The 125,311-nt window shown below is 32.1% G+C and overlaps 7 protein-coding genes and 1 pseudogene across 11 annotated transcripts; 2 read left to right on the top strand and 6 right to left on the bottom strand.

The window, feature by feature from the left end:
• Positions 1-8,366: 8,366 nt before the first annotated feature.
• On the bottom strand, positions 8,367-12,732 carry LOC134693347 (oxidized low-density lipoprotein receptor 1-like). Its single transcript, XM_063554108.1, has 3 exons — positions 12,017-12,732; positions 10,600-10,706; positions 8,367-8,743 (listed from the first exon to the last, which is right to left on the bottom strand). Exons 1-3 carry the CDS (start codon positions 12,477-12,479, stop codon positions 8,642-8,644), a joined length of 672 nt encoding a protein of 223 aa, XP_063410178.1. The 5' UTR covers positions 12,480-12,732; the 3' UTR covers positions 8,367-8,641.
• Positions 12,733-27,450: 14,718 nt separating this feature from the next.
• On the bottom strand, positions 27,451-32,081 carry LOC134693723 (C-type lectin domain family 10 member A-like; annotated as a pseudogene).
• Positions 32,082-54,147: 22,066 nt separating this feature from the next.
• On the bottom strand, positions 54,148-61,521 carry LOC134693346 (C-type lectin domain family 10 member A-like). Its single transcript, XM_063554107.1, has 5 exons — positions 61,388-61,521; positions 58,281-58,676; positions 57,823-57,920; positions 56,235-56,328; positions 54,148-54,364 (listed from the first exon to the last, which is right to left on the bottom strand). The coding sequence occupies exons 2-5, from the start codon at positions 58,633-58,635 to the stop codon at positions 54,165-54,167; spliced, it is 747 nt and encodes a 248-aa protein (XP_063410177.1). The 5' UTR covers positions 58,636-58,676; positions 61,388-61,521; the 3' UTR covers positions 54,148-54,164.
• Positions 61,522-64,643: 3,122 nt separating this feature from the next.
• Positions 64,644-69,700, bottom strand: LOC134693345 (ladderlectin-like). Of its 3 annotated transcripts, none has more exons than XM_063554105.1 (4): positions 68,049-68,518; positions 66,178-66,447; positions 65,357-65,509; positions 64,644-64,995 (listed from the first exon to the last, which is right to left on the bottom strand). In XM_063554105.1, the coding sequence occupies exons 1-4, from the start codon at positions 68,485-68,487 to the stop codon at positions 64,985-64,987; spliced, it is 873 nt and encodes a 290-aa protein (XP_063410175.1). In that variant the 5' UTR covers positions 68,488-68,518; the 3' UTR covers positions 64,644-64,984. The 3 variants fall into 3 exon arrangements, with proteins under 3 accessions (XP_063410175.1, XP_063410176.1, XP_063410174.1); XM_063554106.1 differs by lacking the exon at positions 64,644-64,995 and adding an exon at positions 69,675-69,700 and having other exon boundaries at positions 65,004-65,509; positions 68,049-68,431; XM_063554104.1 differs by lacking the exon at positions 64,644-64,995 and having other exon boundaries at positions 65,004-65,509.
• Positions 69,701-81,194: 11,494 nt separating this feature from the next.
• LOC134692043 (caspase-7-like) lies at positions 81,195-97,311 on the top strand. 2 transcript variants are annotated; one of them, XM_063552400.1, is made up of 9 exons: positions 81,195-81,349; positions 85,015-85,181; positions 86,422-86,644; positions 87,556-87,647; positions 88,608-88,811; positions 90,959-91,181; positions 92,488-92,697; positions 94,697-94,806; positions 95,415-97,311. In XM_063552400.1, exons 2-9 carry the CDS (start codon positions 85,047-85,049, stop codon positions 95,562-95,564), a joined length of 1,347 nt encoding a protein of 448 aa, XP_063408470.1. In that variant the 5' UTR covers positions 81,195-81,349; positions 85,015-85,046; the 3' UTR covers positions 95,565-97,311. The 2 variants fall into 2 exon arrangements, with proteins under 2 accessions (XP_063408470.1, XP_063408471.1); XM_063552401.1 differs by having other exon boundaries at positions 81,196-81,353.
• An 8,021-nt stretch (positions 97,312-105,332) lies between these two features.
• Positions 105,333-108,494, bottom strand: LOC134692441 (uncharacterized). The gene is made up of 2 exons (XM_063552893.1): positions 108,409-108,494; positions 105,333-106,633 (listed from the first exon to the last, which is right to left on the bottom strand). The coding sequence occupies exon 2, from the start codon at positions 106,539-106,541 to the stop codon at positions 105,333-105,335; it is 1,209 nt and encodes a 402-aa protein (XP_063408963.1). The 5' UTR covers positions 106,542-106,633; positions 108,409-108,494.
• Positions 108,495-116,896: 8,402 nt separating this feature from the next.
• Positions 116,897-121,942, top strand: LOC134692042 (zinc finger protein 271-like). 2 transcript variants are annotated; one of them, XM_063552399.1, is made up of 2 exons: positions 116,897-117,004; positions 120,642-121,942. In XM_063552399.1, exon 2 carries the CDS (start codon positions 120,657-120,659, stop codon positions 121,845-121,847), a length of 1,191 nt encoding a protein of 396 aa, XP_063408469.1. In that variant the 5' UTR covers positions 116,897-117,004; positions 120,642-120,656; the 3' UTR covers positions 121,848-121,942. The 2 variants fall into 2 exon arrangements, with proteins under 2 accessions (XP_063408469.1, XP_063408468.1); XM_063552398.1 differs by lacking the exon at positions 116,897-117,004 and adding an exon at positions 117,507-117,602.
• A 1,151-nt stretch (positions 121,943-123,093) lies between these two features.
• On the bottom strand, positions 123,094-123,822 carry LOC134692440 (circumsporozoite protein-like). The gene has a single exon (XM_063552892.1). The coding sequence runs from the start codon at positions 123,820-123,822 to the stop codon at positions 123,094-123,096; it is 729 nt and encodes a 242-aa protein (XP_063408962.1).
• Positions 123,823-125,311: the final 1,489 nt, after the last annotated feature.

Below are 125,311 nucleotides of genomic sequence, written 5' to 3'. Positions count from 1 at the left end.
AGATACAATGTACATACTGTAGCTATCATATTTAAATTTATTTTGAAAAATATTAATACAAATCGTTAAAAATTCGGAATAGATGTGGATGCCAACGCCAACAGCAACACAGTTACATGTTTGCTAGGTATCTCTTTTTGAACTCTTTGTGTCCTAAATGAAAGCTTATATAAATGGTCGTTTTATTATAGTTTTTCTGTACAACATGCCATGGGTTTGTTTGTTTCTAAATTGGATAGAGGTAAAGGGGATAGTTGAGTTTTCTACAGAACATGTTTAACCCCGCTGCAGTCAAGAACCTCTGGCTTTTTGAGTTCATTTTTATGTTTTGCATTTAAGTATGGCCTCCATTATCAACGAACTAGTATATTTTGTAAAGGAGACAGCTGAAGCACGCCGATAAGTGCGAACTTTCCTCGCTGTGTTGAAGACCCATTAATTGAAACATTCCCCATTAACATTTTCAATTTTATTCATTTAAAAATTTAACACACATGTCATAACCTAATCTTTTACACGTCTTATTAATCTCACATTTGTAGATTTAGATTAATTTTGAAAATAGCCAAGTATAATACTGATTGATTGATTTGATTTATTTTACACATTTCTCAAACTAACTACTACATTCCACTTCATGTCCAATGATCCCAGTACCTTGTTCCTGGGACCAGCAACAGCAGAAAAGGCCCAATCCACATACCCTGTATGGTGCTCTAGTAGGAGGACCAGATCAAAATGACAAATACACAGACGTCAGGACTGACTATGTTAGCAACGAGGTGGCTTGTGACTACAACGCTGGATTCCAAGGAGCTGTTGCAGGTATTATAGAAAAAGAACGCTTATATTTCTATATTAATACTAAAAATTAAGGTTCCTTAATTTTATTTGAATCTATAATAACAAATACACAGCCTTTTTATAGAGCTGACATGGCTTATCGTATCTTGCCAGATCCACTTGCAATTTATATACGATGATAAAATTTTAAGTATTATATGATGTTTTGAAATATATTTGAAATTTGACGCTATCGAATGATTTCGATGAATAATAATTGGTTATTTAATATATACATTGCTTACTCCTAAAAGTACACATGTTCGTTCGCTTTTAGACAATTGACAATTTTCAAACTTATAAAGGTGAAACGGGTCTTATCACCATATCTTAAGGCCCCGGATCTGCTTAGTTTCGAGTGCTTTCATTCATTATAAGTTGAGTGTCATATTATAATGATAGTAGTTTATAAATAGATTGCGATATTTGACTTTAACTAAGCTTGCTAATCCAACTGGGAGAAGACTTTATAAGTTTTGAATAACTAGTGTCTCACTCCATTTGAATATTCAAGCAAATAAGACATGTATAAACTATTGATAATCTGACATCAAAGGTAACCTGAGACTTGTTCGTTATGTTTCTGACTTTGGTATTATTTCAATATTTATTATTTTGGTTCTGTCGTTGCTTTTGCAGAGTAATCTATAAATGAATAATACATAACAAGGATAGTAGCATTCACCATAGACAGTGCAACTTACCAAACATATAACTTACACCATACTTGAAAATAAAAACGATCTGATTTAACTGTAGACAAACAACAATGAAATGGACCAACACACGAGCCAGATAGCCTGTATCGGTAAAGGCCCTAAAATGTTGTAAGGGTAAGTCGATTTAACTTTTAAACGAACTTCCCTTTTACTATTCGTAAAACTTCTCATAAATTAGCATTCAGAAAATTGGATAACTACAACATTGAAGAAGATAAAAACGGATCATGATATTCAGAAAGGTTGCTGAATGCGATAAAAGATATGCTAGAAGAGATGGAATCAACACGTTCAAAATTCCATGCGTCCGAGACGCTTTTGAAATCAGAGGATGTATAAAAACTAAAACCGTTAAAGAGCTATATGACATATTTACCTAACATTAACAGCCAAATTCTTTAAAACTTTGGTTAAGCCAGTTGAAATCTTTGTTTTCATAATTTATTATCGGACAATTCTAAAAAGGTTTGTTGAAACTTGTTGCAGAATGATATTTTGTAGAAAAATATCGAACTCCGAGAACAATTTTAAACAGAAATTCCCTGCGCAAATGACAAAATAAAAGGCTCAAACAAATGACGAATTCGGTCAACCGTCATATTCCTGACTTGGTACAAGCATTTTATTATAGTACCCGGTATATAACGAATACGGCATTGTAAGTGGTAAGCGTGTACTGTTATGCAACATCTAGCCATACGTTTGGGGATCCAACAGTGTGTCCTTGTTTAACATATTTGTTTTCATATTCATTGTTATTCAATGAGTGAGCGGACAAAAAATCATTCGCATTGGCTATGTGTATGGTTGGCAAAAAAGTTTTGGGTGGGGTGAATCATCTTCTACATTAGAAAATGCCTGTACCAAGTCAGGAATATGACAGTTGCTATCCATTCGTTTGATGTGTTTGGACTTTTGATTTTTGCCTTTGATTCTGGACTTTCCTTTTTGAATTTTCCTCGGAGTTCAGTATTTTTGTGTTTTATCTTTTTATTACAACCAAGTTGATGACAAGTTTCTTCCTAGAAGAAACTTTACTGCTGGTGAATTATTCCACGAGCGCATCATTAACTTGGTAGCTTTATGCGTGATGAATACAAATAATAAAAAGAACAAACCGGCTGGGACGTCGCCCGGGTTACCAAGGTCCCCTTTTGCTGCACAGAGCACTGTAGCATTTGATTTATGTGTTTCACGGAATATCCTCCGGGATACCACTGATTTGACGTAGGTTCATCCAGAAGGTCATTACTACTTTAAAAATTCAGATACTCTTCATAGATTAAAGCCATGTTCCGTTGATATTTTTGACTGTTTGAATACACCTGCTGCTACAAGTGAATCAACACCTATCATTTCTTCTTGTAAAAACACAAAAAGAAAAGGAGCACGTGTAAGACATGTCATATGTTAATCACCACTCCCGATTTCACCAATAACTTAACAGGAAAAAACGTATTTTATTAAATCTTTTGAGCCAATGGACTGTTCCACGGACAAAGGTGTGTACGGAACTTTATGTTGGTGAAACTCGACAAACTTTAAGTAAAAGGATGAACCAACACCGGTTTGATAATAAAGATCCGCAATTCAGGGTTCTTTATTACCATTTTAATCAACCGGACCATGATCCTTCGTTATCTATGAAAGTACGCATCATCCAGAAAATTTATCACCACTCAAATAGTCCTGTACTTAATAATACTCCTTTCCGAAAACATAGAGAAAATTTCTGGATAAGGGAACTAGGTACTGCAATGCCATATGGCTGCAATGATAATGTAAAAGGATTAGGAAATTTGTCGAGTCCAGCCATATTAATGTAATGAGTTTTTTTTAATACTACCTTACGAAACCAATGTAGTCATGGACAAAAACATTACCATCGGCCTAATGTATAACGTCTTCCAAATCGAGATCGGCCTCTGGAAGCCTTAATGACCTTCTTTCTCTTTTGCATCATACGTGAGGGTAACATTACATTAGAACTATTCTATTTTCAATGCCGGTTAATTTTCTAAAATGTTTGAGAGATTATGCACTTGACAAAAGAGGCACCAATACATTTTCACTAATATACAGTATAATTTGTGATGTAGCTCTTTTCCGTCTCTCAAAACCAGTTAGGTCGGAACCTTTACATGAGGAAAATAGGAAATTTCTTTCTGTTTACCAATAGAGGAATTGATGCAATCAACATCATCAACGTTCTTCATCACAAAGAGTTAACATCTAAAATTCCTATTTATTTTCAAAATCAATCTGTTTTTATTGTATCCTACAGTTACACCAAAACCATTGCACCCACAATATTTAACTATAAACAAGCATTACAGGACCTTGATTAAGAACAATACTTTAACAAACCTCTAACATGTGACTGTTCCCACTTGCCTTACAATTAAAGCCCCTCTGGCTATGTTATTACTGGGGATCTAAACATAATTCAACATGAAAATTTCCGAAAGGTGATTTCTAGTGGTCCTTAGTTTAGAGAACCCCAACATATCAATTGGAACCATAACTTCAAAATAACTATGGATTCCATCGCGGACTACGCCAGAGCATGGGCTAAACGAGAAGAAGTTCTACTGGAAACTTTGTCAGAATGGGCCAAAACAATCAGGTCTCTGATAAAACGTCGCATTCATAAGTTGAAAAACTGTGTGAATGATCGACCTAAATCAATTTTCAATGACAAAGAGGCTGTAAATTGTCTATCATCTCTTCAAGATAAGTATGCTGTTGTTCCTGCGAACAAAGCTTCAGATAATATTGTCTTTATATGTAAATCGTATTACTACGAGTGTCTTATAAAAGAATAAGGAATAAAACATACAAAAACATATCATTTGACAAGGATGAGAATTTGGCGAATCATAAGTCCTTCATGGCTTCTATGAACATTGCATTGAACAACAAATCGGAGGACTTACCTTGTTTGTATTGGATACCTAAACTTCACAAAATTCCGTAAAACAACGGTACTTTGCCGGCTCATCTGCATGTTCTACTAAAGAATTGTCCACTAGATTGACTATAATTCTGTCCGCAGTTAAAGAGGGTCTTCAGATATACTGTGAAACTGTTTACTCGCGTAGTGGTATTAAGCATATGTGGATTCTTAAAAACTCTAAAGAACTTCTGGATAATTTTAAATCTCGGTCTTTTTCTGAAATAAGTTCTATTAAAACTATTGATTTTTCAACCTTGTATACATCCATTCCACAAGTGAAATTGAAAAACCGTCTAACAGAAATAATCCACAATGCTTTTCATCATAACAATGGTAGCATACGCTATAAATTTATCACCCTGGGATACCATAAGGCATTTTGTTAATAAGGAACAAAAGGGTAAAACATACTTCACAGATGAACAAGAGAGCAGTATGTTGCAGTGTCTTATTGACCACATATTTGTTGAATTTGGAGGTAGACTTTTCAACAAATTGTCGGCATTCCTATGTGCCTCTCCTTGCCGACCTCTTCTTATTTACATATGAATAAAAGGTAAAAACACAAAAATACTGAACTCCGAGGAAAATTCAAAAAGGAAAATCCAAAATCAAAAGGCTAAACCAAAAGACCAAATACATCAAACGAATGTATAACAACTGTCATATTCCTGACTTGGTACAGGCATTTTCATATGGAATAAACATTTACCAACTTATTCGGTATTCAAGAGCTTGCAGCTCCTATTCAGACTTTGCAAAACGTCACCAGTATCTGAACAGAAAGTTGATGAACCAGGGGTATGTCAAAGAACGTCTCGTCTTTTTTCTAAAAAAGTTCATCGAAAGATACAGAGAACTCGTTGCCAAATATTCCGTATCAACTTCAAAAATAATACAAGATGGTCTTGAAGTATAGATTTTGCGTACTGACGTTGGTTATCATCTTAAAAGCGTGTTATAGTATCCTTTTATTTGTTTTTATTAATATAACCTGTACTGTTAAGTCAGTTTTTTGAGATATTCTTTTGAAGTGAATCTGTGGTTATGTTAAACATCATACTTTGAATGACAAAATAATTTCATTTATTAATATTACTTTTACTTATGGATCTTGACATACTATGAATGAAAAAACGGTTTTATTCAATAATACTACTTTTTCTGTTAAGTCTGTTTTTTATGATATACATTTGACGTGAAACTGTACTTACGTATCCCGTTTTACTTTGAACCACAAAATTCTTTTTTTTATTATTATTACTTTTTCTCTTAAGTCTGTTTTTTGTTATATCAACTTTACGTGACTCTGCATGTATGTATGCCGTCATACTTTGAACGACAACATTATTTTTATGTCTACCTGTGCGAATTTCAAACGCGCAATTTTACATCAGTACTTAAAACCTTCTACATTTAAGGGTATACTTTACAAAGATAAATTAAGTCGTATAAGAAAAGCAAAATGAGTATGTTAAATTTGATGTATGCCTTTTTGTGGTTCTTCGTTTCATTTGTTGTTTTTATAGTAATATTAAGATGATTACACAATATTGACTGCTGTACTCCTATTTTTGACGTTTTAACTCTTTGAGTATGTTTGTTTAATTCATGCATCGTTGACAATGTGATAGAATTTGATGGGACTGTCATACAAGTGAGAAGTTTAGCTAGCTATAAAACCAGGTTCAATCCACCATTTTCTACATTTATTCAGAAATACCTGTACCAAGTCAGGAATATGAAAGTATTTACCCATTCGGAAAGTCTAAAAAGGATCCAAACATCACAAAATGCATCTTCTACTTTCAGTAGATAAAGGAAATATAATTACACTTACTAGTTAAGGATAATATTCAGAAAATGTAAAATCATAAAAAAAGTGAACTCCGAGAAAAATGCAATCGTAAAGTCCCTAATCAAATCGCGAAATCAAATGACAAAACATTGTTTAATTTCTTAAACTCGTACCTATTCTAGATGCAAAGGACTTTCATAGTCTTCATTAGCAATGCATTGTTTCCGATATTCATATACCACACAACCAAAATAAGAATGTGTAGAATTATTCCAAATAATTATGTTTTTTTACCAAAAGAATGACTCAGATGTATTTTGCATTTTTCAGTTTTTAAATCTCTTCAACTATGAATTCATTTTAGACTTTCAACTGTTTTGATTAAAGTGCCACTGATTAGTATTGTCTTAATGAATCATGCGTCTGGCGTACATAATTTGAAATCTAGTATATTTGATGGGTTATCAATAGTCGTATAACACTGAAGTTTTTGTATAACTCATAACTTTGTAACAGTGCCTATACATTCTCTTAATATTTTCCTTTTTTTCCAATTTAACTGTACATCTTTTTGTGGGACCTCGTGTAATCATAAATGAATTTTTTTTATTGTGTAATGAAGTTAATTATTGAATAACGCGAGATTGCAGAATCACGTACTATAATGAAACATACATATAATGCAATTACATGTAAATCGTGTTATGCAACAGTAGTTATATTTTTAGGTCATCTTGATAATAAATGAAATGACTTCTAGATGACTATATAGAAACGAAACAGAGCTGCATTTTATTGCGCTCATGCCCTGTAAATTGTTTATTTAGAGACTTTAGAATTTGAATAAATGTTTTTACATTTGTACGAATCTAATATAAGAATTTGAGTCAAATCGGTGAACATGAATTTGGCAGCTAGTACCCCTTCAAATAGAGAGAAAATTAACGGATCGGTAGGTTGCAATCGTGGGTTGTTAAAGGGGGAATAGCTACGAGATATATCAAAAATCATTTTTTTTTCTTTTTCTAAATCATTAATAAAAATGAAAAAGTTAAATTATCATTTGCTTTTATCAGCTAAAATGATTCAATTTTGTCAAATAAAGCTACTAGTATAAAAATGGATTACGAGTTATTCACTTGCAATTAAGCGGAAAAGTTGACCTCATTAAATCCATATTCATGTGAACTCTTTAACCCCGTAGAAAGTGATAGAATGACGCATTCATTGTCCGTGTACGGGTATTTAAAGAAAAAGAATGTCAACATTGAAAGTGAAACAAAGGTAAATAGTGTTTGATTAACTGATTCGATCCACACAAAATCATTCTTATAGAGATAAGAACGACGATAAACATGATTGTTTTTTCTACAATACAAAATTTAACAGACCTATAACAATTCAATTGCACGATTTGCCTAATCTATTTATATCTGTGTTTATGTTTACATCGCACATATAGTCATAGCTAAATTTCACACGACACGAAGCAACATCTTATTGAGACCATGTCCTTTAAATTGTTTATTCTATAATTTTTTTAAAGATTTTTTTTTTACATTGTTATAAATAAACATGAAAATTTGAGTCAAATCGGTGAACAAAAATTTGTCAGAGCTAGTGCCCCTTTAATAAACTATTCGATTGTATATATAAAGGTTCGTACTGTACAGGTATTTGACTTTTTCTTACTAAGCAGTGTATTGTTTCGAAAATATTGCATGGTTATTTTTTAACGATGGTTTAAGGTGTTAATTGCTGTATTAAACTGACAAATAGCGAGACATACAAGGTTTATGTCATATGACACATTTAACTTAGACTAGTGATACAATGCATTTATCAGATCATTACAGAATTATTTAAACCTCGAGTTTAAGAGTCATAGAAAAGAACTTAGTAAATTGCCTATACAATTGAGAATTGAAATGAGGTTTGTCAAAGAAACAGCAACCTGACCAAATAACAGATAACAGCCAACAATCATCATAAATGGATCTTCTATTAAACGAAAACATCACGCACCCTTAACTGCGAAAATATATAAATGAATTCAAATAAAAAAAACCACACAAGACTAACAAAGGCCAGAGGCTTCTCACTTGGAACTGGCGCAAAAATGCGGCAGGGTTAAGTATATGTTGAGCAATGTCAAACACCCCCCTATACATTTAGCTAAAGTAGAATATACAAACAGAAGTAAAACACACAGTAAAACTACATTTAAAAGAAGTCCGAGTCCGATTCAGAATATGTAACAAAAGAAACTAAGGAAAATGACCAATAGATATAGGAAGATGTGGTGTGAGTTCCAAGCATGCTTAATTAATTCACACCTCCATTATTACGAGCAGCGTCAGCCATCCACAGAGCTTCATCTTCAGAATGAATATCTGCAAGCGATCCGTTCTGTTCTCTGCATTGTTCCTTCAAAACAGAGATAATTCTTACTTCAAAACTCTCTTTTATGAAGTTATAATCACTAGTCATAATGACATTACTTATGATTAAAATAGAGAAACACTATTTAACTCAATAGAGCTGCTGAATATATTAAATGACAATATTGACAATGGAAACTAACATTAATAATTTAGAGGTTTCGCAATATTTATTAGCGAGATAGATTACATTTGTTTTACTGCATGTCCATTTATGAATCAAATCAATGTAAGCGCTATAGACATTTAATAAAAAAAAAACTAAAGCAAAAATAATGATGAACATTATGGCAGTACTGCTTAAAATGTTTACCACAGCTAATTTATCAGATTTGGTCTCGGACATTCGATGCACTGAAATCCGCTCGACGTGGTACAAGTTTGGAGAACACTGAATTGGTCAATTTTAGTTAAACAGTACAAAACATGCAATAGTTACATGTATGACACAAATCAGACACTATCACACTATTAATTACTTTTCTATATATATATATAAGTTTATAGAGAATTGTTTTGGTCCCAAAATGCCCAAAAATGTTTTTCGACCTAGGTGCCGATTTGTCTGGGTGTCAACATGGCTTGTTACCAACTAATTTTCCAATTTATATTTGCTTTGATTTTCGCTGATTTGTTACATTTTTTAGACATCTGTGGCGTACCTGTATGATACAGTAAAATATAAACGGTTTTTCTACATTTTCGTGTTCCTTACTATGATCAACAATCTTTCTGAGTATAAAATCTATATCACACTCTTCTTCTTTTATTCTCGGCATTGTCGACATGTCGAGAGTGTTTCAGTAATTAGACACATGAAGTATTAAGAAGCGACAAGAAGCGCCAAAAAGTATGTAGTGCTACAAAATGTTAACTAATTGTAAACTTTACAAAACAAAAAATGCTCAACTGTAATTAATTGGCTTTTCTACAAATTAATATTATTAATATTAAATAAACTTTCTTGTCTCTAAATTTGTAATGTCGCATTTTTAATTTTTCCTGTCACTTTTTCTTCTTGTCGTTTTCTGTGTCTACAACCTACTTAATGCTTATCATCGAGACCAACCGATGTCGATTTCCTGTTCTATATCATTTATAAAAAACACCACTTGTTGGTACATTATTTGACAATGTCATGTATGTGATAAACAGAATTATATAAAAGGAAGTAATACAAATGTGCACATTCAATTAAATTACAATCATCTCAAATCTTAATCCGACAAATTTAAAAGGTACTTTTCGTCTTCTACGCTAAAAAAAACCGCCATCTTAGACAACTGTAATTGCGTGTTGCCACCAAACAATATTCCCACTACTTTTTCCATTTAGGAAATGCAAACGACTTACAGATTTACGGATATTCAATATGTCATATGTAATTGTTCTTTGACATCTTAAACAAAAGCACACAGGATAAAAAAAAAGTTCAAATTTCGAAAAGCACAATTTCCTATGTGCAACGTTAATTAATATACGTTGTTAAACGATCAATTTAGCGGGATAGTCTGCCTGGTCATAATTTTTGTTTTCATTCTATAATTAAAAGTATAAAAAAGTGAAAAAATAGTTTTAAATAACCTATTAGCCTGCTGGATAACAACAATGGAAGCGATTTCAGTATTCGATAAGAAAAAGACAAATCTAGGGTATTATCAAACGGCAGCTGAACTCACAAAACAATCGGAGCAAATATAGATACGTTCTAAATATTTAAACTGTGCAGTGTGAAATTTACGAAATGACATAAACCTTCATGATTTCATATATTCTACTATTCGATTAAAAGCCTTATTAACACATGATGACATCTCAAATCATAAGTGTTTCTTTAAGTACCTGTGCACCATCCCACGACCTTGGTTTACTACTAAAGAAATAACATGCTCCAAAGTCGACATTTCTTATCCATTCCAAAGGGCATTCTTGTTTCTCACTTGCCAGACCTAAATGTATGTACAAGGAAAAAAAACATTACATGTGTTCAATTTTAGTACAGTCATATAGTTGATATATTTGTATTGTATTCTTAATCATGAAATAAGCCATTACTGGAAAATTATTTTGTCGTACATTACACATTGTAAGTTATTATTTTTATTTTTGTCTTTAATATACCGTTACGGTGAATTGGAAATCTCAAATTAAAGTTTCAACGGATAACGAAATTATTATTAACTGTGTTTTTTAGTTCAAATGCCGTTGGAATATGGAAGCAGATAACCCTAGTACTGGTTGATCAGCAACAATTTATATAAATACATTTGTCGTTCCTTAATTTTGTATTTGGAGGCACGTTTTTAATACAGATTTGTGTGTGATACTTGATTTTGTTAGATACTGTATATTAAGAATGCTTATTTAAGGAGTAGACTAATTTAGCTGCATTTAGCAAAGCCTTTCTGTATATTTGGTTCCAAAACGTCTTATACTTGGTCTCCGCTGCTCTGGAATTTCGTATTCTATCTTTTCCTTTTGTGTGTTTTGATTATAGCGTCCTTGATGATTTTTTTGATTTTTTTAAAATCATTTGGCTTATACAATAATACAACTGTCATCTATGATGAAATCATACACAGAGAAACAAATACTCTTTAGAACATATACGTCTGTATTAGTCTATTCTCTAATGCAGTTTTTTTTAACACTGTTCAAAGACATTAAAACATTCAGTATCTCCTGGATACCATAACCTAATATTCACTGCTTTCGAAGGACATTTTTGTATTCGGGAAATCACAAGCCAAGTTGTGAAGACTTCTGTGTCCACAACAATTGGCATTGTTATGATCTTTATTATTAATGAGTTGTTTACAAAACTTTTAATTTTTTTAAATACTTAGACTTTTCTTCATGAGGAATAGACTACCTTAGTCGTGTATGGGAAAATAATTAGGATTTTTGTTGCCGTTCCCAATGCTCTTCAATTCTCATTGATTTTGCCTTTTTAATATTTTTTCATTCGAGCGTCTAGAGGCATACCTGACTCATTGCTACTTTAAACAAGAAAATAAATATTCAAGCTTAACTATTATATAAACCTGAGACATTGCTTATTATTCCACAAGAAAACAAGTTTTAACACCTACCTCATTGCTATTTTATCACAAGAAAATAAATATATACACATGACTCATAATTATTTCTAACAAGAAAATGAATATACACAACTTACTCATTGAGCTATTTCCCACAAGAAAATAAATATACACACACGACTCATTGCTATTTCCCATAGGAAAATAAATATACACACCTGGTTCGTTACTTTTTCCATCGTCATGCTCATTGCTATTCGTATCAAGGCTCTCCAGAATTGACAATTTGTTTTTTAACACACTGACGCTCTGACTTAAATCTTGTATTGTTTCATTTAATGTATTCCATGAATTTTTTGTTTCGTTTATTTCTTGTTCATACTGAATAGTTGTCGCTCGTAAATCTTCAATTTCACATGAAAATGTCCGCTTAGTGTTTTCAAGTTCATTTACCATTTGTTGTGTTTGACCTTTCAAGGTAACGATTTCATGTTCGTTATTAATTACTCTAAGAAGTAGATCATGGTAATTTCCTTTCATAACGTCAACTTCCATTTTGATATCCGTGATATCGGTCCCCGTATATGCGGTATTCACAGAGCTATGAGTACTTTGATTCACAGAACTTCCATCGCAGGTATATGACAGGAAAGAGTAAACCATTACCAACCACATTTTCATTTCATCAAATTTTCATTAAATTTTGCACGTTATCTAAAATTGAAAATCATTAAAAAAGTTAATAAAAGAAATGTCTTTTAAAAACATACTTAAAATATTTTTTTCCCCGATGAAAATAGCACAGACGAAAATTTTATATTGTCTGCATGATGCACTTAAATGAAATATTGTTGTCCTACCACGGCAAAAATCAATATGATGCATACAACTTGTTGGACTGGGACATATCATCCTACTTAGCACAGATAGTATAAGGTTCTCAAAAACGTTTCACTAACAAGACTCTTCATTATCCTCTTGAATTGAAAAAAAAATAAAGTTAATTTTAGATTTCATCAACATTATTGCACATGATGTGGATATCTAAAGGGATTGTATCTTGAAACACTTGAATGGAATACTTCATGTACTTGTATTCGGAAACATAATTTTGAGATTAAATGCATGTATATGCGGAAATTTAACTATTTTCTTCTTTTAAAACGTAATGAAATAAAGGTTAAAATATGAACACTATTTCACAACTTCGATTTATCAGACAATTTAATGTATGGTGGCCGGTTAAGACCTTTTCGTGTTTTCGCGTTTTCCCCTTCATATTCTATAGGGCGAAAAGCGAATTTCGAAATCGAAAAGAATTTTTTTTTTAGCCTTTTCGCGTTGTCGACTTCGCGATTTCGCGTTTTCGACCTATAGAATATGAAAGGAGAAAACGCGAACACACGAAATGGCCATAACGGCCACCATAGTAATATATGAAAGAATAACTATTTCATTTTGTAATAGAAAAAAAAAATCAGAATTTAGGTAACTTTTCGTTATCATGGTATAATGTGAACCCTGGATATACGATAAACTTCATGCAACCAAATTACCTTTATGAACAGTTATTGTCAAAACAAATAATTATTCGATGAAAACGTCAAGTTAATGCAATATATCATTATATGGTGGCATTTTAAGGCAACTTTATCTCTGTAGAATAGTTATTAAAAAGTTTTGCGAATGATATCAAGTATCCAGTACGGCTGGATAAATTTTCCATCCTTGTTGAACATTTCCTTTTCTACTCTAAGTATCTATAGTATTATAGACAAATATGGTATGATGCATGAGACTAGTTATTATCTATAAGGACACATCAACTGTTCTTGTGTGGAGACTTCAACTTTTACATTTACATTTCTAGTTGGTATGGTATATAAGAATTGGTAGCATTTATTATGAGACATCTATTGTTTCTTATGGTAGGTATATGAGACTTGTTAGACAAGTGTTTTTTAGAAGACAACTACTGTTTTATTAATATTGGTATGGTATATTAGAATCGTCAGTGTTCAAGGAGATTTCTACTGTTTTGACAGTAATATGTATAAATTTGCGTTACTATTGATTCCCTTATAGGGTCTTTGCATCGGAACTAAACACATTTATTTAAAAACCGGGTGTTTGCAATAACATGAGTTATGCTCTTCTTAAATATGTGATGACGGTACAATACTAAACCCCTAACGGTAAGGATTGTGCCTGATATTCATATTAAGAAGACATAATGTTGCAATCAGTTTAATAGAAGTCTGGAGCTGGCATGTTAGTTAACTGCTAGTAGTCTGTTGTTATTCATGTATTATTGTCATTTTGTTTATTTTCTTTGGTTACATCTTCTAAAATTAGACTCGGACTTCTGAATTGTAGCGTGTGTATTGTTATGCGTTTACTTTTACACATTGGCTAGAGGTATAGGGGGCCGGTTGAGATTTTACAAGCTTGTTTAACCCAGCCGCAATTTTGTGCCTGTACCATATCAGTAGTTTTGTATCATTTTAAATTTAGTTTCTTGTGTACAATTTGGATTTTCGCATGGCGTTAATTATCACTGAACTGGTATATATATTTGTTTAGGGGCTAGCTGAAGGACGCCTCCGGGTGCGGGAATTTCTCGCTGCATTGAAGACCTGTTGGTGACATTCTGCTTTGTTCTATAGTCGGGATGTTGTCTCTTTGACACATTCCCCATTTCTATTCTCAATTTAATCTTTCTGGATTAGTCAAATTAATTAAAGCTGTTTTAATTATATGCCCATTACTGGGATAATAACCTATATTCAAAGAAATAGCTAAGCTTATTTTGCTATGCACACACATACGTTATCATACTTATTGATATGGTTTGTTTTCTGAATAGTCTCTGTAAAAATTATCACTGTATTGGATACCTAAACTACATAAGTGTCCTCACTAACAAAGGTATATTACTGCGTTTCCAAGTGGTCCACGGAGCCTCTTTTAGCATTTTTATCATCTATTTCATCAGAAATCAATGCTTCAAAGCTAAAACAAATCAAAACTGACATTATCAAGATTGATTGTTTGGTTGACAAAATACAAGTTACGTTCGGAGGACGTGTTAATCAACAGACTATCAGCATTCCAATGGGAACTAATTGTGATCCTCTTCTTGTCGACTTATTTTCTCATTATCATGAGGCTGACCTGATACAGGAACAGGAAGATATATATGAAGATAGCAATATCTTTTAACTCTACTTTCCGTTATACAGATGACGCTCTTTCACCAAATAATTCAAAATTTGGTGACTATGTGGAACGCATCCATCCCATCGAACTAAGGTAAATGATACAACATATACAGTTAAGTCGGCCTCATATCTTGCCTAAAATCAAGAAATTGAAAATGAGGATCGGTTGAAAACTTAACTTTACTACAAAAGAGATGACCTCAGCTTTCCAGTTGTGAACGTTCCTTTTCTAAGTAGCAACATTACAGCAGCACCGATATACGGGGTATATATCTCTCAATTGATACGATATTCCTGTGCTTGTATTTCTTAACAACATTTTCTTGGAAGCTATAAAACCAAGAGTTCAAGGTGATGAAGTTGAAATCATCCCTTCGTAAATTTTACGGCCGCCATCACGAGTTGGTTGACCATTATGAAATAACCATTTCACAAAGGAAATCAGATATGTTCTTTGTGTCGTAACTACAATCCCTTTTTATTAATGTGACCTACCGAATTATACTATTTACCTAATTTGTAATAACATTAGCAACAGAGGAGGGGTGCCACATGTTGAGCAGGATCTGCTTACCCTTCCGGACCATCTGAGATCACCCCTAGTTTTTGGTGGGGTTCTTTTTGCAGATTCTTTAGTTTTTTATGTTGTTCTATTATTTGTTTGTCTTTTGCATTTTAAGGATGTTTTCTTGTGAGTTTTCAGTCTCGTTCAGTCTCGTTGAAATCTCGTTCTTGAATTATTTCAAAACATGTGATACAAGTGGAAAATATCAATGAATTTTAAAAATATTAAAATCAAACATAACTCTGTGAAAAAATTGTGTATTCATAATGAACAGTTTTTGAGTATTCCAGTTTTCAAATTTTACGACCAATCAAGTCTATATTTGAAGCCAAAATTTTAAGAAAATGGGTGATGGATACAAAAAATCTTTTTACAAGAATCATGTACATCCCATATCATTTCGATCTTTTCAAATTATTTAGATATGTATTTTTTCAATCATTTATAACAAAAAAGTTCAAATGATATGCATTTTGTTCTAAAAACTAAGAAAAATCACATAAAAAGAAAATTGACAGCATGGTAAAAAATACACAAAAAAGCGTCAAAATATAATAAAACTTTCTTATATTAACACCTACCTATATTTTTTATAAGTAAAATTTATTCAGATTGGTCCACTTCATCTTCATAGAATGTATGGAAAAAAGTTTTATTGTGGAAATTTGATATTTTTTCATGATAATAGCCTAAAAATAGGTAAAAAGCGGTGAAAAATTAGAATATAAACAAAATGGGGCATTTTCAAAGGGCCGTACATGTAGCAAAAAAAGAAGTCGGTAAGGTCCGATTTTGGCCTCAAATTTCAGGTTCTTCTGACGATGATGTTGACCACTTTTTAATTACTAAAGTGTTAATTCTATTTGATTCAATTAATTTATGTGAAGGATTTTAACTAATTATGTCATCAAAAATGCTCCGATTCAAGCTCAAATATGAAAAATCTACCAAATATACTGAAAAATGTCACTTTTAAGATGGTTTTTGTCAAAGTTGATAGTGGCCGCATCCGTGTTTATCATCAACCTTTATGTAAGTTATGTATTATCATCAAATACAACATACATTTAAATATTTTGGATGAACACGAATGCGGCCACTTTCGTTTTACACGGAAACCGTCTAAAATTTAACCAAAATGCTATAATTGTGAAGATTTCAGTAATTTAGCATGACTTTATGGTGCTAGTACTCGATATATGTACATCGTATTGTTAAAAACATCCCATATTTGTGAAGCAGAAGCATCCTTCTGTCCAATAAATAATTAAAAGTATACATTTTCACAATTTCTTAAAACTGACATATTTTGGGGCCAAAAAGGGGTGTTACTGGACCTACTCCTATATAGAAGAAGGACTTTATTTCTGTACCACGAAGGTAAGTGTGTAAAAGTATTAGCCTATGATTTTATCTATTTTCTGTTAGACAAAAATACCATTGTCTCTGCATGCTCTGATTGAAAGAAAAATATGAGAACAATATCTTTCGCGATCTCTAGCCATTCTTTTGATCATTGTATTCAGTTTTCAGCTAAAATTCATTACAATTTTTTTCAAGTAATCATTGAAATCAATAATCAGCCAAACGTATCATCTCATTGAATTTAATTGAATCAATCACTTTTTCAAAATACCTTGTATTCCTGATTTTTTATAATAATATTTTCTGATTGCAATGAACAAAAATACAATATTGTGTTTACGGTCAATATGGCGTGTCTTAAATGCACATTTTAATAAAAATTTAATTTAGTTCAGATAATTCGTTAACTGAAGGCATATATTAATTGATTTGTTAATATAGTAAACCATAAATAGTTACAATATTGAAAGTATTTATTAGCCTAAATAAGTGGTATTGTACACGTATTCACAATTTATATAAGTTTATTTGATAACGACTGTTATATTCAAGATATACTTTTCTTATATAACCAAATTATAATCCTTGGAATCGATAGCGATGAGACTTAATTAAGGTATTTTTTTGACAACTACCAATTGTGTAGGGAATATGATCTACTTTATCTAATTAGCACAAACAATTTAAAAAGGGTGACAAAAATATTGTTAAAAATAAACAAATATTGATAAAAAAAAACGCACATGTGAATTGCAATAGTTTTTAATCCGTATGTTTGTCTAGGATTGTTTTTATTACAATAGTTATCAAAGGTACCAGAATTATAATTAAGTACGCAAGACGCGCGTTCCGTCTACATAAGACTCATAAATGACGCTCATATCAAAATAGTTATAATGCAAAACAAGTACAAAGTCGAAGATTTTGGATATGTTTTAATCGGTAACTTTATTTCATCTATATTTTAACATCAAAAGACTGCATCCGGAAGAACATACGACGTCTTGATAATGTTAGAAATACAATAAACACAACATTTTACAAATCTTGTAAAAAAGTCAGAAATCAATGATAATAAAGTGTAAAATTTCAGAATCTGTAACACAAGGTTCAGGTATAAATGTTGTGATTCTTTCTGGTTTATGAAGTTGATGAAGTTTAAATTTATAATTTGATAAGATATAAAAAAAAAATCCCTTCTGAAAAAGTGCTTCAGTTATTTTTACCTTTATTCATTTACTATATTCAAATGGGTTATTTTGTAATTCATTGTAATCAAATGAAATCATGATTACTTCCCAGTGTAATCATTAAAGTAAACAGTAACTTTGAGAAATTGTGTATCGTTGATTAAATTTAATCATACAATTGACATGATTGACAATGAAAGTAATTATGAATTAATCCATTAGATTGAAAGTAATCTGATCCATCTCTGCCCTGGGCGTATGAAATATTTAACAACGAAAGAAGACTGAATATGCGTTTTAAACATGTGATGGTTATTAGTATATATTGAGAACCTCCTAATCTTCGAGTTTCTTGGCTCTACATGATACCTTTAGTTATAAACACAATACGTTTGTGTCAAAATTCCGATTAAAGTTTATATAGTTATGATATTCTGAATCATTGGTAATTAATAGAATCCCCCTTACTCATTCCTATAATTATAATTTAGTGAATTGTTGTAATTTTCTTTGTGTAGCAATTGGTTAAACTATTCTGTAAATTTATGTATAGAATGTTGTCTGTTTTTTTTTTAATCCGAATTTTGTATTGCTCTTCGTATTTCCATTATTTTATTTTTTAGATTGATTGTTGTGTTGCTTCTATCTGTTTGTATTATGGTTATGTCATGTAATGGTGTCATTTTGGTGTTATATTTAACATTGCAATAGAAGCGAGAGGATTGGCATGCCACAAAACAAGATTCAATCCACCATTTGTTTCTTAAAATGTCATGTACAAAGTCAGGAAAATGGTCATTATTATATTGTAGTTCGTTTCTGTGTTGTGATTCTGTTGTGTCGTTCATATAACATTATAGTAATTAAAAATATAGATAACGTGAATGTGTAAAAAGTAATGAATGTTATAAAAAAACATCTGATAAACAAATTTGATAATACTTTTAGATATTTGGATGATATTTTGGCTCTCAATAATGACGACTTCAGGATGTATATTAATGAAATTTATCCGGGTGAACTTACTTTAAATAAAGTCAATACTAACAATGACCACTGCCCTTTCCTCGATCTTGATATCTATATCACTAACGGAAAGCTGAATACTAAAATTTATGATAAAAGTGATGATTTTTCATTTCCTATCGTTAATTATCCGTTTTTAGATGGTGACGTTCCCTTGTCACCATCTTACGGTGTTTATATATCTCAACTTGTACGATTCGCTCGTGTATGTAACAATGTTTTAGATTTTAACGAGAGAAATTTAGGTATTACTGAAAAACTATTACACCAGGGTTTTCGATATCACAAACTAGTCAAAACATTTACTAAATTTTATCATCGGTATAAAGACATCATTCGTAAATATAGCTCAACATGCAGACTTCTTATACGTTCAGGTATTTCACATCCAATTTGTTATGGAAATATTCTTTATAAAGCACAAAGGTGTCAGTATTCACCTCATAAACTTACAAAACCTTTGAATTGACTTATTAAGAAGGGATATAATAACGATACTGTTGTCAAGTCATAAAAGATTGCATATTTTGGCATTAATATTGAGTCACTGATAAGGTCTTTGCGTCGGAACTAAACACATTTATTCTAAAAACAGTTGTTGGCATGACACGGGTTATGTTCTTCTCATATATGTTATGATGGTATGATACTAAACCCCTTAAGGGAAGGATTGTGCCTGATGTGCATATGATGAAATCATAATCTTTCAGTCAGTTTAATTGAAGTCTGGAGCTGGCATGTCAGTTAACTGCTAGTAGTCTGTTGTTATTTATGTATTATTGTCATTTTGTTTATTTTCTTTGGTTACATCTTCTGACATCAGACTCGGACTTCTCTTGAACTGAATTTTAATGTGCGTATTGTTATGCTTTTACTTTTCTGAATTGGTTAGAGGTATAGGGGGAGGGTTGAGATCTCACAAACATGTTTAACCCCGTCGCATTTTTGCGCCTGTCCCAAGTCAGGAGCCTCTGGCCTTTGTTAGTCTTGTATTATTTAAATTTTAGTTTCTTGTGTACAATTTGGAAATTAGTATGGCGTTCATTATCACTGAACTAGTATATATTTGTTTAGGGGCCAGCTGAATGACGCCTCCGGGTGCGGGAATTTCTCGCTACATTGAAGACCTGTTGGTGACCTTCTGCTGTTGTTTTCTTATTTGGTCGGGTTGTTGTCTCTTTGACACATTCCCCATTTCCATTCTCAATATTATTGACGAGGAAGATAAAGAAATCTCTGAAAAATATGAACGACATGTAAATCAAACTAAAAATTATTTGACTCTTCTTCCTTCTTTTCGTTAAGTGTAAAAAAAAATCACCACTTGTCGAAGATTTTATCTCCAATACTTTCATCTTTAAATGGGGGAACCAAAGTAATAAGGAAGAAGTTTCTTATTACAATGATAATTTATTTAGCATGTAAAAATAGAAAAATAAGTGGCTGAAATTTATATCAACGCTTCATCTATAAGTTTCCCTACTTGAATAAATAAGAATTATTGTACTAGACAGAAAGCTGGTGTGCTAATAAATTTTAGTTACAAAACATGTTAACTTTAGGTCCTAGACCCATCAGCATGAAATAGAAAAAAGCCTCCCCCTAAAAAAAAGAAAAGAAAAAGAAACATTGTAACAATGCATGAAGAGCTAGTCTTAATACCATGTGAAATACAAAAGATTTTTCGTAAATTGTTATAAATAGGGCCTTTGAACTTTTTCCATTTTTCATGTTGGGGCCCTTTTATAGCTTACGATGTTACGATGTAGTTTAGGTTAGGTTTATGTTGAAAAGCGTAATTAGACCTATAATTGGTAACTTGTTTGTCATCTGGTCTTAAACGGAGAGTTGTTCTATTGGCAAGCATACCACATCTAAATTATTATTATATATAATTTACACATTTGATAGCTAGGTCTTTTTATCAATTTATGTCCTATGTTCATAAGCAGAATATATAAAAAGAGAACAAATATACACGCCATGTGCAAAATAAGATAAAAGAACAAGGAATGGAATCAGAATTTAAACGAAATAGTTCTATAGATTATTTCTAGTATGAATATAAGCACCTCAACCAATCATACAGTTAACTTTTACCAAAAAAATGGAAACATTATGTACCTATGTAAGGGATATAAGCCGATAACAGTTCGTTCTGTATAATATCGGACGGTTCAATATTTTACAGAATGGACTGTTGGAAACTTATATCTTATTTAAAACATTGTGTAACACGTCGAAAAAAGTAAAACAAAAGAAAAAGCAAGCTAAGATTTATTTTCAAGTATAAGTTTGAAAATTATTTTGTGAATAAAATTTCTTTACATTAGAATATATCCCACATGTTGGCCTCTTGAAACAGTATCTCAACTTTAAAAACAAATAAAAAGGAGACAATACAGCTGAAGGTAAACAACTCGTTTTGCTACATGAAGAACAAGACACAGGGTATGCGTGCGCAATGACTACACATAGTTTCCCTGATTACCCTTAAATGCGTTTTGTGTTTCAAAACGGATAAAGTGATGCAAGTACATTGTAAATGCAAAAACGAAGAAAGAGATGCTTTTTTTAGTGACTGTGTTATTTCAAACTTTGGATTAAAATCAAATTTGTATTTAAAATCTATTTAGATACTTTATTTTAGTGTGGATAGAAAGAGGATAGAGATAAAGCAGCTTATGTTGGCTTGTTTTACATAAATTATGTTTCTAAATGTAATCCTTTCCTATTAGTTTCTTGTTTCTTCTCTGGTTTAATTTTTTAACAAGTGAATGAGAGAAAAAAGAATAGCATATGAAGGCATGTTCTTGTTGAACCATATCGAGTGCACTGCAATCGATTCTATTTCAAATATATGATTACTATGAACAAACGAAGGGCTAACAACATGCAATCATTTATGATATTCTTGTTTTTTGAATTTTCAAGAGAATGTTATTGTCAAAGGTACATGTAACACCTTAATACCCTCTTTTTCTGTTTTTTTTTTACTTGTTTTTTCTGCAAGGCCGTGTTGTTCATATTCTTTTTGTGCATTGAGTCCCTTGTGTTTTTTAAATGTTACTGGAATCGTCTCGATTTTCTTTTGAAAAAAAAACTGTCATAAAACGATCACTACGAACAAAGTGCGCACGGACACACGCTTGGTTAGTTTGGCAGATAAAATGCGTTAATGTCTTCTTTTATTCTGCTTCCCATATTCATCGTCGTTCAAAAGTGAAGTGCATTATATCCATCTTTAGGCAATAACTTTTAAAACAACAACTTGTTAATCAACGCCAGAACCTGAAATTCATAAAAAAATATTAAAGTCCCCTAGTTCATGAAGGAGATTCTAGATTTGCATTTTGTACACAGGATAATGTTTAGGTTGTGCATGGCCCTTGTGTATTGCGGCATGATCTATCAGACTTAAGAAGCATTACTTTATTGGTACAGGTATTTTGACATTGTTTATAATAAAGTTTCCACTGGAACTTCTGTTAGGTGGAACAAATATACGTTGACAGAATAAGAGCAACCACAGAGGTCAATTTTTATTAAATAGAGACGGACAGGATAAATCTATTGGAAAACGAAATTCATAAAGGCAACACAAACAAGGCTTACAACGAGCTTAATCAAATTATTGAACTAGTGCCAAAAACATGCGGAAAGGGATGTGATATAGTTAATGGTAGTGTTAACAATCAATTTAATGATACGAAATACAAGCATGGAAATATCGTATCAATTGGAAGATATATACTCCGTATGCAGACGCTGCTTGAATGTTGCTTCTAAGAAATGGAAAGTTCACAATTGGGAAGCTGAAATCATCTCTTTTGTCGTTAAGTTTTGTTGCAACCGACCTTCATAGTCGATTTCTGGATGTAAGTTAAGATATGAGGCAGACTTAGATATAGAAAGATGTGATGCAAGTGCCAATAAACAACTCTCAATCCAAATGACAATTTAAAAAAGAAAACCATTATAGGTCGATGTACAGCATACAACACGAAGCCTTGGCTCACACTGCACAACAACCTATAAAGAGCCCCAACATTACTAGTGTAAAACCATCCTCAAACGTCCCCCTCCCGGGAAAATCATCCGTCTAATCTATTTAAACTAGAGGCTCTAAAGAGCCTGTGTCGCTCACCTTGGCATATGTGAATTAAACAAAGGAAGCAGACAGTTCATGACAAAATTGTGTTTAGGTGATTGTGATGTGTTTGTACATCTTCCTTTACTGAACATTCTTGCTGCTCACAATTATCTCTATCTATAATGAACTAGTCCGTGTAGTTTTAGTGGGAAATGTTAGTAAAAATTTACAAATTTTATGAAAATTGTTAAAAATTGATCATGTTGATTATGAAGGACAATAACTTCTTAGGGGGTCAATTGACCATTTTGGTCATTTTGACTTATTTTTTAGTCTTAAATTGCTGTACATTATTGCTGTTAACAGTTTATCTCTATCTATAATAATATTCAAGATAATAACCCAAAACAGCAATATTTCCTTAAAAATACCAATTTAGGGGCAGCAACCTAACAACGAGTTGTACGAGTCATCTTAATTTTTTTTAGGGCAGATAGATCTTGACCAGATAAACAACTGCATTTTACCCCTATGTTCTATTTTTAGCCGTAGCGGCCATATTGGTTGGTTTGCCCTGTCATAAAACACAATTTTTAAACTAAATAGCCTTATAATGATTCTGGCTATGTTTGGTAAAATTTGGCCCGGTAGTTTCAGAGGAGAAGATTTTTGTAAAAGTTAACTAAGATATACGAAAAATGGATCAAAATTGACTATAAAGGGCAATAACTCCTAAAGAGGTCAACTGACCATTTTGGTCCTGTTGACTTATTTGTAAATCTTACTTTGCGGAATATTTTTGATGTTTTCAGTTTATCTCTATCCATAATAATATTCAAGATAATATCCAAAAACAGCAAAATTTCCTTAAAATTACCAATTCAGGGGCAGCAACCCAACAACGGGTTGTCCCATTCATCCTCATATTTCAGGGCAGATAGATCTTGACCAGATAAACAATTTTACCCCTTGTCAGATTTGCTCTAAATGCTTTGGTTTTTGAGTAATAACCAAAAACTGCATTTAACCTCTATGATCTATTTTTAGCTGTGGCTGCCATCTTGGTTGGTTGGCCTGGTAAAAAAACACAAATGTTAAACTAGATACATCAATGATGATAGTGGCCAAGTTTGGTTAAATTTGGCCCAGTGGTTTCAGATGAGAAGATTGTTGTAAAAGATCATGGAGATTTACGAAAAATGGTTCAAAATTTTCTATAAAGGGCAATAACTCCTAAAGGGGTCAAATGACCATTTTGGTCATGTTGACTTATTTGTAAATCTACTTTGCTGAACATTATTGCTGTTACAGTTTATCTCCATCTATAATAATATTCAAGATAATAACCAAAAACAATAAAATTTCCTTACAATTACCAATTTAGGGGCAGCAACCCAACAATGGGTTGTCTGATTCATCCTCATATCTTCAGGGCAGATAGATCTTGACCTGATAAACAATTTTATCAATGACAGATTTGCTCTAAATGCTTTGGTTTTTGAGTTATAAGCCAAAAACTGCATTTTACCCCTATGTTATATTTTTAGCCATGGCGGCCATCTTGGTTGGTTGGCCGGGTCAAAAAACACAAATTTTAAACTAGATACATTAATGATGATTGTGGCCAAGTTTGGTTAAATTTGGCTTAGCAGTTTCAAAGGAGAAGATTTTTGTAAAAGTAAACGACGGACGACATACGCCGGACGCCAAGTGATGAGAAAAGCTCACTTGGACCTTCGGGTCCGGTTAGCTAAAAAACGAAACGAGAAACATGTATATATTGCATAAACAAACGACAACTACTGTACATCGGATTCCTGACTTAGGACAGGCGCAAACATTTTCAGCGAGATTAAACATTTTTAATTAATGGATCCAAACCTTCTCCCTTTTTTTGAAACACTACCATAACATCACAACATAGAAAACACACGATAAAATATCAATTGGCAGACTTAACTCAATCAAAAAACGTAAATAAAACCTTGTCTGTATCTGTAATATCCTTTATATCTAGTTCGATGGGTTAGCCTCGTTCAACATACTAGTAGTCAAATTTTGTATCATTTAGTTAGAGAACATCATCTATTTAACGGAACGTAAAATTACAAGATATTTCTAATTTCTTATCTTTCTTCCTAAGAAGTTCCTGCATGAAGTCAGCCTCATAATGATAAAGAAACAAGTCGGCGAGAAGAGGGAGTTTCTTGTATGAATCAGAGTAATTCTTTATAAAATAGTATTAATTTGTCTCTCCCTAAAACAAGATACTTGTTTCTACGTTCGCCAATCTCTTTTATAAAACAAAGTAATACTAACTCTTTGAAATTGTCTTTTAGTTTGTAATTGAAAATTTAAGTTTTTAGAAATTGGTTTGATATAGGTTAAAAAAATATATTATTTAAAACAAGGAAGTATTTTTGACTGAACTAATTTTTGATGAAAAATATTGCCTAGCTGCGTCATCGAGATCTTTGTTGGCAAGGGAAAGTTTAAGAAAAGATCTTTTCTCTTTTTTAGCTCACCTGGCCTAAGAGGCCAAGTGAGCTTTTCTCATCACTTGGTGTCCGTCGTCCTTCGTCCGTCGTCTGTCGTCATCCGTCGTCTGTCGTCGTCCGTCGTCGTCCGTCGTCGTTAACTCTTACAAAAATCTTCTCCTCTTAAACTACTGGGCTAAATTAAACCAAGCTTGGCCACAATCATCATTGATGTATCTAGTTTAAAATTGTGTTTTGTGATCCGGCCAACCAAACAAGATGGCCGCCATGGCTAAAAATAAAACATAGGGGTAAAATGCAGTTTTTGGCTTATAACTCAAAAACCAAAGCATTTAGAGCAAATCTGACATGGGGTAAACAAAGTTATCAGGTCAAGATCTATCTGCCCTGAAATTTTCAGATGAATCAGACAACCCATTGTTGGGTTGCTGCCCCTTAATTGTTAATTTGAAGGATATTTTACTGTTTTTGGTTATTATCTTGAATATTATTATAGATGGAGATAAACTCTAAACAGCAATAATGTTCAGCAAAGTAAGATGTACAAATAAGTTAAATGACCAAAATGGTCAGTTGACCTCTTTAGGAGTTATTGCCCTTTATAGTCAATTTTTAACCATTTTTCGTAAATCTTAGTTAACTTTTACAAAAATCTTCTTCTCTGAAACTCTTTGGTCAAATTTTACCAAACATAGCCAGAATCATTATTAGGCTATCTAGTTTTAAAATTGAGTTTTGTGACCGGGCAATTCAACCCATTCATGATATTCTCCGAGATACACGAAGGTCTAGGAATAATACCTACACCATCAATTTTGTCATTGCAATCAAATGGTGTCAGTCCTATTTTTGTTTACGGAGAGGCGTTGCAAGTTGAGGATGGTTAGTCATGTGGATTTTCAGTCTTGTGTAAGATGTACATTGTACATGTCTGTCTGATAGGTGTTACCTGACCTGGACCTAGTCATGGTTCTTTGGTCAATGATACGTTTTTGTTTTTTTTTTTACTCTAAGCAATATATGTCAACTTTATTTGGTGTATTTATAGATTATCGTTATATGTCAACAAGATTGATTTTCTCGCTTGAGCCGGCGCGGGACGGCGAAAGCGAGAAATGCAATCGAGTGGAATTGATCTATGATAATCCGTTTATCGCTATTTTACCTATGACGACGTTGGCGATTTCATATAAATGTCATTAACAACCGCCACGTGCCTTCATAGTTTCTAGCGATTATTTTCCATCTCAAACGAGTAGCATTATATGAAATATTATCACAAAAAAGATCAAAGAAAAAATTCACAAAATAGCGATGAGGAATGATTTGACTTCCCATCAGCAACCATCCGACCTTGAACTAAATGTTATGGTTAAATGGTCAATTTTAATTGATTTTATTTGGTCTTTTTTTTTGTTTTCAAATATCAATATCATTAGGTCAGTAATATTTTGTGTATAGAATGATGGTATGGAATGTCATATGTTTTATCTTGATTTTATATTTATGATTCATATGTCAATTTAAACTGTTTTTGTTTGGTCTGTTTTTTTTCTCCATTGTCATTCTCAATATTTATATTAGGTGTATTATAATGTGATCATGTATGAATAACACATTTACAAGATATTTTTTTTTGATACCTTTATCATTATGAATTTCAACATATAATCAAACGAAAGTAAAACCGGCAAAACGTTTCAACATGTCAGACAATCGTGTTCACTCTTGTTTGATAATTTGACATCAAGTGACCAACAATAACTGCGAATGAAATATCAGATATAGATTTTGCATATAAAAGGGAATCTCGCATCGCAATTCTCAGTAAACCATTTATACTTCACACCTACATTCAGATGAGCACACACCGAACGATAAATTGCAGTGTGTTGGTATGGACGTCCATTTGCCCATCGTGTGTAATTCATATGTTTTGTTTCTCCATCGGAGTTAAACCATTTGTACACGCCAGTGTCATTCTTCCCACCAATCCATAAGATTTGAGCTGCAACAAAAAAGAGCAAAACATTTTAAAAAATAACTTTTGTACAGATTTTGATAATTAAGTCGAACGTAACTTGCTGCCAGTTATCCTCAAACGCACAATCTCAGTGGTGCAAGGGTGTTAATTTAACTGTAAATAAATAACCTACACTATTCGACAATGATATTATCAATCCAATGTGTCAATGTCTCAACTCACTTTCGACATTTGTTTCGCGTTCATCGATTGTAGTATTTTTACAGTTTGAGTTCAGATTTGATAACGAAAGATGCATTCGAAGCAGAAAACGATTATGCTATCGGATCATGATCATTATGTATTGTACATCTGGTTGCCATGCAATTTCCTCTTTATTCAATGCAATTAAGTTTCTTTACTGTTTCATGTTTTTAACTTCGAAATACTACTTTCGGATCTAATTGTAATTCGAAGCTCAGAAAAAAGGCCTGTGTGATCGCTGTAAATATTTAGGACATATGATGTATGTTTCTCTTAGAATATCATAATGTCTAACGTTGTATACCGGATTTAAGTCACATGACTTGACCAATATTTCAACTTTTTCTAAAATTAGCAATGTCATGACAGTAGACAATTTTTAATTTTCATTAAATGGTTTCTGCATGTAGTCATATCGCATTGACCGCTGAACTGGTTTCGTTACTATTCGATTTACGGAATTATTATAGTAGATATAAAATTAACTGATTGGTTGTTCAAATTCTACAAGATTGCATGGGAAATTTTATTATTTACCTTTAGACGATAGTTTAAGCGTTCTTTAAAATGGCAAATCATAAACCTCATATTGTCCAAAAGCATTTGTCTTGTACTAGACGACAATGCGAGTTTAACAGTCGGTATAGAATTAATCAAACCTCGATGTTGCATTCATATGTTTCATTATTTACAAAATTAGAAAATTAAATTATGTGGGATTGTAAAAGTAAACTAAATGATGTGATATCATTGCCCTATTCACACCTTGTATCATTAGTAGGGTATGTACATTTTAATCTTGTTTATACTAGGTAAAGAGTTCTTAATAAATACAAACCCGAATGATTACTACTATATTCCTCCAGCCACATGGCTTAATTTTCAGAATAGATATCTGCGAGGGATCCCTTGTGTTTTCTGCATTGTTCCTTGAAAACATTGATAATTCAAATTTAAAGACTTTCATATTTGGCACAACGTTCTTGGAATTTTGGATCCTCAATGGTCTTCAACTCTGTAATTGTTTGTCTTTGTAAATATGTTGATATGAGCAACACTGAAAAGTCTATGTAGACGAAACGCGCGTATGGCGTACTAAATTATAATCCTGGTACCTTTGATAACTTTTTATTTAAAAATGATGACATCTTTGGTCTAATGATTGTATTTAATTTCATTAAAATATTCAAAAAGACTGACCAGCAGCCTATAATTCAGAGTTATAAAACTTTGTGGTTTATCTATTTTTGTTAGATGTTACAAATGAATAACAATAATATAATTCATTTTATCGGATGAAATATTTTACGTTTATTATATTGTATTAGCTGAAAATATGTTGTCATAAAAATAATATGGTTTTATCGGATGAACTCTTGTACATTTGTTATTTCGTATTAGATGACCATATGGTGTGTGGTGTGCAAATTGTACAAGATAATACGGTTATCTATTATTTTGCCTTTTTGCAAACTTCTAATTAAATATTATCTGCGACAGTGAAGACTATTAGGTAATAGTACTACAGTAATTCATTATATTTTAAGTTCAAAAGACATTCACGTATTTAGGATGGAGGGCGTTTTGCTGACATGAAATACCCTTGGGGTAAGCTATGTAAAATATGTTGTTTGAAATGTGACCTTTTTCACTTCTTTATCAATTTGACTTTTCAAATACTTTGATTTGAACACAACTGATAATTAAGTGTCATCTATACGAAAACTACTTTCGGTATACAAATGAATTTGGTGTTAAACTTTACATGCGTTTGTGCCTTTCATCATGTCACTCGAGTTTTGACATAATGTTATATCAAGAAAAGAAAAAAGAAGACCTAGACACATTTCATAAAAAGGACATAAGGAATACAACATTCAAATGCAAACCATAGAAATAGTTATCACAATTACCAGGATTATAATTTTATACGCCAGACGCGCGTTTCGTCTACATAAGACTCATCAGAAAACTTCTTCCGATAATGACATTTAAGAAAGATGTTTTGATGTTGTGAATAAACTCATCATAGATGCCCGGACTTAATTTGGTATATATGTCAGACGCGTGTTTCGTCTACAAAAGACTCATCGGCGACGCTCGAATAAAAAAAAAATAAACGTGAAATATTAACAGCATAAGGTCATCTAACGTCAAGGGGTACTCACAGTGAACGAAATAAATTATGTATCGGGGCAATAAGTTCAACAAGTATAAGCTAATCTTTTTTTTTTTTTTTGCATCATAAAAATAAAATGTTGTGACATTTAAGGTATATGACAGTCTATAACTTTGTCAGATTCCAACGTTACTGGCTGCTGATTTTAGTGAACAACGTACTATAATATAGCTCAATATGGTATTCAAGAAATTAGTGGATATAGATACAATTGGAATGTCAACTAAATAAACTCATCATAGATACCAGGACTAAATTTTGTATATACACCAGACAAGTGTTTCGTCTACATAATACTCATCAGTGACGAACCAATTTAAAAAAGTTTAAAAGACAAAAATAAAGAACGATGGATATTGTTTATTTGTTTATGTGTGACATATTTGTTTTTCGTTCATTTTTTACATAAATGAGGCCGTTAGTTTTCTCGTTTGAATTGCCTTACATTGTCTTATCGGGGCCTTTTATAGCTGACTATGCGGTATGGGCTTTGCTCATTGTTGAAGGCCGTACGGTGACCTATAGTTGTTAATGTTTGTGTCATTTTGGTCTTTTGTGGAAAGTTGTCTCATTGACAATCATACCATATTTTCTTTTTTATACGAAGTTAAAAAAAGATGCAGCGTTAAGTTCGAGGAATGACTTTTATCTTCATGATTTGCAACAGCAGATAAAAGAACATCAGGTCTCCTCCAATACGATTCAAAACTAGAAAAGTATATGAATAATATGATAAAATTACCAAACATACTTGATTCCTTATTTACCTGTGCATCGTTCCAGGACTTGTATGTATCACTGAAGAAATAACATGCACCAAAGTCGACACGTCTAATCCAATCTAAAGGGCATTCTAATCCGTCACCTGTATTTATAATAAACAAAAACTTGATTAATCAGAAGTATGTATGGTTTCTCATGTTAACCTTGCGTTTGCAGAAGATCGAAGACATACTTTTAAAAAAATCAGATTAATGTATATTCTGTAATATATATATCATGTATAACAAGCATGAAGATACCAGAAACATCAGATATCATCGACGTCTCTACTCTCTGATATATTACCTTATAAAGTCTTGACAGCACTATTTTGAGACATTTTGCTGTCTTGTTTACAATTTTATTTCAGTATTTTTTTTGGCTTTAGCACGTTTAGTTATGTAAATTAATATGAGTACAATATTTTTTTCCACAAAATTATATATATACGCACCTGACTCATTGCTTTGACTTCCTGTTGTCTCCAGAAGTAAGTATTTGTTATCTAACACACTGACGCTTTGATTTTGTATTGTGTCATAAATCGTATTCCATGAATTAATTGTTTCGTTTCGTATTTGTTCGTACTGCATGCTAACATCTCGTAAACCATTAATTTCACATGAAAATGTTCTCTTTGTGTTTTCAAGTTCATGTTCCAAATGTTGTGTTTGACCTTTCAAGAAGGCTATTTCATCTTCGTTATTAATTACTCTAAGAAGTAGATCGTGATAATATCCTTTCATAACATCAACATCCATTTTGATATCAGTAATATTTGTCCCCGTCAATTCGGTTTCCACAGAGCTTTGCGTATTTTGATCTACCAAACTTGCATTGCAGGAATATGACAGGAAAGAGAATATCACTACCAACCACATTTTCATTTCATAAAATTTCACACGTCAACTTACATTGTAAGTTCTATTAAAAATATAAATAATATACTGCTTTGAAACAATCTTTATGAACACAACAGACGAAAATAGCATAGACGAAAATTAGATTATCTGCATTTTGAACTAATATGAACTAACGCTATCCTACCACGGCAATAATCAATATGATGCATAAAACTTGTTGGATTGTGACGTATCATCCTACTTAGCACGGACAGTATAAGGTTCTCAAAAACGTTTCACTTGCAAGACTCTTCATTATCCTCTTAAATTGAAAAAAAATATAGTTAATTTTAGATTTCATCAACATTATTGCACTTGATGTGGATATCTAATGGGATTGTATCTTGAAACACTTGAATTGAATACTTCATGTACTTGTAATCGGAAACTCACTTATGTAGAAATCAAATGCATGCATATGCGGAAGTTAAACTATTTTTATTTTCTAAACGTTCCACATATCTATGTGACAGTATTAATTTCGATTTATCAGAAACTTTAAGGGATAAACGAAATACTGTTTCATTTTGTAATAAAAAATAGTTCAGAGTAAAAGTGTAAAACATCTCTCTCTATATTGTGGGTTAATGTGAACCACGAATACACGTCAAACCTCATGCAAGCCACATACCTTGGAGTTATGAATTTGTATTCTTAAATATCATGTTCACGACATTATATATGTTTTCCGGACCATATGAGTATTTTGACCATACGCGTACAGTCATGACCATATGCGTATATTCATATGGTCGGACCGTATGAGCATATACTCGTATGGTTTTTAACGGAAAGGACCATATGACCATTTTGACCATATAGGTATTTTTTTCAAATATGCAGTTGTGCACGAAACTTTTCAGTTACACCTAAGTTTGCAAGTGAAAATATAGCCTTTTTGCAGCTGTGTGTTGATGCCGAGGTTTTTTGGTTATTCCGATGTGTCTACGGTGCTTATGAAGCTCTTGATTTCAAATATCGTAATATGACTATAGTTCACAATATTCTCTGTAATATCTTAAATAAAACATTTTCTTTGCTAGTGACTTCTCGCGTAACCGATTATTGAGAAATTTTTGGAAGTTATCTTTTCAAGTCGACATATTGCTATTCACTCGTTATAAAAAAATCGGTAATGGACATCGGTATAAAATGTGTTTAACTTTTATAGCTGACTATGCGGTATGGCTTTGCTCATTGTTGAAGGCCGTACGGTGACCTATAGTTATTAATGTTTTTGCCATTTTGGTCTTTTGTGGATAGTTGTCTCATTTACAATCATACCACATCTTCCTTTTTTATATTATCATAGTTTGACTACGTAGTAAAGTCAACTATATGAAACTTTAATATTTTATTCAGTTAATATCTTTATTATGATATAATAATAAACTGACCTATATGATAGCGTATTTTTAAGGAACGGTCATACCATATGAAGAGTTTAGAAGTGTTCAAAGTAAACAGTAACAGAGTGTTAATTACCCCAACCATACGCGTACGGTCGTACCATATGAGCATATACCCATATGGTCATGACCATACCCGTATGGTCCTTATACTCATATGATCCGGAACATATACACAGACTCTTAATTTGTTCAAAGAAAATATGAAATAAATACACACTTTTCAATGTATCTGTTGTCATCTCTGCAGAAAGGAGAATCTTCCTGGTTTAGTCAGAACGATAATAGATATCAATTGCGTGCTCATTACTGTTCGTATACTTACATGCATAAATATATAATTAACACACACATTTTCTCATACCTATTTATATTTTTAGTTTTCTCTATGTCTTCGTAAAATATATCTTATCATTTTACAATCTAATTAAAATATAGATTTCTGATTTTGGTGTGCTCGTTTGTAGTAAAACGAAATAAGGGATATATGTTATAGATAATGCATATTTTAAGGTTTGTCTTGTCGAAGAACACACCGAGGGGTGCTAGGATTGATCAAATGAAAGACCGACCCGAGATGTGTTCTACGACACGAAAAACCATAAAATATGCATTATCTGACTTATATACCGTCAAAAAAATATTAATTAGGTCTTTCCCCTTTTCTGTGGAAAGACCTATTGTTTTTCTTCTTCTGATTATTTTTTTTCTTTTCTTCTGCCTAATTTTGCGATAAATGTGTGTTTCGCAATATGTCGCTTAGATATTTGGTATATGATATCGAACAGTTTATGCGCTTTTGAAATTTTCTTTGCGTAACTGAATACTTTTCTTTGTAGGAGTTATCTCCCCAAACACCGTTTTCCTTGTGTGTGCAACTCATTCGCAACCGTAAAATATTACGACAAATTTATTTTACAAAATTGCTCGTTATATCTTTCGCATGATTTGTTCTATTTTGTCCAAAGTGATATGAACGCTCCATATGAGAGTTATTTCCCCTTATGCATTTGACATAAGTGATATGCATTTCTATCTTGTAAACCATAAGTGCTAGAGACCAAGGATCTTTTGATTTGAGGTATGTGGTAAAAAAAAATGAAAATTAGGTCAAGGTCAAAGGTCAAGGTCATATTCCAATTTTGTGAATTTGACTTATTCTCTCTTATTTCCAGAGACTGTATAAGATAACGACAAATTATTTTAATTAAATTGTTTGTTGTGACATGTCGTAACACGTAAATTTAGATTGCAAGTGTACGTTGAACGTAAAAGGGAGTGTTCTCCCCTCTTGTATTTGAAAATACGCGTATGTTATATAACTCATTAACCAAATATAAATTTAACCTAAAGTTTTTTGATTTGAGGTCCTTGGTTTGTGACCTTGAAATTGAAGTCAAGGTCATAGGTTAATAGGACGTTCTGGATTTTGACCTTTGCTTTAAATTCATATAAATACATCATAAAGCTAAATGAACTAACATCATTAACTGATTTTTCCTAAATCAATATCAAAATGGAAAGACCTTCAATTGTTCTCTGAACAATTAGTTTTTAATTTTATAAAGATTTGTAAAATTTAGTTTCCTATTTTGCCGACAACACTAAGGTGGAATATTCCTTTTTAATGCGTTCGGGTTTTAATACGCCCTGCGGCTCATTCAGAATGTGAAATAAAACTCACTAAATAATTTAGATATAAACCTTTTAAAAATTATTATCCATACACAATAAAAATATTACTGTAAGTGCATGAAGTAAGGCACAAATGTATTGTTACCATTCGATAACGGTGTATCACAAATACAAGACGCATTGTTAGTAATTAATTGTACCAGTTAGCTTATGGAAAGAGGGAGGGGTATGTTTTTTTTTCTATTTGTTAAGTTATTTCTATCGCGGAAAAGTAATTTTTGGTCAATTTTACTTGAATTGAATGAAAAATTCAGAAAGATTGTCTTTGGAATAGCAATACATTTCATTAAAAGATAATCAGGAAATCATTATATACCCTCCTCACCCGACCCTTTCGTGAGTTACGTTATTGTTTTTCTATAGAATATAAGATTATCGTATTAGTTGAGTAAAAGGTATACATAGATTAAAAACAATTAAGAACTGACACGAAGACGAATATAAATACATGTAGGATATAGTATGATTTCTTATTCAGTGTGTATCGTTCTGAACATGCATGAAATTTTTGCCACTGGACGTTAAGTAAGCAACCAAAAATCATTCAACCTATTCAGTTTGACTCAATAAGATTTTCAAAATCTTACACACGAATATGTTAAATCTGATTTTATAAATAATTTTTAAATATTTATTTTATGAAAGTCTACATTAAAATTCATCTGACATATATGATAATGTTTCTTTATTGTAGCGATGAATTACCAAAGTTCACATTATTTGTTTTTAAAATTAAAATGCGGGACTACAATGCGGTTTCTTTTACACCTATCATATCGATTTAACCTTGAAAAATAAATTTCCAAATCGGCAACAAAAAACTATTAAACGAATAAAGTTTCGAAGTTATTAACCCATTTCTCTGACGTCAGTCTTTTGTTCTCACAGTTGATTATTTTTTAAGAATCCACTGATCACAATGTTAAATTAAGATAACTTATGTCATAACTTTAATCTTTTAACTTAGGAAATGTAATCCTCTCAAAAACGAGTGACAGATGAATGGTTCGAACCCGCGAGCATTTTCGTCAGTGAAGTCTGCGGTCTATGCATGATACCACTACACCACGAGCGCTTATATTATCGAATATTTTAATATCACTCTTAAAGCGTATATTTGTCAATACATGTCAATAAACTGTATTTCTGTCTTTTTGATATATAATAGAATAAATAACACCATACAATCAAGGAATTGTAGATATGACTTATTAGTACAATTCCTTTATAAAATAAAAAATCCATGTACACATTACACTTAGCACTTTTAACGTACAAGGCCTTCCCCTTTTCTTCATAACAAATTCTTACATTTGGAATTAGTATTATAATGCTATCATAACTTTACTTTTTGTTTGTTTGATTATAAATGGTCCAAATATACATCAACATTAAATGTCTCTAATGTGAATAAATTGTGATAAGCTACAACTGTAAAACTACTTATTTGACTTTAAAACCAGAAACAAAATTGTCAACTTGTTATGAAAAATGAAATATAGATACCTCAGATTCAGATTCAAAAAAATATTTTGGTAGTGAAAAACAGTAAAATGTGAACTTTGTACTGTAGGTATAAAAGTTGTGTCTTTCTGTGCGAACGATTAGACGATGACGGCTATGAACAGATTACATCTTACACTTTAAAATTGACATACTTATATATTGTACATTTGTAGCCTGAGCAATTTTGCTTGGGTTTCAGAATGCGTACCACACATATTACTAGTTTATTTACTGATTGAAGACGGATGCCAAATGTAATAACGTTGAAATAATCTAAATCTAAACATAAATAATGAAAGCGGACCAGTTTACAATATTTATATATTATTGTTCAATTAAGACCAATCATTGTTTTTATTTTGTCAGTCTTGTGAGGTGGTTTTATTGTGGCATTTATACTTCATTCAGATTTAAAATAATCATAGTCCGTTTGTATATATGTTGTAAATCCAATCTTTATAAAACCATAAAAAGATTTTTTTTTATCTTTAAGTAAAACCAAACAATTGAATTATAATAACACTATTGACATGCTCATGTGGTTGCTAAATACTTTAAATGTAAATATTCAAGGTTTTCAAATGTTGGTTACTATTTTATTTTAACTTTCCAAACAAGATTACAAAAAAATCTGTAAAATAATTATATGTCTTTTGGAATAAATTATGAATACTAAATTCTAATCAATATAAAAAAAATTGTAATGATTAAACATTGAATAAAATATTTATTTACAAGTATACAATCTGGAATTATTGAGGGTAGATAACAACCGATTTAAGTTAAATTACACTTACATTAAGTTAAATATAAATGTGAACCGTGTGGATCTAACCATTTCCAGCTATTAGAGAATAAAAAAGACAAAATACTAAATTCTTTTCATGAAATTTCGTTGATTCATTGTCAGATCAATAAACAGATAGTCGTTTTACTAGAAATGGGTTAAATGGACTAAAGTCGCTCGTTGATTATCGTTTACGAATCCACTACTTCTTATCAATTCTCCAATACATCACAGATTGCATGTTTATCAAGGAAAATAATGACCTCACACATATATCATTAAAACATGGTATCGTCCGGGTTGATTCTGAAAAAGAATGACCTGTTGTTCTAAAAGAAAATAACTCCATACACGTATATAAATTTAAATGAGATTGTTTATTTTCAAATTTACCGGAAGCACTTTAGGATTATATATGGTTTATTTTCGATTTATGAGATTTACTGTCCCTTTGGTATATTTCGTCATCTTTTATCATTTTGTAAGGCCGTCGTTCATAAAAGGGACACATATCTATCTCTACCTATAAACCAAAAGCATTCATGATTCTGTCAGAATGCTTAAATTCATAAAAAGACTTGCACGGTTATTTTCTTTAACCAAGTAAGCGCCTTTATTTCATAGAACGTTTTTTAAACATATATATTCAATTCACAGTGTTTTAAATTTGATATATTCGTTTTACTTCTCTAATCACGAAGGTAAGTTTGTTTTAAGTATTCGTCGATAAATTTTGCCTATTTGCGTTTTATGTATTTGCATATCTCTTATAAATATATGTAGAAACTTTTTTCGCGTATATCCTCGAATTATGAAACATTCAGCAACTAAAGTATTGACTGAATATGCTTGTGATAATTGCTATTGTTCTACTGACTGTTGTTGCTGCCGTTAAAACCATGTAATGGTTCGGATTCTATTTTAAGGCTCTTCTAGTCTTCAAGTTTTTCAGTTATATAAATAATACATTTGTGCCAGATTCAGCAAACTATCAGTTGTCCTAGTATAGTTTAAAGTATTTATATGATACCGACAATAAGTGCAATTAAGCATTAAGCTTAACTCTTAGGCATTAAGTTATTTTGAAATTTTCAGGCATTAAGCTTATTTCCTAAATCTGATGAAGATTATTCAATCTATTGCCAAACATAATTTTAGTCAATATATAAACTATGAAATAGAAATAAGAAGGTGTTGTGTGAGTGCCAATGAGACAAATCTCCATCCAAATAACAGTTTGTAAAAATTAAACCATTGTAAGTCAATGCAAGGCCTACAACACGGAGCCTTAAGCTTGGCTCACACCGAACAACAAGCTATAAAGGGCCTTAACATTACTAGACGTGTAAAACCAATTCAAACGGGAAAACCAACGCTAATCTAAATGAAAATTGAGAAACTGGAAACACGTATTAGTTACACAAACAAACGACGACTTATGTACATCAGATTCCTGAATAAGGACAGAGTTGCAAACATTTGCAGCGGGATTAAAAGCAACGCGGGTTATTAAGTGTGCACAGCATTTTTATGTTAATTCTTCATAGACATAAAAAAAAAATACTTCAGTCATTCCTCATATATAGCATACAATGTCCACTAATTGTTGTTGTTTTCTATGTTGTGTTTGGTCTCTCTCTCTTTCCCTTATTATTGATTATTTGTTCTAAACGCAGTAAATAGATTAGGTATTTACTATTTTCAAAACAAGTTTTTACTTCTATTTTGCTTTACAATTATTTTGATATGAGCGTCACTGATGAGTCTTATGTAGACAATTTCCATTTCTAAGTAGCAACATTCCAGCAGCACCTCCATACGGGGTGTATATCTCCCAATTGATAAGATATTCCCGTGCTTGCATTTCCTATCATGATTTTCTTGATAGAGGGTTACTGCTCACAAGGAAGCTTTTAAACCAAGAGTTCCAAATGGTGAAGTTGAAATCATCCCTTCGTAAATTTTACGGACGCCATCACGAGTTGGTTGACCGTTATGGAATAACCGTTTCACAAATGATATCGGATATGTTCTTTACGTCGTAACTACAATCCCCTTCCCTTTCATGAATGTGACCTACCGAATTAGACTATTTACCGGATTTGTAATCACATAAGCAACACGACGGGTGCCACATGTGGAGCAGGATCTGCTTACCCTTCCGGAGCACCTGAGATCACCCCTAGTTATTGGCGGGGTTTGTGTTGTTTATTCTTTAGTTTTCTATTTTGTGTCGTGTGTACTACTGTTTTTCTGTTTGTCTTTTTTCATTTTTAGCCTTGGCGTTGTCAGTTTGTTTTAGATTTATGAGTTTGACTGTCCCTTTGGTATCTTTCGTCCCTCTTTTTATAACTATTTACACCACTAGGTCGATGCCTCTGCTGGTAGACGTTTCTTCGACGAGGGTATCACCGGCCTAGTAGTCAACACTTCCGTGGTGACACGAGTATCAATAATGTTTACAAAACTTTGAATTTTTCAAAAACTAAGGATTTTCTTATCCCAGGCATAGATACCATAGCCGTATTTGGCACAACTTTTAAGAATTTTGGATCTTCAATGGTCTTCAACCTTGTACTTATTTGACTTTATAAATATTTTGATATGAGCGTCACTGATGAGTCTTATGTAGACGAAACGCGCGTCTTGTGCACTAAATTATAATCCTTGTACCTTTGATAACTATTCAACCATCTGTTAGCATTTAAATTAAATGATGTGTAACAACCATGGAAACACAATTAACAACAACTTTTAATGACTTCTTTGCCGATTATATTTGTTATATTTGTTATTCTCGTGGTGTTTTGTCTGATGCTTGGTCCGTTTCTGTGTTGTGTCGTTGTTCTCCTCTTATATTTAATGGGTTTCCCTCGGTTTTGGTTTGTTACCCCGATTTTGTTTTTTGTCCATGGATTTATGAGTTTTGAACAGCGGTATACTACTGTTGCCTTTATTTAACTTCCAAAAACTGATATTTTTTTCTCTTTTTAATACATGTATGTTAAATATGCAAGCCAGTTGTTATCATATTTTTCTCGGTCACAACTTAATTATAAGGGCGAATTCGAATGTCTGTTGACGGTTTGGCTATTGGAATGTCATTAATCGAAAAATTATCCAACGTCTAAGATAACACTGTATTTCTTCAATTGCCATATTTATTTGTTAACAAAATGTCATAATTTTGACATAACATGTTGTCATAACGACTTTGCTGTCGTAATTTTGACATAACATGTCGTAAGAGTCATAGGTCATCATAATGCCTTCAATAATAAAAAAAACATAGTCAGCTATAAAAGAGGGACGAAGTATACCAGAAAGAGAGTCCCCGAAATGACAGACGTTTAACAATTTGATTCAAACAAGAAAATTAACGGTTTTAATAATGTACAAACAAAAAACCGAAAAAAAAAATGTAACACAGTAACAAACGACAACCTGAATAAGATGAATTTGAAGCTTTTCCCAATAAACATGAATTTGTTAAGCTTTAGACTCATAGTACTCAGACCCACGGACCTCTGTACCATCATTTGTACACAATTATCATAATAATATGTATCAGCGGAATGACGAATCTCTGTACCCATCCATTACTAAAATGAAAATTCATCGACAGATAAATGTTTAAAAGTATGTTAAAGGCTTATGAACTTGAATGAATATCAAATCTTATCTATTAACGAAGGAAATCTCACAAAGTACACTTAAATACATGTGTCTACGTCAGATGGAATCTTTCGTCATTGAATTGCATTGAGTTGCCAAATTAATCATTTGGTTGGAAATGCTTTATACTTTACTTACACTATGATGATTCATGCTGGTCGATACAAACACTAAAATCAGATGCAACAGGAATACAATTGTTGTCGTTTTTAGCATATGCTAATTCAAACTATTAGAAACTAAAAATCATGCGTCACACTGTTATGGAAGCAGTAAAAAGTTTACAAATCATCATTTCGAACTGTTTTATATTCATTCTTGTCAGAGGCATTAAAGAAAAGCGTGTGTATTAAATGGACAAACAGAAGTATGTACGAAAAAAAAACAGACAAACTCAATATACATTTTTAGTATCAAATTCTATAGTGTAGTTATATAATATGACATATTTTCATATGATTCAGATAACAGTTTCTACAATTAGAATATTTTTAAAAAGAAAAAAAAAGTTCAATCCTCAGACCTTTGGCAAAACAAGAAAGGTTATATTTACAGACCTACAACTAAAACTTATACGTATTTATACTATCAAATTCTAACATGACGTCCTTCAAACGCTTTGAGTACACACCCGTGGTAAAATATGAATATATTGCATTGGCTGTTCCGATCGTACTCCCACGTCATATGTTTTTTAATGAATGAAGTACCCGACGTCATAGAATGATGACGTTATAATTTAAGCATTTAACGGGAAAATACACGCTTTTGAAACCGAAAATCATCACAACAAGGAAACGTAAACAAGACATATAAGTAAGTTATCATTGAAATTCATCCAAATCTATCTTAATAAGTTTTGTGAATAGTTTGAGCATGTCACTTATTCTGTTTGCTCCGTTCTTTTACGCCAATCTAAAAGTGCGTTAATTTATGGGAACGGCAAATAATGGACTCCACCTAGAGCGCTTCGATCCAAAAAAGTTGCCGTATTTGTCCTATTAGAATCGAAATAATTCATGGGGGCTTGAATATATCTAGATTTTACCACGGGTTGTCCCTTTATGCCGATATTTTACCCCTCGCTATCGCTCAGGGTAAAATATTTGTCATAAAGGGCCAACCCGTGGTAAAATAACGATATATTCAAGCCCCCATGAATTATTTCTTAATTATTGACCTCTTCACAACTACTTAAAAAAAAACATTGTTGACGCAGACATTGAAAAAAGTGCAAATCAATTACGCCTTTCGAACAGGAAAAGAAAATAATGATACTAATGAACCACTTTTTCATTTCTATCGAGAACAAGCGTTAGTTTTGGAATACGTTAACATAATATTTTGGTTCTACATTTCCACATCTTCCATACGCATCCGATACACTATGTTGTGTCACGTAATTGAAACGCATTGAAGCTTGTAATTTTGTTTATTATATTGCAGCATTAGTAAACCGCAGTTCGAAAGTCATCAATCGATTGAGAGTAATCCAGGTTAAAAACTAAGATAGTTATCAAAGGTAACAGGATTATAATTTAGTACGCCAGATGCGCGTTTCGTCAGCATAAGACTCAACAGTCAACAAAATATTTATAAAGCCATCTCGGGGATCACATCAACTTTAAGAGGGGGAAACGAAACAAAAGAAAGACTGACGTACAACAAAATACCAAACGACATTGGAACACATACAGAACGACATTTTTAGTATTTTTGGTCTCGACACTTTCACGGAATAGATTCTAATCGATTGATATTCTTCATGCTCTATCATGGCAGGCACATTGATTTACCTTGACTTATTTTGAAGGGCGATAACTACCATGAAGTTTTGTTCCTTGACCACATTTGTGCTTTTCCTTGGTTCTGTTTTGCTATTCCATCTCTGCATCATTCTGCAAGAAAATAGAAATACACACCTGAACCATTGCTATTTTCTACAAGAAAACAAATATACACACTTGACCCATTCATTGCTTTTTCCAACAAGAAATAAATTATAAAATCTGACACATTGCTATTGTTCACAAGAAAAAAGTAAACACACCTGACCCATTGCTTTTTACCATAAGAAACTTAATATATGCACCGGACCCATTGCTTTTTCCCACAAAAAGATAAATACACACATCTGACATCTGTAAATTCAGAAATTATTGCGAGTGTTTTTATCATTGCGAAAAAATGCGACAGGGTTATAAGTCGCAATAATTTAAACTCGCATTTTGAAATTTTTAATATGAATTAAACAGGATCTTTCTCAATATCGCAAAATTTAAAATGTCAAAAAATGAACAAATCGCAAAAATATATACACGCAAGAATTTCTGAATTCACAGTATTTTTTATTCTTCAACAGAAATAGATAGTCAGGAATCTGATGTACAGTAGTTGTCGTTTGTTTATGTAATATGTACGTGTTTCTCGTTTCTCGTTTTGTTTATATAGATTAGACCGTTGGTTTTCCCGTTTGAATGGTTTTACACTAGTTATTTTGGGGCCCTTTATAGCTTGTTGTTCGGTGTGAGCCAAGGCTCCGTGTTGAAGACCGTACTTTAACCTATAATGGTTTAATTTTTGAATTGTTGTTTGGATGGAGAGTTGTCTCATTGGCACTCACACCACATCTTCCTATATCTATAAACACCTTACTCGTAGCTTTGCGTTTCCTGTGTTTCCAAAGGTTAGTATTTATTATCTAACACCGTCACCCTCTGACTTAGATCTTGTATTGTGTCATTGATTGTATTCCATGCATTTGCTGTTTCGTTTACTTCTTGTTCCAACTGTACGATGCCATCTTGCAAACCTTCAATTTCACATGAAAATATCCGATTAGAGTTTCCAAGGTTCATGTACCAACTAATGTGTTTGGCCTTTAAAGAGAGCGATTTCATGTTCGTTATTGATTACTCTAAGAAACAGAACATGCTAATGTCCTTTCATGACGTCACCATCTATTTTGATGTCTGTGATATCTAGCCCCCGTAAATGCAGTATTCAGAGAGCTTTGAGTACTTTGATTCGACAAATTTCCATTGCAGGATGTGATATGAAACTACAATATAAAAAAGAAGATGTGGTATGATTGCCAATGAGACAACTATCCACAAAAGACCAAAATTTCCATTTCATCAAATTGCACACGTCTTCTCACATCTTAAATTTGATAAATTCCAAAGCAAATTTACAAAAAGAAATGTTAGAGTAAAATTAAATCGTCTGCATGATGACCAAAAATGAATTTTGTTGCCATTACATTGCAAAACTCAATATTTTGCATAAAACATGATGGTATAGGTTATCCCCCCTCTCTCAGCCTAATTTACACGGACAGTATAAGGTTCTCAAAACGTTTCACTTAAGAAACTATTCAAATGCCTTTTTAATTTTGTAAAAAAAATAATGTTTACTTCAATGAAATTAAGATGTGCATAATTTAAGATAATCATATCATTGAAACACTTGATTTGAATACCTCATGTACTTGTAATTTGAAACATACTTACGTTTAGATTAAATGCATGTACATGCGGAAGTTAAACTATTTTCATTTTTTTTTTAAAGTTATGCGTATTAAGGTGATAGTATTAACACTATTTCACAATTTCAATTTATCACACACTATAAGAGAAACACGATTTATTTAAACTGTCTAATATAAACTGTTGGTATCTCTGTAGAAATTTGAATCTTTCTTGTTTAGTCAGAACGATAATAGTTGTTAATTGCGTGCTCATTACTGTTTTAATAACATATACTTACATGCATCAACAGCTTCTCTAACTATATATAACTAGCACACACATTTTCTCATACTCATTTATATTTTTTGTTTTCTTTATGTCTTCGTGAAAATCATCTAATTATTTCCAATCAATTAACACATAGTTCTCTGATTTCGTTATGCTCATATGTAGTATTTGGAAATCAGAGATCTATTTTTTGTTTCGATTGATTATTTTCAAATTTACCAAATACACTTTATTATTATAGTACTACATATTCTAAGTACAAATATAATCCCTCAATCTTATTCCAATGAATATAACTCAGTGCATGGTTTTAATAACTTTCTTGGGTCGCAGTTTGTCAAACCTTTAAATAAATTCATGTATGAAATTGGGTATGTTTTTTGGGGGATTTTTTATTGTCCTTACTCTAAGGCATAAGTATCTCCATTTTACTATTTTTAAGGACAATATTCCCATTAAAGATCCCCGAATTATCTTTCTTCTTAACATAATAGTAATTAAAAATATAAATCACGTAAATGTGTGATAAAGTAAATAATGATATTTAGGAGGAATATCAAGAAATCTTTTAAAAATGTATGACAAACCAGAAATTATTCGACTCTACTACTTCCTTTCCGACTAGTTTAAAAAAATAAGCACCACTTTTTGTATCTTTCATATCTAATATCTAATAGTTTCATCTTCTAATGAGGAACCAAAGTAATAAGGAAGAAGATTCTTATTACAATTAAATAACTTTTACAACATTTATTAAGCATGTGAAAATAGAAAATAACTGGCTGAAACTTATATCAACACTTCATCTTTATGTTTCCCTACTTAAATAAATAAGAATTATTGTACTTAACTGAATGCCGGTGTACAAATAAACTTTAGTTATTGAACGAGTTGTTTTAACTTTAGGTCCTAGGTCCATCAGCAGAAATTGAACCCCACCCCCCCCCAAAAAAAAAAGAAAAGAAAAGAAAAATTACCATGATTCCCATGCTTGAATAGCTAATCTAAATATCATGTGAAATAAAATATTTGTTCGTTCAGTGTTTTGTTATAAAAGGGGCTCATTTTTTCATGTCGGGCCTTTTATAGCTGACTATGTAGTATTGGTTTTGTAAATGTTGAAAACCGTAATTTGACCTATAGTCGGTAACTTCTTTGTCATCTGGTCTAAAACATGTTAGACGGAGTGTTGTTTTATTGGCAATCAAACCACATCTTATTATTCTTATGTATATCTCAAACATTTGATAACTAGGTCTTTTTATCAATCTATGTCTTATGTTATGCAGAATATATAAAAAGAATACGAAAGAAAGAAACGTTTACATTAATAGAACAAATATACACATTATGTGCAAAAAAGAACAAGGAATGGAATCGGCATTTAAACGAATAGTTCTATAGACAATTTATGAATATATGCAACTCAACCAATAATAGTATACGGACGTCCCACTCGCACTATCATTTTCTTTGATCAATTGACCATGAAATCGAGGCCAAGACTCTAATTTGGCATTAAAATTAGAAATATCATATCATAAGGAACATGTGTACTAAGTTTGACGTTGATTGAACTTCAACTTCATTAACAACTACCTTGATCAAAAGCTTTAACTTGAAGAACGGACAGACGAACGGACACTCAGATCAGAAAACATAACGCCCCACAAAATATAAAGAAAAAAATAACATAAATGATTTTTTTCCATATGTATAGAAAAAAACATATTGCATATATGTAAGATTTGAACATTATTCTTTTTTAATCTTTTTTTTTTTTTTGTTTATTTTTTTGTTAACAGTGAATAAAAACGTAAAACATGCTACGTAGGAGAACAGGTTATCTATTAAACTTCAGTTTCTTATTGACAACACATTTGTTGAATTTGGTAGTAGACGTTAGGACAAATGGTCATACACGACCTGAGCACCTCTTCTTATTTTTTCATATGAGTCGGTGTTTCTTTGGACAAGTGTCAAACATAATATTATCAAAGATGCCAGATCATTTAATTTCATATTCAGATATATTGGTTTGCATTAAAAATCCGAATGTTTCTAATTGGGTTCCATTATTATATCATCTAGAACTAGAAATTGAAGAAATAACAGACACGGATTCCCCTGTCTCATTTTTAGACTTGAACATCAGATTTGACATAAAATTGAGAATGGAAATGGGGAATGTGTCAAAGAGACAACAACCCGACCAAAATAAAAAAACACAACAGCAGAAGGTCACCAACAGGTCTTCAATGTAGCGAGAAATTCCCGCACCCGGAGGCGTCCTTCAGCTGGCCCCTAAACAAATATATACTAGTTCAGTGATAATGAACGCCATACTAATTTCCAAATTGTACACAAGAAACTAAAATTTAAATAATACAAGACTAACAAAGGCCAGAGGCTCCTGACTTGGGACAGGCGCAAAAATGCGGCGGGGTTAAACATGTTTGTGAGATCTCAACCCTCCCCCTATACCTCTAACCAGTGTAGAAAAGTAAAAGCATAACAATACGCACATTAAAATTCAGTTCAAGAGAAGTCCGAGTCTGATGTCAGAAGATGTAACCAAAGAAAATAAACAAAATGACAATAATACATAAATAACAACAGACTACTAGCAGTTAACTGACATGCCAGCTCCAGACTTCAATTAAACTGACTGAAAGATTATGATTTCATCATATGAACATCAGGCACAATCCTTCCCGTAAGGGGTTTAGTATCATACCATCATAACATATATGAGAAGAACATAACCCGTGTCATGCCAACAACTGTTTTTAGAATAAATGTGTTTAGTTCCGACGCAAAGACCTTATCAGTGACTCAATATTAACGCCAAAATATGCAATCTTTAATGACTTGACAACAGTATCGTAATTATATCCCTTCTTAATAAGTCTATTCAAAGGTTTTGTAAGTTTATGAGGTGAATACTGACACCTTTGTGCTTTATAAAGAATATTTCCATAAAAAATTGGATGTGAAATACCTGAACGTATAAAAAGTCTGCATGTTGAGCTATATTTACGAATGATGTCTTTATACCGATGATAAAATTTAGTAAAGGTTTTGACTAGTTTGTGATATCGAAAACCCTGGTGTAATAATTTTTCAGTAATACATAAATTTCTCTCGTTAAAATCTAAAACATTGTTACATACACGAGCGAATCGTACAAGTTGAGATATATAAACACCGTAAGATGGTGACAAGGGAACGTCACCATCTAAAAACGGATAATTAACGATAGGAAATGAAAAATCATCCCTTTTATCATAAATTTTAGTATTCAGCTTTCCGTTAGTGATAAAGATATCAAGATCGAGGAAAGGGCAGTGGTCATTGTTAGTATTAGCTTTATTTAAAGTGAGTTCACCAGGATAAATTTCATTAATATACATACTGAAGTCGTCATTATTGAGAGCCAAAATATCATCCAAATATCTAAAAGTATTATTAAATTTGTTTATCAGATGTTGTTTTGATGGGTCTTTGCTTATTTTTGTCATAAATTGTAACTCGTAACAATACAAAAAGAGGTCCGCAATAAGTGGTGCACAGTTAGTCCCCATTGGAATTCCGATAATCTGACGATATACGGAATCTCCAAAGCGAACAAAAATGTTATCTAGTAAAAATTCAAGGGCATATATAGTATCAAAGCATGTCCAATTAACATAGTTTTTTTGTTTATTGCTACTAAAAAATGACCTAAAAGAGTTTGAACATATATATTCACATTCTGATTTTTTGAATGCCCATTTAATTAGATGTGTGAATTTTTTCTTAATGAGAATGTGAGGCAATGTGGTATACAGGGTAGAAAAATCAAAACTTTGAACAGATTCAAAATCACCAATATAAGCATGCAATTTATCAAGTACTTCCAACGAGTTCTTGACACTCCAAAAGTAATTTATTCCACTATTTTCGAAGGCCTTATTTGAACAATTTATTATAAGGTTTTTAATTGTACCAAGTGTGCTGGTAAGAATAATAGACAATTTAGTAGTTGAACAATGGCTTGAAGACGAAATAAATCTATATTTGTAAGGGGTTTTGTGTAGCTTCGGAAGCCAATACATAGTTGGAACTTTCATTGTATTTGGCTCTGCTTGTAAAGCGGTGGCTAAAAGTTTATGTTTGTTACAGATTTCGTTTTCTGAAAATGGAGTCAGTTGGAATGTTGGTGAATTGGTGATTTCCTTTTTCAGAACCTCGATGTAAAATTTACGTCAAACAATAATAATATTATTAGCAGCTTTATCGGCCGGGACAAAAACAAATTCCTTGGCTAGTTCTTTTAGTTTATGTTTGATACGAGAAATAGGTTTATTGTGGTTATTGTTAATAGTAAAATGTTCTTTAAAATGTTGAATACGTATATCAACTATCTTCATTACTGAATTAAAAAAAGAGTCCAAAGATTTTTTGTCAGCTTTTTCCCGTTTTATCCATTTCATACAGTAAGTAAGGAGTGAGTCGTGGATGATATTACGACACTCATTCCAATTAATAATTGACGGGGGACGATATTTAGGTCCTTTACTGAGAAATGATTTTAACTCTCGGTCTTGAACGATGTTAAGATCTCCTGTTATAACATGGGAAATGGGTCCATAAATATATTCGGAATTACTGCAATTACATGAAGTAGGTGTATTTTCACTGATATTAACATCTTTACACAATTGACTATAATTAAACACAAATTTCCGGGTAGATTTCTTGTAAATATAACAAATAAGAGGTAGCTCAGTATTGTCAAAATATCCAGGAATTTGTTCTTTAACAGAATGGTCGTTAAATATACCGGCAATATTTACAAAATCAAAGCCTTTGTTGACATACTTAATTTTAATAAAATGTTTTTTATGATCTTCAGGGCGATCAATTTTGGGAAATAATTTAGAATAACAATATGCCATAATAATTTGAACAATTTCATACTTAGGACTGCTATATGAAATTGTGTTGCAATCCTCCAAAATTTTATTTAACTTATTAACCGGTAACGAACAGAGTTTTGTTAACAGATAATGTCTGCAGTTGTTTTTTGAAATAGAAATAAGGTCCGAAATATTGGTATGATTGGCCCGAAATTTTCTTTGATTGCGATTTGTTCTACAACCGTGAGAACGGTTTTTACGAACAGTTTTAGAAACAATATCCAAAATGTTAACGGAATTGGTTCTAGATATATTACCAATTCCCATGATATTATCATTTAGACCGAGAGGGTAAACTGTCTGTAATTTTTTAATCCAATTTAATTCAATTATTTTCCGTGATCGTACAAACTTTGAATGCGATTCACCAGGCTGCTTATTTACTACTTCTAAAGGTTGAACTGCTAAATATTTAAAAGGATGGTTGTGCTTCTTAAGGTGTTGGTAAATGATACTTTTGAATTTATTAGGTCTTTTAAAACGATACAGATGTTCTTGAGTGCGTTTTGATAAATATCTTCCAGTTTCTCCTACGTACTGAATACCACATCCCGGTTTGTTTCATGTGAGTAAATAAATAATACTGTTTGTTTTTCAAGTAATATCAGTTTCAAAATTTAAAGAAAATGTGCGACCATTAAACGTGGACCTTACCGTATTGTTGGTGGAAAGACGGGGACATGTAAGTCATTTTTTGGCATGACACTTATCGATAGAAGGGTAACCACGATTTTTATTGTTAAAAATGTTAGCGATGGTAGTATTTTTAGATAACCGATTTTGAAAATTGAGACGTGTAGATACCCTTTGAACAAGTTTAGTATTTAGTATTTTTCCGTTTCTTAGTTTCATAATTGTTTTGTTAGTGAATTACATAATAAAGGAGCAAAGATTGGCGTCCAGAATATGAACCAGCATACAATAATTAAGTTAAGTAAAAGTGATAAATTTGTTCGGCTGAAAATGTCGAACGCTATCAGTATTAATTACCCGAAAAAGATAGTGTATATCAGGGTATGACTGATGGCTGACCAATTAGTAGAATGGGGCTGAATATTGAAATACTACTTTTTGATAAACATTCCTAAAGTAATGAACTAGAGAAGTTCTCGCTCGAACACACACTCCATAATCTAGTATATTATAAGAGCATAAGTATCTCACCAACACAATTTTTGGCAAAAGAGACGATTTTATTTTTGAAATTTCCCTACCTTCACAGCAATATACCTTCCTCACCCATATATGGAATTTAAATTTTCCAATTCATTCGGTATTCAAGGGCTTGCAGCTGGTACTTAGACTTTGTAAAACGCCACGAGTGTCTGAGCAGAAAATTAATGAACGAGGGTTATTTAAAAAAGTACGCATCTTGTATTTTGAAAAATCATCGGAAGATACTTAAACCTAGTTGATAAATATTCCGTATTAACTTCAAGAATAATACATGATGGTTTTGAAGTATAGGTTCTATGTTGGTTATCATCTTATTTATGTGTTTAAGTGTCCTTTACCTGTCTTTGTAATTAATTCTTTTATTGTTTGGTCTATTTTTGCTTATATACATTTTACGTGGATGCGTATTTGTTCATTCCGGTATTATCTAATGTTGCTTTCGTAAATTTTTGTCTTTCGTTTTTGGGAATGTTCTTGGATTATAAGCATTTTTGTTTTTCTTTATTGACATATTTGTTTGTTTTCATTGTGATGTTCACTTGTGTTAATATGTTTTTTTGAGTGAAGCCATATCAATTCTTATTTTTTATTGTGTCTTTCTATGTTGGCCAACGCCGCTGCATTTGTTTGCATCTGTCTCAAGTCAAGAATCTGATATTCAGTAGTTTTCGTTTGTAGATGTGGTTCATGAGTGTTTCTCGTTTTTCGTTTTTTATAGATTAGACCGTTGGTTTTCCCTTTTGAATGGGTTTTAACTTGTTATGTTTCGGGTCCTTTTTAGCTAACCTTGCTATTCGGTGTAAGCCTGGGCGCCTTGTTGAAAACCGTCCTTTGGCTTATAATGGGTTTTTTTTACAAACCGTAACTTGGATGGAGAGTTGTCTCATTGGCACTCATAACACATCTTGTGATATCTATCTAAAACAAGGTCGGCTGCTGTATTCCTATTTTTCAAAAGTTAACCTAATATGTCGCCTGTTTTGTTCACATATTATATACCCTTTCTTCCCCCCTGTGGACATGTTTTGTATTAGTTTATAATTATTGTAAACGCATTACGTTTTTGCAGATCTTAAAAAGAACAGTATTTTAATATTATTTTGTGATATAAAAAATTTCGTTCTTTAATTTTCATAATAGATATATTTGTAAGACATGTATGTTGCAGCGGTCTTATGGTGCATGCATTTTAAGCAACTATAATAACAGAGATATGTGTATCTGGGTATAAAACCAGGTTTATCATGTTTAAACCACCATTTTCTACCAGAAAAAAATACAGGAACCATGTCTGGAATATGTTTTTTTTCTTTTCGTTTGACGTGTTTTGAGCTTTTAATTTTGTCATTTGATAATGGACTTTCCGTTTTGAATTTTCCACGTAGTGAGGATTTTTTGTTATTTTTGTTATTTGACTTTTATCCGAACTTAAAACGCCGTTCAGAAAAGACAAACAAAAAGGAAATATAACACAGTTTAGATAGCTAAAATTGGTACGGGAACACATTGTTGTGTGTCTATTTCACGCGAAGACAAACCTCAGCATTATCCAGTTTAGTTTTATTGTCGTTTAATCCATCAAAATTAAGCAACCAACTTCATGGATGTCATCTAGTTTAACAGCTAATCATTCAAGTGTAGCGTACACATGTGCTCGATACTACAGAAAGGTAGCCAAGATATCTACAACACGTGTAAGCAAATATTACACTAAAGCCAAAGTTGAAATCGTCCCTTTCATCACTTTTCTGTTGACATGTAAAATCCATTATGTGTCAATTTTTTCTATAAAAATAACGTTTATAGCATGCGGAATTAGTCAAATCACTTACTGCCTTTCCTTTCAAAGAAATGAATTCTTAATAACACAATGAATGTGAAGTTTATTGCATTTTTTTTGGTTGAAAATTTAGTTGGTACCTGTTCATCTGATGCGATTGCCTCAGTTCTAGTTTTTGACCAGGGTTTCTTTCACCTGTTTTGTTAATATGGAACCATGGTTTTCTACTGTCTTGATTTAATTGTCTTCAACTTTGATTTTATTTCACAACATTGGTGATACACTTTTCGATCCGGAGGAAAACTGATCATTTCCCGAATCAGTTGATAAGAAAATGAATATAGCCAATATTGATGAACAAATATTGGGATTTCCGAGAGAATGAGATTATGGAGGCAGATAAGTATTATCTAGAATAAGAAAGCAATGTTCGAAAAATGTAGAATAAAAGCTTGTGACCCGTCACCACCGCCACATCATCAGTCCCAGAGTTTATATCACATTCCATCCACGTCGCATTCCAGTGGGAAATTTCTAAAACAAGATTAATCTCAAGTCAAAATCATCGCCTACCTAGGTTATCGCTACCAAATGTTAGCAGATATATGATAGAATGGCAATATTTCTGGAATTCAGTTGATTCAACAATTCATCATAACACACTTACAGACTTTCAGAAATTCTCATATGTGAAGCCCTTTTTGATATCAGATGTCGTTAACGTAGTGTGAGGCCTCACCGTGATCACCTCAAATTACTACAAGGTTATTGAACCTTTAAGAATTGTGATGGTCAAACCCATAAGTTAATCAATGCACACACGTCACTTATTTTAGTGTATGGAATTATAATGTGGTGAACATGTCTGTCTAGAATGTATCACGAGACCGAATTTTTTTTTAATGCTTTTGAAGTCAATGATAATTGTTTGTGTTGTGTCATGTGAAATTCTATTTGAAATTGTGTCACATTTGCAATTGTGCGGTATGGGGTTTTCCCACTGTTGAAGGCCATACGGTGACCTTTTGTTGTTTATTTTTGTGTCTTGTGGAGACTTGTCTCATTGGCAATCATACCGCAAATTCTTTTTTATATCCTCACTTATTATGAGTAATATGATAACTGTATTTGGTGAACGGGTTCGTTGCAACGTACATATATCTTTTAGACAGTCAGTCTACCTAGACGTCATTTAATGGATCAGTGATCAAGGATCAAGGATAAAGTTACGCGATTAGGTCTGTTTCTCAAAGGTCTAAAATTACTAATAACATTAGGTCATTTATAGAATTATTGTAAGATCAAATGTCTGTCTGTTAGGTATATTATTTGACATTGATATCATATTCAGCTTCAATGTTAAGTGTTTATGTCCTGGTCTATTTTTAAATTATCATACGAAATTTGCCAACTACTGGTGTATTATAATCTGTAAGGTGGATATGTCTGTGTTCCAAACATTATCTGGCCTCTGTCTCATTGTCATAAATTTGTGTAATGCTTTTTTTAATACCTTTATTTTAATATTCTCAACAGAAAGCAATGGATAGTTAAGCCAGCGAGACATAAAATTATGTTTTACAGATGAAATTCATTGCCTCAGAACAAAAAGTAGTCCACCATGCATACCCCCATCATTTAAATGAGCACACACCAAACGATTTCTTTGAGGGTGTTGATCTGGAAGTCCATTTGTCAGTCGTGTGTAATTCATATGTTTGGTTTTTCCATCGGAGGTAAACCATTTGTACACGCCATTGTCATACTTCCCACCAATCCAGAATTTACTTGCTGCAATAAAAATTGAGCAAAAAGTTTCAAAGACTTACTTTTGTACTGATTTTTCTGAATCCAAAAACAACAATCGTCCAAATTATTGACATTTTTCTAAAATACTAACAATCATATATTCTACAGTAAAAGACGACATGCAACATCATCATGATGACGTATGCTTAACCAGTAGCTGGAGAAATACCAACAATCTTTTTTGTAGCTTTCGCATTGCTTATCCCGATACACACCAAGGATATAAAGAAATTGCTTGCCCCTTGATCGACAACATATTTGTTGCGTTAGGTTCATTGATTTCTCAACAAACAGTTGGTGTTCAAATGGACACTGATCGTGATCATCTATTATCGATTAAGTTTCTTTTGAAAACCAAAGATAAAACTATCATGCTATCAAGTCTTTACATTTAACGTCAAGACATATTGACGTTTCCTATTCAAAACTATTTCTCTTTTAATTCACTATAACACACATTTTAATCAGTACTTCATATATCCACAGCGTCCAAAGTAACTTTAAGTAGTTTTACTTAAATAAAAAGAAACAAAGATGTGTATGTACACTTCATGTCGCAGTCGTTTTCTTGATAATCACGACTGCAAACTACAATCTCCAACACACGTGTTTTCATAATTCAAAACGTCAACTTCCCATTCCCCTGCAATATACTCTTTTTGCAACATTTGTTTTGCGTTCATCGATTCTTATCTCTTCATTGTTATGACATTTAGAGTGCAGATTCGAATGACGAGAGATACTTGAGAAGCAGTAAACGCTTTTCCCATAGACTCATCATGTATTGTTTCTCTGGAGTTCATACGATTTCGTTATTTTTTCGATGCTCTTTAATTTGTATGTTTCTAATTATTGTATGTGTTTTAAACTTTGAAAAACTACTGTCGGATATTATTTATATTCCGAGCTGGAAAAAAGGGTCTTTTTGATCACTGTGAATAAGTAAGAAATATAATGGATATTGCATGTAAACCTTTTAAAATAGCATAATGTCTAACGTTGCATTTTGAGTACATTACTTGACTTGTCCAATGTCTAACGTTGCATATTTGAGTACATTACTTGACTTGTCCAATGTCTAACGTTGCATATTTGAGTACATTACTTGACTTGTCCAATGTCTAACGTTGCATATTTGAGTACATTACTTGACTTGTCCAATGTCTAACGTTGAATATTTGAGTACATTACTTGACTTGTCCAATGTTTCCACTTTTTCCAAAATTAACAGAGTGACATGTGTTGTTTACACGTCGTGTCTCCGTCCGGGCTAATATTTACACCTTAATTACCTTTGATTTGGCATAGTGGAACGCAAATCAGATTTAAAATTTGAGGATATCTAAATGTAGTCATGTTGTAATGGTCGCTAAACTTGCTTCGTTACTTTCATTTTATATGGAATTATTATATAAGATATAAAAGTAACTAATTGGTAGGTTGTTACCAATTTACAAATCATCATGAAGGTTCGAAATCTAGATATATATGGAATATTTCTTACTTGTTTTCATGTGTTTTAAATTGGAAATATAGTATTGATTATTTTTTAACAAATGGTTTAATCTTAAAGCGATAATTAAACTGACACTTAAATTAAATTTCGATTAGTTCAAATATATTTGACTTTGGCTAAATAAAAGGAGGAGCTTATCAGATCATTATAGAATTATTCAAACCTCGAATTCCACAAACTACTTGCACATGTTGCAATCATATATTTCATAATCTAAACAATAAAATTATAAATTGTTAGAAGAATACCAAATAATATGATACCCTTAACCTAGTTACTTTTAATCGGAAAGTAAATGCATTTATATCGGGGAAAAGAAACTTAATATATACAAACCTGTTTGATTCTGAATGTATTTATCAGTCAACCACAAGTTTTCCTTTTCAGAAAAGATATCTGTAAGTGATCCGTTATCTTTTCTACATTGCTCCTTCAAAACATTCATAATATGAATTTTGAGACCATCTATTTTGAAAGGACGACATCATTTTTTCAGAAAGCATAAAAATTCAATCAACAAGTCAAAAAGACAAGTCAGGAGCCTATAACTGAGTATTTGTAGTTGATTGCTTTATACTAATATTAATAATTTGTTTTTCGTTAGATATTTTATCATAAAAGAATTTTTTTTATCGTTTGACTTGACTAACATTTGTCATGTCTTTTTAGCTGACCACAGGGTGTGGCAATTGTTCAAGATTATACGTTCATCTATATTTGCAGATATCAACGTTATTTTGCCTCTTTACGACTCATAATTCTATATTTTTCGCGACAAATTGTTCATGTACTAATATGATAATTATTAATTATTGAGCAAGGTTTGAAAGGCGTTCAAGTATATTTGAGATGGTGGGCATCTTGCTGACACGAAATATCATTCAGCTTAGTTATTCAGCTATGATGATTTTTACGGTCTTATTGTGACCGATTTTTACCATTACTGATTCGACCTTTCAATTTTTTCGAATGAAACACGACTGATAAGTCTCATCTAGACGAAAAGTGCGTTTGGTGTACTTATGGGTTTTGAGTAAAGATTTTTTCATGAACTTGTGACTTTCAATACTCTTTGTTTTCCTACTCGATTTTTGAATAGTATGTTATCTCGACAGACACAAACAAGAATGTTTCCTAGTACACCGATGCCCAATCCGCTCTATGATTTTCTATGTTATGGGAAATCTATAATTTGCCATTAAAATGAGAAAGATCATATCATAGGGAACATGTTTATAAGTTTCGAGTTGATTGAACTTCAACTTCATCAAAAACTACCTCGACCAAAAACATAAACCCGAAGCGGGATAGACGTACGAACGGACGAACGAACGGTACGACGGACATACAGACGAACGAACGAACGGACGCACAGTCCAGAAAACATAATGCCCGTAAATGGGACATATAAAAACCGACATAGACAAGACCACCTTTTTTTACATAAGGACATAACGAATACAAAATATAAATGCTGACCATCGACAACTGCCTTCGATATTGAAGTTCAATATAAAGATGTAAATGCTGTAAATAACATATTGTTATATAACGTTATGAGGCACTCACAGTAAGCGGAATGAATTTAACACTCAGACAATATGTCTAACAAATTCAATCTATGTATTCTTTCTTTTTGCCATGAAGTTTTTAACATTAATAAAGTCCTTTAGTATAACTGTGACAGTGACGTTATTGGGTGCTTGTTCTGCAAGTGAACAATTATTTTGCAGCTGCATACGGTATATGCAAGTTATCAATGGATATACAAATATAATTTGAAATGTCAACCTTAAGTATGGTGGAATGCAGTGAATGACCTGTACCTTCAGTATTTATGACAGAAGATTTGATTTGACTCAAAGTATTTTTTGCATATGAATGATAATATCTAATTACCAAACAAAATTGTGTCCCTCATTACCTGTGCATCGTTCCAGGACTTTTGTGTATCACTAAAGAAATAACATGCACCAAAGTCAACACGTCTAATCCAACCCAAAGGGCATTGTAGTTCATCACCTGTATGTTTAATGAAAAATACCTGTTTAAAACAGTTGTTAATGCTTTGTCAATGGGCATCACTTAAGTATATTTATCAATTATAATCTAATCATGCACTACAATTGGTTGCGTACCGTTCGTATTACACATCGATAACCGTGATACACACTAGGTTCATTTTTTTTTTACAAAAGAGAATACATATACACACCTGAACCTTTACTTATTCCCACAAGAAAATAAATACACACACCTGACTCATTGCTATTTCCCACAACTAAATGAATGTATACGTCTGACTAATTACTATTTTCCACAAGAAAATAAAAGCATACACTTGACTGTTTGCGATTTACCACAAGAAAAAAATATACACACCTGACTCATTGCTATGGTTTCCAGGTATCTCCAAAGGTGAGTATTTGTTATCTAAAATATTTCGCAAAACTTCAATTTCACATGAAAATGTCTGCGTAGTATTTTCAAGTTTATGTTCCAACTGTTGTATTTGACCTTTTAGGGAAGCGATTTCCTTTTCGTTATTACATGTATTATCTACTCTCTTAAGTAGAGCATCGTAATTTTTTTTCATAACGTCAACTTCCGTTTTGATATTCGTTAAGGCTTTCCCATCAAATACCGCAACTTCATAACTTTGAGTGCTTTGATCCACCAAACTTCCATTGCATGAATATGACAGGACAGAGAATATCATTAACAACCAAATGATCATTTCATCAATGTTCACGTGTCTTCTTTTAAAAATTGTAAATTCTATAAAACAAATTAAAACAAATGTCTTTGAAGCAATCCTTATGAACACAACAGCCAAAAAAGAATAACTATTTATTTTCGTAATAACACATTGGCTCAGAATAGAAATGCAGAGTTAATGCTATTAACTATTTACTTTTTTGTACAATTTTACAGGTAAAGGTGAACCACGAAATATCATAAAAAACATCAATATTATAGTCCATTAATGTATGGACTTTTTCATATTGGCCCTGTAACATGCCCGAGGTGTGAATAATGGCCAATGATGGTTGTAATGGCCCTGAGGCAACGCCGAGGGCCATTACAACTGTCCGAGGCCATTATTAATATCAATGGCATGTTACAGGGCCGAAATGAAAAAGTCCATATATTGATACTTTTATTAAACCAACTATAAAGGCAAATTCATTCAAGAACAGTCTTCGAGTCTCGGATCCAAAATTATACAGCTTTCCACCAACTACAACAGGACGAATACAAAAAAGCCTGTTTCATAACATTTTTATTAAATGGTTTTAATTCTTCGATTAAACAAAGAGTAAAAAACTTACCGTGAAGAAGATACAGGAATTTCATAGCTGAACTTCAACTTGTCTTTTCGCATTCAATTTCACATGGAATTTTGGTCAACATTGTGACTGTCAGATGTAATTTCTGATTTCTCATCCAAGTACTTAATCTTATGCTATTAAAATTCATTTCATCTAGCAAATAAAAAGTAGCTGGGAAGAATAAATCAGACAGTTTAACTATTCTAAAGTCTGCATTCTGAGATTGAACAACGGAAATGAAACAGTGATAATAATCGAAAGTCGTACTCGAAAAAGCCTGTGAAATATTTCCGTTTCAAGTCGTTACAAAACAATGTCAATGAACATAATTTTAACTTGTTTTTATGATATTAAGTTTAAAAAAAAAATGTCACACTTATTTAAAGAAATAAACGACATTTTGATTAAATCGATGTCCCGTTTCATCTGTTCATAATGCATGACTGTGATTTTGTAATGCACATGTGTGATTTCGTAATGCATGACTGGGATTTCGTAATGACTGGCTGTAGCAATTTCTCCGTTCATAATGACCAGATGTCGAAATTTTCCTTTTATAAAGCATGGGCATTTCTATACGTATTGTAGTAAGTTGGTTAATAATATCCAGCAATTATACATGTCTTTTTTTTTAAATCATAAAAGATACAAATAAATGGTTAGAAATGCACACAAACGATTTGTCAACACCAGACTCATTAGTGTTGCTGAAATCAAAACACTTGGACGGCAAACAAAACAACGATGCATTGAAAAACAGGAATACTTAAAATTGTGCAAAATACACTTAAAAGCGATATTACACTTGGTTTGAAAAAACGTTCTTAATCTGAATAGATCGCATTTAATTCTGAACAACTGATCTAAAGAAACAAAATATCAGTGCAAATTAATTTCAACACAAAATTGATAAATACTTGTCTAATGATACTAGCTGGAAAATCGTTCATGAACTATTGGCAACGACCAAATTGTTGAATAAAATCAGGTTTATTGTTAAGTACGCTGCGTATACGTTGCGTCTACAGGAAACTTATTAGTGACTCGAGAATAGATTAAGGCAACAGTCGTTTATCGATACTTGTAAATACATATATTAATTTCACTAACTTGTATAATTATATATTTTGTGTTACAACTATCTTTTAACTGAAGCTTAAAACTTGTAATAGTTTTGACTTATGTCTTGTTAAATGTCTCTCTTTCAACAGGAATATTCTGAAACATGACGAGTAGATGATAGAACTCCCTTTTCCAATGAAGTATAACTTGGTTGTCTTTATATACCTACATGTCTATGGAGCTATTTTCTTTCAGAATGATATCGATTAATCATTCTTTTAAAGAATCAACCTGGACGATACCAAGTTTTAATAATATCTACTTTGAGGCATACAATAATGTGACACGTGTCATTATTTTGTTTGATTAAATCGCAAATAATATTTCAGGTCAACATTCAACTCATTTGATAGTTATTGTGTTTTGTTGTTAATTGGGGTTTTACTCTTCAAATTGTTATCATTGATAGGTTAAAAGAAGGAACATTCCTTTCCGCCATTTACAAGACAAAAATACAAAAAAAATTGTTTGACGCACATTTTATTTTCAAAAACAGGTAACTTTTGTAAGTTATCGCCAAAATACAAGGACAATATGCGAGATGAAATTGATAATTTGAAGATATTCATACTGATTGTAAATAAATCAGATTAAACATAATAGTGTGTATTTAGATTCATACTTAATCTAGTGGAACTTATATTTCTACCTACATATATTCGTTTTTCGTATTATATACCTTCACTAGTATAAAGATTTCATACTTTTCGTGCCAGATCCTAACTTGTTCTGTCTCTATTAACAATACCTTTTACATTTTTTCCTTTTATTATTAAATGACCAAATTTTCTTATTTTTGATACAATAGTGGTCTTACTTATTATAATGAGGTTTAGTATTATATTTAATCCCGAATCTTAATAAAAAAAAATATATAGCTAGACAAAACAGAGAAAAACTATTCTGAGTAGTTCGATCAAGGTTGTTGAAATATAAATAGCTTTCCACAAAAAGCTTTAGATGAGAAAAAAAAGAGGAAGCAAACAAAAGCATCCCCCTTCCATAAACGAGAAGTTGATAAAATTATTTACTTACAAAGTGATTTGTATGTTTCATTCACCGTAACAAGTCATCTGTGTCTAGTGCCAAGCAGTTACAGTCATATTTATACACCCTAGTTCTATTGTTATACTTCATTGTTTCTATTTTTGATAAAAAGTGGGAAAATTAAATATTGTTACGATTAACAATGGATTTTGACAACAGGGTGTGGCGTGCATGGTTTATTGCAAACCCCTGCTTCTACATCCGGAAAGCATTGTTGTTCATAACAATAGATTTTTTTTCAATACCGTGATCAGAAGTGTCTTCTAAAAGTGCTTAGTGCATTTAAAACATAGTTCAGGGCTCCAAATATTGAGAGAGAAAATTATTTGCCATCTAATTGAATTATAAATAACATATCATTTAAATACTCATTTGCCTGTAATATAATTTTCATTCTATACGGCATATTACTTTGTCTGCCGATTTACTGTTAATCACAATTTATAGCCAAACACAGTAAAGACACTTCATTATTACATTTATTTGACACATAAACAACAATACCTACCACTATAATTAATTTTGATGTAATGATTATTCGTTAAATAATCCAGAGATTACTAAAAATACTACCGAAAATTATTTAAAGAAATTAGTAACATAAATAGCATTTGTTGTCCAGACATTTCTAGATTTAGACATTTAAATTTCTAAAAGGGAAACTGTATACAAAAAAATACGACAAAAGAGACGATTCTTCATTCCTTAATGTTAAGTTTTTTTTTTTTGATAGCGGAGATCCTTTTGCATGTTTTGGCTCCATCGTACGAACTTTATAATTCAATTAAAAAAAACCAGCACAGACACCACTTTGTTATCTATGTTAAGACCTTGAAACAAACTTATTAGTAATGTTATCTTAATAATGTTACAATAAGATCTCTGAATATTGTTTACATTGGAACTAACATCGAAGTTTCCATCAACAAATTTAAACAAAACTTAATTCTGTCTTTTTTCAAATATTTCTTGTGCTGAATGAATTCACATTCACGTTTTTATAGATTGCATTATTTATAAATATGTAACATGCAACTGATTAATAACAATGTTTACTCCAAACGACCCTGCTTCATGTCGATATTTTTATTTTGGCATTGCACAAGAAATGTTTTTCTTTGACTGCTCGTAGAATTAAAACACCAAAATCAGAAGGATGTGTTTTACTTGATTTTACTCTCTGATGCATGATTTTTTTAAATCGTTTCTGGTTTGCGATTAAATAATTTAATGGTATGCACTGAATAAGGTTAAAATAATATTTTCACCAACATTGTCAGGAAATTAAATTTGATAAATCTCAAATAGATTAGTGTAAATTTAGATATGATTGCCACCAAAATGAAAGAGTAAAATACAAAAAAAATAAGAAACTGAGATAAAAGTGGCAAACATATAGAATAATGGAGAACTAAAACACAGATATTAGAGAACAATTAATTGACCATATAGATAAGAATAGAGAAATAATATCTAAAAATTTAAAGATGAACAATAAAGCCAACCTCCTATCCAGATAATCGATTATAAAATTGAGAATGGAAATGGGGAATGTGTCAAAGAGACAACAACCCGACCAAATAAAAAAACACAACAGCAGAAGGTCACCAACAGGTCTTCAATGTAGCGAGAATACTCTTACATGTCGTTCAGTACAAATAATTCTTATTTAGTCATGTAAGGAACATTGTCGGTAAATTGTAAATAAAATTTCACCCACTTATTTCCTATTTTTATGATAAGCGTTGCATTGATAAAATTTATTGTCATAAGACATTTCTTTCTTATTTCTGACTCAGAAAAAAAACAAACTACATCCATCCCCTTGAAGTTAAATGATTGCTCTCTTAGCTACCTTATATATTTATTTGAGCATTATAATACAGTCTTCGTTTTAATATTCAAACAGTGAAAGATAAAACTTATGATGCATTTGTTCTTCATAGAAGATAGTACGTGACACACATACTCGAAATATTATTTTAGCGTTGAAATTTATGACATTGTTTTCTTGAAAAAATTGTAACGTTGTTTGCGTTATTATGTACCAGACTTGATTGCTAGATAAGAAATACAGTCAAACCTGTATTAAGAGACAATTTAAAGGAGAGCAAAAGACAGGTGGTCTTTTTATACAGGTTGAATCTGTATTACAAATGTAGATGAACTACATAGAGATCTAAAATTTATGGTCTTAATTAACATGTGTTTGCTTAATTCAGGTGGTCCCTTAAGCAGGATTGATTGTATATAAAATGAAATAAAGTGTATTAAGTGGTAAGTTTCTTGTTACCATGTTCAGGGTGTTAAGTTCGAATATATTACGTTTGTAATTTTCTTTTTCTAAACTGTTGACCCAAGTTGTGCGAGTTCATGCCAGATTATATCTTTTAAGTTATATTCATTTTTGATAGAGAACATTTGCGTGTCCAGCCCTTTTTGATGAGGTCTTTGTTCTACTGATAATCGTGCTGATCTCTGGTAATGACGAAGTAAAATTAAGAAAAAGCAGAACTGTAGTTGGAGAGTTGTTTTTACTATCAAATTAGGATAAAATCACATAAAAAACGGCGGTAATTAGGTAGATGTCGTTTTATTTTCGATAATTTTATTACAGTAGTATTTGGCATTTGTTGATCCAATGAATTCAAAATGGCGGGTCCCTCCTTCGTTACGACTGTTAAATAATTCAGCCAGCAGCTGATATTTTCAATTATCATCTAGTCAACCTTTGTAACAAATTTCATGTTTGTATCACGATTTGCACAATTATTTCCATAATATCTCCCGCTACAACTGTGGATTTGACGGTTACTTTTAGCCAGTGAAAGAGATTGTAACATAAAAAAAATGCATTATAATTATTGAACTCTGTTTGATGTAAAAACTAAATTGTCTAGACTACAGCTAGATATGGACGATTTCGTTATAGAAAGTTGTGTCTCTGTGCTGACTGACCTATACACATCTTTTTTTTATTATCATTTTTTTTTTATTAGACGAATAGAAGACACAGGTCCACTTCAAATCTCATTTATTCATGTCGATCATCCCATAAAACAAATGTACCTAAAATGACACATCTCAAGAGGAGACCATGTAGACACGCGACTACAGTTCAAACGAAATGCTTAAGCTAACATAGTCTACTAGGCAAAATATGTTATAAAATTGTGAGTGGGTCGTATAAAACAGAAAAAAGAGCAAAAAGACATGTCTAAGGCAAAAAAAAAATATATTGATAAACAAAACAAACTTTTATTTACAAATAATAACAATATAACAAATAACCATAAGCGTAACTATGATTCACTTTACATATATCATGCATAGTTTATCAAAACAGTAATTGAACTTTAAATCACTAGACTCATATCCTTTTCCCTCGCAAATATCGAAGGTTTCCTAATTTACTAAACCAGCACCTTGAAAGTTTGATTTCATCCTGGTTGTCAATGTTGATGTATCTTTATTAGGCGCGGATGTTTCAACATTTAGTAAAGTAGGGGCCGGTGTTTCAACGGTTGACAAAACTGGCGGAGCTGGTGTTTCAATATTTTCTAATGTGGTTAAAGATGTCAAAATTTAAAGCATGTCTGAAAAAAATACGTTGGTTTACACAATTATATATTATGCACCTATTAGTAATGAAAGTTGTCTACAAACACTATATTGAAACAAATTTATTTTGTTTTTACAATAATGTTAATTGCAAGGTGTCAAAATATATTCAAACGATCTTGCATTCATGGTATTGATTCTCTCAAACATTTCATGCATATATAAGAATTTATTCGTTTAAAAAATTTTCGTTGGCATTTAACCTCAAAGATAAACATATTGAAGACTTATTGACGCGTCAAAACACACACTTGTCCTTCGACAAAGGTTTGTTTCATTTTATCAAAACTTGCATTAAGGCATTTGGTATCTAATAGATATATAAGAATAACTCACTATATTCACAAATACTGGAATATTGATAAACAAATCCACCACTGCATGGGTAACCATGCCATTTGTAGGAATCATCAACACGGATCTGAGCACAGACTTCCCAGTAACTCACTCCTTGACCATCTTTCCAGTAACCCCAGGTCATCTTTTCTCCTTTTAAAAAAAAGAAGATTCCATTTGATCAATTTTGATACAAGAAGCATAGTTAAAAAAAAACGTAGATAGAAATTCTATTTTTCGTGTCCTATATATATTTTATTTTTCGAATTTAATAATTCTCTTTATTGACTTTAAAGATTTCCTTTACAAATTGTGATTTGGATGGAGAGTTGTCACATTGACACTCCTATCGCATCTTCTTATAACTATATCTTTTAAAATTAGTTTAATATTTAACAGATCAGTCTTTAGCCAATTATGTTTTGAGTATTTTACTAATTTACCAAAATTTAGTGTTTGGTAATTCAAAACAAAAATACATGTACTGCTGAAGATTTTTATGACCGTGTAGTCAGTAAAGGGGGAAATGTACTAAGTAAAAACTGTGTTCTTATAAATGACGGTTGATCATAGTTGTCAATATAATGGAATCTGATGCGACTACCATGCAAGTGAGAGGATAGGCTAGCTTTAAACAATGTTATATCAATTTTCTAAATAAACAAATGTCTGTACCAAGTCAGGAATATTACAGTTGTTATCCATTCGTTTGATGTGTTTAAGATTTTGATTTTGCCCTTTGATAGGGATTTTCCTTCATGAATTTTCAGTATGTTTGTGATTTTTCTTTTCTTATATATATATATATTGATTATATCTACCTGTGACCCATTTCCATTCGCCTTCCTTGTATCCATCTGTTCCGCCAATCCAGACTCCATTTTTATCCCAACGAAGGTTTTTCAAAGCTTTCATTACAAACTGTTGCTTTTTTAGGTCTTTGATGACAGCTAAATCTCCGCCATGTTGTTGACAGTGTCTTCTCGCGTCGTTCCAGGAATATTCGTCGTGGACGATTACAAGGCATGTGTCAATGTAGGCAAACAAGTTTGAGCTTCGATGAAGATTTGGAGGACAACGTGTTAAATCATCTGTAATGATATATGAATGAAGAAAACATGACGGACAAATGCATACAAGATCTTCAAAATCCGAAGCCATCAATAGTTATACAGGCAAATAGTGAGAATATATATAGTAGCATACTTTTATAGTTAAACAAATTAGGTATACACCTCCATTGACCTTAAATACAAGACCACAAGACATCCCAAAACTTGCATACTGCCTAATATGAACAAACAACGTTGACTTTGTTAACCAATAGATGTCTCTCCATATTGCATTGTACCATAGTTTATGATTTCGTTTGCCCCGCATCGTTTTTTTCCTCCAATTTTTTTTTAAACTGGTCATTACGAAAAAGCACAATGATTCTGAAAGGTGTTTAAAACCCAATCAATTACTCAATTCATTCTGTAAAACATACATGCTGACCTTTGTTAAAGATGACATTTGTCTCTAAAAGTACGACTAAAAAGCATAAAAATAAAAGTACTTTTTTCCATATTTGAGTAATTCTAATTGTTCACATGTACATAACGAGGTCGTATTCTTTCATATACATTAAGGTGTATACCTAATCAACATCGAAATGTAGACAAACAATGACAGAGGGAATAACGGCATTTAAAAATATGTATACAATGACATTTGGAAAGGATGACTGTATGTGTCCGAATTATTTTAACTGTACATAACACAACAATCGATATCTTGATTTCTCGATCGTTAACTTATCGGTCATCGAATATCCACACATTGAACACGATGAATGCAAATGAATCATAGATAACATGACAAAAAATATTTAAGGCAGTTGTTTTAACCATAAATGAATATGAGCATTACATTTGCGCTCATTTGAGGATTACTTCATGCTACGTTTACGCTTTCTGGATATAGAATTCATTACACCGAAAAAGTAAATAGTTACGTTTTATTGTTCTTTAACGGTAATATATATATAAATATACACTTTTCTAACCAAGAATTGATATTTCATTCGGATTGAATCAATCAGTTAAATTCAGAACTGAAAAGCAACTGAAGTATTTCCTCCGAAGTGTGTGTATTTATACATCGATCAAACCAGTGCTGTGTTAAGTCAATTGGATTATTGATCTTTTATCAAATGAATAATATTTGGTGCTATTGCATACATATACTTTTCTCCTGTTTCGTTGCGAGTACAAATAAACTATATATTTTCTGACAAAATAATATTATATTGTGTTTATCCTGTGTTACTCACAACACTCGAAAATTTAGTTCTTAAAATCTAAATTTTTGTCTCTAATTTCTCAAAGAAATCGACATAGTTTAAAAAACGCTGACCTTGAAAAAGACCCCAAAATGATCTGGTTCGAAAACAGAAATATTCATATAACCGCTTGCTGAATATGGAAGTGGGGTAATAGGAGACTTAATTTGTACAGTACAAATAAAGCTGGACAATATTTGTATACTTGTTCCCACAAGAAAATAAATATACACACTATACACATCTGATCCATTTCTATTTCCCACTAGAAAGTAAATTCACACACCTGGCTCATTGCTATTTCTTACAAGAAAATAAATACACACACCTGAATCATTGTTATTTCCAACAAAAAAATAATATACACACCTGACTCATCGATATGCTTTCCCGGTATCTCCAAAGGTGAGTATTGGTTATCTAACACACTGATTCTCTGACGTAAATCTTGTATTGTGTTATTTATTGTATTCCATGCATTTGTTGTTTCGTTTAGTTCTTGTTCGAACTGTATGGTGACATTTCGCAAACCTTCAATTTCACACCAAAATGTCAGCTTAGTGTTTTCAAGTTCATGTTCCAACTGTTGTGTTCGATCTTTCAGAGAAGCAATATCCTGTTCGCTATTCATTAATCTAAGACGGAGATAATGCTTATTCTTTTCCATAACCTCAACTTCCTTCTTGATATCCGTTATGTCGTTCCTAGTAACTGCCGCAATGTCAGAACTTTGAGTTATTTGATCCACCAAACTGCCATTGCAGAAAAAGAATACGAAAGAGAATACATATAGCAAACACACGTTCATTTCATTAATTTTCACGTGTCTTCTTTTATTGTAAATTCTAAAAAAAACTAAAACAAATGTCTTCTTTGAAACAACCCTTCTGAACACAACAACTAATAAAGAATAACTATTCAATATCGCAATTACACTCATATGTGACTCTATAATAGATTCAGGCAACAGTCATTTTTTTTATACCTGTAATACAGGTTTTTAATTCACTAACTTGTAAAATTATAAATTTTGCGTTACAACAAAGTTTTAAATGAGGCTTAAAACCTGTAAATTTCCGTCTTGCTAAATATCCCCCTTTTTCATTGTTATAAAAGGAATGTTCTGAAATATGATAAGAACTTAAAAAAAATCCCCCCCCCTATTCCAGTGAAATATAACTTGGCTGTCTTTATATACCTACATGTCTATGTAATTATTTTCTTTCAGAATGATACTTATACGTCATTCTTTTAAAGAATTAACCTGGACGATACCAAGTTTGAATACAGTTTACTTTAAGGCATAAAAAAATTGAAAAATCTCATTATTATGCTTGATAAAATGCAAATAACAGTTTAGTAAAACATTCAACTTATTTGATTGTTTTGTTGCCAATATTCTTCCAATTCCAGTCGTTTTTGATGGGTTAAAAGAATGCACATTCCTTACCGCCGTTTACACGACTAAAATACAAACAAAAACGAGTTTGAAATTTTAACTTCAGAAACGAGTGATGTTTTGTTAAGTTATCTCCTAAAAAAGGGACATAATGAGAGATGAATTGGATAATGGAAAATAATCATACTGCTTGTAAATTTTAAACAACCCAGATTAAACACCATTATGTGTATGATTTGTATTATCTTGGATATCATACTTCAACCTACAGATATTCGTTTTCGTATTACAAACCTGCTTCACACATGTTTCACAATTTCGTACTCTTCTTGACAGTTCATAACTTGCTACATCTCTACTTATACCTTTTATTCTAGCAAATAACTAAATATTCGTATTGCCTATACAATAATAGACTCGTATTTAATAACAATGATACTTAATCCAGATTCACAATTGTTCTGAATTGATCGTTAAAACTGTTGAAAATGTACATCATCTTTTCTGCGATGTAAATAATATCATTAAAAAAGGAATCAAACATAGCATCTACATTTACATTAGCATAAACTAAGTTAATATAATAAATTACTTACAAAGTGACTTGTATTCTTCATACACCATAGCAATTCATCTGTATTTAGTTTCAAGCAGTAACAGTTATGTTTATATATCCCAGTTCTATTGTTACGAAAACCAATGGATTTTGAAAAAAGGATGAGTAGCATGTTTTTTTGGAAACCCCTGCGTGTACATCCGGAAAGCATTGTTGTCAATAACAATAGATTGTTTTCAATATTTACGTATAGTTCTTAGTGCATTTCATATATAGTTCAGGTCTTCAAATTGTGAGAAAAAAAAGTTGCCATCTATTTTGAATTACAAAAAAATATTTAAATACTCATTTGCCTGAATATATATTTTTCATTTCATATGGCAATATCTTCAAACATATATCATGTACTTTCTAGATAAAAGTGAAATAACAAAAATACCGAACTCAGAGGAATTTTCAAAACTGAAATTCCGTAATCAAAAGGCCAAATAAAAAGTTTAAACACATTACAAGACATGTTGAAGAGATAATTGATTCGGCGATAAAGTGTACTGACAGGTAGTAGGTATTCCTATAGACATTATTTACGCTCCTTTGTCAGACGATTTACAATGAATCAAAATTCGTGACCAAACTCAGTAAAAGCACGTTATGCTACATTTGACTGACATGTTCAACACTATACCTACCATCATATTGATGTTATATGTTCGCTAAATAATCCACACATCACAAATATAGTACGGAAATTTACCTTAAACAAAAATAACTAAATAAATCTTACATGAACAGTAGTTGTTGTCCTTTTCTAAATTTAGACATTTCAATTTCAAAGGGGAATTTCCATAATAAAGTTCACAACAAAGGGGACGATTCTTCATTCCGTGATATAGATATAATGGATAAGCGTTAATTCTTGAAAAAGAAACCATGAGCCCGAAGGGCAAGAGGTTTGTTTCTTATGAATCAAGGCTAATCCATTGTATCTATAGCTTAAACTTTTGTGTAAATGTCTTTTCAAAATTAAATCCTATGCTTAATTACAACGTAAAGTAAGTGAGTTTAAATAAATAAAGGCAACAGTAGTATACCGCTGTTTGATAATTATGTAATCGCGTCAAACGATGCATTAAAATAAATTAAATATAACATTTAAATGGTTAAAACAATATATATATAACGTGACAACACATTTACTATTTCATTTTATCAGGCATCTGAATATAAACAGTTTTTACAAAATACGACATATTCGAACTTATTTCTAAAAATAATTAAAATGGAAATGGGGAATGTGTCAAAGGGACTAAAATTAAACTAAAACAATATAGCATATAAGAAGCTTAATTCTAGCCACATCACGATTTTCTAGCATAGGCATTTGCGAATAAACATTTGTTAAAAGATGGACGAAAGAAACCAAAGGGACAGTCAAACTCATAAATCTAAAACAAACTGAAAACGCCATGGCTAAAAATGAAAAAGACAAACAGAAAAACAATAGTACACATGACACAACATAGAAAACTAAAGAATAAACAACACGAACCCCACCAAAAACTAGGGGTGATCTCAGGTGCTCCGGAAGGGTAAGCAGATCCTGCTCCACATGTGGCACCCGTCGTGTTGCTTATGTGATTACAAATCCGGTAAATAGTCTAATTCGGTAGGTCACATTCATGAAAGGGAAGGGGATTGTGCATGTAGTTACGACGCAAGGAACATATCCGATATCATTTGTGAAACGGTTATTCCATAACGGTCAACCAACTCGTGGTGGCGTCCGTACAATTTACGAAGGGATGATTTCAACTTCACCATTTGGAACTCTTGGTTAAATAGCTTCCTTGTGAGCAGTAACCCTCTATCAAGAAAATCATGCTAGGAAATGCAAGCACGGGAATATCGTATCAGTTGGGAGATATATACCCCGTATGCAGGTGCTGCTGGAATGTTGCTACTTAGAAATGGAAAGTTCACAATTGGAAAGCTGAAATCATCTCTTTTGTCGTAAAGTTTTGTTTTCAACCGACCCTCATTGTCAATTTCTAGATGTAAGTCAAGATATGAAGCCGACTAAACGGTATCTGTAGTATCCTTTATCTCCAATTCGATGGGATAGATGCGTTCCACATAGTCACTAAATTTTGAATTGTCTAGTGAAAGAACGTCATCTATATAGCGGAAAGTAGAGTTAAAGGATATTGCTAACGTTTTATCTTTCTTCCTAAGAAGTTCCTGCATGAAGTCAGCCTCATAATAATAAAGAAACAAGTCGGCAACTAGGGGGGCATAGTTTGTTCCCATTGGGATGCCGACAGTCTGTTGAAAAACACGTCCTCCAAACGTAACATATATATTGTCAATCAAGAAATCAAGCATCTTGATAATATCGGTTTCAGAGAAATTTTTGTTTGAATCAGAGTGATTCTTTACAAAGTAAGATGTATCTCTCCCTAAGACAATATACTTGTATCTAAGTTGGCCATTCTTTTTTATGAAGCAAAGTAATACCAACTCTTTCAATTTGTCTTTTTGTTTGGAATGTGGAATACTTGTGTAAAGAGCAGAAAAGTCAAATGTTTTAATATTGTTACAAGATGAAAGAGAGTTAGATTGTATACGTACTCTAAAAGATCTTTGGAATTTTTAGGTATCCACATCTGATTCACGCCACCTCTAGAATAGGCAGTTTCACAATAACTTTGAAGTCCGTCTTTGATTGCTGATAAAATAGATGTTTATAATTTAGAAAGAGGAAAACCCAGCAGTATACCGTTGTGTGTAAGGACACTTATGTAGTTTAGGTATCCAATACAGTGATGGAAGATCCAGTTCTTCATCTTTGGTTGAAATACCAAAGGAACAAAGAACAGACCTATGATTATTCAGGATTTCCTCTTTGGTAAGTGTCGTGAGGGTATATGTTGAGTTTCCAAGTGAATTGTCTATACCTAATTCGTTTATCAAGCAATTAATGTAATTACTTTTACAGACCAAAAGGATGTTATTTGGGGCTTTGTCTGCGGGGACAACAACATATTTATCATGGAGGTCGGATAGGTGTTTAGCAACATTAGGGTCTTTAAAGATTGACGTAGCATGGGCAAATTATGTAGTTATAACAAATGAAATCATACTATATTAGTTAATAAAACAAAAATGGACTTATAGTATGTAATCATTTTCGTTTCAAACATGTGGAACAGCCAACAATAATCCGATAATTAACGATCGAACTCGCTTTTATTACACAAAATATCTACAATAATATACAAAATAAGAAAAAACTCAGGAAAACTAGAGAATAGAGACAACAAAGTGAATACAGGGATTCGAAACTAGCCCGACAAGTTCTTGCCTTTAACTCTTTGGTCTTAACCATTAAATCCTAGCTTTCTTTGTTCTACTAGTGGTGACCCGAGTCGGATCTTCCATAACATATCACCCCAGCTTGAGTTTCTTTGTTTTGCATGCTTTCCTTCGTTTTTTTTAAATTTTGGCGGAAATGCCTTATCCACAGTAAATTTTAGACTTAATTTTTATTGAGAAAAGACACACTTTCAACATTAAGGTAGAAAAAAAAAGGTCTATGGGATTCGAACTCAAAACATTTAGCATATCAACCCACGACACATACCCCTACACCAGGACGACTGGGTACCAACTATCAGTAATCTAATATATTTTTAAAAGTTGGGTGAGTTGGTAGACCTTTATTCAGTAGGATTTGAAGCCTTATTTATATAAGTCGAGTTGTCAGAGCTGTCAGATGTGGGGCGATTGGCCAGTGGGGTGGGTTTACATAGTTTCATATCTAAACATCGTGTTCGGGGGTCATAAAGGGTACATATTATATAGTAATATATAAAGCATATTATAAAGGTTGTGTGACGTTCTAATCTAGATTTTTATGAATTGTAAATGGTTTTTCGTCTAATCTAAAACAGCTTGGACGTATAATAGTTATCCCATTTAGACGTGCTGTGTCAGTGAAAGGTCACCTCTGGACTCGGGCCATCGGGGTAATCTTACACTTACACCCCAGTTCTATTGTTATACTTCATAGTTTCTATTTTGAAACAAGGGTAAATTGAATAGATCTATTGTTACGTTAAACAATGGACTTTGACAACAGAGTGTGAAGAGCGGGGTTTCTGGAAACCCCTGCTTCTACACCCCGAAAACAAAGTCCATTGTAATTCGTAACAATAGAACTGAATATTCTTTAAATAGCATGAACATATTTAGGAAATTACTTACAGTGTTCACTACAAATTGTTTCAAGATATTAAAAGAACACACATTGAGGAAATCCAATAGCAAAAACATAAGCATCCATTCTGAATACAAAAATATGTTTTTAATTACTTCTTTGGTGAAAGGTAAATAGGGGGTTAACACCCTGACCCCCCCCCCCCCAGGTTATCCAGTGACCGATCCGGGATGGGGTTCCGCGGGTTGTCTTTTATTTAAAAGATCAATACATTTGAATGGTCGAAACCACCTCTTTTCTCCTTAGTTGGGAACCCCGGGCTGGACCATCCCCTGGCCCCTAAAAAGGGATAAATATCATATCGGTTCCTTTGTACAATGTATGTTGAGAGGCGATTTGGTGTCACAATATCTCAGTAGCATGAGTTTGAATCCCGGCGAAAGAAGAACAAAATATTTGCAAAAGCAAATTTCAAATCTAACATTGTTGGCCTGGTTTTTGACGAGTTGTATATACAGCAATGTACACAACCATGTATCACCATCACTGCTGGTGATCCGATGAATAAATCTGTTGTAGAGTTGTCACTGGTTCAGACATTATTGTTCCTAAGCATCTGTTACATCTAGATTTGAAGATGAGAAAATAAATATGGGGAGGCACATAGAAAACATACAACGATTGAAATTGGTGACCATGGGAATACCTATTTATCCAGTGATTTTTCCGGATATGAATCTACCTAGGTATGTATGCAGCTCAGGTTATCCTCATAACAGCAACTGACAACACCATGGTCAATATGAAAAAAAACATAATGGACAGAAAATGAAAAATGAGAGGACAAAATACATAAAAAAAAAACATATATAAAAGTGTCAAAACGTACGTACGAAATATAGAATGACGGGGAGGTAAAACACTAAGACTAGAGAACAATTGGCAAAAAAAATAAAAAAAAAAATAGAAAAAAAAAGATATTGAAAATCAAAGCCCATCCCACTCACATACACATATAGAACAACGATTATGAGTTTTCTATTATTTTGTTCAGTATAAATACCCCTTATTAAGTCATGTAGGGACAATTATCGATTAAGTTCAGATTTTACTTACAGCTACTTATTTCCTACTTTTTTACATTAACATTATTGATAAACGTTGTAACATTTATTAAATTGTACAATGAAACACTTCTTCCTTATTACAGTAATTCCTCTATACAAGATGAAAATATGAGAGGTTGACTACAAGTGGTGTTTGTTATGTTTTTTTTTAATCTTCACGAAAAAAAAGAAGTTATTTAAGAGTTTAATAATTACTGGTTTGACGTACATATACGTAGATATTGTTAATGTTTAGAAATTCGTCATTTATGATTTACTTTACATACTACACGTTCACGTTATCTAGTTATCTATATATTTGAATTACTATAATGTTATATGAAATATAACCCTGTAATTTCTAAATTGAACTTTGAAACGAATAGGAATTCCAAAGTGCAATGAAAAGTCATAAACAAAAAACACATACAACATATCCCATTTAAGAATTGATAGAAAAGTTGAAACAACTCCAGCACAGTTATAGATAATTACAGTGTTATATCGGAAGAACGTTATAACAATAAGTTATTATATAAATCAAGACTAATCCATATATATTGAGGGGTTTCTTGTTGAATAACACGCAAAGGAGTGTCAGAATAGGCCTAAAAGAAGGACTGATCATTAAAGTTTTTTTTCTTTTTACGACTATAGCAACACGAGGTACAAAGAGTTCCATTTTTATTTTTTTTTATAATTTCAACTTGGTATCATTCTGCTTGTACAATGGCGTCAATTTTCCCGAATTAAAACATAGGTGGTGTAATGTGTAGATAATTTTGATGAAGTAGAATCCGGCTGATCAGGTATCCCCGTATCCCTAATTTCAAGGATTGTAGACTTTGCATTGAATCTTTTGTACCAAATCTATAGAATAGAGGTATCCATTTCTGTAAAAATAAAAAAAATGAACAACATATCTCGACTTTTGACACCTGACTGAAAAGTTTCTATAATTGTTCGCCTATATGATTCTTTGATCAATTAATAATGTAATTTTAAAGATTCTGATTAATTTTGTATAGAAATATACAATACACTCACTTATTATTAAATATGAACCCACAAGTCTTTGTCGACAAATTTTATAGATAGTTGAACTATATAAATGCAGTTCTGTTGTCAAAAGTTTAAAATGAATCGACTAGAAGTGGACATTGTTTTTTAAAACAGAATTGAAAACCATTTTCATTTACATATATGGAAATCAGAGATAGAAAATGCCATCTAAGTGCGAAACGGTAGATCTTAGCATCCCTTTAAACAATGTTTCAATATCATTTATTATAAAATATTATGAAAAAAAACATCCTTCTAGGATCAAGTATAGATAATTGTTTTTAATTTGATAGGAACATTTGTATTTTATTTGATCTGGTTAAGAATTTACTGTTTTAAACGCCTTCACATATTCAGGTGATTGTTTTTTAAGTGAGTCTACCATCATGATAATTTAAAGATGATTAGTTTGATTTCGCTGATCTGATTTTTGCCGAAATTACGGGCTTTAAACTTTCATCAAAATAACGCATTTCGTGACTTTTTATTCTCTTTATTTTGCAGGCAGATATGGGTATTACTGACACATCTAGTCATTTGATACTTAAAATATAAGCAAAGGAAAATTATGTTTTCCTTACATAACCAATTCACAATTAATCAATAAGTAGCTGGAAGTAAAATCTACACTTAACCGATAAGTGTTCCCTACATGACTAAATAAGGAGTATTTGTACTTAACGAAATGATAGAGTACTCATTATCGATGTTCTAGATGTGGGTGAGTGGGGGTGGGCTTTGATTTCATTCTGTTTTTCTTTATTATTTATTTATTTCGCCAATTGTTCTCTATTCTAAGTGTTTTAGCTTTCCGTTATTCTATATTTCGTACGTTTTGCCACTTTTATATCTGTTTTTTATTTTTCTATATTTTGCCCTCTCATTTTGCATTTTTCTGTCCATTTTAGTATTTTCTTTTCATATTGACCATGGTTTTGTCAGTTTTCCTCGACTAACTCATATTCTAGTTGTAATGAGGATAACCTGATTTGCTTAGGTAGATTTATATCCGGAAAAATCACGGGATAAATAGGTTTTCCCATGGGCACCAATTTCAATCGTTGTATGTTTTCTCTATGCCGCCCCATTTTTTTTTTTAATCTTCAAATCTAGATGTGAACATGCAGTTGCTTAGGAACAATAGCTTTCCGAAGAGTTCTATTCATATATAATATATTGTGCCTAAAAGTTGTATATATGTATATGTATATGTATAACAGACTTTTAAAGAAGGGATATAGTTACGATACTGTTTTCAGGTCATTAAAGATTGCATATTTTGGCTTTAATATTGATTCACTTAATTTTTACGGTCTTTGCATCGGAACTAATCACATTTATTAAAAAAAAAACAGTTGTTGGCATTACATGGGTTATGTTCTTCTCATCTATGTTATGATAGTAATTTTAATTTGCGTATTGTTATGCGTTTATGGTAGAGATCTCATAAACATGATAAACCCTGCCGCAATTTTGCGCTTGTCCCAAGTCAGGAACCCCTGGCCTTTGTTAGTCTTGTATGGATTTTTAATTTTAGTATCGTGTGTATAATTCGGAGTTTAGTATGACGTCCATTTTCACTGCACTAGTATACATATTTTTAAGGGGCCAGCTGAAGGACGCCCCCGTATGCGGGAGTTTCTCGCTACACATGCTACATTAAAGACTCATTGTGGCCTTCGGCTGTTGTCTACTCTATAGTCGGGTTGATGTCGCTTTGACACATTCCCCATTTCCATTCTCAATTTTATGTTCCCGATGGCACATGATTGCATGACACAGTTTCAACTCCGAGACTTACTCTGTGTCATTATATAGTACCAAATATAAAAAAGAAGATGTAGTATGATTGCCACAGAAATTATAGACGGTAGTTTATATATATATATCAGCTACCAAATCCGTTAAACAGGTCAAAATTAATATCATCTTTATCCTTAAAATAGTTTTGAACATGTATTATAAACTCTTTGAACTTCTATAAAAAAAATTGCGTAGAATCGCCAAGTTATGAAAGTATTTCAGTACTGTTGCAATCCCTATGCATGATTATCACCATGCAGTATCAACATTCTTTGTTTTGAATCAAACTGTTGCTCAATTTCTTAAATCTGAGTAATTTCCAGCTCCGTTATATATCTCTATCTATATTAATATATGCATGTTGTTTGAAACTCTTTGGCGGTGCTGTTATTTAAGGAGTCTAATGCCAGTTAAAAGAATATTACGGAATTCCGTTAGTGTATAGGCTTTTAGTTTTTTGGGTCTCACTAATTAGAGACAAGAAGCGTTAAGAAGTGACAAGAAGAATAATTTTAGCGCAAGAAGCGACAAGAAGCTATTTAGCGACAAGATTTTTTTTTATTAAATATAAAAAAAAATGCATTTAGTCTTTTTTAATAAACGGGCAATGAATTGATATTTTTTATTATTATATTGATAGATGAAGAAATAAAACATTTATCATATGAAGAAGGGTTTTTGTAGTTTTTATTATTATATGAATAGATGAAGAAAGTAAACATATGTAAGAGCAAAGGAAATATAGAATAATATAATTTCCTTTCTAACTGTCAGTTCAGTTTTCCTGATATGACCAACGTTAGCTGTGGCTGCAACCTATAAGGTAATACACAATGTAGTGAGATTAGCGAGGCGCGTGTCCCTTGTTTTATTACTACAATAACATCCTTCACTCGAATCAGCACCTTCATCTTTGTACATGTGTAAGACTATACATTTACACGCGCCATAATATACAATCATTGTAAATAGTGAACACCTATTGAAAACTCAAGATTGTCATTGATTTCCTTTACTATGCTTCAATCAATATGCATTTAAACTTGATAAATATCGTTAAATGAGGCAATACATTATATAAAATGATGAAAAAGATCACATATTAATTATGGTTTTTTCTTGGTTTCCTCTTGTTTGGATATGTTTTTGTGTATTTCACAATGTGTGCATGTATTTTCTGGACAATGATCATGCACACACATAATGTATTTTGTATATTGTACAAAGATTTGAGTTTTAAAAACTGTGGCTTTCCATACGATATAATAGGGTAAACGTAATACTTGCTGTTATACATAATAAGAATATCATATAAATAAATTGAGCAACTGAATTAGATCTAGTATGTTTCTTTTTTCTCATCACTTGGCGTCCGTCGTCCGTCGTCGTCCGTCGTCGTCCGCCGTCGTCCGTCGTCGTCCGTCGTCGTTAAATTTTACAAACATCTTCTTCTCTGAAACTACTGGGCCAAATTTAACTAAACATGACCAAAATCATAATTAGGGTATTTAGTTAAAAAATTGTGTTCGGTGACCTGGCCATCAAACCAAGATGGCCGCCATGGCTAAAAATAAAACATAGGGGTATAATGCAGTTTTTGGCTTATAACTCAAAAACCAAAGCATTTAGAGCAAATCTGACATGGGGGGTTAAATTGTTTATCAGGTCAAGATCTATCTGCCCTGAAATTTTCAGATTTTTCGGACAACGGGTTGCTGTCCCTTAATTGGTAATTTTAAGGAAATTTTACTGTTTTTGGTTATTATCTTGAATATTATTACAGATAGAGATAAACTGTAAACAGCGATAATGTTCAGCAAAGTAAGATTCACAAATAAGTCAACATGACCGAAATGGTCAGTTGACCCCTTTAGGAGTTATTGCCCTTTATAATCAATTTTTAACCATTTTTCGTAAATCTTAGTAAACTTTTACAAAAATCTTCTCCTCTGAAACTAATGGGCCAAATTAATCCAAACTTGGCCACTATCATCTTTGGGGTATCTAGTTTATAAATTGTGTCCGATGACCAGCCCATCCGAGCAAGATGGCCACCACGGCTAAAAATAGAGCATATATGGGTAAAATGCAGTTTTTGGCTTATAACTCAAAAACCAAAGCATTTAGAGCACATCTGACATGGGGGTTTATTTGTTTATCACGGGTCCAGATCTATCTGCCCTGAAATTTTCAGATGAATCCGACAACCCGTTGTTGGGTTGCTGCCCCTGAATTGTTAATTTTAAGGAAATGTTAACGTTACCGTAACTGTTTTTGGTTATTATCTTGAATATTATTATAGAAAGAGATAAACTGTAAACAGCAATAATGTTCAGCAAAGTAAGATTTACAAATAAGTCAACATGACCGAAATGGTCAGTTGATCCCTTTAGGAGTTATTGCCCTTTATAGTCAATTTTAACCATTTTTCGTAAATCTTAGTAATCTTTTACAAAAATCTTCTCTGAAACTACTGGGCCAAATTAATCCAAACTTATCCAAAATCATCTTTGGTTTTTTTTGTTTAAAAATTGTGTTCGTTGACCCAGCCATCCGACTAATATGGCTGGCACAGCTAAAAGTAGAACATAGGAGTAAAATGCAGTTTTTTGCTCATAAACCAAAGCATTTAGAGCAAATCTGACAAGGTGTTAAATTGTTTATCAGGTCCAGATCAATCTGCCCTGAATTTTTCAAATAAATAGGACAACCTGTTGTTGGGTTGCTGCACCTGAATTGGTAGTTTTAAGGATATTTTGCTGTTTTTGGTTATCTTGAATATTATTATAGATAGAGATAAACTGTAAACAGCAATGATGTTTAGTAAAAGAAGATTTACAAATAAGTCATAAATGATCAATTGGGCCCCCTAAGGAGTTATTGTCCTTTATAGTCAATTTTTAACAATTTTCATAACATTGGTAAATTTTTACTAACATTTTCCTCTCAAACTACTGGGCCAAGTTCATTATAGATAGAGATAATTGTAAGCAGCAACAATGTTTAGTAAAGTAAGATTTACAAACACATCACCATCACCAAAACACAATTCTGTCATGAATCCATCTGCTTCCTTTTTACTTTTATATTCACATAGACCAAGGTAAGTAACAACAGGCTCTTTAGAGCCTCTATTTTTTTTCATCAATATTATTTTTCTTGTCATTAAAATTGTTTTCTTTTGCATATTCTTTAAATATTTATTTGGAATGATTTATTTTAATAAAAAAAAATGTTTTCTTGTCGCTAAATAGTTTCTTGTCGCTAATATTACTCTTCTTGTCGTTTCTTGTCGCTTTTTGTCGCTAAAATTCTTCTTGTCGCTAATTAATGAGACCAATTTTTTCTCCACTTTGGTGACGTAGTACACAAAATATCTTTACTTTCTGTTTGTCAGGGAAACATGATCAGCTTTCGTTAATCATGTAATCTTGTAATCCTGAATTAACATCAGACGAAACATGTCTATGTGCATCATTTGTAGTGTTAGGACTAGATAAAGTCGTCTTAAATCATTGAAAACATCTAGTAGGTCGTATAATCTCGTATAGAATTAACAATCCGTTGTAAATTTACCATAAAAACTGTCTTCCTACAAAAACATTACACCTGAAAGATGAATTACTCTGTACGTCAAGTAGCCTGAAGCCCAGACTTAAAAGCTTTTAAGTCTGGTGGAAAACCACATATATATTGCTAAACCAAACCATGTTTATATTTACATACCAAAAAAAAATAATAAAAAAATGTTTTTCTTGCAATATTATTGTAAATATGTTTAGTTTTTAATTTGTTTCCCTAGTATGTGCCTTCTTGTAATATTCAACATATTGAAGTTAAGAAGTATTATGTAGATGTAGACGTCTAAAAATATTAAAAGTCCGGGTCATCAATAAACACACCTACATCCATGACATCTATAGATATTTTAAAAGTATAAACACTGGATTTGAAAAATAGTTATAATATATATGTTCCAGACAGTATGAGTATTTGGACCGTACACGTACGAAACTTGAAATTGAGAAACTTTATATTTTAACTTTTTTTTTAATTTACGCTAATTAAATATCATGTTAATCTCTTGTATCTAGCATGTCGATCAGTAATACATGATTGATTAAATTATGATCACTGAAATTGAAGATATCGGAAGTATATACATGTATCATTTGGGAGGTCAATTGTTTTGGAATATTTAGCAACTAAGTTTACCACAAAATGCAAATGCAAAGAACATGCATGAACTGCATACATGAAAATGTAAAAAATATTACGTTACTTGGATTGTGTCACCTTGGGCGATATGTAGTATCAAAATATAGTATTCAGATATACAATTAAACAAATACTTAATTTTAATTGTTCGTTTGTTCATTTTATCTAATTGTAAAACATTATCAATAACAATTTGTAAAACTTAAAATCACTAGTAACGATTGTGATAAATGCTTATTTCAATTTAATTTATTACCCATATGATCAAATAACATGTATGGTCAGCTCGTACCGGACCGTACGTGTATACTCATACAGTCCGACCGTACGCGTATGGTCAGACCGTACGAGTATACGTATATGGTCCTGACCCTACGCGTACGGTCCAAATACTCATATGGTCTTGAACATATATATAACAACCCCCTTCAAGCATGTAAAGAAATAAATTACAACTTTTTGCATCAAGCATATATATATATTAATTATTATACATGAAATTATGTGAATAATAAGAATAAGATGATGTGGTTACACCTCTCCACCAGAAACTAAATGACATAGACCTCATGCAACAACTACACCTGTAGGTCATTTAAAAGCCTTCCACAATGTGCAAAATTCCAACCGCATACTAAGTTGGCTAAAAAATGCCTTGAAATGACAATTGTTAAAATTAAACGTCAATCTGATGATTTCAAGTCGATTTTTATGCCCCACCTACAATAGTAGACATGGCAGAGGGGCATTATGTTTTCTAGTCTGTACATTAGTTTGTCTGTCCCCTTGTCGGAGATTACTCTTACGTCCAACAGCTGTTTTTTTTCCAGACAAGCTGGGGCCTTGGGACGTCAGAGCATGTCCCATATCAAAAACTGGATATTAGCCCACCCAAAAAAGATTTGCTGCTTCCTCGCTTCTGGTGCCCGACTGAAGGCCTTGGAATTATAATATGAGGCAGGCATTATCTGTAAAAGGGGACGAAGTCTGAATGAATTATTTTTTTGTAACTTATAGTTTTCTTATAAAAAAGAAACGGAAATACCATAAAATTTCCGATTTTGGTTCTGTTGTAAGGGATTTTAGTTGTGACGTTATTTAAGTTATGACGTCATATGCAATGTAAACAAAGAAACCCTATCAAAAGCTATAAAAGGCCCCGATATGACAATGAACATTCGGGGGTGCTACTTAAACAAGTGATTTCATTATCACCTATTTCAGTGATTTGATAAATTCAGTTATTACCTATTTAATTGATTTTGGTGTGTTTCTAAATCCTTTGATCTTCAAATGCTAATTTCATTGATTTTCCATATTTTCACAAACGTTTTTCTTTAATTTTCCTACATAGATCAATTATTCCTTTTTCTATGGATATTAACTTCACCAGTGCGCTTGAGCATTAATTTAGTGCCCTAAAGCTTTTAAAAGTACCCTTGGGAATTGTTCTGTAATCAAATATTCACTAACTACTCTGACTATCAGACAAAGGTCAACAATATTAGGTAACCTGATTTAAGAGTTAGAATGATATACATGTACTTCAAGGTTATGTCCTGATCTACATGTACAAATTATTCCAGAAAATGCATATTTTAAATAAATTGTAAAAACTGACAGGCTTATTAAAGTCATAAGAAACGAGTGACCGGTGAAAAATTATGTTCCTCCAATTCTTGAACCAATGCATACAAACATCATAAACTTAGTCTTCTGTGCACGAATTTATCATTTTTTTCTTGTAAATTTCGTATAATCTTCATTTTTTTTTTCAATCAGTCAGTGTTGTTGTGAAAATATGGCAGGTAATTAAAGTTCGTGTTTTGAAGCCGAAGTTTAACAATGGTCACCTGTTTGTCAACAATTGACCAAAAATAAACAAACAAAAAAAAAGCATGGAAAGAGAGCACGTGTTTAACATGTAAATTCAGATAATAGTTTATTTTAAGGACATCCATGTGTATTGTGATCACCGGATTTTTACGAGATGGGTCACACTGAGGTCACTTTGCATACGGAAAATATGTCGGGGGAATTGGTTGCTGGAAGCAAGCAATTAAAATAAAGTAAACTTCTTCTTAATATGAATAAATTAAAGAATTTTCTTCAGAAAAAAGTATATGTACATAAGTTTTATAATGAAAACTATCCATTGAGTTATAAAAAACATATGCATTATTTTTTTTGATTCGAGGTTTCTTATGACTTTAAGCAAAAGACAATTTCTAGATGTACATAGTTGTTTTTTCAATGGAATTCTTTGTTATAAACACTTATTGAAGTGATTTTCTCAAATTACTTGTTTCAGTGATTTTAAAAAGTCTGTGTCTATTTATAGATTTTTTTTTAATATTTCACTGTCAAAATCACTTGAAGAAGTGATTCTATAATTTTGGTCATTTGTGGATAGTTGTCTCATTGGCTATCATACCACATCTTCTTTTTTAAACTTTTGCATCTTTAATGTAGGAAGGTTTATACCTATGATGCAATCATTTAGCTGTAAATTCTATATTTGTCCAGCAGTGCGAGTATTTTGCCTGTATGATTGAAAACCAGTAAACACTGAAAAAAACCTGCAGATCCCAGGCATGTGTGATATCAGAATTAGAATTTTTAGAAACTTCTTCTCTTGAACAGACAGATGGCTGAATTTTAATGAGTGACAGCTGCTGAAGAAAAGTTATGTCTAAAAAATGTTTTTTTTATGTATTTTAGTTCCCATTTTTGAATATTTTACACATTATTATCTAACTTACTAGTTGGTAATAATTTCCCCCAAAACATTGAAGCACTACATGTCTCACAAGCAAAAGATTGATTTCTCTTGGACAGGATAAAAAAACAGAAATTTTGCAAACTATAACATGTTTAATGTTGTCAAAAAAAAATTTTGATGGAAATATAGTGATTGGAATGAGAGGTTTAATTTTATATTCAACATGTTCAACCAACTATTTATGCATTTTTAGGAGAACAGTAAAACTAACCAAAAAATTACAACATGAATGACGAAGACAGAAGAAAATTACAGACCAGTCGTTCATTTCTTGTAAAGAATATAGAAAATATAGAGGATATAAATGAAGAGTTATACACACGTGAAGTGTTTACTGATGGAATGAAAGCCGATGTTGAGGTATCTTTGTTTTATAATTTCATTGGTTGATAATGATAACAAGGGGTAGTGGAGGGCTCTATTAATAAAACAGGTTTATTTATGGATAGTTGTCGATGTTTGTGTCATTTTGGTATGTTGTGGATAGTTGTCTCATTGGCAATCATACCACATCTTCTTTTTTATATTTCTTTGTCAAAGGTTTGTATGTGAATATGTTTGTCACAATGCAGGAGCTTCATGATTGGTTGTTTTCATTGATATCTGAATGATTTAATCTAGATTGGGAATATGGCATTGATTTGCCAAAAAAATATTAGTTTCTGCTAAATAAATCGAAAACTTTCCTTGACGTGTGCTATTTAAAGCTTGAAATATTGTGAACAGTTGTATTATGTTCATGACATTTTAATGCCTTTTGTGTTAGGGTGCTGTCTAATTGACTCACTTTTTCTTAGTTTTGAAAGACAATTCAGATGAGGGATTAAAACACAATTCACACAGAAATGAAATACATGTAAAAACAACATATTAAAATAAATTGTTAATATGATCATGATGATTATGATAGGTTGGATGAGTTTTTGATCTTGCTGTTTGTACCAGCTTCATGTTGGACATCTTTCAGCATCTACAAACCAGGACAAAACAAAGTTATGAATGACCTTATATGAAATGTTTTAGTTGATGATAACAATTTTGAAAAGAAAAAGAACAAATATTCCAATCCTTTATAATGTTGTACTTGCAATTTTAATGTTGTTTGAGATCATTTTTCATAGTATTATGTTTACCAATCTGATGGAAATAAAATAACCATACTCAGAACATTTTTTTTTGTTTGATCACTGAGTGGGGATACAATATCGATCCAAGATCTAATTTTGATAAGATTTGAAATTTGCAAACATTTTGTCAAAACTGAAAATTGACTTATTTCATTGTATTTAGCAATATTTTTCCTAAAATTGAACTCTCTTGGCTTTTTTCAAGGTGACCAGTTTTTATTGGTGGAGAAAACATGAAAGATAAGCTTACTTACTGTTGGAAAAAATGGCAACCTGGTCAGCTTAGATCAGAGTGGAAATCACCTAACCTTAATCATGTTAATTAGGGTTAGAAACCACAATCTCAGATGCTCAGTGGAAAACCAAGTGATCATCGTATATAAAATACCATGACTTCTTAAAAGATAATATTTGTCACATAAGAGTGAAATCATTGTATAATATTTATTTCAACACTACATTTTTTTTTACAGGTCCAAGACACAAAAGAGAAAAAAGTAAGGAAGTTTCTAGATATACTTCCAAGAAGAGGACCTGAAGCATTTGACATCTTTCTGGATGTACTGAATCAAACCAAGAATACACATGTTTTTGATAGATTAATGAAGGGATCTTCTGGAGCTACTTATCAAAGATCATATATTGCACAACCTGTTAATCTTCCCACTATAGGGGGAGATAACCAACTACCAGAAAGTAAGTTTTTTTTAGCCAAGGGAGATAATTTTTATCATCATAGACTTGATTTAGTAATTTTTGCAATATTTTTTCCATTGTGAAAATTGTTACGGTACTAGTCAATGAACTAAAGATACAATTTTTTACTATGCCTCATTTCATAAATAAACAATAATTGATTTCACATTTGTTCCATAATTGCAATCACTAATGCACACACATATTTCTAAATTTGTATTTGTGGTAGTTTTATACTTTGAGTTATCATCTGAAACAGAACTAAACTACTGAGAATTAATTTTTATGTGTGAGATTCCAATTTTTGTGAATTTCATGGAATGATGGGTACAGGTAAACCACAAATTTATATTTTCAACAAAGTCTTAATTCTAAATGTTTGTATGCAGACTTAGGGAGACCACTAAAGTTCATTGCATTTTGCATTTACATACCTGCCAACTTTTCAAAATGCCCATGGGGGTTTTGCCGTGCAAAATGGCTGATCTAGTCCTAAAAAACCTTCAAGGGGGTCTCCAAATATATTTTAATGTTGTTTTTTGGATTCTTTATACTTTTTAAAGCATAAAGCCATTGTAACCTTAATTGTTTTGTTTTAAAATTGTGGACAAAATTGTTCTTTCAAAATTTCAATTTGGGAGCCTCCATGGGGAAAATCCCCCGCAAATAGTGACAGTTGGCAGATATGCATTTAGTTCATGCCATACAGTGACCCATAATTGCTTAACTCCATGTCATTCAGACTCTGGCATTGAAGACCTGTTGGTGACCTTCTGCTGAACATTGTCTGCTCTGGGGTCGGGTTGTTGTCTCTTTGGCACATTTCCCATTTCCATTCTCAAATTTATCTGTTATATGTCCCATTTCTCTTTAACCTGATTTTGTCTAATCATTGCTTATAATATTTACAGCATGGCCAGATGAAAGAAGTATAATGGAGGCATCTCAATGTAAAATAAAACCCCATGATCCTTCACTGATGCAACATGCAGTCTCCGGAAGGGTAAGATTTTTAAAGCAGTGTATTTAAGATTAGAAAAAAAATGGTGCCTTTACTCACCTAGGAGTTTAAAAAGAGGGTCTATTTACGCTTGAAAGAATTACAGATTATCTTTTTTTATACTTATGCATTTGACTTGTATAAAGGAGTAGGTCCGGTAAGGACAGATTTTGGCCTCAAATTTCAAGTTCATCTGAGGAAAGATTTTTACCACTTTTTAAACACTTAATTGTCTATTTCACTTGAATTAATTAGTTTATGTTTAATCATAAAAAAACAATCTGATTCAAGCTAAAATATGACAAATCTACCAAATATGCCGAAAACGTCACTTTTCAGATGTTTTTTGTCAAAAATGAAAGTGGCAGCATCCATGTTCATCCTCAACCTTTATATATGTTATGTATGGCCACTTTCGTTTGACATGAAAACCGTCTAAAATTTAACTAAAATGCTAAAATTGTGAAGATTTGAGTAATTTAGCATGACTTAATGGTGCTAGTGCCTGGTGTATGTGCATTGTATTGTCAAAAACAGCCCATATTTATATAGCAGAAACATTTTTCTGTCCAATAAATAACTAAAAGTTTACAATTTAACGACTTTGTTAAACTGCTACATTTTGGGGCTAAAAAGAGGTCTTACTGGACCTACTCCTTTATCTTTTTCTTCCTGTGTTTTGGTTTATTCTGAAATTATTTTTTTCTAAAGCATGCCAACTTTATCACCAGTCATTACCTTTACTATAAATTGTTTTGTTTTTATCGCTTCAAGGTAAGAGAAAGCTAGTAAGAAAATAGTGCTAAAAATTGAATATGAATAAAAATGAAAATTGCTATGAATTATAAATGGTTTAAAAGAAAGGGAAATAATCCAAATAATTTAAATTAAAAGAAAAGTATTTCATGCCTAATGATTGCATCTCAAATTATCATTCAACAACCATATAATTATTTTTTGTAGGCATATCAAATGAAGAGGAATCCAAGAGGCAGAGCTGTGATTATAAACAATAAAATATTCCATGGACCAGTTCAAAAGATCGAGGGTAAAAACCGAGTGATGTTAGCCATGAGAGAAGGTACCGATGAAGATGTGCAAGGATTACATAAACTGTTCACAGATCTCCATTTTCATGTAAAGATTCACAAAGATAAAAATGCCCAGGTACTTTATAAGCTAGATAGAATTTTGTGATTATTTGATAGGATGGGACTTAGTTGTTTTGGTAGCTGTCTAAGAGTCTGTAGTCACTTGTCTGAAAATAAAAAATAAAATGGAGGGGAGTTCTTTTCAAAACTACAGGTGTGCTTAATCATTAAAAAAAATTAGATTTGGGAAATTATTTTTTATTGATTTTTATGCCAAATATATGGGCATTATGTTTTCTGGTCTGTGCGTTCTTTCGTCCGTCTGTTGGTCTGTACTGCTTCAGGTTAAAGTTTTTGGTTGAGGTAGTTTTGATTAAGTTGAAGTCCAATCAACTTGAAACTTAGAAAACATGTTCCCTATGATATGATCTTTCTACTTTTAATGCCAAATAAGAGATTTTATCCCATTTTCATGGTCCACTGGACAAAGAAAATGATATTGCAGATGGGGCATCCGTGTACTTTGGACACATTCTTGTTTTTTGTTTTTTTAGGGGAGAGAGTGTTTATAATTTCATTGAGTTAGTAAAAGTATTCGCGTTGTTTTTAGGAAACACATTACTATTGTTATTACAGGAAAAAAAAATTAACACAAAAACATATTTATTTATTTTTTTATGATAACTACAAATAATTTTGTTTTGAATGTAACACATCTTTTGATTGCCTGACAGTGTTTGTGTATCAACTCATAAACATAATTTGGTCATGTGACTGTGACATCATTAGGTCTTTCCACTTTTCTGTGGAAAGACCTATTGTTTTTCTTCTGAATATTTTTTTTTTTTTTTTTTTCTTCCGCCTTCTTTTGTTCTTGCGATAAACATTTGTTTCGCAATATGTCGCTTAGATATTTGGTATATGATATCGAACAGTTTATGCGCTTTTGAAATTTACCCTGCGTAAACGAATACTTTTCTTTGTAGGAGTTATCCCCCCAAACACTGTTTTCCTTGTTAGCGCAACTCCTTCGCAACCGTAAAATTTTATGACAAATTTATTTTACAAAATTGCTCGTTATATCCTTCGCATGATTTGTCCTATTTTGACCGAAGTGATATGAATGCTCCATATGAGAGTTATTTCCCCTTATGCATTTGATATAAGTGATATGCATTTCTATCTTGTAAACCATAAGTGCTAGAGACCAAGGATCTTTTGATTTGAGGTCCTTGGTCCAAAAAAATAAAAATTAGGTCAAGGTCAAAGGTCAAGGTTATATTCTAATTTTTGAATTTGGCTAATTCCACTAATTTCCAGAAACCGTATAAGATATCAACAAATTATTTTTTCTAAATTGTTAGTTGCGACATGTCGTAACACGTAAATTTTGATTGCAAGGGTACATTGAACGTAAAAGTGAGTTTTCTCCCCTCTTGTATTTAAAAATACGGGTATGGTGATATAATTGATTAACCGAATATAATTAAGACCTATGGTCTTTTGATTTGAGGTCCTTGGTTTATGACCTTGAAATTGATCCCAAGGTCATAGATTAATTTGACGTTCTAGTTTTTGACCTTTGCTATCAGCTCATATTTATACATGATATAGCCATGAGACTTTTGGCGAAAGGTATCAAACCATTTAACCTTGAAAAAAACAACCGGAAGTGACCTTGTGTAAACCGGAAGTAGCTATTTTTTGTACTTTATTAATAAAAAAGTATATAGAACCAGATCTTTTTGGAATCAGTGTCAATTAAATATTCAAATATTATCGGAAGTAACATTTTTCCAACCGGAAGTAACAAATTATCTCCCTTATTTAAAAATATTGTATAGAAACCATATATTTCTGGAATCAGCGTACAATAACCTATCAGTTGACGATTGAAATGACATTTTAAACTTAATTTTACAACTTTCATTTTAAAATACATTGTTTTCAGTCGAAAGACCTTCAATTGTTCTCTGAACAATTGGTTTTTAATTTTTATAAGATTTACTCTGGCTTAAAATAGAACTTAGAATTGAATTATAAGGAATGATTGTAATATTGTTCTGTCTATTTGAAATTTGATATTTGTTCTGTTTCTTAGAAATAACATCTAAGATATGTGCACCAAATTTCGACAGAAATAATATTAGTACAGTCATTTCATAGATAAATTTGACATTGATAGGTTATTCTTGTTCAATATTTTGTTTTTTTATTTTATAGAAAATCGTAGATATTTTACGAGAGGAAGCAAATGATGTAGGGTTCCACAGAAATGCTGATTGTTTTATTCTGATCATTCTCACCCACGGAAAACAAAATGCTATCTATGGTAGTGATGGCAAAACTGTGGAAATAAGAGATATTAAAGACATGTTTAATGCAAGAAATTTCCCTTGTATGGAGAATAAACCAAAACTGTTCTTCATACAGGCCTGTAGAGGAGGTATGTATTAAATAATCTCACTATACCTAACTCTGGAAGTTAAAGTATATTGCACCCACCTTGTCCCTCGCATTTTTATCATTAACTAAGTATTCAACAGAATTACTTCATATTTGTTCAGCAGTTTGAAAATGATGCTTTGAAGTTGTGAGCTGAAATCTTCTTCAAGTTTGCAAATATTTTGAATTTGATAGACGTTAAATGAATTAATAAAAATTGTCACAATTTTATCATATGCTACTTAACATCCTAATTAGTCATCAGCTCATGGGTGATGTGTGAGCAGATACACAATTAGATTTTGCCAATACTCCGATTTTTTTTCATTTAAATGTACAGTAGAGTCCCTGGTGTCCTCAATCCGGTGAAATCACGCGTTATCTGATTTCGTCATAACGGCAATTGATACATGTAAGTTCAAGATGAACAATCTGATGACTAACTGAATTTAGACAATTTCCATTTAAAAAAAATATTACATCATCAGATAAATTTGTTTCATTTAAGTCGAATTTAAATCAGATTGAAATACATTTTGCTCATCATCTTTGGCAGTCTATTTGGTTGAAATTCAATTATATGTTGTACTATAAAATCTTTCTTTTCTCTAAAATAAATTATTTTTAAAAGGCATGCAGGAAATAGGCATTTAAAGAACCCTCAAAACAGGGCTTAGTCAAGAGCCTCTGGCCTTTGTTAGTCTTGCATTATTTTAATTTTAGTTTCTTGAGTACAATTTGGAAATTAGTATGGCGTTCATTATCACTGAACTAGTATATATTTGTTTGGGGGCCAGCTGAGGGACGCCTCTGGGTGGGGGAATTTCTTGCTGCATTGTAGACCTGTTGGTGACCTTCTGCTGTTGTTTTTTTATTTGGTCGGGTTGTTCTCTCTTTGACACATTCCCCATTTCCATTCTCAATTTTATGTTTCCCAATTTTTGACACATAACCGGTACATAAAATCTTGTGGGTGAAATCGTACATCTACACAGAAGTTTTATGAAATAAAAGTATGGAATGAATAGTTTCATACAATATTATCCAACTAATAGTTTAATCATTTTAATGAAGTGGAGTCATAAGTCTTAGGTGTGCTGATACACAGGACTGCACCATATTTAAAATGTTTGTGACAAATTTCTCAAATATCATCTTGGAACTAGCTTTATATTTGCTTAGCGACTCATCAGTCATAAGTAGTAATATGTGTTCACTTATTGGATCTATCAGACATTTGCTTTGAATTACAAGTGGGGTATACTCAAAGCAAAAACTATTGCATTCTTTATTTTTCTTTATTTTAGAGGAATATGATGGGGGCAGAAACAAGACTGTTCCTGATGCCTCCAGTACTGATTGTGCAATGTCTGGTAATGTGGTCAATCTGGCATTAGAAAGAACAAGACTGGACTTTGATAGAATTTCTGTAAATAACGCCAATGATACGGATGCAACAGTGGAGAAAAGTGTGGCAACAGATTCACATCGGCTGGTTGCTATGGCAACAACAATGGGTTTGAAAATTTAAATATTCTGAATTGAAAGTAACTTCAAGGGATAGTTCATTGTCTACAAGAAAAAAAGGGGGATTAAACAATAGGATCACTAATATTGATACTGTGCTCTTAATATTATTATTCGAATACCAATTTTTGTGGATTTTTAGTGTAAAGGTTAACCACAAGTTTAAATGCTAAATACTGAACTAAATGTTAATATTAATAAGTTGGAATCAACCACAAAAAAATCATAATGTGAATAAGATGCACATAGATGAGATGTAAAAAAAATGAATACATACAAATTTCATTGATATATACTACATGTGGTTGAAGAAGTGTTACAAATATGAGTTGCTAACCGACATTTGACATTACAATAAGCTTATCACCATACTTTTTTACCAGCTCATTACTTGTGTGTTAAAACTGTCAAGATGGCTTATGACTATTTAGGCCAGTAGCTGATTTCTAAGCAGATGAAGCATCTATTCATAAGTAATAATAACTTAAGCCACCTCAGCAAATGAATTCCTACCATAGACTAGTTTACATTTTGGTCATGTGTTACTTGTATTATTTTAATAATTACAGCATAAAACATTACATCTATGACTAATGCACACTTATATAGAATAAACATGACTACACACACATGGTAGGGCTATTCTATTAATGTGGGAGGGTAAGAAATGAATTTATTTTTTTTTGTGTATGGGTCATTTATGGTTACTGTTGTATGTCTGTTTGATGTACATGTATATAAAATAATTTGATTAAATGTTATAATTCTTATTGAAAAAGGTTGTGATTGTTTAATTGATGATACCTTTTAATACACTGCATCGTTGCATATTGCTTGGCTAGATTGTTGCCAGTCAAATAGTATAAGAAGTGTTTTGTTTAGACGGATGGTTTCAACATATGCAATTTGACTGGAGTCTTAAATCAATTTTTTTTTTAAAGAAAACTTGCATTTTAGTGGATTTTTTATTTCATGGTTTTGCCAATCTCTGCGTACAAAGCCATTAGAAAATTTGTTATTCGTTGAACATTTATATTTTTGGTTCACCTCTGCCCACGAAACCAATGAAATTTGGTACCCAACATATAATAATGATTCCACAGTATGAATAATTATAGAATAACTAATCGAAGAATTTGAATGTTGAAAAAATTCATTGAGTGCCCAAAAAGCACATTGCTCACAAATGTGCTTAGCACATAATTAATTATCAGTGTTGTTTTTGAATTAATTTTTTTCAATATTCGAATTCTTTGATTAGCTTTTCTTTTTAATACATTGACAATGAACTTTTTAATGGAATTAAGGGGGCTAGCGGGTCTAAATCAATTTTTTTATTTAATATAAGAACTGGCTAATTTTTTGTAGAAATGAACTTTGTCTTATATCTAATAGAAAAATAAAATAAAAAAGAGGGGTCACCGATCATTTACGCTCACAATCTTCCTTCGAAAGAAGCATACATTTTTGTAAAGGTACTTTTTTTCTGTTGAACTAATAGGAGAAAAAGAGGTACCGTAATATCGAAATAAAAAAAGAACCTAATTACAGAAATCGCTTAAGTTTTACAATTATTTAGTTTATGTAGAGCTTATTTGAAAACAATAATAAAAAATATAGGTCACCGATGAGTAAAAAAAGATATTTTAATTTTAATGCCAAAATATAGCATTTTTTCACCAAAGGGAGATAATTTGGAGCTTTTTCAATGATACAAACATTTTCAAAGTCATTTGGGGCCGAACAGAATCGATTTTGTGGGTAAATCTTTGTATCATATCATAAAGTAACAACTAATAGTGTAATAAATAGATTTTTTTATGAAAAAACAAATGTTTATTTTTTTGGCGAAATTTTTGTACCCGCGAACCTCCTTAAAGAAGAAAATATAAAAAAAATTTTTCACATGTGAAATTATCAATTTTCATTTCACTTAGAAAAAACGGTAATTCATTAGTAACCAATGTTACATTTTTTTTTTAATTTCAGACATGGTATCCTTTAGAAACAGAATTCTAGGTTCCTGGTTCATGCAGGCAGTTATCTATGTTTTCAGGAAGTGTTCACATAATGAAGATATTCTCTCCATGTTATCAGATGTATGTATGTTGCCTTAAACCACAAGTTGAAGAAATAATTTCTCTTAAAAAAGGGGGGAAACATGGTTAAACAGTTATCAAGAAAAGTTACAAATTATAAAGATCAGAAGATGTGGTATGATTGCCAATGAGACAACTCCCCAGTTGAGATCAAATGACATAGAATCAAAACAACTGTAAGTTACCATAGAAGCTTTAACAATGAGAAAAAAACATATAATCAGATATAAAAGCCTGAAGTGACAAAAATGTAAAACAATTGGATAAAATAAAAAAGATATCCTTATTTTTATACGCCCTTCAAAATTGCACATCAAAATTTTGAGGGTACGAATATTATGGTATATACAAATGTCAGGGGTCTGTCTTTCTGTCCAGTGTCCAAATATCGCACCCTAACTTTAGAACCACTTATCCAAATTTCACAGTATCTCAGAAACTATTTATGATTATTGCATAAAACTTCACACAGAAGATGAAGGGTGTAGCATACGCTCATGGCGCAGCTGTTTATTATGAAATAATAACAATACTGTTATAGTTATGTTTAAGTTTGATATTTTGAGAATACATTTTTCAACTGTTTAATATGCTATTGTATATTGCAGGTTAATCATTTAGTAAGTCTTGGAAAAGCTAAGGATCGGGAGAACAGGGATGCAGTTGCCGTGTCAGAGTTTGAATCAACTTTATCAAAACGTTTTTATTTTTTCCCACAACAGTGTGAAACTGTTCCAATACAAGCATCAACTTCATAGATTAATCAGTTTGAATATCATGTGAACTTAGAATCATTGATTATATTGTGAACATGATCATGTACTTGTGATTGGTGATGGCAATTTCAAATCAAAAGTAAAGTAATTAAAGGTTAATGTAAGAACATTTCATATAAATTACAAAATAATCTAAATTATTTTAAGTTATAGAGAACTAAAGATTTAACCCCAAATCCTTATATTGAACATGTAGTGAATTTCCTTGAAAATGGGAGGCTTGCCAAGTAAAATATGTGTCAAGAAAATTCTAGACAAGTGTATGTATGTTCCTATAATTCCCTTAAAAAATGATAACTTTTTTACTTCTTTTTTTATTGATATACCTGTATCATTGAAACAAATAGATTATTTATGTTAAAATCATTCCAAAAGATTCTGGTGACATTACAGAAAGTTGTATTGAATGCATAAATGTTAAGTTTGTTTGTTTGTTTAATTTGAAATTGAGTTATCTTTGTAAATATAGAAAAAAAAATGCCAAAGAGGTTTTTAGTCATTCTGTTCTTACGTGTTTGATAATTGATCAATTCTTTATCAAATGACTTAAGAACACAGTAATTTCTTTTAACAACAATTGGACATTTAAAAAATCCCACCTGCACTTTCTCAATAATATTTTTTTATGGAATTAAGGGGAGATAACTCAGATAATTTATTTTTATAAATGTTGTCATTTTAGCTATTATTGATTTCATGGTCAACTTAGCATCTTGGTTTACACCCAAATAACATATTTTAAGAGGTATTAGGATGGTCTAAAGTTAAGGTAGATTGGTTGTCTTCTGCTATCTTGGATTGTAACATTGCAGAACACAATTAGTCTAGATCTAACTGAAATATGCAAATATTGATTCAAGAATGCAATTTTTAGTTGATTTCTTTCATTGAAATGAAGAAAATAATGTGATAAGCTTATTATTACAATTGTTTTTATGATTTAAAAACTTGTCTTTTTTAGGGAAGATACCTTAAATATTTTTAGCTAATAACAAATAAAGATATAATGTCAATACATTTTTAATTACAAAATAAGCATAAATTTTTAATTCAATCAGTTTCTTGTCTTTTCACAGAAAATTGGTTTTTCATGAATAATTGTGCAAAATCTGAAGATTTGAAAATTTATTTCACTAGTTGTGCAATATCTGAAGATTTTTCCTTTGGCAAGTATTTTAATAGTTCTATCTTTTCCTATTTAAAACTCCCCTTTCACAATATATGAAAAAAATGTTTATAGATTCCATAAAGATATGCTTGTATCTTTGAGATGAGTGCTGGGTTAAAATTATATAGAACTGCGTCTGTAGACTTCATTCGTATGCAATTGAAAAAAAAATCTATGCAAAGTTTGTAACTATTAGAAAATTGATGTATTTAAAGATACATACAAAACAGATCAAGCTTCATCTTTCATTTTGTATTTAAATACTCCAAAAAACAATTAATGTCTTACGTACATGTGCAAGTTATACAGTGGCAGATCCAGGGGGATAGAACCCCCTTTTTTGTTGGGACATGAAGTTTGAACCCCCTCCCCCCTTTATCCTTGGTTAGAACCGCCCCCTTTTTAAAATGGCTGGATCTGCCCCTGTTATATGTGCACTTGCACAAGGTTGAGTTATATCTGATGAAGATCATGTATTACATGCATTAAAAGTAAAAATTTTACTTGCTTATATTAGTTTAATTGAGTGTACTATATCTCATTGGGTGTTTTTTTTATTTATTTATTCAGTGCTATTGATTATTTCTTTTGTTATGTGCAGATGGTTATGTGCCTATTCATTAACTTTTACTGAACAATTGAATATTATTATTTTTTATCTATGTTAGGCATTTTGTCAGTATGATATTAATTTAAATTTAACCATGTTAAAAACTGTTACAGTTTGGACTATTCAAAGCTATGTAGGTGGGGCAAAGGATTGTATCATTAAAATCAATAAAGTTGGGAGCAAGGTCGATTTCATTAAAAGCAATTAAGTGGGGAGGAGAGATTATTCTAATAAAAATGATGAAGGTGGGAAGTAAGAGAAGTTTTGTTTTTGAACCTGTATTATGGACCAATTTATGGTCGTTTATCATTCAATGTGTGCCAAAATTCACAAAGATAGTATGTTAGATGTTGAATGGTTTCTGAAAAATCCATTCCTATCCTTACATAATTCATTTAATGACATCTATAAGAGATGCCATAATGCCTTATATACTTAAAATTCCCAAGAGAAATTTTGAAATTTGGAAGGTACCTGTATAATTATGCCATGGGAGTATGATCTCTTTTATCAGTTGTCAAATTTAGGTTACAGATTAAGGTAAATTCCTTAATTATCATGCATGAGAGTTCATCAATATATCAGGAGTCAGACTTATGCTATACTGTATGTCTGACCTCAATTCAATTTCATACATGAATAGGTTGCTTTTTACATTGCATAATTAATTTCTGCCCTATCGAACACATCCTCATTTTCTGTCGCATTTGAAATTCCTGCTTTTCATTAATGTTGATATACTCTGCAAAAACTCTATATGATAAATACATTCTCATCCCTAAATAGCCCTGAAATATTTGTCACTGTGTGTTAAGCAAGCAGCAATCAATCAATCAACTCAATCAAAGTTTTTATTTGTCTAAAATAAGGATATATGGTATTATTATCAATGTAACAAGTATCCACTAGAGTTAAGATGAAGGAAATGTAGGCAACTTTGGGCGACCATACAGCTTTCTTCAACAATGAGAAAAACCCATACCATATAGTCGGCCATTAAAGTCCCAAAACGTAAAAAAATTTGAAACAATTCAAACAATAAAATTGACTGCCTAATTATAATAAACAATAAAACAAGTATGACAATCACCAACCAATTACAACTACTGAACTACAGTCTCCTAAGTCTATAAAACTATGAGTGATAGCTATAGGCATACAGTATATGGTTTAAATAAAAAAAAATATGAAATTTAATCTTTACCCCCAATTTTAGAGTTTTTTGACTTTTTGTTAAATATTCAAGTTTTACAACCTAACCCAATGATATTTAGTGTATCTAGTGTTGCCATTTGTTTATGATTTGTTGTATATTATTCCACTTGTTTATGTTTTATTGTTTTATTGTATATTTTGCTATTTGTTTTGTTTTCATTGTATATTTTGTTGTTATAAAATCTTCTGCATGTATAAGAAATAATTAATAGGCTATTATTTGAACTTTTTTTTAATTATGGAATTTGCTTGATTTCTGGTTATTGAAATTTTTAATTAAATTCCATGTTTATTCTGTACTGAAATGTTCTGTGCTGCACACAACACTTTCTATTACAAAGAAAATAGTATATTTTCAATAGAATGTACTGTGCCGCGCACAACACTATCTAACCAAAATACATATTGTATGGAAAGTGTTATTAACCACTCAAAAGATTATAATACCAAATAAACATGGAATTTATTAAAAATTTTAAACACAAGAAATTATGCAAATTCCATAATTAAAAATAATTCAAGTTCAAAAATAGCTTGTTAATTATAAAACCCTTCTTTTTGTATGAAGTTGACTATATTTTTCAATCTCCCTGTTTACAAATATATCTTTTGTTTAAAGTGTTTTGTTTGTATGATTTTTTTCCCTTAATAAAAAAAAGATAAAAGAGTTTAATTTAGCATGATGAGCAGACAGTACATTTGTTAGCACTGTTTTAATCTGCTATATTGCTTAAAAATATAAGAAATTTCCAATTTGTACTAAAACTTGTTTCTTGACTGTTTAATAAAATCTATTTTTATAAATAATATTTTTATATACATACTTTGTACAAACCAATAAATGCTTATAACAAAAGTAGTTTTGTCTTGCCCTGATGGAGTCAAAAATCAAGACATAAGCTCTTTTCAACAACATTGGCATCAAGTGTGTCAGCATTTTGTTCAAGTTTGTGATTTGGTCAGTTAAAGGGGACCATTAATGATATCAATGATGTTTGGTATGCAGTTGTATAAGCATTGGCACATCTCACTTAAATGAAGATTGTTTGGCCCAACCCATTAGTCAAGGTTTATTGAATTTGAATCTTTTGCATAGTTTAACATGTACAAGTTTGTGATAAAGTCATTGCTATTTGGTAGAGTTTTATGGGCATGTGATCATCTCTTTTCCATGGCGATCGTTTGGCACTGAACCTTCAGTCATGGTTCATTGACTTGAAATACTTTGTAAAACATACATTTTAAAGTATAGCTATAATTTTAATTTCAAGACTTGGGATCCCGCTAACATGTTTGACCCTGCCACATTATTTATGTATGTGCCTGTCCCAAGTCAGGAGCCTATAATTCAGTGGTTGTCGTTTGTTTATGTGACTGTTAAATATTTGTTTTTCGTTAATTTTTTTTACTTAAAAAAGGCCATTAGTTTTCTCGTTTGAATAGTTTTACATTGTCTTATCGGGGCCTTTTATAGCTGACTATGCGGTATGGGCTTTGCTCTTTGTTGAAGGCCGTACAGTGACCTATAGTTGTTAATGTTTGTGTCATTTTGGTCTTTTGTGGATAGTTGTCTCATTGGCAATCATACCACATCTTCTTTTTTATATTGTATATCAAAATAATATCATTTATAATGTAAAAGTACTAAACACAGTAAGCATATTAACTTTGGTAAAGTTTGTCAAAAACGATGTCTTTTTTTTTGTTGTTGCATTTTTACATAATATAAGAGGTATTAGTATAGTGTTGTATGTTAATCAATCTATACTATACATATAATAATTGTTCCTCAATTTGAGACTCACTTGGGGTATCATGAAAACTAAAATTTACCTCTTATTTGAAACCCTACTGTTTTAAAGCATTGATAGAATCTTGACTATTTTTGCTGTTCTGAAGGGCAGAGGACCATACAACAAAGATGTTTAAACTATGAAGTAAGTAATCAATTTTTTTGCAGAAAAAGATGAAATATCCATAAAAAAATTCTCTCTTAGAAGTCAGATCATAAATGGCACTACAATGTTCAATTAATTGCCTAGATTTTTAATCTGATTTATTTGTATGCTCCACCTACGATATTATGCCCCACCTAAGATAGTGGAGGGGCATTATGTTTTCTGGTGTGTGCCTTTGTTGTCCGTCTGTGCGTCCGTTCGTCCAACTTCATGTTAAAGTTTTTGATCAAGGTAGTTTTTGATGAAGTTGAAGTCCAATCCACTTGAAACTTAGTACATATGTTCATCATGATATGATCTTTCTAATTTTAATGCCAAATTATAGTTTTTACCCAAATTTCATGGTCCACTGAACACAGAAAATGAAAATGTGAAGTTCAGATTAAAATTTTGGTCAAGGTAGTTTTTGTTGACGTTAAAGTAACATGTACTTAAAATTTAGTACACATGTTTCCTATGATATGATCTTTATCAAATTAATTCCAAATTGAAGTTTTGACCCCATTTTCACGGTCCACTGAACATGTAAAATTATAGTGCAAGTGGGGCATCCGTGTACTATGGACACATTCTTGTTTTTTAACTAAGGCATCATACATATACTGTATTATACTAAACAATAAGTTAAAAGATATCTAAGACATAAATCACACCGCAATTTTTTGTAGAAGGATATCCTGGACTAAAATAAGAACTTTTGAATGGTTTAACACTAGTAATTTTGGGGCCCTTAATAGCTTGTTGTTCGGTGTGAGCCAAGGCTCCGTGTTGAAGGCCGTACATTGAACTATAATGGTTTACTTGTTTAAAATTGTAATTTGGATGGAGAGTTGTCTCATTGGCACTCACACCACATCTTCCTACATATATTATGTAAACAAGAATGTGTCCATATAAAGGAAGATGTAATATGATTGCCAATGAGACAACTCTCCACAAGAAACCAAATGACACAGAAAGTAACAGCCTTAGGTTACCGTATAATTATACCTTAACAATGAGCAAAGGTCATACTGCAATTGTCAGCTATAAAATGGCCCGAAATGACAAATATAACACAATTCAAACTAGAAAACTAACAGCCTGGGGCCGTGTCAATGAAAGTATTCTAGGATATGTCCTAAGATATGTCTTATGACATTATTTAGGATGGTCTTAGGACGTGTCTGAGACATGTCTTAGGATGTAAAACAAAGCTGTCTTATGACAGTCCTTACTACGATGGCCATAGGACCATCCTAACTCATTTATTTGATTGAAAAAATATGTAGAGATTTCTATGATGTAGATTTATTGGTATTTTTTAAAAAAGAATCTATATATGAAAAGAGGGAGGATGACTCTTATATGGAAAAGTTTTTTTTAACAATTAACGCCAAATAATTTTTTTAACATAGTACTTATAATAAAATAAAATTATAAATACGTTATTAAAAATGATAAAACTATAAATGAATTTAATACGAAAACAAAAGTAAATAGTGACAAAACTTTGTTAAATGCGATATTCGTGCTGCAGTTTTAGTACATCAACTAGTTCTGTTCTTTGGTCAACTTGATTTCATTCCATGTATCAAATCAGGATTCGTTAAAAAAGAAGTCAACTTTTTCCCATATTTGAATTAATATTGCACCGTTTTGGTAAGTTGCAAAAAATGTTGCGTATATGATGATAGTATTTTTTAGGGTTAAAAAAATCGATTTTTGTTTTGTTTTATAAACAGTATGATAGTTTAATACTATATTAGTATTTTTAGTATTGAGGTTATGCCATATTTGTTGTTTTTATTGCATTTTAGGACATTGTAACCTTTAGGACTATCCTAAGACCCCTAATTGTTTATCCTAACTTTAGGACCAAAATTAGGACATATCTTATTTAAGGACACTTTCGTTAACCTGACTTAGAACTAAGACGTGTTCTAAGACCATCCTAAGACATGTCCTAGTCCTAGGACAGCTTCGTTGACACGGCCCCTGGTTCATGTACAAAATAATGAACCGAATAAAAAAATATAATATACAGCAACCAGTTTAAATGTGTAATGGTGAGAAGCTACTTTAACATCGTGTTTTGTTATGAAATGTTTCATAAGTTTACAACTGCTGCAATTAATTTAGAGAAAATTATAGTTTGTGATTTATTGCGCTGTATTTTTTCACCTTTTTGTATGCTAGCGCAATATAAATATGTTTCCAGTCGGATGGTAAACGAGCAGGTGTGATTGATTTCGGATATAGTTTGTATCTATTAAATGATAAAGTTGTTTTATTTTTTTGCCAATGAGGTTGTCTGAGCCACTGTAGTGCTTGGTAATGATGTATATCGTGTAAAATTTTATATATGCCAGAATCATGGTAAAAAATAAATATTTGCAAAGGCACCCAAAAAACATAAAGTTTGAATTGTTATAACTTAACCAAATAGATAATAGCTTACGGTAATACTAGACTAGAAAGGTTATGACACAAATTATTTCATTTTCTGGGGTATTTTGACCTGCTGTAACGCCTTTTTTTCGTCTTGCATGTAACTCCTGGTTAAGACCAAAAATTTGAAAAGATTTTAACAACACTTCTAGGCATGGGTAGGTAACATCAAACAAAGAATTTTTAAGGTTTCCTTATCAGACATACCATATATATACTATTTCCGAATCAATGGTGAAAGCGGGTTTTAAAATGTTGGCTAAATTCCTAGAAATAAGTTACCAGTTGACCTTTTAAGAGTTGCAACTTTTCTGCTAATCGATTTTTTAAAGACGAGTTTCTTTGGTTTTCATACCTGCCAACTGTCACTATTTGCGAGTGATCTCCCCCAGGAAGGCTCCAAAATAGAAATTTTGTAAGAACAATTTTGTCCACAATTTTAAACAAAACTATATATAAACTTTTCAATGGCTATACATGTAGGCTTGTAAAAGTATGCAGAAACCAAGAAAGACAACATTTAGATGTATTTGAAGGCCCCCTGAAGGTTTTGTAGGACTATACGATCTATATTGCGCGTACAACCCCCATATGGGCATTTTAAAATAAAAGATGTCCCTATATTCTTACCAGAATAAAACCTATACACCTACTGTGTAAAACACTACTAAATTAGTCGGGTGTTGGCTGGGCCTAACACGGGGAGGCGGTTTCAAAGCGGAGAAAAAACTATCAAGGAGAGAATTTAATAAGTATCATATTATATATGTGTATATTGGCAGCAAGCTATGAATTGCACGGAAACGTATAAAACGCTCCGTTACGTATTACCACAAAGGAAAAGCGGAAGTCCTAAGCGTACACCTCTCCTTGATTCGCAGATTTGCAATATTTAGATTAAACACTACTTTATAATGATTTAAAATTATTTATATTTAAAAAAAAGATATAATTTCATAATTATTATCTCTATATAAAAATGAATTATTGTCATAGAATAAGACCTTATGCCAGCTTCCCAGCAAAAAAAATCCGTTTTAAACTCTACCACCCTTGTGTTCCGTTTTACATTTAGATGACAAATTTATAATTTAAAGCAAGAACAATTTGACTAAGGAGCTGTCATTATGTCTTACTCTGTACTGTAAATTCATTTCTACTCCTAAAAACTATTGAAATAGCCGGTAATCGACGAGTAGTTGTGAAAGTGTAATGTGAAATAAACTTGCATTTATTGTATAAAAATATGCAACGCGGAAAAGACTTCAAGATGGATTTGAGAAAAGAGATGACTGGGGACGCCGCTTCTTGCCGGAAATAGATAATGTGAGCAGACGGTACCGTTAAGCAATACAGTTGATTTTTTAGTTGCAATATTCTCAAAAAAGAAAATTTGATACTTCGTTTTTACCCTCAGAAACCACCAACCATTTCTAGAATAGCCAACACCCCTAATTTAACAATGATGTATACTCAGCTATTTTTATAGCTTTTTGCATCTAGTCATGGATAAATCGCGAGTGTTTTACTACTAAATAGGAACTACTAGTTCCCATTTCATCCATTTCGACCACTTTCAGTTTGTTATAAAAAATATTTCATTTCATTTGCAAAAATTGTTGAAACATTTCTAAGGTTTCCAAAAAAAAGGTATGTGATACATGTATACATGTATACATTTCGTATGTCTAATGCGCTTTTCGTGATTTACCTTCAGGACCGGTGCCTAAGCCACTGAAAAATGAATTTAAAGGGGGTTCTAGTGATAGTGCCCCTCCCCTCCCCCGAACTGAACAGTTATAACAATATAATTATTGAATAGTAAATTGTTTTCCTGTGAAAAGTAATTTGAAAGCACAAGCCTCAAAATGGTGCTAAGCCACGAATATCTTTACAGATTTAATTGGTCTGAAAACATCTTTGCATACTTTTGAAGGCCCGGAAATGGTTTATCATTTTTTTTTATTTGCCTTGTTCGGGTATTATTCATAAAATTCAAAACGGTTAGGAATAAATAAAACTAAAATTGAAAGCATCGATTTCGAAGGTTAATCAATATCTGCGCAATACGTTGTCGGAAATTGATAGGTAAGCAAATGTTGTACTCCCTATAATATAAACAGGAGAACAAAATCGTCGAGCTAAGCTTTTTCTTGTTTTTAAAGCACGTTCTATTCATTAAAAATCAAATGCAATGATCTGTTTATACAAATAATGCGTTTTTTATGGTAATTCTCAACCCTGTGTTTAATTGGTTAGGTATTTCGCTTGAAAGATATTTTATTTTTAAACCATTTTTATTTAGACTAAGAATTTTATAATACAATGCAAACTTAGTAACTAACTCCGTTTATGCATCTTTAAATTTATTATAACCTGGTGCTAAAACTATGGCAGCTGTTTCTGACATCTTGTGATACCGACACAATGGCATTGGTAGGTCGCGAGCTACTCTTTTTCGAGTTGAAATTATCAGATAAGACCCTTTCTTCTATAGTGTGTCGCCATCTGCAAACAACAATTGTTAGTGCTTTGCGAAACCGTCTTCCGCTAATACAATAAAGGAAAAAATTACAACACCTATTGACATAAAGCAAATAAAATCCCAAGGACGATATGAGATGTCTGATTTGCTTTTCATTCCAATTGCTGTTTAAAAATTCACTATTTGATTCCAGGGTAACAAATACGGAAAACGGAAGTGTACATATCACTATAGTGAATGAATCCACCAATAACATTATTGCTATCTGTCGACGCTTAGAGTGTCCTCGTTGGTGCTTGGACATATTGTGTGTGTCGTAATTTTGTTTAGATTCAGATAGTTTACTGTTGTATATTTTGTCAGATTCCCTAATATGTCGTATTATGATGAAATTACTTATCATTATAATTGAAAACGAAACCAAAAGAAATCCGTTGTGTAGATATGGCCAAACATCTGTCCAAAAAGTTTGAAAAAATTTACTTGACGGAGAAACAAAACACAAAAGGTCTCGACGTGTTGCTGGCGTCATATCGGAAGTAATAAGAAAATGGAAGTCCTTGATAATAATAACTAAAGTTAATATTGAAAACATCTCCTTTGCTTTTTTCACAGTGCACCATATATGTGCTTTCATTGGAAACAAAATCGCCAATGCTCTTTCTGTTGTCATGGCAACGGTTAGAATTATGCCAAGGTCACTTGTCCCCCATCCAGTGAAATTGAAAATTTTACACATGATATGCGCATGCTCTCCCCGATACATTATTTCGGGAAAATTTGCATTTATCCAGTGAACTGTTAACAGCACAAGCAAACTAAAAACATCCAAAACTGAAGTGACTAATATAAAGAATGATGTGGAGACAAACCGGAAAAAGACACTGCGCATGATTTTTATCACAAGTATGTTTGAAATGGCACCTATTACAATGAGCAATGGCGGTAAATACTGATCTATAACGGTTTCGGTATTAGATATATCATTATTTGAAGAGTTTCTTTTGTTGGCGGTATCCATGGTTTCTGCATACGAAGACAGATTTTTCGCTGGTGTATTGAATGTTGTCAAAGTAACATAATGTGTCGTCATAGTAACATAAAATGAATTACAGCATCTCTTACTGATCTATTTTCAGAAGTCTAGCTCGGGACATCCATCGACTGTACTGATGTAAAACAGATCTAAAATTTGAATAAAAAATATAACATATTACAGAAGTGTAATTTTATGCATTCATCAATTTTGCATGAATTATAACATCACATCACATTAAGAAAGGGACTAAATAACAAATCAAAACTAACAGTTGGTTTCTGACGAAGAGTTTTCTCTTCGGCAATAATACGTACACATCTTTTTTTATATGAGAGTCAAGCATTTTTCACCTGATTGATACATCTTAATCTAATGTTGTGCTGTTATTTCAATCTCCCTGTTTATTAGGATGGTTAGCAGTGGCGGATCCAGAACTTTTCCGAAAGGGGGGGGGGGGGGGGTGCGGGCGCTGACTGACCCCACGAAAGAGGGGGTCAGGGCCCCCTGGATCCGCCTATGGTTTACTTAGGTAAGCGTTCACAGACATGTCTAAATGGCTTTGAACCATAGCTTTATGGTGGTAACTGCAAGTAATCCCAGTTCGGTTATTCGTGTAATAAATGTAGTATTTCAGTTAGTTATTTTTGTATGATTTGCGTTGATTTGACAAGTCAAGCTTTTTCCAACTGATTTTTTTTTATAGTTTTTTTCTTGTTTTGTGCTGTTACACCACTCACATGTTCGGTTGTCGTTTTTTTTTTGTATATCATATTTGTTTTTAATTTTTATTTTGGACAATTGATTTTCTCGGTTGTTTTTTGTAGTCGTGTCGGGACGTTTTATAGCTTGCTATATGCGGTAGGAGTTATGGTTATTGTTGATGACCTATAAATAGTTGCTTAAATCTTACAACATCTCCTTATTTTATACATATTCCGCCAATTTTTTATATTGCTGTGTCCAGTTAGAGGCTGGTAGATTAAGTGGTTTTCAATATTTGCTGTCTCTTATGGTTAATTTCTTTCAAAATGTTAATACCAAAAGCAATCGGACAGTTATAGTTAAGTCTTTTTTACATTGTTTAACACCAAATACGTTTTTAAAAGTAAATTACTGAAATGGACTACAGATTTTAAAAGAAGTTGTGGATTTTTGGAATAATGTTTTAATTCGTTTTCATTTACTTAACTTCCAGTGGCCAATAGTGCAGGCGAATCTATTCAAATGACTTGGATTTCAAAGTTCAAACCTTAATCCGAATTTAGAAAATGCATAATTTTAATGCTAGTTGTCTTAGTTTTTGTTAGCAAAGTTTGAACTTAAATCTAATTGTATCGTTTTCTGAAAATCTTAATTATATGTATTTAATCCATTTATCATAAAAAAAAAATATTCGTGATGGAAATTTGAGTTATTTGAATTTACATTCAGGAATGGCTTATTAAGTATCATTCATAAAATAGTTGTTACACTTTTTTTTTGACAAAATACAACTAAATAATAAAATACTGTGCCAATGTAGCAGCAGGTGAAAGAGGACGTTTCAGTAAAGGAACTATTTGCCCTTCAAAACTATCAAAATATGCAGGAGAACCAAGCCGCAGAGACGTTGTGTGTGAAATGAGTTACAAAAGTGTTCTTTTAAATGACTAAAAATGAAGGAAGAGGGAACTCATTTTTCTATTAATTGACGCAATCGTATGTTTTATTTTTGGTGCACATGATACTAGTATATGTAATTTTAAAACAAGTGGCACAAACGTAGCATTAGAGAAAAAAGTTGTGGCGCAAAAGAATTTCTCCCTCTGGTATAAAAAAAATAAAATAAGAAAATAAACTAAAAATATGAATAGAGATTTGGTATGACAAAATAAATAAGAAAATAAACTAAAAATGAATTTTAAAATTTAAAAAAACTTACATTTATCATTGAAGATCTAGGATGACAATCACAATACAATCGATGTGTCATTTTGAGAACATCTTTCTCTTATCTTTACATTTGTGTAATTTGCATCACCAATTGAATTCTAATGAAACAGGAAATTAGATCTGTATGGGTCCATTTAATTGATACTTAAATCGTAATTGAATGTTTACTTCGACAAATTGCTTGTCAAATTGATGACTTTTGTAGACAGGTGTATAATGAAATTATTACAAATTGGATCTAATTCAATAATTATATCCAAAATTATCATGTTTGACTTTGTAAAAAAAGATATAAAGTACAAATTTGTGAAAAATATAATAAGGACAGTCGTAGTCGTTTTGCGATTGACCGAATATTTGTCGTTCGTAATTATAATGACATATCATTATGCTATATTTACGTGCAAGATACACACGTTGTACATGTACGCCATTCAGTCAATTTCTGATTACCGTATCACCATGGTGATACGGTCTGATTAGTCAGAGGCTAAACGTCAGGTTCGGGTAAATCTGTTTACGGTATTTCTGTAATTTCATTGGTTATAAATACTATCTAATGGCTGCTTCGTGGCTGTTTCCGGAATGATTCTGGGGGAAATGAAGGTCATTTTAACGTCTGATTGGCTATTAATGAGTGGCATGCATTATATGTTCCACGCGTCCGTAAGTGGGGTCGGATTGAAATCATGATACTAGATTATAGGTTCATATTATGATAAAGTGTTCATTTGCTATAGTGATTAGTTATGATGATAACTCACGACAAACTGTCAATTTGGTGTAGATTATATAATCATGTGACAATGTGATGATTTAATCTTGAAATTATGTTGCTATTTTGTAAGAAACTGTACATTTATGTATTATTGCTATTCTCTAAAAATAGAACAGTAATGTGTATAATTTACATTTTACACTGCGTATTAAAACGGTTAAATGATTGAGATACTTTTGTATAAGATTTCTTCGTATAAAGCTTAAATTTTAAATAGTAAATACACAAAACGTATGCTCTATGTATAAAAGTAATAACCATTTATTTTTCATTGCTTTGACATATTGATTAGAAAATATTAATATCACGGAATTTACCGAAGATGTAATTTCGTTTCCAGCACTTTCATCGCTTCATTGATTTCTGGTGTAAATAAACAAACCCGACGATACTGATTAGAAGAATACAAAAATTACAAGGTGAGCAATATGTGCAAAGAAGCCTACACCAAGCATCACGGTATTGTTATTGGCAAGGGTTTCAGTGCACTATAGGATACTATAGTGTCAGCTGTTGCAAATTATATAATTAAGCGTTTCACATTAATGCACAGCCTATATAATTTTGACAATGTCAATGACCCCCAAGGCAATCATTTATACGATCCTTCGAACCCAAAAAACTTGCAACACAGCTAACTCCCAAAAAGATGTTTGCATGTGGGGTAGACAGTTTGATGATCTTTAATGTACTCGTACATGATGATTTATTCTTTGGAGTTGTCATGAGGCTGATTTAGAAGGAGGCCAGGGGGCATGCAATCCTTTTCTGGGAAATTTGGTGGGCCTGCACTTAGGAAAATTTCTGGATCCACCACTGGTTGATGGACCATAATAGTCCCAGTATGGGCACTGGTGATCAGCAGTCATTATAAAAAAGAAGATGTGGTGCATGTATGTCTATGATTGCCAATGAGACAACTGTCTACAAGAGACCAAAATGACAGACATTAACAACTATAGGTCACCGTACGGCCTTCAACAATCATCAAAGCCTATACAACATAGTCAGCTACAAAAGGCCCCGATATGACATATAAAACAATTCAAACTAGAAAACCAACCGCCCTTATTTATATTAAAAAAATGAACGAAAAACAAATATGTAACACATTAACAAATGACTATCACTGAATTATAGTCTCCTGACTTTGGACAGACACATACATAAATAATGTGGCGGGGTAAAACATGTTAGCGGGATTCCGATCCTCCCCCTAATCTTGGACAGTGGTACATGTATAACAGTACATCATAAGAAAGAAATATAAAAATCAGTCAAAAAAGGCTTAACTCATCAGATTGCCCATAAATATATCAAAAGCACTGAAAATTTCATTTGATATGTCTGATTTCAATTTATTCACATCATCAGATCTTACACTTAGTATATTTTTTCATGATGAACATTACTATTTGGTTGATTATGTAGGGAATCACTGAAACATGACTGGAGAAGTTGCCACCTCCCCCACCCCTACTTACATGTATTGTCCCAGCTGACCTGAGAATTTGTCCCTCTATAACCATTAAAGTCATACAACAATTACTTATCCATTGTGGCATCATATATTTTGTATTAAAACATCAAATTTTTACATGGAATATTTGTAATGTACATGTACAGTTTGTAATGGCGGACATATACATATACATAAATTTGTATTGTAGCAATAAGGTGTATTCAAAGCAAAATAATTAAAAATAAATCAACTCAATGGATAGAACCATACTGGTAAGTCAAATTTTTTTTTCACACAGCATCTGCATAGAGTGATGAGATGTAAATCAAGAGATCAATCACTGGTTTTAGAAGTCAAGAATTTTTATATTTTACTTATTTGGGTAGATACATGTAACACAACATTTATCTTGTCATAATACCTGTACGCTCAGTGTTCTTCATGAAAACTATCCCACTGATTTTAAATCATTATAGGAAAGCACAGTGTATAAGCAAACATTTCAGAAGGCAAAGAGTCTATTATAGGCTGACTTCAATAGTCTGTAAATTATCTGAAAAAGCTTAGTTCTTGTCAACTTTCTTATTATTTCAAACATTTTAATAAATCTAGGTCTCCCAAATTTGGTGTATTTCTATTAGATTTTTTCAAAGTCATTTTCATTTATTTTTCAACCTAGCCCAGAAATATGTTTAATATAGCTTATTTAGAGAAAGGCCACCTGGCTCACCTCTAACAAAGGCTATATTTATTGTCAATGCAAACATTTTACCTGTTCAACACCAAATGCTGTCAAGCTTAGGGCCCCTGGCCATGGCTCTTTTTTTCATAATTCATCTTACATGTACAACTCTATTGAATTTGTTTACTTATTTATTCTATGGTCTATCTATGCATATCTATCTATATACCACATTTTCATAGTCCAACAAAAATGTTTAAAATGTATACATTTTACTTTTTTCTAGCTTCTCATGTGATAGCCGTACCTTTTTGGTCACTATTTATGTGTTGCGTTTAAATATGAATTGTAACACTTTACAGTGACTGAACAGGTAAAACAAATACTTCTCAAGAAACAGAAAAGAGAAGACTACTTTGAACAGCACCAGACTACATGTATGTATGAATAAAAACTCAGATCAGAATAGCATGAAGGATATTATATGTCCTTGTGAATAAGCAAGGAAAGCTTTTAATAATAGTGCCTATCTTTAATTTACTAGATTTTTTATTCATTATCTGTGCAAATTTCAGCATAATTTGTCATAAATTAAATGTTTATCTAACTTTGCTCAAACTTTAGTGGTGGATCCAGAAATTTTCATAATCGGAACACACTGACTGCCTAAGAAGGGGCCAACTTCAGTCATGCTTCAGTGATGCCCTATAAAAACAACAAAAAATTTCCTACAAAAGGGGTGGCCCAGGCCCCTAGAAGAACCCTCTTACTCAACCTCTGACTTTAATTTAATATGACAAGTCTGTTTCATTCACCAAAATACTGGTGCGTTTCTGTGATAAATATCATGCACAATTTTATAAATGAGAGGGGAAAGAAGATCCACATGTGGTGTACCTGCACATGACAACTGCCCAATTTTTTTTAATCACAACTAATCATGCTGATACTGGCATTACCACAGAGTACCAGTACACATCAAATTAAAAATCACAAATAACTGATACATATTATCAGATATTACAGAATTAAATATGTTTTAAATTTATTAAAAACAAATGTGTTCTCAATCTTGTAGATAGATATAACTGGATCTCATATACATGTAAGTACCAAAGTCAACTGTCTATCATGTCTATCCAAGTCACAATTTATAAAAGTAATCTATTAAAGGTTATAGTTTGGTCTTCAACGCAAAGCTTGGTTCACACCAACAGCAATTTTATATAGTCCATATCAATCATGACAATGGCGTTTGGGGTTAAACATGTTTTCATAGGTAAATAATATTGCCATGGAACTTTTTTCATGAGAGTGTTATAGTCTATAGAGTATTACTTCCTGTTTGGTGGAATAGTGAATTAGAAGTCAATATGTTCTTGTTCAAACTTTTGTCGCTTTGAAGGTGTCATGATTGTCATCCTCAGCTTAAGCAATCATGTGTTACTGTAATTTGAATTTCATAATGACTGAGCGACTTTTTTCGAAGCACTGGTCAACTCCACCATAGCGAATCACAAGACTTTGACAATCAGTAAATTATGGCGAAAAATATGTTCTTAAGTAAAGAATTGTCGCATAAAAATTAAATAATAGAGTACACAGGAAATGGTGAAGTTCACATAGTCTAGTATGATTAATTATTTAAAAAAAAAACAAGCAAAAAGGGGGGGGGGGTGGGGCGTACGCCCTCTACGCCCCCCCCCTCTGGATCCGCCACTACCTTCTGTTGTTGTCCATTTTGTCAAGTAGTAATCCTCAAAAGTATGTTTACGTTATATGCTATTTTATCAAGTTGATTATAGACACAGAATACATTTTATTATAATATCATTCCCCATTTCCATTCTCAATTTTATTAAGTCTCCTTCCATTATAACACAGGTCCACCAATCATACAACAAAAATGACATATTAGTAGAAAAAAGCGCTATGTTTTCATATTTCTTGAAGTGCAATATTCCAATAAAAATAAACTACTCACAAACCACTGATCTCAATATAATCAGCTAAAATACGGCAAGCTTTTTAGAAAAGCTATTACTTGTAATCTTAATGTGTTGATACTTTTCCGACGTAGTCGGTATAGTTTCGGTTTGTGCCCTTTGAACTTAAAGACGCTTAACCTTGGCAACAGTATACGCATGCTCGAAAATCCTTCTTGTGATTGGACAAAATGCTGTTACGGTGGGTAATTTGGCTGTGTTTGAAAAAAACGTCTCTAAAATTATATCGTGATGAAAAGCAAGTGAAAAACTATAAATAATTGAACTAGATGTTACAAACTTGAAGATTTATATTTTTATTAAAATAATTGTTTCTCCAATAGCTTTTTGCAGCCATGACAGCTGTTTATTCGGGACAATTATATAATTTTTAATGTAAACTTTTTTGTACGAACGTACAAGACTTTAAGAACGCACCTACGCATGTGAGATTTCCGCGGGGTTTTGGTGAATGGAAACAGAAAGATACTACTTATACTACCAATAATTTCTAGCTTTGCTAACCATGAATTAAGTTTAATGTAAACAGTCGGTAGTAAATGTATATTTGTTTCTTGTAATTTGCACAGGATTTATTGACAAATACATTTTTTATGTGTCATCACAATCTATAATACCAAGGATTTGTATAGTAAGATAAACTTTCAGAAGATATTCACCAGAATATGCTTAAAGGTATTGAAATGAGTACTTAATATATGTTATAGATAATTTGAATTAAAATTCAAAATATGTTAATTTTCAATATGGACTAAAATAATTAAAATGGGTTTCCATTGCGATAGTATATATCTGCATGACAAATAGACATGCACTCAATATTAATATTTAATATTTTGTCTATTGAGACATGGTTCTAAATTGTTCCTCATAATTTCCTAGCGGTTTCACTATAACGTGCTGTATGAATATCTATGAAACAGTGAAACCGGTAGGAACTAAAAATAAATAGTATTAAAAAAGACTTGCTCAGCAGTTTACAAAAAAAAAAAAAACACAATGGCACGATACTTTAACCATTATTTTATCGGCACGAAATGAAAGAATTACGAAGTAATTTGTACAATGCATGAAATTAACGTCAAATTAATGTTACCAAAACTAACACCAACACCGTATACGCAACGTCATGTCTGAACTGATTGGACAGACAGATATTTTTAATATCCAGATGAAAATATTTCATGTATTTTCATCTTTCTTTTGATACCTAACCAAAATATTTTAAACAGTGTTAAATTTACACCTACGCGGAGGAATATTTTTGTATCAGATGTGCACTACTTTCAAGAATGTTCTTATTGGTCGGGCCTGCTTTGGTGGTGTCACATTTTAGAAAGTCTATCCGAATTATTTTGGCAAAAGATCGAATTTCGCTCAAGCCGGTCCTAATGACGGTCTTAAACTTGCACTGAGGTACGTTTGTGGCCTCTGTGTGGAAGGCCTCAATGTGGCGTTGAGATGAAGAACAACAACGAGAGTTATGTGTTCCTGTGCATGTACTTATTTTGTGTTATGTCTATCGATACCCAATATCCTATGTTTTAATTCTAAAGGGAAACTATAGGTTTAATTTGTCATACAATGACAATTACTCTGTAAAGAATTCGTCTGACAGTTTTGATGTAAATGAACTGTTGGTCAATCTTAAAATTTGGAACATTTCTGCCCAGTGTTAGATTTTCTTTATTGCGATTTTTAAGATATAATGATGTAGATAAAACGTGCATTTTTCATTTCGGGGTCTTTTATAGCTGACTATGCGGTATGGGCCTTGTATATTGTTGAGGCCGTACGGTGACTTATAGTTGTTTATTTCTGTATCATTTGATCTCTTGTGGAGAGTTGTCGCATTGGCACATTTTTTGTTGTTGATATTTTGCCCTTATAACCATTTTAAAACATTTCGGCCATTTTGGTTTGCAGACGCAGTCTTGGCAAACATATGATTTTGCAAACCGCCCCCCAGTTACGATTTTGGCCAATCAAGTTAAGGTTAAATTAGCTCTTTTTTTAAACAGACTTTTAGAACATGGAAAATCATATTTATTGTAATTGAATAATTTTTTAACAAATGTATTGCATATTACCTGAGAAGTGCGTTTTATAACAAAAACTATCAAATGCAAATTTAGAAATTTGTTCTTTTGAATTCAAAATAAACTACAAACTTTACACTGTGGTTTTAAATGATAGTATTTCAATCTGAATAATTTTGGTGGATATTTTACATATTTACCTCGAATTCGTTAAATATTACATAAATCCTAAGCTACAAAATTTTGACCGTCGGATTTTTTTATAGTCTTTGGTCAGCATTACTTTTATATCAATACCGGCGTCTTTATAGTACAAATCGTAAGCTGTCAAAATAGCATAGCGAGGTGATAATGCAAATATATAGTAGACAAGTATGAAAGAAAAGTATGAACTGCTCAGTAAGGTTGCTCTATGTTATAGGTACCAGTCTTGTATTACAACACCAGCTGTATAGTAAAATAATTACAAATCAGTATAAAAAGGTATCACAAATAGCTCCATGTTAATTCATAACGTCTTCCATAGTATTAAAGAATACATTCATGTCAAAGTATGATGACATAAAAGTATAAACAGGTGTACTCAATGTAACATCAAAAAGACTTTATATTTCTATACTGTAACTATTAAATTTGTAGACCAAATGGGTGGTTTAGCCGGCCGGTTTGTCTCCGAACCGACGATCGTTGTAATATACATTTTACTATATATATATACAACTCGTCTAAACATCAACCCAACAATGTTAGATCTGTAAATTTGCTTTCGCACATTTTTGGTTCTTCCCTCGCCGGAATTCGAACCCATGCTATATGACGGTTCTTGTTTAGGCGGTGGCATGGTAATAGTAATTGCCTGGCCTATAAGGGATTATAATTATAGCCTTTTTAGAATGTTCATCACTTTCCAACACTGCAAAATATTCTACATTCACAGTTAACTGAAGTACTTTACTTTTACTATTCAGAAATTAATTTGAATTTGTATCATATACCCGTTTACTTTTTTTTTGCTATTTTTAAAAACCTAAGGCCACTAGTGCGTTTAGGTCTTTTATCATGCAGTGAATACACAATTCTAAAAAAATATAAAAAAAAACATTTGTAATCTGTTTGTAAAATTATTTCATATTTTTCTACACCTGATTCATCACTTAGTCTGGGAACGTGTGTTCAGTTCAGGGGCGGACCCATCCATTTTAAAAGGTGGGGGTCCAACAACATATCCCTATTCAAATGCATTGATCGTCCACAAAAGGGGGTTCCACCCCGCCCCCTCCCCCCGGATCCGCCAATGCAGTTGATAATGTATTTTTTGTCCAATATCACTGTTTAGATACATTGACTTAGGTACACAAAAAAGCAACATAAATTCTGGAATGCAAATACTACCGTACGTGCCACCTTTATATGCTATCGAATATATCTTACTGATTTTGCGTCCAACGCCACAGAGAGACTTATTTTTTTTCTCTACACGATGCAGCGTCAAATAAAGTTCCCATTCCGTGAACGGAATATTTACATCCGGTTCCCGAAGAACTTTTACCCGGCGGACGCTCAAATTTTTATGGGTCTAATATATACTGCTGTCGATCGCCAGAAGACATAAACTAATGTGAGTACTGACCATATTTATAATTGTATACTGTGAACGGGCACAGACACCCTTAGAATGGGGTCTGTTTGCAATATGATTGATTACTATACTATACATGATATATGTAATATACTAAACATTTTTATAATTTAATTTTTTATTACTTAATTAATTAATTTAAACATTAAAAAATATCCAGCATGATATGCATTTATAGCACTAAAGTACAAGCATCCATTATATTGTGCTTCATTATTTCCAGAATTATCGGGAAAATAATCGATCATACACTGATACTTGCACGCGTTTTAATTAAAACGTTGAAATCGACATCGTATTCCATTAAAATTACAACCCTTCTTAAATACACAAACCGGCAAAATAAGGAGACTGTGATCTCAATTAAAATACATATTGGGTATTTCAACGTGATTTAAAAGCTACACCCTTCCCCCAAATGAAGACTCCAATTTAAAATTTAAAGTTTAAAATAATTACATATAATATGATATTGGAAAACCCTCGAGCGCCCCATCAGTGAATCAACATAGTTATGCAAACATGTTCATGTACAAAGAAATTACAAAGACCGGTTGATCAAATCAATTTCACACAAGTAAGTTTATTACTTTTAGATATATATTTAGTATGCAACTGTATTTAAAGTTCATCAGATTTAAATTTTAACAATGCAATTTAATGTTTACCATTTTGTTATAAATAATATATTTATATACATTTAACACAAAAAATGTGACCCACATTTTTAATCTACATCGAACTGCACTATTGTCGATTTGAGGTGATCTGCAGGGTTATTTTGATATAATTTCATAAATATAGCGTCTGCCATTATGCATAATACCTTGTTTAGCTGATAGTTCTGAAAATATGCATTAACATAATGTTTATTGTTCTATTATGGTATTGTTAAATTTCTATGTGTGGATATTTCTGTAGTATCTGCATTCATAATGCATTGTACATTATTTATATTATGTGTATTCCACATGCAGGCACAAGCTGATATGGAATTAAGATGAAAAATCTATAAATACATTATAGAAAGTAATCTCTTTGTTTGCATGCGCATTAGGTTATATAGATATATTTCATGTACATTCATAATAGATCATTATAATCATATCAGTACGCTAAACATGAAACGTATATGTTTAACATATAAATATTTCGTCGTGATTTATACAAAAGCATGTACATACACAAATGGTGTAGCCTGGGGTTGATGCACTATTTCCATGTGTTATCATTTGAAGGAACATGCATGGAATTAATGATATTTTCTTTAATATGCGAAAAAGGCAAATGGGAAATAATATATTTTTTAAAAGTCACTAACAGACGAAAAAAATCATATAGATTACATTAAACAATTAAGTGTGACTGTCTATGACAAATCTCGAATCGATTTATTTATTTATGGAATAATATTTTATAATCAATTATTTTTTTGAAGATTGCATCTTTATCTAAGCTATATATAATAGCTAGCATTCTAACTTACGATATTAATAAAAAAAAAAATGTCAGTTTATTGAGGTAAAACACGGAAACCCAACAGTACAACCACAATCATGTGGTCAACCTAGTACGATATTCGACTACTAAATATATAGACAAACAATAATGTCTTAAATGTCAGATACTGAGTCTTCACTAGTACGATAAGTAAGTAAGTAAGTAATTTTTATTGGTTTAAAATCCAAAATTACAGGAATGATACCAAGACAATACAAATTTGTTATACACAAACATACAAACATATATATATCATACCAAATTTATAACCATTATATGCAGAGGTGGTACCACAAAGTTATTTAGTGCTTAATAGAGCATTTTCTAGAAATATTCGATATTCGACTACTAAATATATAGACAAACAATAATGTCTTAAATGTCAGATACTGAGTCTTCACTTGAAAGCATCTGTGATGTTTTGGTTTTAGTTTTGTTTGTGTTTTTTTGGAAAAGGGAAAAGGGGGGAGGGGGTAAAAGTAATGTAACTTTTAGGAATTCTATGCTTTGTTGAAACACTCACAATGACTAATATTTGGAATTTAAAAAAAAAAAATTTAGCCAAAAAAATGTTTCCATTATTAAAGGGCATACGATACAGTTACAGGGGAGGTAATGGCGTTGCTCAAACTATAACTTATCCGGAAAAGATTCAGTTTTCGGCTGATTTTTATCATTCAAACAAACTTATTTAATTTGAAAAAGAGTTCATGGATCCTTCTTTTTTAAAATGCCATTTGGTTTGATTACGCGAGAAGAGTATGTGTGTCAATTTTCATGAAAACGTAAATAGTGCAATTTTTTTAAATAGCAAAAAAAATTGTTTTTTCTACATTCATGAACATTTGATAAATACGAGTTATTTCTGAATAAGAAATGTATACATTTTTTTACATCCTTATAACCTACAGAACTTACAACTTATTTAACAAAATACTATTTGTGTTTATCTTTTAAAACCAAAAAGTTATGTCTTTCTTTTGAAATGGAAAACACGGCCACAAATCCGAATTTTGAGCAAATATACAAAATTTCGACCTCATTTTACTCAAAAAGTAGCACATGAAAGTATATTTTTTACTATATATTTGATTTAATCAGGTAAAAAAGTCTATATGGGGATTTTTTTTTTATCAAAAGGTAAATACGGGATCAAAACTGTATCGTATTCACTTAAGATATTTATACTAGCGAACCCTACTCTCTTAATTTTCAAGTGCCATTTTAATACCGCCGCCTTATTTTGAGGAACGTCGTGAAACGCCAAATAGTACCAATATCATATACCCCTCTTGCACGGTCGGTAATTTAAAACTTGTTTAATTATAGATTATTACATGGCATTTTTCATATGGCCCTGGTATCAGCCCTAGACTCCCATATCAAGCCGGAGGGCTTTAGCCCGAGGGCTTGATATGAGTCGTGGGCTGATACCAGAGACCATATGAAAAATGACATGTAATAATCTATTTATCACATATTTCTTAGCAAGAGAAAACAAATAGCTTACAGCAAATTATGTTTGATATTTCATCAAAAATCAAAACGATATTTAACGAAAAGACAATAAAAATGTATCACTGTGAATTAAAAAAAGTTTGTATCACAGTAGGTAAAAAACGTTTTGTGAAAAGTTTCAGAAATAATTAGAAATAAATATATTCTAAGAATTGCAAATATTAAACTACTTAAAAGTGTTACATTACAAATGTTAAAAAATGCTTAAAAAGAATCCTATATCGCTACACATTCCAGTGTGGCGTCATATATTTTATAAATTCTTTATGACTTCAAAATTTTACGGAAACTTTTGTGATTTTCACTGCTGATTTCTACTTGTTTTCTTCTACAGCCGATTCGTAACTTTCTAAATTTCTTTTCATTGCGTTCAACTTGTTTACAAATAGTCTTTGATTGACAGTTTACCGGAAGTTAAACTCGGTGGCTTGATATGGATTTCGAGGGCTGATATCGATATCGGCCCCGAGGGCTGATAACCAACCTTGACTTCCGGCTATTATTGGCCAAGCAAAAACGTACATATCAGTACAAAATATGTGATAACATGTTTATATCTCTAGTTTGTTACGTACTAAACGTTTGTTTTATTTTACAGAAGTAGTTGTTTGATATGGAATCAGAGGAATTAACCTGCAAACAGTGCGGTAAAGAGTTCAATTACAAAAATGGCCTACTACGTCATCAAAAACTAACACATGCTAAAGAGAGAAAGTATGAATGCGAAATATGTAATCGTAGATTCGGATACAAAAATATTCTGTTGGAGCATCAAAATATTCATTTTGGTATTAAACCATATAAATGTAGTCTGTGCGATAAACGATTTGCTGCACGCTCTAATCTCGTGCAGCACAGAACTGTACATAAGCGGCCTCTATCTTGTACCGTATGTCCACAACGTTTCCAAAGCGAGGATGCATTACAAAGACACATAAAGGGGCATCAAGGAACTGTACTATCTTGCAACTTATGTTCATTTTCAACTCCTAATCAAATTACGTTAAATGACCATATTCACACAAGTCACGCGACCGAATTGAATAAACAAAAGGCATATGTTAGTACTCCTGGTAATTATGACCGAAAACAACTGCGTCGTAGGTCAAGTTCAAGGCAACATGCATTTGACCCAGATTCATTACCAACTTTCAAACAAGATTTTCAGCATCCAGTAGCAGACGATGTAATCACTCATAACGCTTCCTTTTCTGCAGTTAGCCAAAGCAATGCTGAGAATGTAATCATTAAAGCAGAGCCGATGTCGCCAAAGATTGACATGTACTTACAGAATGCAGAGAGCACCAGTGCTATTGAAAGCGTTCAAAAAGATAACCCAGTTTTGAATTTTTCCGATATTCATTCTGTTAGTGATGATAGGGTGTCCACTCCACGTTCGTATTCATCAAGAGAAGGGGGAATTGCTGATTCAACAAGTGGCTTGGCGGAAGTCTTGGCAAGGATTCACACGTGTATTCGATCATCTGAGGAACTGAACGCACGAACCATTCCGCGTCTTTCAATCAATGTCGACCCACCGAGACATACACGTGATTTCAGTTCACAGTTCACGTCCGAGAGGTCAGATATTCCTTCTGTACGGGAAATAATGTCATATCTAGAGGCACAGGGGAAAATATTTCGTTGTCACCATTGTTGCATTATGTTTGAAGATCGTGGATTGTACATTCTCCACACTTCGCTTCACGGCCAGTCGAATCCGTGGCAGTGTAATGTGTGTAACAAAATATGCCTGAATAAAAACGATTTTCATTTGCATCTAGCCAACCAGCAACATGAATGACTTCGTAAACTTTTTCGATTGTACAACAATGTATACAGTTATGTAGACTAGAACGCTGATCTGTTAGAATTTCAAATAAAATCAACAGTACAAAATGGTTGTTTCTTGAATAAAAGGGTTATATTTAAGAATGTAATACATGTAATACTTATTTTTTTAATTTTATTAATTTTATTTGCGTAAAAAAAGTTTACCGCGGCACATTATGTATGTAGTGCTTTTTCTGTGCATTAAGTTTACGTGAACACGGCTCTTTTAACACAAGTTGTTTCCCTTTGGGAATGGTGGATTGATTCTTAACCGTAAATAGGCTTCTGTCCATTCCAAGCTTGATACAAAAATAAAAGTGTTACATAGTCGTCCGTTTGTCCGTCCGTATGACCCAAAATTGGATTCCCGTTTTCTTACTTTAGTTATCCTCAACCAAATGTTATGAAACTTAATATACAAAATGCTTATTACCACAAGACACATAATGAGTTTGAAGTTTGATGACGTAACTTCTTTTCCCGTCCTAAGTTAAAATCAACATTAGGATAAATGTAATATACAGCACTAGGGTTTGAGTTATAGACATCGTTAGGATTAGGGTTATAGACAGCGTTACGGTTAGGATTATAGACATCGTTAGGGTAAGTGTTTTATACAGCACTACGGTTAGGATTATATACAGCACTAGGGTTAGGGTTATATACATTATTAGGGTAAGGGTTATAGACAGCGTTACGGTTAGGATTATAGACATCGTTAGGGTAAGTGTTTTATACTGCATTACGGTTAGGATTATATACAGCACTAGGGTTAGGGTTGTATACATCATTAGGGTTAGGGTAATAGACAGCGTTACGGTTAGGATTATAGACATCGTTAGGGTAAGTGTTTTATACAGCATTACGGTTAGGATTATTTACAGCACTAGGGTTAGGGTTATATACATCATTAGGGTTAGGGTTATATACATCATTAGGGTTAGGATTATAGACATCGTTAGGGTAAGTGTTTTATACAGCATTACGGTTAGGATTATATACAGCACTAGGGTTAGGGTTATATACATCATTAGGGTTAGGCTTATATACATCATTAGGGTTAGGGTTATAGACAGCATCAGGGTTAGGGTTATAGACAGAATTATGGTTAGGGTTATAGACAGCATTATGGTTAGGGATTAGGTAATAGACGGCCATCGGGTTAGGGTTATGAACATCTTTAGGGTTAAGGTTATAAACATTGTAACGGTTAGGGTTTAATACAGCATTACTGTTAGGATTATAGACACCACTAGGGTTAGGGTTATATACAGCATTAAGGTTAAGGTTACAGCATTACGGTTAGAATAAATAAAGACATAATTAGGGTTAGGGTTATAGACAGCTACAGGATTAGGATTATAGACGGCGTTAGGGTTAGGATTAAAGACAGCATTATGGTTAGTGTAATATACATCATCGGGGCGAGGGTTATAGCCAGCGTTAGGGTTAGGGTTATAGACAGCGTCAGGGTTATAGGCAGAGTCAGGATTAGGATTATAAACAGCATTAGGGTAAGTCTTATAAACAGCATTAGGGCTAGGGTTTGACACATCATCGGGGTTAGGGTTATAAACATAAATAAGGTTAGGGTTATAGACATCATTAGGTTTAGGGTTAAAGACAGCGTCAGGATAAGTATTATAGACATCGTACTGGTTAGTGCTATAGACAGCATAAGGGTAAGGATTATAGACAGCGTCAGGATTAGGATTATAGACAGCATAAGGGTAAGGGTTGAAGACAGCATTAAAGTTAGGATTATAGACAGCATTAGGGTAAGGGTTGAAGACAGCATTAAGGTTAGGGTTATAGACAGCATTAGGGTTAGGATTATAGACAGGGTCAGGATTATAGACAGGGTCAGGGTTAGTTTTATAGACAGCATAAGGGTTAATGTTAAAGACATCATTAGGGTTAGGGTTAAAGACAGATATAGACCGCATTATGGTTAGGGTTGAAGACAGCATTAGTGTTTGGATTATAGACAGCGTCAGGGTTAGGATTATAGACAGCATTAGGATTAGGGTTGAAGACAGCATTAAGGTTAGTGTTATAGTCAGTATTATGGTTAAGGTTAAAGACATCATTAGGATAAGGGCTAAATACAGCATTAGGGTTAGAGTAATAGACAGCATTAGGGTAAGGGTTATAGACACCATTAGGATAAGCATTATAGACAACATTAGGGTAAGCATTATAGACAGCGTCAGTGCAAGGATTATAGACAGCATTAGGGTTATTGACAGCATTAGGGTTAGTGTTATAGACAGCATTAGGATTATAGTTATAGACAGCATTAGGGTTAGCATTATAGACAGCATTAGAGTTAGGGTTATAGACAGCATTAGGGCTAATGTTAAAGACAGCATTAGCATTAGACAGCATTAGGGCTAAGGTTAAAGACAGCATTAGGGTAAGGGTTTTAGACAGCGTCAGGGCAAGGATTAAAGACAGGATTAGGGTAAGTGTTATGGACAGCGTCAGGGCAAGGAATAGACAGCATTAGGATTATAGACAGCATTAGGGTTAGGATTATAGACAGCATTATGAATATGGTTATAGACAGCATTAGGGTTAAGGTTAAAGACAGCATTAGGGTTAGGGTTATAGACAGCATTAGGGTTAAGGTAAAAGACAGCATTAGGGTAAGGATTATAGGCAGCATTAGGGTTAGGATTATAGACAGCATTAGGATAAGGATTATAGACATCATTAGGGTTAGTGCTATAGACAGCGTCAGGGCAAGGATTAAAGACAGCATTAGGGTTAGGATTATAGACATCATTAGGATTATGGTTATAGACAGCATTAGAGTTAATATTAAAGACCGCATTAGGGTAAGGGTTATAGACAGCATTAGGGTTAAGGTTAAAGACAGCATTAGGGTAAGGGTCATAGACAGCGTCATGATTAGGGTTATAGACAGCAATAGGGTTAGGTTTGTAGACAAAATTAGGTTTAGTGTTATAGACAGCGTCAGGACAAGGATTATAGACAGCATTAGGATTATAGATAGCATTAGGGTTAGGATTAAAGACAGCATTAGGGTTAGGGTTATAGACAGCATTAGGGTTCAGGTTAAAGACAGCTTCATGATTAGAGTTACAGACAGCAATAGGGCAAGTGTTATAGGCAGCATTAGGGTTATGGTTATAAAAAGCGCCAGGATAAGTGTTATCGCCATATATCATAATTTAAAATAAGTAACTTTCCATATTTCAAATCATGAAAACTTTTATTCCACAGTCACTGGAATGTCTGTTCATGAATATTTGTTCATCCTGTTACTTTTTACTTGTTTACGGAATAAAACTAGTTTCTCCCTTCAATAACGGCGTTTTTTTATGATGACGTCGTAGGCGTGAATACAGGACGTAACGACATGGTGAAATTTTGCATGGGGAAAGATTTTGGTCATCATAATCAAAAGAT

This window comes from Mytilus trossulus, chromosome 12 (assembly GCF_036588685.1).
Source record: "Mytilus trossulus isolate FHL-02 chromosome 12, PNRI_Mtr1.1.1.hap1, whole genome shotgun sequence".
NCBI classification, from domain to species: Eukaryota; Metazoa; Mollusca; class Bivalvia; order Mytilida; family Mytilidae; genus Mytilus; species Mytilus trossulus.
This window is presented reverse-complemented; position numbering and strand designations above follow the sequence as displayed.

Excerpts from the sequence above, each read along its gene's own strand:
- LOC134693347 (XM_063554108.1), bottom strand. The coding sequence starts at position 12,479 with ATGAAAATGTGGTTGGTAATGGTTTACTCTTTCCTGTCATATACCTGC. Across the intron at positions 10,707-12,016 it reads TGGAAAAAGTAACGAACCAG|GTCTGGCAAGTGAGAAACAA; the intron begins GTGTGTATATTT and ends ACATACATTTAG. Across the intron at positions 8,744-10,599 it reads GGTCGTGGGATGGTGCACAG|GAACAATGCAGAGAACAGAA; the intron begins GTACTTAAAGAA and ends TCTGTTTTGAAG.
- LOC134693346 (XM_063554107.1), bottom strand. The coding sequence starts at position 58,635 with ATGATCATTTGGTTGTTAATGATATTCTCTGTCCTGTCATATTCATGC. Across the intron at positions 56,329-57,822 it reads AGTCCTGGAACGATGCACAG|GAGCAATGTAGAAAAGATAA; the intron begins GTAATGAGGGAC and ends AATGTTTTGAAG. Across the intron at positions 54,365-56,234 it reads ATACATTCAGAATCAAACAG|CAAGTAAATTCTGGATTGGT; the intron begins GTTTGTATATAT and ends TTTTTATTGCAG.
- LOC134693345 (XM_063554104.1), bottom strand. The coding sequence starts at position 68,487 with ATGAACGTGTGTTTGCTATATGTATTCTCTTTCGTATTCTTTTTCTGC. Across the intron at positions 66,448-68,048 it reads AAAGCATATCGATGAGTCAG|ATGATTTAACACGTTGTCCT; the intron begins GTGTGTATATTA and ends ATATCATTACAG. Across the intron at positions 65,510-66,177 it reads CGAATGGAAATGGGTCACAG|GAGAAAAGATGACCTGGGGT; the intron begins GTAGATATAATC and ends TTTTTTTAAAAG.
- LOC134692043 (XM_063552400.1), top strand. The coding sequence starts at position 85,047 with ATGAATGACGAAGACAGAAGAAAATTACAGACCAGTCGTTCATTTCTT. Across the intron at positions 85,182-86,421 it reads GAATGAAAGCCGATGTTGAG|GTCCAAGACACAAAAGAGAA; the intron begins GTATCTTTGTTT and ends TTTTTTTTACAG. Across the intron at positions 88,812-90,958 it reads ACAAAGATAAAAATGCCCAG|AAAATCGTAGATATTTTACG; the intron begins GTACTTTATAAG and ends TTTATTTTATAG.
- LOC134692441 (XM_063552893.1), bottom strand. The coding sequence starts at position 106,541 with ATGACGACACATTATGTTACTTTGACAACATTCAATACACCAGCGAAA.
- LOC134692042 (XM_063552399.1), top strand. The coding sequence starts at position 120,657 with ATGGAATCAGAGGAATTAACCTGCAAACAGTGCGGTAAAGAGTTCAAT.
- LOC134692440 (XM_063552892.1), bottom strand. The coding sequence starts at position 123,822 with ATGCGGTCTATATCTGTCTTTAACCCTAACCCTAATGATGTCTTTAAC.